This window comes from Apodemus sylvaticus, chromosome 14, assembly GCF_947179515.1.
Source record: "Apodemus sylvaticus chromosome 14, mApoSyl1.1, whole genome shotgun sequence".
In the NCBI taxonomy this organism is placed as follows: Eukaryota; Metazoa; Chordata; class Mammalia; order Rodentia; family Muridae; genus Apodemus; species Apodemus sylvaticus.
In genome coordinates, this window is record NC_067485.1 from 79651115 (window position 1) to 79795293 (window position 144179).

At 44.9% G+C, this 144179-nt stretch overlaps 1 protein-coding gene across 1 annotated transcript; it reads right to left on the minus strand.

Annotated features, from left to right (window-relative positions):
• Positions 1-12099: 12099 nt before the first annotated feature.
• Positions 12100-98128, minus strand: Ccdc3 (coiled-coil domain containing 3). Its single transcript, XM_052157089.1, has 3 exons — positions 97574-98128; positions 94555-94729; positions 12100-15783 (listed from the first exon to the last, which is right to left on the minus strand). Exons 1-3 carry the CDS (start codon positions 97945-97947, stop codon positions 15511-15513), a joined length of 822 nt encoding a protein of 273 aa, XP_052013049.1. The 5' UTR covers positions 97948-98128; the 3' UTR covers positions 12100-15510.
• Between the last annotated feature and the right edge of the window lie 46051 nt (positions 98129-144179).

Sequence of the window (144179 nt, forward strand, 5' to 3'; positions counted from 1 at the left end):
CATCGTCACTGGATGCTGGGTACCATTTGCATCAGTGACTGAGTACCACGGTCTGTGTAACGTTCACAGGCTCATGGGCCAGAGACAGATGGAGCCCATCCAGCTTCCCACTGAGCTCCTGAAACGGAAGACTTCTGTAAGCATTTTGAGTTGTTCTCATGAGACGTCATGGCTAGCAGGCTGAAAAAACTGTGTGGCAATTTGCCAGCTGCCTGATTTTAAATCTTGTCCCTTCGGTGGAAAATGAGATTGAGAACAAATTTCGGAATTCTAATTGGAATCTGTCCCCTGCAGGGAGAAGTCTATTTTTACGTTTCAATACATTACCCTGGAGAATTCTGGGAACCCAGCCTGTGTTCACATTTCATGCCAGGAAATAAAGTGAGGAGGAGGCACTAGCTTGCCTCCTAAGGAGGAAGCCCACACTATCCCACACGTCTCCATTTCTCTCTGAGTTTGAGTCTCAAAACTTACTGAAAGTACAAAGCAGATACCCTGCATCTGGCTGAGGAGGAAGAGGAAGGGAGAAAAGAAAATTCCACATAGAAGTTGAAATAGGGAACTTTTGTCTTCTTGCCATTAAGAGCCTCTGTCTATTCTAAAGAGAATTGATTTGTGTGTGAAACTTAGCCAGTGAAGGGGGCAACAGGAAGGTAGGGGAGCCCTAGCAGTGCCCCTCTTGGTATGACAAGTCAGAGTTTGTGGGAGGAGAGAAATGATGTATTCAGGGGGATACAAGCGGGTCATGTTCAATGTTTATGACTGTTGGGGAGATGAAAAACAGGTCTTTCCTTCGCTAAACAGTTTGATAAAGTGCTCGAAACATCTGGATGCATTTATCACATTTCAGAAGACAAAGCTAACAAAAGGTGGCCTAGACAATTCCGATTCCAAGTTTAAGGAAAATGGACTTGGTGTCTACCCTGGCCCAAAGCCTTGATTCTTTGAGTCACAAAATGAATGTCCAACTCACTGGTACCAACCTGGTGTCTGACACCGAATTTGTTTAAATTGGTTGAAATCAGATTGTTCTCAGAGGTCCAGAGTGGCTCTTGGGGAGAGATGCCCGAGTTCCCTTGTGTGTTCTCACTTTTACAGGCTACTCCCACCCCAGAAATAAAGGGCAGGCGATTCAGCCCCTGAGAGTTCCAAGAGAAAAGAGGGAAAGTGATCGGTGGTATGTGTGGTTGGAAAACGGACAACTGCAGCCAACACAGGGTTTTTCAGCAGAAGTGGGCTCTGTGTAACAGGAGCTACGGTATTGGTAGGCTCTTCCCACACCTGTGTACTCTTCCTGAGATGAAATCCAGTCCTGGCTTCTCAGTGCTCCATGCCACAAGGGGGCCATTGGTCATGATCAGTCATGGCATGAATAAGATGGGGTGTTTCCGGGTTCCCTGTCTCCTCCTGATGATGGAAATGAAGGATGGAGGAAAAGAAAATTCTTGTTTGACTTGAAAGCATGAGGATACCAGCTAATCCCTAGAACCTATGCAGGGGGAGTGTGAGGGGGGATGCAGGCATAGTGGTGCTCACTGGCAATTCAAGAGCCAAGGAGGAGGGGATGGGCAGATCCCCCTAGATCTAACCTGCTAGCTTACTTGCCAAGTTCTATGTCATGGAGAGACACAGAAAAGCAAGGGGGCAGGGAAAAAGAAGGAGGAGGAGGAGGAGGAGGAGGAGGAGGAGGAGGAGGAGGAGGAGGAGGAGGAGGAGGAGGAGGAGGAGGAGGAAGAGGAAGAGGAAGAGGAAGAGGAAGAGGAAGAGGAAGAGGAAGAGGAAGAGGAAGAGGAAGAGGAAGAGGAAGAGGAAGAAGAAGAAGAAGAAGAAGAAAGAAGAAGAAGAAGAAGAAGAAGAAGAAGAAGAAGAAGAAGAAGAAGAAGAAGAAGGTGGTGACTGGCACCTGAGGTTGTTTTATGACCTCCACACAATGACCCCTCAATTGCACATGTATCGGAACACATGCCTACACATGAACACACAAAAGAAAATCTGTGGTGATAGCAGGATGAATATTCTCTCCAATTATTAATGTTCTTGAGCAAAAGAACAGAAAAAGAAAGAAGCATGCCTCTCTAACTGAAGTGCTGCATTCCTCTCTGAAGTCCCCTGTGATAATACAGTTCTTGGCAAACAGGCAGAAAGATCTGAAAGATTTATGCCTCAGGACACTGAGTGAGTTACCTGAACTAGAAGAACCAGGTTGGTCCCTCCCTCCAACTGTTACTAACAAAAACTTTCCACATAGCCTAGGGCTGGTTAACCCAGAGATTTGTAACAGCTTGCCTCTTCCAAGCTAAACACTGGGGTCTGAGTTATTAACTCCAACTAAAGCAACTGCCTCCAGGAATCCAAGGCAAAATGAAATTTACAAAGGAAAACACGTAAATGCAGCATGCAAATGACTTGGGATTTAGGAAAAACTCCTATTTGGAAGAGATTGATGCATGCGAGAAAGTTTTTTACAAAATCAGTCCCTTTGATATGTCTTAAGGGGCCCTGTTGAAGGTAATATAGATATGAAAATGTTTGCTTGGCTGATTGGTTTTAAATTTACAAGTGACATTAAAAAGCCTCACAGAGAAAAACAAAGAGAAAGAGACATCTGGAGTCTCAGTTTCATGCTGCTTGCTGATACGGAGAAGAGATGACAAGAACATAAATTCCAGACTGTTGTACTATGTCACAAGGACAGTCCTTTGTTCATAAAGCATTCTTTCTACTACTGGAAATTTCTTCATGAAACATGGGAAACCATTAGAAAAGGTGTTATTATAGACCACCTGTTTGTGTTCCACACGATACCATAGATTGACAACCTCATCTGTTCTGTAGAGAGCTGATGAAAAGATAGGTATAGGACTGAAGAACTGATTCGGCCATTAAGAACACTAGCTTCTCTTGCAGAAGACCTGGGTTCAATTCCCAGCACCCACATTGTCTCTGCTCCCTCCTCTACCACAATATGAACTGAGACGCTCACATGTATAACTGCAGTTCCAGGGGGTCTGACATCTTCTGGCCTCCGTAGTTATCAAGCATGACTGTGGTGCAGGCCAAAGCATATACACATAAAATGAATCTGAAAAAGGAAAGGAAGGGAGGAGGGGAAGAGGGGGCAGTGGTAGTTAGCAAACCAGGAAGTATTTCTCAAACCAGTACTGCGTGAATTCGGCACTAGCTTCCAAATCAACTAGTGCCTTGAGCTAAGACATCTATGTTCCAGAACTGTGAGAAAGAAATGCTGTTTGTGGCATGTTGGTAGTGCTTTGTGTGATAGTCAGCCCCCCCACCCCCACGCTGACTAAAACAGGACTATTTAAAGAAAGTAGGAGAATATGAATTGAATTTCCCAGTAGAATCTTGAGAGTTACTTATTACCCTGAATATCACTGTGTTTTCAACTGAGTCTTATCAATTACCCTTTGGATATTAGACCACGTCTAGAAAACAGTGAGAGACTTGGTGTTCTTAAGGCTTTTGAGCGTCTTCAGGGGTGGCAGTTGTCCTTCATGAGAGTGGCCAAGCTAGTTGTGGTGTTACAGACATGGTAGAGATGTGATAGTCCACATGTCTGGGGGACCGCCCACCCTTCCTTTAGAACACACTTTTGTACTAATGAGTTATTAGAGTTCAGTTGGAGCAGGCTAATTCTAAGATAGTGCCCACACACTACTTGACTCCTGGCACACATGCCCATGTGTATTGCTATCCCTTTGTGTGTTAAGTGTGTGTGTGTGGGTGTGTGGCTAGGACTTGTTTCTAATCTGAAGTGTCACAGATGTGGCGTGTGTTCACTTCCTCTTTAGATGTAAGTTGTGTCTTGTTTGCCCATGTTCTCTAGTGTCCTGCAAGCTTGCATGTTTGATGTTTGAGAGGCCCATCTGGCATGAGCGTGAGGGCAGCTATTTAGCCAGTGAGGCTTTGGTTCAACACACTTCAAGAAACTAAACTGTGAGCATTTGTTCCTTTCATGTTTCTGTGATCAAATTCGCCAGCATAAACAACAAAGAAGGAAAGATGAGTCTGGCTCACACATTGAAGGCCCAGTCTGTCCCTGGGGGTCAGGGAGAGGCTCAAGGCAGCATCTCAAGTTCCTATTGTGGCAGAGGAGGAAGCAGAGACAATATTTCTCCAAGGACTTGCCTCCAGTGACCAACTTTTCCAACAAGGCTCTACCTCCCAAAGATTCCAGAACCTTCTACCAGCTGGAGACCAACTGTTCAAAATATGAGCAGATGGGAAATGGGAGTACTCTAGACTCAGATGATAAGATCTGCCAACAGCCCCACAGACTTTGGAATGGAACCTCCCCACCAAGCTTTCAGACAATGTCTTGACTTGGACACGGCAGATCTTGGCAAGGAGCACTGCTAAGACACCGCACTGTAGCTATAAAGCAGTGACTAGGCATTCCTATATACTACTCAGTCTCTGGTGATTTGTGATACAGGCATGGGTAGCTAATACGTCTAAAGCACTTAGATCATCTTGGAAAGCCTCAGAGCTATTCCAAATAACCAGATAATTTCTTACCTAGAGGACTAAATTATTATCTCCCAGAATGAAGTGTTTGTTCTACAACCAAAGAGCTTAGATTACTCTCAGCACAGTGACTTCTCGGTCCTGGCTGCTTATCACCCCCAGACAGAAGGAACTGCATTATTCTCGGGGTGGAAGCTAGGCCTGCAAGTTAGGCAGGAAGGCACCTCCAGTTTGCAGCACTTAGGGGTCCCCAGTGGGCAGCCATGGGGGAAATCCCCTCATTAGGGATATATTACAACATTGACATGTCCCTGATGGCAATTTTGTCTTCTTCTGTGTTCAAAGGTCTGGAAATGCTGACATCCACTCCCAGAGTGCCCAGCTTCACAATTGAGACACGTTTTTAATAAAAGAAAAGCTCTGTTTCTGTATCTGGTTTAGATTTTCCCACTCTATTGGACAGGAAGACACAAAATGCCAGGCCATGTGGCTCATGGCCAGCCATCTGGCAACTAGAGATTCATCTCACAGGAGCAGAGCATACGGCCAACTCATGAACTCTTAATGGGAAGCAGAATTCATCGAAAAACTCCAATAATTGAAAAGCTTCATTCCACTTCCTTTTAGGGGGGGTCTCTTTCCAGATCCTGAATAAAAGCTAAAGAAACCCCCAGATGAACCAATGAGGCCTTTACTCCTCTGGTGGCAGAGCTGACCAGTCTTACAGATGCCAAGGGAAACCATGAAGACAAGTAGGAGGAGGAAAATGAGATTTTGAAGCCCCCCCCCCCACTCTGAGAGAAATGGTGTCAAGGCAGCCAAGAGGTGACTTTTATATGCCCTCTATATATTAGTCAAACAAGATGGGAGCTGATGGTGTGGATTTATGGGTTTTGGATAATCCCTGCCCTTGGGCAAGTAGGGAACTAGGAGGAGGCTGGATCCTTATGCACAGAACAAGTATGTTTAGGTGACTGATGGCAATCCAGCTGCGGTGTGTATAGGATTCTTAGGATTTGAATTTTAAAATGTCCCCCCCAGGGGAATGTGTAGAATGTTCAGTCCCAGATGCTGGTGCCATTCTAGGAAGTGGTAGACTCTAGGACGTAAGTGTTAGCTGGAGGAGGTAGGTTGGTCCCACAGGGCATGCATTTGAAGGTTGTACTCAACGCCCAGTGCCTTGTCTTACTCTGATTCCTGCCTGGCATGTGGTGAAGAACTTTATCCTCCACCTACCCCTGCCATCATGATGCTCTGCCCAAGGGAGGAGGGCAAATCAACCACGGACAGAACACTCGGAAACCATAAGCCAAAATGCATCTTTCTCACTTGAGTTGCTGAGCTTAGATTATACACTAACCAGAAGCAGGAGTTCTTCTTAATGATGGCAGCCAAGGGGAGTCAGATTCCATGCACTAACCCCTGTGACCTTTGCATCTGGTTGGGAATAAGGCAAACGCAAGAAAGAGGAGGTAATCTGAGTGCTGCTTGGAGTTTTAGAAGAAAGAGTTGGGGTGGGGTACTAAATTCAATCATCCTTGAGATATATTACCATCAGCAATGGGCAGGCAGTAAGGCCTGGTGGGTAGGGGATGGACTGAAGAAGGGTTTTAGTTCTTCAGAACAACACAAGGTTTCCACTAGTAAAGGTTTCTGTGAGAAGGGCCTTACATATAAAGAAGCAGGTTTAGTTACCAAGTGACCTATGCTACACAGCTAAGGTAGGACAGTAGGGCATTTGTGACTCATACTGCATAACAGTGGTCACTCTTGCCCTGGATAGAGTCAGGTCCCTTCTGCCCCCTAGGTAGCAAGAGGTCTGGCTGGGTGTGTTCTTGCCATGCCTGCAATTTTCCGTGCTTAGGACCTAGTTACTCAGAGGGTCTGAGTTCAATAGAGGTGAAGGGAACCATTTTCTGTCTCCTCCTCTAAGTTTCCAGGTCTTCTAAGGTACAGCACGTGGCGTTACTTTCTTTGCTTCGTTTTTTTTCTCCTCAGGTATTTAGTTAATGCTGTGGTGTTGAACTAGCCACAAGTCTTCCTCAGGGAATCCACAAATTAGTGAAGTAAAATGTCCTCAACTCTAGAGATTGGGAATGTCCCCCAAATGTCACAGCACCACGGAGGAAGCAGTAATAGATCTCACTGGTCTAGGGAATGTTAAAAATAGCTTCTCTCATTAACCTTTCTGTGATAGTTATTTTTTTCACAGTGGTGTAAATATATTTCCCATTACTGAGCTGGGTATTTATAAGCTTGTCATCTTAGCCATTTGTATTGTTGTCTTTTACTACATTTTTTAAGTCGATATATTCTTTATTTACATTTCAAGTGATTTTCCTTTTCCTGGATCCGCCCCCCACCCCGGAAGTCCCATAAGCCCTTTTCCCTCCTCCTGTTCCCCAATCCACCCCTTCCTGCTTCCCTATCCTGGTATTCCCCTATACTGCTGCACTGAGCCTTTCCAGGACCAGGGGCCACTCCTTCCTTCTTCTTGGACATCATTTGATATGTGCATTGTGTCTTGGGTATTCCAAGCTTCTGGGCTTGGATTCCGCTTATCAGTGAGTGCATACCATGAATGTTCTTTTGAGACTGGGTAACCTCACTTAGTATGATGTTCTCCAGTTCCATCCATTTGTCCAAAAATTTCATGAATTCATTGTTTCTAATGGCTGAATAGTACTCCATTGTGTATATATACCACATTTTCTGTGTCCATTCCTCTGTTGAGGGACATCTGGGTTCTTTCCAGCTTCTGGCTATTATAAATAGGGCTGCTATGAGCATAGTGGAGCATGTATCCTTATTACATGCTGGGGAATCCTCTGGGTATACGCCCAGGAGTGGTATAGCGGGGTCCTCCAGAAGTATCATTCCTAGTTTTCTGAGGAACCGCCAGACTGATTTCCAGAGTGGTAGTACCAGCAATCCCACCATTAGTGGAGGAGTGTTCCTCTTTCTCCACATCCTCACCAGCACCTGTTTTCTCCTGAGTTTTTGATCTTAGCCATTCTGACTGGTGTATGGTGAAATCTCAGGGTTGTTTTGATTTGCATTTCCCTGATGACTAAGGATATTGAACATTTCTTTAGGTGCTTTTCAGCCATTTGATATTCCTCAGGTGAAAATTCTTTGTTTAGCTCTGTACCCCATTTTTAAGGGGGATATTTGGCTTTCTGGAGTCTACCTTCTCTAGTTCTTTGTATATCTTGCATATAAGCCCTCTGTCTGGATGTAGTGTTGGTAAAGATCTTTTCCCAGTTTGTTGGTTGCCGTTTTGTCCTTTGACAATGTCCTTTGCCTTACAGAAACTTTGTATTTTTATGAGACCCATTTATCAATTCTTGATCTTAGAGCATACGCTATTGGTGTTCTGTTGAGGAACTTTTCCCCAGTGCCCATGTTCTCAAGGGTCTTCCCCAGTTAAGTGACTTTTGACAAAACTTTCCAAATGGCTTAGACTACTTACTTCAAAACTGTAAAAATTCAAAGAACTGTAACGGTCACTATTGGGATTAAGAATCATGTTCTTGAGTTTGAAACACAAGTGGGATTTTCTCACTGATGGACAGAGAGGCAGAAGTGAGAGGAAAAGATATATAATCAAAGATGGTGGGTTCTGGGTGAATTGCATGGGATATGGTGTAGGTTGAGGATGTATATTGATAGTGTGGTGGTTAGGCTTTGATCGTTAGCTGACTTAGATTTAGAACCAGGATAGAAACACACCTCTGGCTATGTCTATAAGGGAATTTTTACACTAGGTTAGTGGAGGTGAAAAGAGCGCCCAGCCTGTGGACAGCCGCATTCTATGGGCTAGTTTTCTGAACTAAATAAAGAGGGGAAAGTGTGCTGGGCACCAGCATTCGCAGGCACACTGTGTTTGCTTCCCAGGGAGGATGCAGTGTGACGCGCTGCCTCAGGCTCCTGGTGCTGGGCCTTCCCTGGCCTGCTGGGCTGTGCCCTGAACCTCTAAGCCAGAATCAGCTCTCACCCCTCATGCTGCTTTCGTAAGGGATGTTGTAACAGCAATAAGGAAAATGACAAAAACGGGGAGAAAAGGCAGGAGGATCTGGGTGGATTATTTTTATTAAGGATATATATATATATATATAATATTTTAACCACTTAAAATTATATAATTAAGTGAGTTTTGGTTTACTTCCATGATGTTGTTCAAACATCATTATTGATTCTAAAACTTCTTTTTTCATGGCATTTAGGATAATGCTAGACCTCCATGCACACTAACTACCACAGGGCCACACCCACGGCTTCTAGAACATGGTTATCCTTCAAAAGGAAAGCCGAACCCATTCTCTGTTCATTCTAGCACCTGGCAGTCATCAATCTACTCACTGTCTGCTTTCCTTCTCCTTTTCTTTTGGAACTCCCATCATGTGTGTGTGTGTGTGTATGTGTGTGTGTATGTGTGTGTAGTATGTGTGTCTGTGTGTATGTGGTGTGTGTGTGTGTGTGTGTGTATGTGGTATGTGTGGTGTGTGTGTGTATATGTGGTGTGTATGTGTGTGGTGTATGTGGTATGTGTGTGCGCACGTATGTGTGCATGTGTGTGCGTGCGTGCGTGTGCGTGTGTGCGTGTGTGCGTGTGCGTGTGTGTGTGTGTGTGTGTGTGTGCACACGTGTGCATGTGTATGTGGCGTGTGTGGCATGTGTGTATGTGTGTGTGTGTGTGTGTGTGTGTGTGTGTGTATGGGCATGTGCACTGCTCTACTTGATGGTACCTATAAATCTCTTAGGTCCTATTTATTTTCCCCATGATTTTTTAAAATTTTTCTGTCTGTGCCTAGACAACTGATCTCAATTCACCTATCATTATTTTCATCATCCAAACGTGTCACTAAATTCCTCTTCTGAATTTTTCATTTCAGTTGTTATAACCTTTCAACCCCAGGATCCGTCTTGAATGCTTCCTAATAATTCCTTGTCTCTGTTCTCTTTGGTAGGATATTGGCTGGTTTGTTTTATTGTTAATCGCCTTTAGCATTCCTAAATGATAGACAACCCACATTTTCTTCTTAACATTCTCAACATAACAGCCTTAGCTCCAAGGCTCGGGAAATCAATGTGGACGTTTGGCAATGTAGACGAGAGCATGTGTTTTAGCTACCTTCTTAAGAGCTCGGAAAAGTAAACCCAGGATTGGTTCACAGACCAGTGAGACACGTGTACCACAAGAGATGGACTTGTACCACGATGCTAGTACCACGATGCTAGTACCACGATGCTAGGAACTATCTGACCCCCTTATCCATGAGCATCCCTTTGACTTCCATCTCAGATACAGTTCAGCATCAGTACCATAGCCACGGCAGCCTTAGGATGTCTCTTGCTCTGTACACACTGACACTGGCACGTACCGCAGCTCCCTTTGTAGAACTCTAGGAAGACTGAGAGCATGTCCCAGTGTTATCACAGGACTTTGCTTCAGTAGGGCTCCTGACCTCTGTTTATTCAAGGGACTCTCTGACCTGCCGTCGGTCTTGAGTCAGTTGACGTGCTATGACTCCCTGCAAATAGAGACTAAAATCAGACTCTTACTTGCCAGATCTAGATTGATTGATGTTAGTTCTAGGGTTCCGTCTGGTGTTGATTAGCCAGCCCATCGTTTTCATCTGTGCAGTCCCATGACTGCTCATTTGGGCAATGATTTTGCCCTGCTTCCTTTTAGAGCGAACACCCCCTGTCCCCAGACGTTCGGTATGCCATGTGTTCTCTGTGCTGTATGGAGTATTTCCCACAGGTGTCTCTGATCTTTACATCAGAGGATGCCTACCTCTGAGCTTCCCAGGGACGCTACTGCTCAGCAATTTCAAAAGGAAATGTGTGCCAGAACTTATATAAAAAAGTAAAATAAAACAGAAAATTTTAATTAATGACTCAAGTGAAAACTTAGGTATTTAATAACACCAGTCACATTGTTTTTAAATTTATTTTTATTTTTATCTTATCTGTATTAATGGAGTTTTTCTTGCATGTATATCTGTATACCATATGTATGCATTACCCATGGAAGCCAAAAGAGAGGGTACCAGATCACCTGAAACTGGAGTTACAGATGGCTCAGGCTGTGTGTAGAGGCTGGGAACCGAACCCAGAACCTCTCAAAGAGCAGCCAGTGCTCTCGACTTCTGAGCTACCTCTCCAGTCTCTGACACTAGCCACAGTCTAAAGCTAGCGGCTTCTAATCTTTCCATTACAGAAGAAGATCCTATTGGGGTCCCCTGGTCTAGTCTCGCATATCTGTGCATATAGGCATTTTATGAATGGCAGTTTCATTGTTACTAGAATTTGTACATTTAAGTACTGGTTGGTGAAAGCTAGTGTAGTTGGTTAGTGGCCAAGGAGATGGGAAGAGGGGGTGTGAGACAGGAAGAAGATCGTCTTGGTGATGGGTTGTAAATCTTGTCAAGCGCTTCCTTTTGAGAGTTGGAGAAAATGTGTGCTCCCTGCTGCCTGGGAGCAAAGGCCTGGACTACAATCCAGTCCCCACAGGCTGAGGGGGGCGTGAGAAGCAGAGGCTGCAAGTCAACACTTACAGACACAGTCTTTTATTGGGGATTAAAGGGCAGAAGCAAGATATGACTTCAGGGAGCATCGTGCCGTCATGGGCCACTCTTGTGCTTGGGGACCGTGTGCTTCCTTCTGGTTTTGTCAAGGTGTGAGTAGGTCTGAGAATGTCTGCAAGGTAAAGACAGGAAGCCCTGGTACTGAAGAACTGAGGTTAAAGAGAAGAATGTTGGAAGTAGGTGTTTCAGTCTGCTTTCTGTTGCTATCACAAAATACCGGAGATGGTGATTCATTAATACAAGATTATTTTATCTCGTGGTTCTGGAGACTGGAAAGCCTAAGGGTACGGTATTGATTGTCTAGTGACCATCAAAGTGTGGGAGAGGGCTTCATACATTGAGCTATGCAATGGTACCAGATCTCTCCATCTCTCCCTCTTCCTTTCTCTCTCTTCCTGCTTGTACGGCTGCAAATACCATCACGGGGATGACACTCATTTCATCAACTCCTAATTTACCTTCAACATATGAATCTGAGCTTGTTTACAACACATATGACATCATCACGGGGAAAGGGCATCTTTTCGACCCTGCAGAAACAGGTCTCCCCTTGATGGTGGGAGACAAGGAGGGCAGCCATCCTAGATGGTGTGAGTGGAGGAGCAGGTGAGGGGGTTGGGGAGCACGCTGGTGATGGATAACGGTTTCTTTGTAAATTTGGAGGAACAGCTAACTCCTCTGTGTGGAAGAAAGGGGGATCTTAGACTTTTTTTTTTTTTAAGTAAAAATGTATGGAGAATAGGAAAAGTCAAAGATTCGCATGGGGATCAGCGAGAAAAATTAAATGTGAACCTACCCAGTACTCTTTCCAACAAGCTTGATTATGTCACATGTATGTACAAATTTATCGGCTTGTGACTTCTATATACATACTATGATTGACTAGTCACTCTCCCTCATTCCTCTTGTCTGATAAACTTCCTTATTGTGACACACGTTGGACCTTGCTGGGAGCCACTGATAATTAAAGGTGTAAGGAATAAGCAGGGCATAAAAGAGTATCAGAGCTGTGTGGCCCACAGCCGGTCCTCCAGCCAATCTCAGGGCAAGGAGGTGTAGCCCATCTGAATGACAGCCCAGTCCTCCAGCCAATCTCAGGGCAAGGAGGTGTGGTCCATCTGAATGACAGCCCAGTCCTCCAGCCAATCTCAGGGCAAGGAGGTGTGGCCCATCTGAATGACAGCCCAGTCCTCCAGCCAATCTCAGGGTAAGGAGGTGTGGTCCATCTGAATGACAGCCCAGTCCTCCAACCAATCTCAGGGCAAGGAGGTGTGGTCCATCTGAATGACAGCCCAGTCCTCCAGCCAATCTCAGGGCAAGGAGGTGTGGTCCATCTGAATGACAGCCCAGTCCTCCAGCCAATCTCAGGGCAAGGAGGTGTGGCCCATCTGAATGACATCCAGTCCAACCAATCTTAGGGTAAGGAGGTGTGGCCTATCTTAATGACAGCCCAGTCCTCCAGCCAATCTCAGGGCAAGGAGGTGTGGCTCATCTGAATGACATCTAGTCCAACCAATCTTAGGGTAAGGAGGTGTGGCCTATCTTAATGACAGCCCAGTCCTCCAGCCAATCTCAGGGCAAGGAGATGGGAGGGAGCTGAAGGCAGAACTGAGTGCTCCGTTTACGTATGTACAGTTTGCACCTTAGGCCCTTTATGTCCTGAAACCTCGATTCCTGTTGGAGAATCAATCCTACTTTGTAAAATTATTAAGAATATTAAATGAAATATCTTGTGGGCCAAACCTCATATGAACTGGGGTGCTCTATTGTTTTTAGGGAGAGCTTTGAGGTCTTGCAACAGGGCTCAGACTAACATCAAACTAATGATTCTCCTGCTTCTGCCTCCCAAGGGAGGATGGTAGGTGTGCACCTCCCTACCAGTTAGGGTGCAGGTTTTGGTAAAAACAGACTATGAATTGTTGATTCTGCCATATGATTGGAAGTCATTGTGATTTGAGTTTTAAAAGCCTGTCTCTTCCAACTAGATAAGTTTTGTGTTCCCGATGCAAGATTCCAGTAACTTCTTCTAGGCCGGAACCATACTGTGCAATACAGACTGGTGTTTAAAACGGGTGTTTTAAAACAGAGTAAACAGCACAGCAGAGATGGTGCCTTGAATGGGAATCCACCAAAGACGTTGGCATTCAACATCTTGAAGTGTGGGGGCTTCATCCCCACACTTGCTGTGGGCCACACCTTGCCAGTGGGACTGTCAAAGAGTCTCTGCGTCTTCAAAGAGCAAATGAGTCCTCCCGCTTTTTTGATTACTATGTGATTTTGGAAAATTCGTTTTGTCTTCTGGTACCTTGAAGGGGAATAAAGCAATCGCCTGCATTTCACAGAGATGTCTAGGACAGACCGAAGAAAGTGTGTCATGTTCTGAGCCATGCTTGGAGTCGGCCTCCTACGGTACATTAAACATTTTACTGGTATGATTAACAGGTGGCAGGGGCTCTGGCAAGATGACAAGGCAGAAGATTATGGGACCCAGGGAAGTCTCCCTTAGCAAGACTTCAGTGCATGTCTGGAGACTTTGATTAATGATACCGCTTGTCCCCAGGGAGCCGCATAGCGGGAGCACAGGTGCGCTGAGAGCCCTGAACTGGGGGTGGGTGTGGGGGAGGGAGACTCAGACCACATCCATCAGGGAAGGGCAGGAGATCAGGCTCCAACAGTCTCCTCAGTGTTCCGGGGTCACTCCAGCTATCTCCCCAAAGGCTTTAAATGACTTTTCCAGGTTGAAGCTGGAAATCCTCAAGCCTCCCCGATCCAAAGACACACTCATTTTTTTTTTTTTTTAAACAGCCGTTGGAACCACTGGTCTTGTTTATTGGAAAAGCAGAACATAAGGCATCTGTGACTTCCACAGTTCTCAAAGTCATGGCTCTCCCGCCTCTAAGCTCACCATTCCCTTGGGAGGTAAAGAAACCGCTTTAACCTAACGTTCCCAGGGACAATTAAATGAGAAGGCACACCTATGCAGCATATTATGAACAGCACTGCTTAAAGAGGCTGAGTGGGAGGAGGGTGGGTGAAGACTGGTCCCAGAATAGAAGCTCCTTCCCATCATGCCCTGTCCAGCCAAGGGTACAGACTTATCCCCACCCCCACCGATCTCATGTAATACAAGGTACTTCTCACAGAGGTGCCTGGACTCCCTACAAGCAGAAAGTTATCATTGTGGCAGTAACGGTGTGTGTCTGGGATGGGTTCTGCGTGGTCGACGGTGTGGAGCTGAAGGAATCTTTCTGTGGGCGGGACAGTGTGGAGGGGCATTAGCTCTGGAGGGCCATCCTCGGAAGAGATGGACCAACAACCGCTCAGCTGACTTCTTAGTGACATAGCTGGGATGTGACCAAAAGTGGCCATGGGAAGGATGGTGAGAGCACTCTTCCTGATTAAAAGAACCGATTAAGAGAAAGTGTCTGCTATGCAAATACTTTTATCAGGGTACACGTAGACCTTTTATGGGGACCTGAACTGAGTGTGTGTGTGTGTGTTTCAGGCCAGAGGCTTGGAGATTGCATAGACACTTGGGTTAGAACACTTGACCAAAGCCCTTTAGGCGCCCAGGTGGGAGCATAGAGCTTATGGAATCCCTCCAGGCAGAAAGATGTATTTACAGAGTAGAAAATCTTGAACTCAAAGACATGGCAAAGCTGAGCAAACACAAAGTTGAGACTCCACAATGGCTGAGCTTAATTCCAATTTGGGAATATGGGTGATGAAATATGGAGTGTCCGAAAGGCAATTGCTCTTGAGATTAAAGATCCTGTAGGCAATCATGTCAGCCCCGAGGAGCTGGGGTTGGAAAACAGATATAATTTATCTTTACCAATTACCAGCTGCCTCAGCTCCTTGCCCAGTTCCCTTACCTGTAATGAACTCATTAAGTCTTAACGTGCTTCGGCTGTGGGAAAAATGCTGACTGAAGTGCGGGTGGATGCCCTGCACATTTGCATGTAGACACCGTTTCTAAAAACACAAGAAAAGGCAGAACGTTCCAGAACGATTTAGAACAGCGCATGTGCGTGCCCGCCCTGGTTGCTGAGACTCAACCCTGACTCTCTGAAATAAAGACTCCCGTGATATCTTTGTGTATACCGAGGTTCTAGACTGTTCTCTCCGCAGTGAAGGGACTCTCTAGAGGCTGAGGGACAGACTCAAGATCCTATTGCCTTCCGGTTTTAAGGCCCTTGTGTGACACCAGGACAGAAAGAGGACATGCTGCACATGGAATCTGAAGCCAAACGCCCAGTAAGGCCAGCACCCAATGGGAAAGAAAGCAAGACTTGCCCTTTGCCCTGTTAGACTCTATCAAATGCCTGCCGGGTATCTCCTATAATGTTTGAAATAAGTGCATATAGCCAGCCCCGTTTATTCTCTCTGTCACCCCGCACAGGCAAGGCAGGCCTGCGTCCACCTGCACCTGCTACCCATGCCGATAGGGGGCGCGCGCGGGCTCCCGGCCCAGAGCGTTGATGTGCTGCTGAGCACTAGCGCCCCCTAGCTTCTCATTGAGTTTTTGGTTCACCAGCTCCAGGTGGCGGCTGTTCTTGCGTGCCTGCCTTAGAGACCTCTTGACCTTCTTGACCCGCTCTCGGAGCTGCCTGTTGCGCTTCTCCAGGGTGGCCACTTTCTGCTGCAGCTTCTTGACCTGGTCCTCTTCCTCAAACAGGGCCTTCTGCACCGAGGAGCACATGAGCTGAGGGCAGAAACAGCACAAAGGGACGGGTAGGTGAGTCTCAGAAGGTACGACCCAAGCACTGGCCATCTTTGTCCACACGGGAATCCTGCCTGACCTCAGATGCAAAGAGATTCCCTACTTTTGCTCATCTTGGCAGCAATTTTTGTTTAAAGTATATTCTAAATATTTGTCACTGGTGGCAGGAAGGAACGAGCTCATTCCTATAAATCAGTAAGCATATACATGAGGGAATGGGTCATTCTCAGGGAAGAGCCAGAACTGTCTCTTGAACATGCAAACAGATGCTGAGCCCTACTTGCAAAGGCAAAGGCAGTTTAAAGCCATGGCAGGTTATCATTTTCTACAGATTTATTATGGGTGGTAAGGGATAGTAAGGATTAGACCTAGGGCCCCTGGCATATAGTTAAGTGTTTTTCTTCAAGCTGCATCCCCAGTCTTCTTTTTGACGTATAGACTGCGGAAGTGAGCAGCAGAACTCTACTGGACCATGTGTAGACAATGGGCAGACAGACTCTGTCAACATTAAAAACTGTGCATCCTTTGACCTAGTACCTCTGAGGCTTCGCCTCACAGAAACACATTCGCATGTGCAAACCATCAGGTACACAGTCATTGTATGCTGCTTGTTACTTCCTTGTGAGGTGGGTGTTGAAGATTAAACCCAATGGCCTCGGAGTGTGCTAAACATGTGCTTGGCTGCTGAGCTAGAGCCCACCCTTTGTCATTTGAAAGGCGATTTAAATAGTGATCTGAGTCTATGATCCCAGCACTTGTAAGGCTGAACCAGGATTGCCTTCCACTTGGGGTGAGACTGGGATAAGCAAGACTGTCTCCAATATGTATTTTTAAAAATATAAGACCAAATACGAGGTTTTTGTTTTGTTTTAAGGGGTTGAAAATGTTCATCCAAAGAGACCTGGCTCAAAAGTCACAGCTCAACTGGAGAGACTTGCCAGGTAGGCACAGGGTTGCGGGAAAGTAGATCCTTACATGATTGGAGAGCTTCATATCTTGTGTCTTTAAGGGAATAATGTGGCTCCATAGGAACTTTGCTGAAGCAAGGTTCGAGTTGTGGTGTTACTATAGAAAGCCCAGTGTGGGTGATGGGGACATTGTGACGAGGGGCGTAGCACCTGATCCCGTGCACCTTTGCTTACACATGAGTGTGCTCTTTCTGAGGGGATACACAAGCAGCTGGTGACAGTGCTGTGATCCAGGAGTAGAGGGGTCAGGAGTGTGGAGAGACTGAGCTTTTTCTTTCTTTTTTAAAAATTTTATTTATTTTATGTATATGACTACATTGTACCTGTCTTCAGACATACCAGAAGAGGGCATCGGATCCTATTACAGATGGTTGTGAACCACCTTGTACTTGCTGGGAATTGAACTCAGGACCTCTGGAAAAGCAGCCCGTGCTCTTAACCACTGAGCCATCTCTTCAGTCATCTTTTGGGGTACTCCTTGAGTCTTGGATCCCATTCCCATAAGGAAGTAAGAAGTCTTCTCCCCACTACACATTATCGGCCCCTACCTGTTACCTATTATCAAGAGCTGTACTATCAAAGGCCTGAGCATCATTGTCCTCTACTTAGAAATGGTCTTTTGTATCTGCAGGATCTGTATTGTGAGGTCCTCTTCATCAGGTTCAACCAACCATGTATTGGGAGAGGGGGAGGGAGAAGGGAGAGGAGGAGGAGAAAGAAAGAAAGATAGATAGACCAATTGATCCTGGAAGATAGATAGATAGATAGATAGATGATAGATCCTGGAAGTTCCTAAGAGCATAATTTGCATTTACATGCTAAGCACTACCCTGAATCCACATGAATGGGGTTTAAGCCTCCCCAGCTATAGCTTGACCCCATGGCTGTCTCTCAGACCCTCAGTCTGTCTCGAACACCCAGTGTTCACAGGATATGTTCCCTGTGTCTCTTTTGTGTACTTTGTAGGGAGACGACCGATGGGCGCATCTCTACTGGGGTGTATATAGACTGTTTGCCAGAAACCAGTGCAGACAGAAACTGTTTATATGTGTTGTTAGGTATTCCACATCATCCAGAGGTGCTTGTATACAAATTCAGAGCCACACTGTACATAATACACAAGGAACTTGAGACACCTGCACTGCAGTACACGAGGTATGGTTAAATGTGTAGCCTTCTGTGGTGGTTTAAATATGCTTGGCCAGGGAGTGGCACTATTTGGAGATGTGGCCTTGTTGGAGGAAGTGTGTCCCTGTGGGCGTGTGACCCTAGCTGCTTCTCCTAGCTGTCTAAGGAACAAGATGTTGGACTCTCAGCTCCTCCAGCCCCACGCCTGCCTGGATGCTGATGCTTCCACCTTGGTGATAATGAACTGAACCTCTGAACCTGTAAGCCAGCACCAATTCAGTGTTGTCCTTTTTAAGAGTTGCCTTGGTCATGGTGTCTGTTCACAGCAGTAAAACCCTAAGACACCCTCAGGCCACTGGTCCTGGTTTCTTCACCCTTCCTTTTCTGCTTCCAACTGCTCTCAGGCAAGTTTCTTGGCCTCAGTGTGGTGGACTCTGCATAGTACCAGCCACACTGGCCTTGGGACTGGAAGGTCTGTTTCCGGCTTGTTGGAGTGTTACAAGTAGACAGTCCCCAGTTGATTTTCTAGACCCTGCCCTGGGTTACCTTTCCTCCAGCATGGAGGAGTCCTTTGTAGTCAATGACTAGGTGTGACACAGTATTAGGAACTCCAGGGCCCCCTCATCATATTTTGGAACATCTCTGAAGGGACATGTCAGCTTCACAGTGTCCCATGAAGTTGGAGTTACAAATAGTTTCACCTTTTGACTGATCCTTGATCATCTCTTGCCCCCCCCTTCACCTTCCCCCCTCCACCTCCCCCCCTCCCCATGTCCCCAGGCTTGCCTCTAAGGCCAGGATTAGTCCCTGGAAATATTCTTGCTTGCTTTTCTTAGAGTCTCCCCTTCAGGAAGCCTAACTGGCCACACATAGTTTCCTTGCATGTAGCATAAGATTAAATACTGGGGTTGGAAGATTTAATGAGTTTTTTTTCTAGAAAGTTCTTGGACTCATGTCCTGATACATATTGAAGTCATTGTCAGCCAGCAGTTGAGCTGAAAATACAGGAAAGTGTTTTAAAGCTGGACCTTTGTGGTCAGACCCTCCCACACATCTCCAGTCTTCCTAACAGTTTGTGTACCACAAGCTTGACCACAAAGCATGCTGGCTCCCGGGTCTTCTACCAGCACACTGTGTCCTTCCCATTTCCTCCAAGTCTGTGCCTCAGTCTCTCTTCCTAGAGCACCATTTTCCTGAAGCTCTCTCTGAACCTCCCCCCCACCCCACCCCACAGGGTTTCTCTGTGTAGCCCTGGCTGTCCTGGAACTCATTCTGTAGACCAGGCTAGCCTCAAACTCAGAAATCCACCTGCCTCCCAAGTGCTGGGTTCTTAAAAAGACAAGTCTCGTGTAACCTGAGCTGGTTTCAAATTTATTATGTAGCTCAAGCTAGCCATGACTTCCATCCAGATCTTCCTACCTCAGAGCCTGAGTGCTGGGATTCTAGGCATATGCCACTAAATCTAGCTGTCTGCCAATCTCATAAGCCCTCTGTGCACCCGCTTTCATGGCACCACCTAAACCCTGCTCTTTCTCCTGCAGTTATTCTTACTAGGGATAATGAGTCACCGTGCCCTTGGCAGACCACAAATTCTTCAAGATCTAACTCAACGTTGATCTGTGGGGTCTTGTTGCCTAGCAATTTTGGATGCACGTGCACATACACACCACACACACACACACACACACACACACCGAACCAGTGTTCCAAAATTGTCATTTTTGATTGTTTTGAGCTCCTGAAATGTCAGTGCTTTAGGGAGACCATATATGTACTACCACCCTCTTCTGACCCAAATGTCACACCCTCCCAATACATACACACACACACACACACACACACACACACACTGAACCAGTGTTCCAAAATTGTCATTTTGATTGTTTTGAGCTCCTGAAATGTCAGTGCTTTAGGGAGACCATATATGTACTACCACCCTCCTCTGACCCAAATGTCACACCCTCCCAATACACACACATACACACACATACACACACACACACACACACACAGAAGAGAAAGTGGGTATAGGAACTTTGAAGAACTAGTATCATTTCTGTATGTGTGAGTAAGTAGGACCTATATATTTAACATTCCCTATGTCTAAGTAGCTAGGAGAAAAACTTTGTATCCATTCTACTTATATTGAGGTCTGTGTACAAGTTACAGTGAATTGTTCAGAACAGGATAAAAGAAAATAATGTCTACCAATATGAGAGACCCAGGTCTTTCCATTTAAACAGAATCCATTAGTATGTGCTAGATTATCACATCAAAGAGGAGTTGAAGGGATCACGGGGCATGATCAGTCACCATGGACAAAGCTTGTGCTAGGTCCCCAACATTCCTAGACCCAAGTGCAATGAACTCCCTGTTCTAGGAACTTGAGGGTAAAAAGAGCTACAGATCTAGCATAAATGACACAGCAGCGGAGAATACCCTGATAATGTCCTGAAGAAGCCAAGATGAATCTGAGAGGCACCAAGCTGTCTTGGGGTTTGGGGTGGGTGTAGTGAAGGTAGAAACAATAAGTTTCAAAGCAGGGTTAAATGTGTTCCTTGGTGCATCATCCTGTGGTCCTCATGGCTTCTTCTTCCCCCCAGAGGAGCAAAGGAAGATATCAAAGGACCCACGGAACTTGTCCAACACCAACAGTAGCTAAGCCATAATCCAAGACTACTGTCACACATGTCTTTCCTCTTCAGCAAAGATGCCTTGCGTATTGAGACAATACCATGGAAGCTGTTGCCCATAAAAGCTAAAGTGAGTCTCCTGAGTTCTAGCCCTCACCACTCCCAAAAGTGAGAATTCCTAAGAGGAGAACTATGTTTTTCAAATGCATGTTTCTTTAAGAAACTCCTGTTTTCTGAGTGAGTGGGGACCCCCTGGGTTTCCTGCATGTGGGAAGGATTATAGGAGGGGGGCAGTGAGCAGGATTTAAAGTGAATAAGTAAAAAATAAAATTAAACTAAAAAGAAAGAAAGAGACACCTTAAAAAAAAAAGAAGAAAGGAAAAAGAAACTCTTGTTTGTAGAATACTTTCCAAATGAACTCAATCTCAACATTTTTTTTGGGAAAAAAAAAAAAAAGCCAAGATAGGCTCTTTGCTCTTTTAGCTTTGAGGCACTTTTTTTTTCCCCAGTAATTTGAGCTGCAGAGTGGGAAGGCCAGGCGGGGCTGGAGCAGGTGCTACACACACAGCCTTTGAGGAAGAAGCAACAAGAAAGGTCCTGAGAGGAGCCTGGAGGCACACAGTCCCAGCTCATCCCTGCCTAACCCCTGTGCTTCCCCCAGGCTAAGCTGGGGGTGGGGAGGATGACTCTGCTGGATGCCTAAGCACCCCCCCCCCCCTTGGCCTGTGTCAGAGTTTTATCTGGAAGTTTCCATGTGGCTGAGAGAATGCCTCCTTTGGGGCAGATAGGCAGACTGCCACAAGGCAGAGACTGCTCTTTGACTTTTAACAAGTTAGGCTGAGGTCTCTATGCATGTTTCCTTATCTTTTAAAAAGATGTCTTTCTAAAGCTGCAGAAGTAACAAACTGATTATAGATCAACTTTTAAAAAGATAAACAAGGACCCAAGACTGGGCAGATGTTTAGTTGGCACCGCTCAAACACAAGGACCTGAGCTCAGCTCCCCAGATGCTAAGTCAAAACCTAGGTGCAGAGGTGTACACTTATAACCTTGCCCTTGGAGAGACAGAGACAGGAAGCTAGCCTAGGGTCCCAGGTCCCACTAAGAGATCCTGTTTAAAAAAAAATGGGGGGGGGGCAGCTGTGAAGATCATCTGGCAAAGGTGCCTGACACCAAGCCTGACAACCTGACTTTTATCCTCAAGAACCACATGGTGGAAGGAGAGAACTGTGTCTTGCAAAGGGTCTTCTGGCCTCCATGCAACACACACATTATATGAATGCTAAAGATACATAAAATACAGTAAGATAGAGAATAACTAAAAAAGGTGTCCAATACTGACCTCTGACTTCCACACACTTGGGCACAGTGCACATGGCTCCCTCACACAAGCAGGTATACACATATACTCACACACACACACACAAAGAAATGCAAAAGTGGACAGTTTAAATCATCTGTGATTGCATGTAGAGAAAGCTATTGTTGACATTTTATTGTATGTATTCCTACGGGTGGGCTTCTGGTCTAGGCAAGTACAAAAAGATTTGAAACAAAATTGAAATCATGCTGTTATTACATTCCCTATTCTAATTTTTCCCTGGAATTTAATGCTGAGTATTTTGCTATAAAAGTGTCTTTTATTTTCCTGGCATTAATATCTCAGAGGCTCACTGCCTCACTCTGTTAACCTAGGCCTAGTCCCGGAAGCGTCTAGCCTCCGTACAAGCTTATCTAGGCCTAGAATATTTTCAGCCTCTGAGATTTACTGCTGAATAAACTCACCATTTCTAGCTCCTTCTGAAGTCTGGCTAACTGGTCAACCCAGCTATTCTGGCTCAAACTCCTCTTCAAACTGACTGATTCAACCTGGCTTCTCTCTTAGCTTCTCCTGAGTTGCTCTGCTTGGCCTCACACTAACTTTGTTAATCTGTCCTAATCTTCTGGCTCCTCGCTGTCCGGCTTGTTCTGTCTTCACCTGTCTCTAGCTTGTTCTCTCTGCAACCTGTCTCTGTAAAACTCTCCTGGTAAAACTGCCCCCTCCTCCTCCTGCCCTACCTCCCTTTCCTCTCCTCATGGCATAGTCTCTTCTATCAAGTCTTTCTCTGATTTGCCACTTTGTCTGCCACTCAATTAGGCATCACTTTAAACATAGATCCTTCCTCCTGCAAACTAACTTTACCTTCATTGTTTGGGATTAAAGGTGAGTACTAAGGGCATATCTGTATTCCAACCAGAAGAATTAAAGGTGGTTGCTAAGGACAAGGCACACCACAACTACAAACAGTTTTTTTCCCCCAGTAACCAACACAATCTTGGGGTTTACAGTGTGATCAAATGTCCTGCAACATTTTCCAGACACTGGTCTGCATATTTCTTTCATTGAGTATCTCAATAAAAACAAGTGTAGGAAGCATTGCAAGGTCGCCAGTAACTAGTCAGGAACCATTTCTCCTTATAACCATAGGCAGAGGAAAGAGAGGATGATGGGATTGGTACTGATACATCTTTGAGGCCAAGTGATCTTAATGCAGCCATTTTGGCCACCCACCTCCATTGACAGGACACACATATGGAGTGTTCTTGTCTGAATCTCTGTTGTTTATATTCCTGTCTGGTTTTCATTTCCCCCAGGAGCTCAGGTTCTGTGAGAAGGTTTCACAGTCAAGACCTTGAGAGGTTAAGGAAATGTATCCATGTCACAGTCTAGAATCATCTACCATTTCCAAACGAGTTCAGCTTTCTTATATTCTCCTTTCCTTCCCTCCCTCCTTCCCTCTCACCACCTTCTTTTTTTTTTTTCTCTTCAGCAAACAAAACTAAACAAAATACTTGCCATTGTGTGCTTGGGCAGTGTGAGGGGTAGAAAGATTTCTCGGGTTACTTTGCAACACACCAGTAAGCTTTGTGTCTAGCCAAGCAAATATAGTGTGTCTACAAAATCACTCTTTCCTAGTAGTGGGCTTAGCTAATGTGCTCCCTGAGAGTGCCTTTCTGCACAGCTGCTTTCAATTTAAATAACCACCTACAAGGACAAGACAACGTGTACTTTCTGAAGTATAAAAAAACAAAAGGACTGTCCAAAAGTAACAAGACAGACAAATAGCTTGCCTTTTAAACACCTCATTCCTGTTCTTGGGATTTAAAATGAGAAGGAAGTGAGGGAGGATTTTTTTTTTTTTTAAATGAAGAGTAGTGGTAATCTAACCATGGCCTACCACACAACCTGGCCTCACATGAATAAAGTTTTATTAGAATATAGTTACAATTGTATGTTTGCATATGATCTGTGGCATTTATTGTGCTACAGTGACAGAGGTTAGTGGTTGCCATAAAGACCTGATGGTCCATAGGCTTAAGATATTGACTCTCTGGTTCTTCATAAGGCTAGGGAGCAGGGAGCATCAGGAGGGACAGATGGAAGTGACAATGTGATAATTAACCACTGGATGGATTAGGAGGGAAGGTGTTGGACAGTCAAGGAATGATGGAAAGACAGGAAACAGACAAACATTTTAATCAGAGCTTTCGGGACCTTGAATGTTCACCCCCTCAGCCCCACAATCACGTTCATACCACTCTGGAACACTGACATGTGATTTCTGTGGGTCACAGCCCTGGGTACCGATAATCTTTGTCCAAAGGTCATCGCACTCCAGTCCAATGGACTGTGGCCAATTTCAAAAGTCCAGATGGAGAAGTAAACTTTATACAACTTTAAACTGTAGAAGGTCTAGAAACAGTTGACAGCAGAGGCCAGGATTGCTTCACCATCTGAGCTTCAGGGGCTCAGCTGGCCTCAGCTCAGATACCCACAGTTCTCTTTGGCTCTTTTGCACACCAGTTTGAAAGTTAGCCTTGCTGCATTATTTCACTTCCTTTAGAGAGAGAGATGGGTGTGGAGACAGGCAGTCCCCAAGTTGGGCCAAACCCACAGCTACTGGAGAAACACCCAAATCTTGGAAGTGACAAAAGGGTAGTTTTTCTGAGGACTCTCTGGAGGGACAACCTGCGATGCTGATGACAGCATTTGACTTGTTGGTGGCTCCTTTGCTCTACCCAAAGTCAAAAGTGTTCCCCTCTCTCTGCCAAGTGCCCAATAGAAGCAAAGGCTGTGGCCTGAAGGCGAGGTATGTGGGGAAGAGGAAGGTGGCCGTGGGGTTGGGTAGGTCATAAGAGAGTTGGAGGGGGAGCTATTTCCCATTGGACTTCACAGAGAAAGGAGCCCCAGGCTTTCCACTTGGCCTGTTTGAGCCTGTCTCTGGTCCCACCCCATCACCATTATCAAGCACCCCTGATAAAAGGGGGCTTCAGAATTAGGCAAAACTGCTGTTGAATCCTAGTTGATAGGATTCGACACCCTGTATTCTTGGTATATGTTACTCTGTAGACCCTGCCCCATCATCTGACAGTAGGGTCTTAGACAAAGAATCTGCCTTGGCAAAGTTTTCTCACATATAGAATAGCATAATAATGCCTGTGTGGTGGTTTGAATAGGAATGCCCCACATAGGGTCATATATTTAAATGTGTGGTGATTAAGGAGTGGTCCTACTTGAGAGTAGCCTACTAGGTGTGGCCTTGGTGGAAGAAGTGTGTCACTGGAAGTGGACTCTGGGGTTTCAAAAGCTCAAGTCAGGCTCAATCTCTCTCTCTTCCCCTGCCTGTGGATCCAGATGTATTATATGGTGGCCTATATACCACCATGCTTGCTGCCATGACTAAACACCTGAAACTATAAGCAAGCCCCAATGAAATGTTTTAAATAAGAGTTGCCATGGTCGTGTATCTCTTCACAACCATAGAACTTTGACTAAGCCTGTTTCACTGAACGTCCTGGAAGATTGAGTTGGTTAATATATTGAGTTTTTGATGGAGCATCTGACAAACAGTAAACTTGACCCTCACTGATTGAAAGCTCTTCTCAATCGTAGTAGAGTCTCTCAAACATGTAGATCTTTGCACAGGTATTTCTGCTTGGAAATTTTCTATTGATCCTTCCCCACATCTTTGTATAATTGATAACATTCTTTGAATTCTCCAAGGTTTTTTTTTCTGAGTCACCGCCTCCATGAGGTCTTCCTGACTCCTCCAGACAGAGCCTAGTAATCCCTCTGGAATCCTTGTAGGTGCATCAAATTGTTCTCCTCTGGTCCATCTGACTCTGTCCTAGGCCTTGAGCCTCACTGAGTTAAGATCTTTGTATCCAGTACCAAGCACATAGTAAGTCCTTAGTGAATAATGGAAGGAAAAGTTATAAGTTGAAAGAAAAACAAGTTCAATGGTTTGAACCTGAGCAACCAAGAAAATGATCTTTGAGTGTTTATAAGGGGTCTATCCTTCACCCCTGTGAGTCTCTAATTCCCAAGAATAAGTTTAATAATTTTGACTTGTTCTGACTATATTTGGAATTGACTTTTAGGATTCCTGAAATTAGTAAATTTTCTTTTTCTGATCCTGCCTTGTCTTACTTGGTTATTTTGGACCTCCTCATGTCAAATCCTGTAGAAGCAGAGCATGCTGGGAATGAGAAAAGAGCATTTGATGGGGGGGGGGGGGAAATATAGAAATGATGTAACCCACGCCTTCTTCTTTGATAGAACAGTTATTCACTATCTGAAACTTCATCTTACGGCAAGAATAAGCAACCTTCTGTGTGTTCCCAAGGGAGGTATACACACATTTTCTCTCATCTGTGAGAGGACTGGGAAGCCCTGGGTTGTGGAATACTCTTCTGACCCCAAATGTTCCTAAGCCCAACTGCTTCTCTAGACCTGCTAGGGGAAGGAAATGCTGAAATCACAGATTCTTGGGAAAGAAGGATGCTCAGCTCTTGGTGTCAAGCCCCTTTCACTGCGAGTGGAGAGAAAGCTCCCACCTTAACCGAAAGGAGGGGTTGCTTTACATTTTTATTGGTTTTCCAGGAGTTCGCTCCAACAATTCAGCATTACAGTAGATGGAATATGACTCTAGTTGCAGGGAGCCATTTAGGTGATGGCCTTAGGCATTTTCAGTCTTCTTGGTGACAGTGTCAGAAAGACATTTTCCCACTCTTGTTGCCTCCTGAAATATCATAATCCTCCCTTACCCAGGCATGCCAGTTAATGCTTCTTTCAATTTTCTTTCAGCAACGGAGGTTGCTCTACACTGCAGTCTGGTGTCACCCATGGTCCTGGAATCTCAGATTTGTAAAGATCCGATGGTTGATCCTACATGCCTGCATGCCTGCATGAGTGTGTGCATGCCTGGGTGAGTGCACACATGCTTCTATCATACCTCACATTGCATGGGTGAAAAGGTATCATGTAGCTTCTTTAAAACCTAGCAGATGACCTTGCTGCCACTGGAGTAAGAGGATCTTTGTTCATTCTGGTCCTGATTGTTGGTGTACTGGCCCTTGAGGAATAGGCTACTACTGAGCCCCCAAAGGGCCCTTTAAGCTCCACCCTTTGCCTAAATGATGCTCACGCTTTGACCTCAGTGCAGGAAACTATGGAGGCTATGGAGAGTGTCAGGCTGGACTGCAGACCAAGTGTCTGTGGTACCAGCTCTACTGAGAAGAGGAATCCCACAGCAGAACCTCTCTGTTCCTGCTCCACTCCACGGGTGCTCCATCTCACTGATGTCCATCCCACTGGTGCAAAAATGATCTGACTCACCAGTAGCTAGCATTCAGTCTCCAGCACTTCCACCGAGAGAGAGGCAGCAGAGTCCGGTTTTCTACCTTGTGACTCCTGCATTTGCCTGGCATCCCATGGCTGGCTGGAAACTCCAAGAGCACCCACTGCCCACCCTGCTGCGAATGCGATGGGAACTTAGCTGAGAGCCTGCTTGTGTTTTCTTTGTAGAGAACGGTGACTGTCCACATGGCCATATCCAGGGCCAGACTCTTGGAAGACTGTTTGTCTGGGAGAATTTATCAAATGTAGACATGTTTTTATGTTCCTGCATTAAGACAGGTGGCCCTGGAGCTGAGAAGGGTAAGGGAGTCTGTTGGAAAGAGCTGGGGGTGGAATGTCTATAACTTTGCTTCAAGACGTGCTCACTCTCTCAAGTGCTCCTTCCTTTCCTTTCCCTTCTTTTCTCCCTCTCCTCCTCTCCCCTCCTGTCCACTCTCTTCCCTTTCCTTCCCCTCCCCTATCCTTCCCACTATTCTTTTCCCTCCCTTGCCTCTCTCCCTCTCTTCCCTCCCCCTCTCTCCCCATACCTCTCTCTACCATGTACATGAGTTTTGAGGGATGGGCATTTAGACATCAGAGGCCAATATGGCTTCCCAGTTTACATTTGTGACAGGTTCTCTCACTGACTGGGGTTCACTGGGTTCAGCCAGACTGGCTGCCAGCAGGCCTCCTTGTCTCCCGTCTTCAGTTCCCCAGTGCTGGGATTAGAGTGTGATCTAGAGTGGTTTTTAGAGTGCCTAGGATTCAAAGGTGGGTCCTCCTGCCTGGGACAAGCAAGTTCCTGATGGGGTTATTAGCCTGCCCCCCCCTGACTTTCTTGCTAAATCCGATACTGCTGGGGGAAAGTGGGAAGCAGTGGGGAAGCCTTGAGGTCAATGCGTGTTGACCGTGATTATTTTAACATACTGCCAGACCCAGTGAATAATTTTGTCCCAGAATGAAATGTCAGTTGATCATTCATTTGGTAAAAATGTGATTGGAAAAGTTATAAACAACAGATGACAAACTCTAAGGGACGGTGATAAATACTGCTGCCAATTCAAAGGTTGTCTTTCCTGGCATGTGTTGGATTTAGTCTTTGTAAACTGGAAAGCTTTAATAACAGGGCAAAATTTCCATGTGGAAAGCATTAGATTAAAGGGCTTTACCCAGAACATTTTACCAGGAGCTTTGGCCAGATCCTGTAGGGGGTTACTGTCTATCAGAGAAAAGTTACAATGTAAATAAGTTTTAAAATGCCTTAATTAACCTTTCCTTATATATAAACTTCCAAGTTATTCCTGCATACCTTTTTAACAGTCTGCTGTTCTATCTTCCTTACTGAATAAAAATATCAACTATCAAAGAATTGGAAACTACTGGAAAATAGGGAAAATAATCTTACCATTCAAAGACAACTTTCATTTCTCTTTTAGTGTGAGTCTTTAAAATCTGGCTATAAAACAATTAGTATCTTTTATATGTTAAATGACATAGAGGTATAGCTCAGTGATAAATGATTTGTCTAGCATATGCAAGGCCCTGGGTTTGATCCCCAGCACTGCCAAAAAATATGAACTTTTATTATAAACCATATTTAATATTCTTTGAAATATATATCTATATTGAGAGAGAGAGAGAGAGAGAGAGAGAGAGAGAGAGAGAGAGAGAGCAGAATGGCTAAATTGAGTTAATTAACTTGCATGATCTCTCATACTTTACTAAATTCTCTCATATATTACTAAAATTTAGTAATGACAACATAAAACTTTATAGCCCTTTTTTCTGTTTTATAGATGATCTCTTCAGGGTGTTTTTAGCTATATGTAATGTGTGGGTATGTGGCCATCAGAGCAGATGCTTGTGGAGGCCAGAGGCATCAGACTGCTCTGGAGCTACCTATAAGTGGTTGTGAGGTGCCCAATGTGGGTGCCAGAAACCAAACTCAGGCCTTCTAGAAGAGCAGTAACAGTTCTCACTCTTAACTTCTGATTCCAGTCCCACTTGTATTTTCAAATACATAATACACATTTAATATAATATTTACATTTATAGCTTACTAGGCATACCATTTAATGTTTGATAACCACTGAACACATTCTTCCTATGTAGCTGAAATTTGTATCCTTTGATCAAAGATCCCTCCTTCCTCCTCCTTATCTAGTACACACCATTCCTTTCTTTGCTTCCTAGAGGTCATTCTTTTTACATTTTTTTATTTTATTTTATTTTTGTTTTGAGACAGGGTCTTGGCATAACCTGGTGTCCTGAAACTCACTCTGTAGACTAGGATGACCTTGAACTCACAGAGATCTACTCATCTCTGCCTCCCAAGAGTTGGAATTAAAGGCATATACCACCACACCCAGTGAGATCATTCATTTTAGACTTTGTAAATATATAAGACCACATTCCTGTTTTATTTCATTTACATCCTGTCCTTGGGTACCTTGATTGACTTCATAGGTTGGTGATTATAATGAATGAAGCATTGAACACACAGATCCTCCCACCTCTCTCTCCTCCACGAAATTTTCCACAACCAACAGCACTAATAGATGGCTAATTAACAAGGGTTCCTTTCTCCCACCAACACTTACTACAGCAGTCAATCTTCATCGTCATCAACTTCAACTGGGTTCAGAATTCTCTAGGAGACACACTTTGTGAGGTCATGTCCACAGAGTACTAACAGATGAAGAAAGATACCCCCACGCCCTGAACTAGAGTAGTTCATGAGATGGAGGCCCAGCCTAAAGCCAAGGAGCAAGGCAGATGTATAAGAGCATTTCCAGTTCTCTGCTTCCTGATGAGTCCAGATGTGAGCATGCAGGATCCCACGAGTCCTGAGTACCACTCCTTCCCTACCATGTGGACTGTACCACCAAACTGTAAGCCAAAATAAACTCTCCCTCCCTTAATTTGCTTCCTGTTAGGTATTTGGTCATAGTATAAGACCCGAAAAAATGAGGGTGCCCCAGCACCCCACACCTCGGAAGGTGATAACAAATCACTCCCGAGAAATGGTCTTGATGCAACAGCAAGAGGATTTTTATTCCAGAGGCTCTGGGGTTCACAGTCTACAGGGGCAGAGGACTGTGCGACCCCAAGTACAGAATTGGGACAGCTTTTATGGGTTTATAACAAAGCCCGCTCGCATCCCAAACCAATCATTCCTTAGCATCGAGAGCCCATGTACTGCGAGCCAATCGATTTGTACCACTCCGAGCCTGCGCTCCATGGACCAATTAGTTTCCTATTTTTTTGGAGGTCTATAGCTGCATGAACTCCTGGGTGGGGGTGATGGCATAAGCAGTTTACAGAAGCAAAATAAGCAGCTAATTAGCTCATTTCCCATTACCTTATGGGGCCAGGATCACATACTCAAGGCCCTTTTGCATAGCTCCTAACAAAGGGTGGGCTCTGGAGTGCGACCTTTCACCTAGTTTCTAACAAAGATCGGCTCTGGGATTTGAGGTGTTTGGGGCTCCTTAAAAGGCTGGAGTTAGAGCTTCTTTGGAGTGAGATAGCATTTTAAACTTCTGGCTTCTTGGAGTCATTTGAGAGTTAGGCACTGGGGATTTTTAGGCTGTAATTCTCTCCTTTCAATAGTAATGAGAAAGTGACTACTAATCTTAACTTTTACATTTTTAAAATTATAGCCCTTCCATGAGGTACAAGGTGATACAACCATGGTAGTTTTAATTAGCATCTCTCTGATGATTAATGAAGATAATGTGTTTAATGAAGAATGCGTTTTTGAGAATGAGAAAGGTGCCCCCACTCTTACCATTCTCTTTCTCCTTCCCTTGGGATGGAATCTCCATTCCTGGGGAAACAATTACTGGACTTTGCTAAGAATTGGCTTGACTCTGCAGGTCATCTCAGGTCGTAGGAACATTTTAACAGTGTTCCTTTTTCTACTCCATGAACAGGGATATCTCCACTTACTGTCTTTAATTGCCTTGATTAGTGCTATGAGTAGTTTTCATTCTAAAGATCTTTCACCTTTGTTGGTTCAATTTATTCCTAGGAATTTTATCATTTCTTGTAGCTCCTGTAAATGGGATTATTTTCTTCTCAGCTTGGGTAGATTGTTGGTGTATAGAGACACTACTGATTTATACACACCTCCCAGCCTCACTGGATTAATTTATTGGCTCAAATAGACTTTTTGTGGTCTCCAGGGCTTTGTATACCTGAAATGTCATTGCAAACACAGACAATTTAATGTTTTCCTTTTCAATGCCTTTTATTTCTTCCTTTGCCTGACTGTTCTAGCCGTGACTTCAGTTCTGTGCTGAACAGAAGTGTCCAGAATGATTTGTGTTCACTTTTATTGATCTTGAAGGAAAAGTTTTGATCATTTCATCAATAAGTTTTTGGGCTTAGCTGTGTGTATGTCACACACACACACACACACACATACACACACACACAACTCCATATAATGTATTATAGTATGCAAGGTAGTAGGTTTTCTTATATGATTTTCATATCCTTGTTTTGGCTGACTCTCCCCACTCCTCATAAATACATATACATATACATATACATATACACATACACATACACATACACATACACATACACATACACATACACATACACATATACTATACATATATTAGAAGCTATGATCTTCTAAAATGAAAGAAAGACATGCAGTGTTTATCTTTCTGAGTCTTTGTTAACTTACTGGATATAATTTCTAGTTCCATCCATTTCTCTGGGAACTGCAGTTTCATTATTTTTATGACTAAATAAAATCCCATTGTATCTATATACCATCTTTTCATCTTCATTCATCTCTTGTGGACATCTAGGCTGGCCCCATTTCCTTGCTGTAGTATGTGGCCTTTTTTGTGTTGAGGTGTGTTCTTTGACTGATTTATTGAAAATTGTTATCATGAAAAGACACTAGATCTTGCCAAACTCCTTTTTCTACCTACTGAGATGACCACATGAGTTTTACCCTTCATTCTGCTACTTTGCTACATCTTGTTCATAGATTTGCATATATTAAACCATGCTTGCAGCCCTGGGGTAAATCCTTAACCATGGCCAATTTCCTGGACATTTTGCATTTTTAAGAGCATGATTTGATTTTACCTAGTTACAATTGGTTGAAAATTACTCCTGGTCCATACCATTGTGTCCAGAAACACAATTCTTGATATTATTTCAGTCTTCCAGAATAGTTCAACTTTTTTGCTTAGCTTATTAGTCCTGCAGAATGTGCTGTGGGAACTTAAGAGGAATTACAGTGTTCTTAAAGATGAAGTGCATCTGTCATAGATGACAAACAGTTTTGGGTCTTTCTAGGTCTTTTTTTTTTTTTAATCCATTCTGTCACAGTATGTCCCTTGATCAAGGAATTGAATCTCTTTACACCCATGATGTGTAATTGTTGATGGAGCTGATTCCTGCCACTTGTTATTTCCGGGCACCTTCCTTTCTCTTTTGCTGCCTGCCTTCTGATAAGCTTTGGCCAGTGATTTTTGTTGCTGTTATTTTGTTTTGTTTTAAAAATCCCCTACTATACTTTGCATATCTACACAAGTTTGGGCTTTGTGGTTACCTAGATTTACAAAAAACATTTTGTAATTCCAATAGGCTATTTTAAACCAATCATTAGTCATGTTCCTAAAACCAAGGTTTGTAGAGCCAGTATGGTAGTGCACACCTTTAATCCCAGCACTTGAAAGGCAGAAGCAGGCAGATCTCTGTGGGTTAGAGATCAGGCAAGACTATTTGAATCCCAGGACAGCTAGAACTATAGAGAGAGACTCTATCACAAAATAATAAATAAATAAATAAATAAATAAATAAGTAATAAAGCCTACAGTTTGGTAATTGGGAGACATTTCAGTCAGTGAAGTGTTTGCCCACAAAGTCCAAGGACCTCATTTTGATCCCTAGCTCAAATCACCATGCTGAGCAGAGACAGAAGAGTCCCAGGAACTCACTGGCCAGCCAGTTGGGTTAGCCTAATTGGTGAACTCCAAGTTAATAAAAGACCCTGCATCAAAATAGATAAATGGTGCTCCTGAGGATGATACCAGAGATATCCCTTAGCCTGAATAGCCATATACACACAAATGCACCTCCATACACATACACACGCACTTATACACACATTTACATACATTATAAAAACTATAGTTTGGCTGGGCGGTGGTGGTGCACGCCTTTAATCCCAGCACTTAAGGAGGCAGAGGCAGAAGCAGGCGGATTTCTGAGTTCAAGGCCAGCCTGGTCTACAGAGTGAGTTCCAGGACAGCCAGGGCTGCACAGAGAAACCCTGTCTTGAAAAACCAAAAATCAACAAACAAACAAAAAAAACCAACCCCCCCAAACCCTATAGTTTGACTACTCCCCACCCACATTTTATATTTGTTTTGTCTTTTCACTTTGAGACAGGGTCTGTCTCACTCTAGGCCAGCGTGGCCTCAGACAGACCAGGCTGGCCTTGAACTTCTGATCCTCCTGCTTCTGCTCACTGACACTGTAGACTTATGCCACCATACCCAGATCTCCTGTTCTAAAGTTACAATTTACATCTTTTTATATCCTGACTTATTTGACACATTATTCTAGCAATTATTTTTAAATTTTTTGTCTCTTGTATGCCAAAGATAAATTTTGCATATATTTACATATCCTTAAATTATTAGACTTCTCTCAATTTGACTATCTTGCTACTTAACATTAATGTGTTTTTATACTTTGTTGGCTTGCTCCTTTAGCTTGAAGAAATCCCTTTAACAGTTTTTCTAAGGCAGGTCTGGTGATGATGATCTTAGCTTTGTGCCAAAGAGCCTTCGCCTACCATCATTTCTGAAGGATAGTGTTGCTGGGTATCACAGCCCATGTTGGCAGCTCCTCTTGCCTCTACTTAATGCGTGTCATTCCATCCTCTTACCCTGCAAAGCTCTTACCTTTTTTGAGAAAGCTTGCTATTCCCTCATTGTAACTTCCTTGAGAAAATGGCTTTATTCTTGCTGCTTTTGTAATTTCACCTTTGTCTCCCATTCTCCACAGTTATCTTGGTGTAGTCTCCTTTGGACTGGATATGTTTGGAATGTAGATGAAATGCAGCCACAATCCAAACCCACTTTATAGATTTAAGTACCAGACACTCCAGCAGCAGGCCCCACTGACCTTATGTCTGAACGTATTTATGTTGTTGTCTAGATTTGAAAATGTTTATTTTCCTAAAATATGCTTTGTGATATTTCCTGTCTTCTCATCTTTGAATTACTGTAACTGACATTTTGTTCTTTGCAATGCTGTGCCAGAAGTTCTAAAACTTTCTCCATTCCTTATTGATATTTCCTCACCTGACTGTATACTCTTAAATACTCTATCTGTGCGTTTATAGGTTATGTCTTCTACTTGATCAGTTCTGCCGTGGTTTGTTTTCTTGCATTGCTCATTTCATTTATACTTCTTAGTTCTAGAATTTTTCTAATCTTTTTTTTTTTTTTTTTTTGCTTTGGTCATTAACTGTTTTCCTGACTCACTGAATAGTTTACTGAGCTTCCTTAAGATAATTATTGGAAATTCTTTGTCAGGGAGTACACACATCTCCCTCGCATTAGAATCAGTTAAGTTTTCTATTGTTCTTTGGTAGTTTTGTGTTTTCTGATCCTTTTTGATTCATGTAGTTGTATGTGGCATCTACACAGTTATAGAAGCAGAAGCATATTCCAATCTTTGAAGACTGATTTTATCTGACAAAACCCTTCATCAGTAGCCAGTCCAGAGGTTTTGGGAAAGCTGGTCATGTCTGTATCTACTAGGGTAAATCAGTTAATTAGGCCTTTTGGAGATTGGCCTATGAGCTATGATATCTTGTGATGCCTATGATGCCTTTGTGTGGTCATTGAGTCTTGGTCTGCAGAGGCCAGAATTCTTATAGATATAGAGGCCTAGTTCCTACATTTGCTGGACATAGCTGGAAACCAAGTCCACAGAGGTGAATCTGTGTCCTTTAACTATGGAAACTGTCATGGAACACACATTTTCAGAGGTATATTTAGAGCTTGCATCCTTAAGAACCAACCAGTGGGGCTGGTGGAGTATCTAGTACTTGAACCTATATCATCTTGGACTGTGGGTATACTGCATCTCCATCCATAAGAGCTGGCTTTGCACCTAGAGCCTGAGTCCTTAAGGGCTGGCCCCAGAAATGGGTATATGAGTATGTTAGTTATTTTACTTCTTGTTGTAGCAGAATACCCAATGGAAGCAACTCAGGGGATTATGGATTTATTTTGTCTCATGGTTTAGGGAACACAGTCCATCATGGCAGGAAAAACAGAAGCAACTCTCTTATTACTGGAGTGACAAGAGTTTAGGGATAGCTGGTGTAGTGGCTATTCCTGGTTGTCAACTTGACTATATCTGGAATGAACTACAATCTAGAATTGGAAGGCTCACCTATGATCCTAATCTGGAGGCTCAGAGATATAAGTTTCTGACCTGGATCTTGGCATGGAGATCTTGAAGCATAGTGGCTATGAATTTCAGAAGATTAAGACAAAGAGATCTCTGAGTTCAAGATCATCTGGGATTAAAGGCATGGAGGCACACGCCTTTAATCTGGGCCACAACCTCTGCTGGAGACCCACAGCCAGTAATCTGGGCCACACCCTCTGTTGGAGACCTACAGCCTTTAATCTGGGCTACACCCTCTGCTGGAGATATATAAGGACATTGGAAGAAGGAAGATTTACTCACTCTTCCTTGCCTGCTTGCCTCGTGGGACTGAGCAACTGCTAGATCCTTGGACTTCCATCCACGGCTGCTGCTGCTGCCCATTTTGGGGGAATTGGCTATAGACTGTAAGTCATGACAAATTCCCTAACTATATAGAGACTGCCCATACATTCTGTGACTCTAGAGAACCCAAACTAATACAGCTGATATATCTCAACAGACAGGAGACAAGATTGGTGCTCCTTGAGATATTCCTCTGGGTCCATCAGGTAGGCCTAAATACACACATTCAAAATACTCCTAAAACAATGTCACTAGCTAGGACCAAGTATTCAAACACAAGCCTGTGGGAGACATTTCACAGTCGTTATGATTCACGACTTGGATGAGACTGGGTATGCCAGGTGTGTCCGTAAGCAGATCCTTCCCAGTGTTTTCAAGCATCTAGGGTGGTCTGAAGCCTGGGATTCTGTGAGATAAACCTCATGTCTGATGTGAAACTTGAGGCAGGGCCACAAGGACTGGCCTGAGAGTGGGAAAACCTGGAGGCTAAATTTATAGGTGGTACCTATCGGAAAGACAATGGGGGCACTGGGCTTGGTGGTGAGACCAGCTAGGAGTCCAGGGCTACCAGCATTTCATGAAACTGGCTTTTGTTGGGGTAAGGTCTATGGTTAAAGTTCTGAGGCAAAATTGGTTCTCGTTTTTCTCATCTTCCCCCATGTAGAAGGACATTCCACCGTGTATGCCTCAGGCTGGGGAAGAGGTATAGAATGGACTCTAAAAACATATTTTCTACTGTAGTCTGAATGTCTCTTCCTGTTTCTATACTATACTCAAGTATTCTTTATTTTATCTGCTTTTATTTTCTTGAGATAGTGGCTCAAACAATGGCCTCATCTTCGTGGTAATCTCCTTGCCCCCAGCTTCCCAGACGCTGTAACTAGAGAGATGAGCCACCATTTCTGACTCCATTAAGGTACTTGTGATGGTTTGTATGTGCTTCGCCCAGAGAGTGGCACTATTAGGAAGTGTGACCTTGTTGGAGTAGGTGTGTCACTGTGGATGTGGGCTTTAAGACCCTCGTCCTAGCTGCTTGGAAGTGAGTCTCCTCCCAGCTGCCTTCAGAATAAGAGATGGGACTCTTAGCCCCATGTCTGCCTGGATACTGCCATGCTCCTGCCTTGATGATAATGGACTAAATCTCTGAACCTATAAGAGATTCAATAAATACCAATTAAATATTGTCCCTATAAGCAGTTAAGAGCACTGACTACTCTTCCAGGGTCCTGAGTTCAATTTCCAGCAACCATTTGTAATGGGATCTGATGCCCTCTTCTGGTGTGTCTGAAGACAGCGACAGTGTACTCACACATATAAAATAAATAAATTTTTTTTTTAATCTTCACATCATAGATCAGATTTGAGCATTAACCAGGTATTTTCACATACTTGATTTCAATATGCTTAGAGTGAAATTGAACAAGCAATTAAGTGGGGACGAAAAATGTTGGCCATTAAGTAATTTGCCATAAATCTTCACAATAAAGAATAAATCAGTTAAAAAAAAAAAAAGAGTTGCCTTGGTCATTGTGTCTGTTCATGGCAGTAAAACCCTAAGTTACCTCTCAATCCCTTTCCTTAGCTCTTGTGAAGTTATATTTTTTATATGGAGAGTTGTTCAAATTGATGTTTCTGTGGGAGATGTACATACCAGAAATCATAATGTTCTGTCTTATTTTTAAAATATTCATTTCCCTCCCTCAATTTCTCCTCTTCTCTTCCCCTGCCCCCTCTCTGTAGGTGGGTTGGGGGGCACCTACCATGTGTCTGGGGACTGGTCCTCCCCTTGTGCTTTGTTTGAGGCACAGTCGCTCCTATTCGTTTCAGCACTGTGCACTCCAGGCTACGTAGCCTATGAGCATTGGCTTGGTGCTAAGAGCCAAAGTCCAGGTGACAGGTTTGGGTGGCAAGCACTTTTACATACTGGGTCATCTCCCTAGCCCCCAGTTATAGTCCTAAAAAACACAGTGGTATCTCATTTTGGGGTTGGTGATTTTGCTCTTTCAAGTTTTTTACATGAAACCATCACAACCCAAAGGTTGACTAGCCAAGTGACCACAGTGATTTATTCAAGATGATTCCTTCATTTATTTAACCGTATTCTCTATATTAGATTCTCAGGTTGCTTCTGCATTCTTTATTGAATTAACTGGTGTTAAGAAATTCAACCTGCTATATTTTGTTTCTTTATGAGAATTTTTCTTTAAGATGGAGACTTGAGGTTAGATTTGGTGGCACAGGTTTTTCATCCCAGCATTCGGGAGGCAGGTGGATCTCGGTGAGTTCCAGGCCAGTCTGAATTACACAATGAAAACTTTCTCCAACAATCCAAAGGGTGATCAGTTAATTAAAGAGTAAAATTAGTATTTAAAGTGAAATTACAAGAGATAAAGGACCTGGCTTTGGGTTTTGCTTTATGTCACCAAGGTGTTTCCAACAAATGTCCTTCTGATTCAAGGTTCAGGTTTTTTATGGGTTTCTTTCTTTAATTTGCCTGCTGTTTATCTGGGTACAGGGCATGAAGTACATAAATAAGTAACCAGCAAACCAGCAATTAGCTTTTATTGTTTTCAACTCCCGTCCCTTTCTTGCCCTCTAGCATTGCCTCTTTCTTTAGGATCCTTGCTTCAGTATTCCTACTATGGTCTGACTGGACCTACTTTGTCCTGTTTAGCTCTGGGTTTGTCTGCCAACCCCATGTGGCTTTCGTTAGTTATATAACACGTGATAGGAATTTTTTTCCCCAAAAAACTTTCTTGGCCAAAAATCCTTAAATACAGAAGGATTCCATAAAGATCTCAAAATATAGTAGGAAACTTATATGGGGCCACACATATTTTGAATGATATGGTTCCATGCATATTTTGAATATATGAAAAGCCACAGACTAATGTTTGATGAGTGCAAAGTTATGCTTGAAAATTTAATTCAAAGTATATGTTCACTCCAGTCAGTCCCCTGATCAAGATCTTTTTCCTAAATATACTGTTGATTCGCTCTTTCTCTTAGCACCAGCTAGGGACTAAAGATGTGATATTTTATGTTCCATTGTGGACTTAACTTCTAAATAGTGTGTTTTTTGCCCCTCACATAATCTATATAGAAAATATATATGCACAGATGTTTATAAAGGGTACCATCAAGGCTGAGCCCTTTAGATTGGAAAAGTAAAAGCTTTAAGAACTTTAATTCTCATCAGTATGGGGTCAGATAAATCATATGCAGTAACCTGAATAATACCATGTGTAGTTTAAAAGATGAGGGAGGAGATTGCTCCAATATATTACAAGTGAAAAGAACCCCACCAACCTTCAGAATCAGCCATGTGATTTGCCATTTACAAAAAAAGTACATACATAACTATATTGGGGTGGGGGTGTTGTAAGTTTTTTCTGTCAGCATAGCTCTCTCTGAAGAGGGGACCAGGACTTCAGAAGGAACTATTGAGAAGGGTCTTATGACTTAGTCTCGGAGCTAATCTTGTGGTGATTTGACTGGAATGTTTGTGTGTCTATAGATGTGGTATGTTCACACTGGCTGCACTTATGTACATGGAAATACGTGTTATGTTCAGAGTCGTGGTCTTAGGAGAGGTAATACCCCTTGGGTTGTACTTCTATGGCATTCACCCAGGTGCCTCTTGGTTCCTGAGTCATGTGCACAGGAAGGACTTGTCACCCCTGCACTGTGCCAGTGCACTAGCGTGAGATGGCCCTCAGATCACAGGGACAAGTGCTGAGACTCAGTCCTCACCCAGCAGGGATAACAGACTTCGCAGTTGTTTTTGTTTTGTAGCTTTAAAAACAAACACATAACAAAAGTTATTGGCTTGGGGCAAGAGGCTCCCCAAACTCGAGACTTTCTTCTGGTGTTGGGGATGTAATGTATTGAACATAACTATGGCCCCAGGCACTGTGCCAGGACTTTGGATAACTTTTTTTTATTATTAAATTTTGACGTCCAACTGATATCATAGTTTGGGCCATATTTCCTCATTTTATAGGTCAGACAGATAAATCCCTGAGAGCTGGGAGCAGGTACGTAGCAGGGGACTGTGATGGCGGATGGAACTCAGACTGGCAGACTGTCTGTCATCAAAGGTTCCGTCCTCATGCTTCTAACTCCACAGTAGGTTGACTGTCTGTGAGCACCCAGGATCATAAAATAAGCAGAATTCTCAGGGATGTAGGGACACACGGCAAGTGGCCTCGGTACTCCCTGCTTCTCAGCAACACACACAAACATTCTCCTTGGGAACCAGTTCCCCTCCCAACTACTCGCAAGAAAAACACTCACAAACTACACTTTGGGATCTTGGCCGGGGACGCGGTGGTTTTACTCTCCCAACATAAAAACTGAAAACCGCCATTCCAGATGACTGGCTTCTCGTCTACTGCTATAATCCCGCTTGCGAGTAGTCTGGGCATTCAATTTAAAATGAATTGAGGAGACAACCTATGTGTGGGAGGGTGCCAGTCGGAGCTTTTAAAAACTCAGAGTTAATGAACATCAAATTCCACTGTGCTCTGACAGAGGGTGACCTTTTGACTCAAAAGTTTGTATGTGCTCTGGGCTGGAGCTGCCTCTGTGCTGGGATGCTGCCCCCAAAGTTGTCTGAGCATGTCTGCTAGAAGGGGCGGGGGTGGGGAGTTGGGGGTGGGGGGATCAGCTCCAGCCCCAGATTCCTCTGAACTTGAATGAGGAATCCTTGCCTATAGCCAGCCTCCACTGACAATTAATAGGAAGTTTATCTGTTTGGTGTTGTGCATTTTTTAAAAGATTTATTCATGTTATGTATATGAGTACACTGTAGCTGTCTTCAGACATACCAGAAGAGGACATCGGATCAGGTGGTTGTGAGCCACCATGTGGTTGCTGGGAATTGAATTCAGGACATCTTGGAAGAGCAGTCAGTGCTCTTAACCACTGAGCCATCTCTCCAGCCTGTTATTGGGGACTTTTATGAAGATCAGCCTACGTAACAGAAAGCATATCTTCTATTCACGCTGCTTGTACAACCAATCCCTGGCACTCCCTTCATCCTGCAACCCTAGACTGGCTTTGTTTACTGTGGTGAAATAATCAGTCCAGAAAGTGTGCAGTCCTATCCATGCTTGAGTGTACAACTGAATGGCGCGCGCGCGCGCGGGACACTCACATTGGAACACATCCCTAGCCATCATCCACCTCCCACACCTTAACTTTCACTTCCTGTGTATTCAAATGCACGTGCTTGGCTTTTCCTTCCTTACAAACTGACTTTCTCTTCCAGATACTGTGTTGCTTTCTTACAAAACCGCTGCGCTGTCCATTAGAGTTCATTTTGGCCTCTGCCCACCGCGTAAGCATAGGCTCCGAAGCTGTCTCTGTTTCCCCAGGCGCCTGGGCCTCCTTGAGACTCGGGTCAGGTCTTCTTCACCAGCAGGATCATTGGCTACCACCCTTGCCGGCCAACATGCCGTCTCCTACCTTTGATTACTTACTGTCAGCAACCCCATGCAGTGGTCAGATCTCTCTTTGTTCCTATCTTTGCAGCTGCGAATCCTTGGGATTTTCAGAGCTTTTGGTTTGCCACAAAACAGAATTGCCGATAGATAATCGTTAGTCTGATTGTAAGAACTGAACAAGCCTGCGGGCTGCGGAGGTAGCTTGCTTGGTCAAGCATCTGTCCCACAAGTATGAAGAGTCTGAGTTCAGAGCCCCAGACTCTTGTAAAATGCCAGGCACGTTAGGCAGATAAATGGGTCTTTGTAGTTCATAGGCCAGGTAGCAGAGTTCAGGGCCAATGGGAGACCCTGTTTCAAACAAAAGGCGGAAGGTGCCTGAGAACCACAGAGTTGCTCTGTGACCTCTATGTTTACCGACACCCACATGTATACGCACAAATGAACATGTACATACACACATGCATACACACACAGGCACACATATGGCTTGCAAATCCATTGCTCTGCATTCTAGGAGCTGTCCTGTCCTGAGGTTTTCTCTGCCAGGTCCCTCTCTCACTTCCTTTTTTCTCCAACCCTTCCTCACTCCCTGGAAGCATTGCCTTCGGTGGGAAACAGGAATATTTAAGTTATTCCAGAATGTGGTCCAGAGTCAGAGCCAGGCTCGCTGCCGTCTGAATCCTAATGGGCTTCAGTGTCTAATCCCTTCCCTGTGGCTGCATCCAGCACAAAGTGCTGACTTCACTGTCACGTCTCATAGTTTGGAATGCGCAGAAGGTGCTCCCCAAATACCAATTTACAAAATGGAAAGAGAGCCTGGGGCCTTCAGAACTTGGGAAAACAGTGTCTTGTTCCAAGAATTGCCAAGTAGTTCAAGTTTACAAACTTAGAACAATATCCTCTCTCTTCCCTCCCCACTTTCGGAGTGAGATTAAAAAAAACAGCCCTTGATGAACTTGAAGAATAAATCACTTATTTTTAAAAGCTGGTCAGGGGGAAGAAGGCCATCTGTACACTCTGAAAGCCTCACAGCACAGGAAAACAACTGCATAGAGAAAAACCAAACTGGGATACGCTTCCCTCAGACTCCCCGTGGGCTCACCGTCTGTAAGCTTAATTTTCTGGAAGGAAAAAGTGTCTCGGTGATGTTCCCTGCTTGGGGACACATGCCAGCACACTCGAGTTATGTCATGCCTCTATCGGATGCCTTCAAAGGGACCTGGACATGCTCATCACTTTGTCTGTCTCTGTGGCATCATCGCTCTGTCCCAGGCACCTAAACTACAAGCACACTGGTCTGGTCTCACACCAGGCACGTTTCTGCATCTTTATTTGGATGCTCCTTCCCAGGACATCTTCCCATTAGCCTAATGGTCCCCTCTCCGAGGCTAGTGTGATGTCACCTCCACATAGCCATTCCTAGATGCCTTGACGACATGGAATATGCAACCTCTAGCTTCCCCTGAACCCCTGGTTCATAGAACTTCCTTTCTTGCATCCACCCAGCGGGGGAGGGGGGAACTGCTATATTTTGCCAAAGGCAGCAGATGGGACTCCTTTTGGGATGTGCACTATGGCCACTGGCATCTTGTTTTCAGTCAGGTACCATGAAGAGTTGTAGGAAGGCACTGTGTGTGATGTCTGCCCTTAGAACCTTGCCTCTATGTCTGAGACTTTCTGGGTATCCGATGAACTTAGTTAATGCTTTACACATCAATGATGCTATGCCAAGCATGCAGCCATTAAATAAACATCACCTCCCCTGTCATGTATACCTCCAAAAAGGTTGGTCCCCTCACTTCAGCAATCCCAGAAGCCCCTGCTCCATGCAGTGGATACACGTGGCATCAGTACCAGGTGTGCAAGAATTGACATGCCAGGTTTTAGCCTTTGTATAATCAGTTTTATTCATTGAAAGACATTGGGTTGTAACACTTAGAATCACCACGACCTCCATTTCTGCATTAAGCATTTGGTATCATTAGCATAATATATGCAAACTTCCAGGAGAAGCCCTGAGTTTTTAAAGCTTTGAATCTCCTAGAAAGCTGTTAAATAGATAAAGACTGAGACATTTCACATTCCTAGTTTGTCTTTGCCCTGTCATGTGGCATGGTTTAAGACCCACAGTGCCTGGCATCAGGAGACCTTCACCGCTGCGGAACTGCAATGAATTTGCCACAGTCTTCTGTTACGTCTTGGAAATAGGCTGGTGGGTTGAAGGAGAAATCCTAGAAAGCTTTCTGAGGTGAAAATTCATTGCCAAAACAGAATTTATAACTAGGTTGCCATGGCAGCCAATCTGTCACGCTTCACTTAGCCTAAAAATATTGAAATGTTGGTGATTCTGAGAATAGCCCGAGGGGAGTGGCTAGGCGCAGACTGTACAGGCGGCCTGGGGTCACATCCACTTGTCCACTCCGCATCCTCTGCCTGCCTTCTGATCCCTCAATATTCCCAACTTCATCTGAACATTGTATCATGGGCTTTCATACCACAGCATCCACCTAACAGCTGCCCTCTGGGCAAGAATATGTAGTCACTGGGCATCTGCGAGCTGTGCGGAGCTGGGAGAAAACTCTGAGGACTAAGGTGTGAGTAGCTGATGACTTTAGTGATGACTTAAAGTTCTTCAGTGGTAAAGAGCCCTGGGGTCATGGTCATCAGAGGTTTGAATGGTGGAGTTAGCCTAAAGTTCTAGAAATATCTTTTGCAGAGGGACCATGACCACAATTGTTATTTAAGGGTAAATACAGATTTGTATGACAGAGGGACTCTTAAGTGAAGTACAAGGGACCAGGAGAATCCAGGTGGAGACAGAAAAGCTAGAGAGGAATGTGAAGCAAAGAACCTTAAAAAAAATATAACCAAACAACCAGTAAGTAAGTCTCTAATTTGCTTGTACTTGTCAATGCTAGAAAAGGAGGAGGAGGAGGAGGAGAGGGAGAAGGAGAAGAGGGAGGAGGAGAGGGAGAAGGAGAAGAGGGAGGAGGAGAGGGAGGAGAGAGAGAAGGAGGAGGAGAGGGAGAAGGAGAAGAGGGAGGAGGAGAGGGAGGAGAGAGAGAAGGAGGAGGAGAGGGAGAAGGAGGAGGAGAGGGAGAAGGAGGAGGAGAGGGAGGAGAAGGAGAGGGAGAAGGAGGAGGAGAGGGAGAAGGAGAGGGAGAAGGAGGAGGAGAGGGAGAAGGAGGAGAGGGAGAAGGAGGAGAGGGAGAAGGAGGAGAGGGAGAAGGAGGAGAGGGAGAAGGAGGAGGAGAGGGAGGAGGAGGAGAGGGAGAAGGAGGAGGAGAGGGAGGAGGAGAGGGAGGAGGAGGAGAGGGAGGAGAGAGAGGAGGAGAGGGAGGAGAGAGAGGAGGAGGAGAGGGAGAAGGAGGAGGAGAGGGAGGAGGAGAAGGAGGAGGAGGAGAGGGAGGAGAGAGAGGAGGAGAAGAGGGAGAAGGAGGAGGAGAGGGAGGAGGAGAAGGAGGAGGAGGAGAGGGAGGAGAGAGAGGAGGAGGAGAGGGAGGAGGAGGAAGAATGGAGGACTGGAGAGGTGGCTCAGTTGGTAAAAGTGTAATGCAAGCATGTAGGCCCAAGTTCAGGTCCCCAACACTCTTGTCAAAACCTGGGTATGGCAGCACAATGGCTGTAATCCCAGCACTGGGCGGTAGAGACAAGATGGTCTCTGGGATTCACTGGCCAGCCAGTGGAGTTAAAATGGGGAGCCTCGGGCCCCAGTGAGAGACCAAGACTCAGAGAGAAAGGTTAACTGCAAGCCCCCACATACATGTGAGCCCGCATGTGTGCACAGATGTGCAGTACACGAAAGGCAAAAGCAGTGCAGATCTGCTTCACCTCTTCCCATGTATTATTATTAAGTACTTTTAATTAATTAAGAACAATTTCAAACTCAGAACCCACTGACTTTATTCATCCCCCTGGAAATCAGCATAAGGCACAAAGCAGTTGCCACACCCAAACAATACCTAGATTGTAAAAAAGAGTACTTTAAGGTTTTTAGAAGCAAAGAAACCACAAGATTCAATGGTTCCTATGAGCGGATATGAGATTTTTCTCAGTCCTGTGTTTTGCTTTGACAGAGAACATTATTTTCTCATTTATTTGTCTGCTTAGTGTGTATACATGCACAGACGGTACACATGTGGAGACCAGAAGACAACTGCTAGAAACCGGGTCTGTCTCTCTAGCACGTGAGCCCCAGGGAGCACACTCAGGTTACCAGACTTGGCAGCAAGCACCCTCACCCCTTAAGCCTTCTTGCTGGCTCCCATATACCCTTTACAGAAACCTGCAAACTAGTGAAATGAACTTCTTAAAGCCCTGGTCTATTTCCTCAAGAACTCTTAGCAGGTCACCTTCTTGCTTTGTCTAAGCAGTGGCATCTTTTTTCACGTGAGTATTTCCAAGCTATCATCTATAAATATCTCTAGGTAATACATTTTTAAGGCATAACCACCATAATGCCATCACATTCAAATTAGTATCAGTGTTAGCTAACACCCACATGGTTACCCCACAGATTCATCAATGCAGTTACCCTTTGGTATCCCATGGCTCTGTATCAGCTCCCTATAGATTCCTAAGTCCGCAGATGTTCAAATGCCTTATGTAAGATGCTGGAGCATGTGTGTATAACCTATGTGCAGTCTCACGTGTCCAGTCAGTCATCTGTACATCACTTACGGTATAATGATACTATGTAAGCACTATGTAAATACTGGTATTGTTTAGGGAACCATAAACATGAACAGAAAAGCCTGCCCACATTCAGTCCAGACTCCACTTTGTGAGTATTTCTGACCTATGATCAACGACTCTGTAGATGTGTAGCCCTGTCATCATGGCGCAGGTCCTGCACATAGTTTATTGAAATCATGAGTGGTGTGAGGCCATGGCTTGAACTCACACCTCAGCTCCTGAGTCTCCTTTTTCCTCTTTATAAAATGTGACTGACTGCCTAAGAGAAACTGGGTCTTTCAGGCTATAAGATGGCAAAAAGCCTGTTGGCGACTCAGAAAGGATCTCTTCACAAACCACTAGAACCTCCTCATAAGTAAAGAACAATAAATTGGAAGCTTAGGAGTTGATTCTCTAATAGACACTCTTTGCTTCAGAAATGCCCCAAAGGGATTCAAAATTACTTTGAAGGGCTTGCATCTCATTTCCAAATGAAGCCGTGAGACCTGTTTGGGCCAATTTGAACCACACAGAACCCCTGGGGCCTGTTAGAATCATCTGGAGCAGAAAAAACATTTTTCAATTCAAATTCAAGTGAAATTCAATCTACATTTAAAAGCCACAAACAAGATATATAGGCTTTATCTAGTTCAGACTGCATGGCACATCTGTAAAACTAACCACGGTGGAGAAGGGACTTCAGAGCCTTCCTGGGTCTCCAAGAGAGGAACCCTGCCAAGTCCTAAGTAACACACCTAACTTCCTTCTGACCTGGAGGCACGTTAGGGCATATGGGAGATGGCAAAGAATTCAGGTGTGTACACACAGGGCTTCCGTGTGTTGAAACACAGCCAAGGAGGTCGACTCTGTCCAATTATAACCGAGTGTAGACATCCTGCAGGTTTGAGAAGGTAACTCGTGGCTGCGGTGGCTGAGGACACAGAAGCTAGTCCGATGGCAGCCCTGGGAACCCTCGAGAACACATCCACACTCTGATATCTCAGCGAGCCCAAGCTGTGGAAAGGGCCCAGGCGCGGGACAGAAGGCCATAAAGAGCAAGAAGTAGCAAGAAGCAGCAAGTGTGACCTGCTTTTTTGCTCCATAGTTTTCTATTAAGTCCTTCCCAGCCCCTTTTCTGAATTATAATTCTTCATCTCCTTAATGCATACATTAGAGAGGTCTTCTGGTTTGCTTTCTGTTGCTGTGATAAACGCTATGACCGCAAGCAACTTGGGGGAGCAGGGGTTTATTTGGCTGACAGGTCACAATGCTGAGGGAAGTCAGGGCAGGAACCTGGAGACCAGAATTGAAGCAGAGACTGGAAGGATGCTGCACAGGGGCTTGTGCCCAGGCCAACATACAGCTACCGTTCATAAATAGTGCAGGCCAACCTTCCCAGGGATGCTATCATCCAGTCAATCAATGATGAAGAAAAATGCCCCCACAGACATGCCCACAGGCCAGTCTGATGGTGGCAGCTCTTTATCTGAAGTTCCTCTGTCCACATGTACATGTTGACAACCAAGGTCAGACATCACCCGAATTGAAGAAACAAGCACAAACCAATTTATCACTAGTGAGCCATCTTGTCCCGTGGCAAAGCTGAATTCAGCCACCAAACCTATGATCTCAGGAATCTTCTTGTTGCTTTCTGCAGAGATGACTAGTTAATACCTGCATCTCAGTTGTCATCTTCACCGAGGTCCAGCCTCGACTGTGACACCTTGCCAGGAAGGGTTTTGGTTTTGCACAGAGGCCTCAGTTGAAGTAAGATATGAAGTGTCCAGATTTCCTGTCCTCATTATACTATCCTGCAGATGTGAAGTCCTGGAGCACCACCCCCATCCCCTGCTCACCCCCAACCCTTCTGAGCTGGCAAAAGTCTCTTGTTCCATGAAAGACACTCTCGACTTCCAGTATCCACAGTGAAGGAACAATGAGGTTTCTATACCATGACCACCATGATGAAGAGGTGCTTGTGACCCCAGAGGAGAAGAGCTCTTCCAGTCCCTGGAGGCAAAGATCAAAGCCGTTGGGACCAGCTGGTGGGAAGGTTATCCTCAGGGACAATATTAGATTTGGCTTTCTGCTGAGTTTAACTTTTTGTCTCTTACATGTTAGTGCCTGTTCTCTGACAACCTGTCTCTGCCTTCTCCTTAAGGTTGAAATGACCTTAAAGGGCTGCTGTCTCTGTGGGACTGTGGGGATTCTGTAATAACACTCCTGGGGAAACCTCCTGGTATTGATAGATGACCGCATTCACACAGAGACCCTAGCTACGACCTCTGGGAACAGAGCCCACTCTGCCCCCTCTCTACCATAGATTTTCTGTTACTCTCAGCCACATACTATTGACCACCATAGATTTTTTGTTACTTTGAGCCACATGTTATTGATCCCTGGAGTGACCCCCTTCACCCTGAAGTGGCTTCCTAGAGCAGATTTTATGCCTTCTCCAGGGGTCCATCATGGTCCAACCTGACTTGAGGTTAAGTCCATATAAAATAACCTAACACTTCTGGATCTGAGGGAGCCTTAACTTCTTGGTCATGATTCTTATATTTAAATGTATGCAGTCATGCCAGTCTGATGGAGGGAGGGAGAATATCCTAAGTGGAAATGTAAAGGTGGGCCTTTGAAACCTGTAAAGTGTCATACATGCAAACCAAGGGGCTGGAGCGATGGCCCAGATGTTAAAAGCATTTGCTGCTCTTGCAGAAGATGCAGGTGCAGTTTCCAGACACATACAGCAGCTCACACCAGTGGTAACGGCAGCCTCAGGGGTCTGATAATCATCTGCCTTCTTCAGGTATTCACATATGTGCGGCACTCACACTCACATGCACACTCACACACACATGCATGTAAATAAAACTAAAGTAGAAACTGGGAGAAGTAGGATTCTTGGGGACACGATGAAAAATGAAAAAGAGGTTTTAGGTTTCCAATTGGACAGTGGGACAGAAAATGGAATCAGAGTCTCTTGTATCCCAGACCAAGCCTCAAGCTCTATACACACTGAAGATGATCTCGGACTTCTGATCCTCCTGCCTCCACCTCCCCAGTGTTTGGATATTGAACATTCGTCACAACGCTAGGGGCTAAGAATGGAATCTAAGGCTTCAACAATGCTACTCGAGCACTCTTCCAAGTAAGCTCCATTCCCAACGCTGAGATTCCTGTGGCTAGACGGATGTGCGTTTAGAAAGCAGTGTACAAGCTGAATATGGGAAATGACATTACTGATGGTTACCTTGCATATTAAAATGATAGCTCTTAAACACACGTAATAGAAGATCATTTCAGATTCCCCCAGTTTTCCACTGTAGCAGAAATAGAATGTGACATCAGCCACATTCACAGACAGCCAATCCATTTTTACCTTGGGGGGGGTGGGTGGGGGTGCAGGGCTCCAATTGTTTCAGAAAGCAGCTCAGGACAAGAAAGGGGGAGGGTTGTCTGTGGGATGGCGGACATTTTCCAGTTTCTTTTCTATTTGGTGATAGACGTCATCGAGTTTCACTGGGTGTCCTTCAGAAACTGCACACATCTCTCATAAGAGGAATTCAACAGAGTAATGCCATCACATAGTGTTTTTAGGGAACATGTACTTTATTTCTGTTGAGGAGCATTGGGAATGCTGAGAGGTAGTTTCCTCCACTGATTAGCATGAGACCCGTAAACATGGCCTAAAGGATGGGGTGCTGTGTTCCAGTGAGCAGCTGAAACCTTTCTTGTGCATTTGACAGCTGCCGTGGCAGAAGGTGGTTGCAGTGGCACTTGGTTGGGGGATTCTGCTCCCCAGGAGATATGCGACAGTACCCAGAGACTGCTTGCCATGTCTTGGAGATCATTTCTGGCATTGGAAGCTGGAGACCAGAAGTGCTGTTTACTGGCTGAAGTGCCGGGCAGCCTCCTACATCATAGAATCCTCCATCTGAGACTGAATAGTTTTGTCTTTGGGACTGACATCTCAGACTAGTCTATATATGGCTTTGCTATATAGCCAAGGCTGGCCATGAGTTCTGAATCCTCCTACCTCCACCCTGCAGTACTGGAATCACAAAGCCCACTACCATAATAAGCTCATCTTTCCTGAGATAGCAACAGTTCTGAGGGTGATTAAACCCATTTTGAAACCAATCTGGAGAACAAAGCAAGGCTTCTGTAAGGATGAGGCCTGCCTCAGTAACAGGACTTGTGGAAGATGCATCTGGCTTGGGTTACACATGGAAATGAGATCAGTTCGAAACTCTGTCAAGCACACAACCCTTAGGGAGGGCTGTCCACACATCAGTGCAGAAACAAAGAAATCATATTGGCTTCTAGCTATGAACAATGTGTGACAGCCATGGTGGGACGTGGCATATGGGTTTCATGCTGCGTATTTTTACTGACCTCAAAATCCTCCACACTATACCTATCCCTCCCTCCTCCCCACTAACCCCGGAAGCTAATGACATCTGGATTTTCTAGAACATCAAATAGGATAGCTCAGGTTTTAACCATTATGAGTCTGCTATACGTACTCAAATGGATGTTTTGGGTGTACATAAGTTTTCAATATATTAGATACTAAGCAGCATGTTACCAGACCATCTGGCAAGAGAATACTTATTTTTATAACTAAGCAGCTGCCAAAGCAGTTGTATCATTGTGCATTCCCACCAACAATGACGTGGAGCATGTGTTGCTCAGTGCTCACCAGCACTCGCTGGGTCAGAGTCTTAGTCTTGGGCCATTGTAGTCAAAGTGTGGTAATGACTTCTCACTGTTACAATCATCAGTCCATGGCAACATGATTTGACCATCTTTGTATAGGCTTATTTATGTGCCTCTGGTATGTTTTCTTAATAACTTGTATTTTCAGATCTTCTGTCCATTTTAAAGCTAGGCCATTCTTGGAGCATATGTGGATCACAAGCATTTCCTCCCAGTTTGTGCCTTGTCTTGTATTCTTAGCATTTTTTGCAAAGAACTTATTTTAATTTCATTTATTTAATTTTTTATTCGATATATTTTTTAATTTACATTTCAAATGATTTCCCCTTTTCTGGCCCCCCAACTCCCCGAAAGTTTCATAGGCCCCCTTCCCTCCCCCTGTTCTCCCATCCACCCCTTCCCACTTCCCTGTTCTGGTTTTGCCCTATACTGCTACACTGAGTCTTTCCAGAACAAGGGGCCACTCCTCAGTTCTTCTTGTATCTCATTTGATGTGTGGATTATGTTTTGGGTATTCCAGTTTTCCAGGCTAATATCCACTTATTAGTGAGTGCATACCATGATTGATCTTTTGAGACTGGGTTACCTCACTTAGTATGATGTTCTCCAGCTCCATCCATTTGCCTAAGAATTTCATGAATTCATTGTTTCTAATGGCTGAATAGTACTCCATTGTGTATATATACCACATTTTTTGCATCCATTCTTCTGTTGAGGGATACCTGGGTTCTTTCCAGCTTCTGGCTATTATAAATAGGGCTGCTATGAACATAGTGGAGCATGTATCTTTATTACATGCTGGGGAATCCTCTGGGTATATGCCCAGGAATGGTATAGCAGGATCTTCCAGAAGTGACATGCCCAGTTTTCTGAGGAACCCCCAGACTGATTTCTAGAGTGGTTGTACCAATTTGCAACCCCACCAGCAGTAGAGGAGTGTTCCTCTTTCTCCACATCCACGCCAACACCTGCTGTCTCCTAAGTTTTTAACCTTAGCCATTCTAACCCAAAAGACTCCACTAGAGAAATCCTACAGCTGATAAACAACTTCAGCAAAGTGGCAGGTTATAAAATCAACTCAAGCAAATCAGTAGCCTTCCTATACTCGAAGGATAAGCAGGCTGAGAAAGAAATTAGGGAAATGACACCCTTCACAATAGCCACAAACAGTATAAAGTACCTTGGGGTGACTCTTACCAAACATGTGGAAGATCTGTATGACAAGAACTTCAAGACTCTGAAGAAGGAAATGGAAGAAGACCTCAAAAAAATGGAAAAACCTCCCATGATCATGCATCGGCAGGATTAATATAGTTAAAATTGCCATTTTGCCAAAAGCAATATACAGATTCAATGCAATACCCATCAAAATCCCAACTCAATTCTTCACAGAGTTAGAAAGAGCAATTCTCAAATTCATCTGGAATAACAAAAAACCCAGGGTAGCTAAAACTATTCTCAACAACAAAAGAAATTCTGGGGGATCAGTATCCCTGACCTCAAGCAATACTACCGAGCAATAGTGTTAAAAACTGCATGGTATTGGTACAGTGACAGGCAGGCGGATCAATGGAACAGGATTGAAGATCCAGAAATGAACCCACACACCTATGGCCACTTGATCCTCGACAAAGGGGCTGAAAACATCCAATTTATTTAATTTAAATTTAAAGAATAGCTTATCACCTATCTCACGAACCACGTATCTGTGTATCTTTTATTTGCTTTTTCTCTTGCATCAGCCCTTTATTGTTTTAGGCGATATTCATGGTGCAAAATAATGGATTTCATTTTAATCTGATACCATGTACCTTCATTCTGCCAACTGTTATGCAACTACTCCCTCTAATCTTTACATCTTATCTTTTTAAAGGGTAGAAAGGATGAAATGTGTTGTTTGTAGTTACAAGCCTGCCTGAATTCATTTAATGTGATGATCTCTTATTCTATCCATCTTCCTGGAAATGATGCAATGAGCAAAGGATACTGTGTTGCCCATATGTACAACCTCCATGTGCACACATGTGTGTGCACACATACACACAAACACATAAACACACACACACACACACACACACACACACACACAAATGCAAAGCGTGCATTTGGGCACATATAGCCAGATTTATAACTGGTAAAACCTGTGTCATCCTATTTGACATTTAAAAAAATCCAAAGGTTATTAAGGTGTATATGTATGTGTATTTGTGTATATGTGTGTATAGGTATGTATATGTATGTGTGTATGTATGTATGTAAGTGTATGTATGCATCTGTGTATATGTGTGTGTACATATGTGTATATATGTATGTGTATATGTGTATATATGTGTATGTATGTGTATGCGTATATGTGTGTATATGTGTATATATATATGTGTGTGTATATATCTCATGCCATATTTTCTTTACTCATCTTTTGATGGTATCCATCAGCTAATCTCTTGGCTGCTGTGTGAAACTGCTGTAATAAGTACAGACACACAAGTACCTGTTGCATGCTGCTTGGGTTCTCCCCGATAGATAGGAATACATGGGTAGATCACAGGGTGGCTGTGCCAGTTTGCATTTTTACTGGCTGTGTGTATCACAAAGCACTCTCATATCCTCGCAAACACTTGCTACTGCTTTCCTGATGATGTCTTGGTGGTCCTGCTTTCATGATGATGTCTTGGTGGACCTGCTTTCCTGATGATGTCTTGGTGGTCCTGCTTTCCTGATGATGTCTTGGTGGTCCTGCTTTCCTGATGATGTCTTGGTGGTCCTGCTTTCCTGATGATGTCTTGGTGGTCCTGCTTTCCTGATGATGTCTTGGTGGACCTGCTTTCCTGATGATGTCTTGGTGGACCTGCTTTCCTGATGATGTCTTGGTGGTCCTGCTTTCCTGATGATGTCTTGGTGGACCTGCTTTCCTGATGATGTCTTGGTGGTCCTGCTTTCCTGATGATGTCTTGGTGGTCCTGCTTTCCTGATGATGTCTTGGTGGTCCTGCTTTCCTGATGATGTCTTGGTGGACCTGCTTTCCTGATGATGTCTTGGTGGACCTGCTTTCCTGATGATGTCTTGGTGGACCTGCTTTCCTGATGATGTCTTGGTGGTCCTGCTTTCCTGATGATGTCTTGGTGGACCTGCTTTCCTGATGATGTCTTGGTGGACCTGCTTTCCTGATGATGTCTTGGTGGTCCTGCTTTCCTGATGATGTCTTGGTGGACCTGCTTTCCTGATGATGTCTTGGTGGTCCTGCTTTCCTGATGATGTCTTGGTGGACCTGCTTTCCTGATGATGTCTTGGTGGACCTGCTTTCCTGATGATGTCTTGGTGGACCTGCTTTCCTGATGATGTGTTGGTGTTCCTCATTCATACCGACTGGGATAAAATGACATTTCAGTGTGGTTTTGATTTATTTCTCTGATGGATAAGGACATATGTAGTCTTTTGATAAATGCCTGATTCATTTACCTATTTGCTTATTGGAGTATTTGGGGCTGTGGTGGTTTGAATAGGAATGGTTCCTATAAATTCATAGATTGGAATGCTTGCTCATTGGGAAGTGGTGTCATTTGACAGGATTTAGGAGGAGAGGCCTTGTTAGGAGAGGGCGCTGATGGTTCAGAAGCCCCAGCCAGGCCCAGTTTCTCTCGCCTCTCTCCTCTTCTCCTTTCTTCTCCTCTCTTCTCCTCTCTCCTCTGTTCTCCTCTCTCCTCTCTTCTCTTCTCCTCTCTCCCCTCTCTCTTCCCTCTCTCTTTTCCCTCTCTCTCTTTCTCCCTCTCCCCTCTGCAATTCCAGAGACAGAATTCACAGCTCCTTCTCCAGCACCATGTCTGCTTGCGTGTCCCCACCATGACGACTGTGGACTGAAACTCTGAACTAGAAGCAAGCTCCAGTTAAATGTGTTCCTTTATAGTAGTCTGGTCACTGTGTCTGTTCACGGCAATAGAACTTTGATTTTAAAAGTGGCTCACATATTTAATTCTTGAGCTCTATATATTCTAGCTGTCAACCCCTTCCAAACATCACAGCCAGAAAAGATTTTTCTCTCACTCTGTGAGCTCACTCTGCAGTCTTTGTTATGCAGAGTTTTAAACTCCTAATCCTCACATCTGGACTTTCCAAGGTGGGGTGGTTTGAATGAAAATGGACTCCATAGGCTCATAGGGAATGATACTAATAGGAGGTGTGGCCTTGTTGGAGAGCGTGTCACTGGGGTGGGCTTTGAGGTTTCAAACGTTCAAGCCAGGCCCACTCAGTGTTAATCACTCTTCCTGCTCTCTGTTAATCCAGATGTAGATCTCTCCACTCTTTCTCCAGCACCATGCCTGCCTGTGTGCTGCCCATGGATTAAACCTCTGAAACTGTAAGCAAACCCCTGGTATATGTTTTCCTTTGTAAGAGTTGCTGTGGTCATGGTACCTCTCACAGCAGTAGAAACCCTAATGAAGACACAGGGCTGGGATTAAAGTCTTATACCAGGTCAGGTCCTGTGTGTCACTCCCATTCTTTGCTCTGTTCTATCTGCTAATCCATACTTTCTGTGAGCTTAGTCTGTGCAAGTCATGTGATTCTGTTCTCTTTTTTAGCATATAAATTACAAGTTGCAGTTTCTGATAGCATTATAATGGTTCACAGGTATGAGGATCACAGAACAAACTAGTCCTCATGCCTGTCTCTTGTATTACTGTCATATTATTAATTTCACTGTACACAGTGCACACACCCATGCACACACACTTACATGCACACACACATGCGTGTGCACACATACACACATATATGCACACTCACACACAGGCACACATGTGCTTGCACACACATACTCATATGCACATACACATGCACTCACACACACATTCATATGCACACTCAATGCACACACATGCAAGCATACCCATGGATGTGTGAACACACACACACACACACACACACACAAACCCCCTGAGGACATGAATAGGACCAAAGCTTTCACCTCCACTCACTCATTCTCTATGTCCTTTCTTCACTGTGTCACAAGTTTCTTCCCTATGTATTCTTAGTGACCCATTTCTCCTTCATTTCAAAGGATAATCCCACAAGGTAAAGAATCCTAATTTGGTTGTCTCTCCTCTTAAACATCCCACCCCGCCCTCTCCTTCCTAGATCCTGTTTTGATAAGGTGACATTCTTTTGTGGGGAGAGAGTAAGCCTGGCTAAGATGATCTGACTTTCTGGAATTTGAATATAATACTCCCAGGTGTGGTGTTTTGGCATTCATCCTGTCTGATGCTGCTTGCACTTCCTGGGTCTGTGGTTTGGTGATTTAACTTGGGAAATGTTCTGTGGTAATTGCTTCAAATATTTTTCTGTATTTCTTCTCTTACTGTTTTCCTTCTGGTGTCCTCTTGCTTATGATTTGGAGCCGTTCATGGGTACTGTGCTTGCTCCACAATCTCCAGCTGTTTTTCCCTTTGCTTTTTAGTTTTGGAACACCTACTGTCTCCTTTCCTAACTTACGACCGGTCTACCGGTGACTGCATGAATGGCATCCCCTTATTTCCTTTAGTTCTTGTCATAGCTATTATTGTGAGGTAGGCTTTACTACCTCTAGTGGCCTGGAGCTCACAGCACGCTCCTCCCTCCTCCATCATCCTCCCTCCTCCTCCCTCCTCCCTCACCCTGGACACCTGCCTTGGTCTCTACCATTTATTTCAGATTCTTTAATGTTTCTGCCTATTTACTCTATCCACCTCTTCTTAAATAACACCTGATTTTTTTCACTACACCATATTAATTGTGGTTATTAAAAATTCCTGTTCTACAGCCAACATTCTTGCCATATCAGATTTTCATTGTGTTGTATGTTGATGTCCTCAGGCTGTATTTTAACTTTTGTTACGCTAGGCAGGTTTTTCTCAAAATGTTGGCATAGGTAAAAGATACTGTCACTACATAGGACACAGTGATGAATAGTGGTCAGGGTACACTTTATGAGAAGCAATATTGGGCTTTAATTTTTTGGAGAGATTGTGACCTTCACACACACACACACACACACACACACACACACACACACTTCTTAGTGTCCCCTCCCTTAAGTCGACCAGACTATCTTTATGTGAGATAGAATTAGGTGTTCTTATTTTTCCACATGGAATAATATAGCCAAGTATATATTTTCCTTTCTCCTACGTTGGAGAGGCTCTGGTTAAATTGCTTCTTCTGGATGAAGACAGTCTGGACTCTTTCATCATATTGCCTTTTGGGTTAGAGAGATCGATGACTAAGTGGTTAAGAAATTCTTGCTGCTCTCCCAGAGGACCCGGGTTCGATTCTGAGCATCCACGTTGAGTGTCTCGTACCTGCCTGTAACTCCAAGCCCAGGGAACCAGACATCTGTTTCTGGCTTCCACATCTACGCACACACATGTGGCACATGCATATGTGTGCATACACACACACACACACACACACACACACACACATTTTCCAGAAAAACAGCAAGGGAGAACTTGTTTGATCTACAGTATATATCTATAAGGACATAAAATGATACTTTTCTTTATTCCCTACGGGGATCTTTATTTCAATATTCGTTATGAGGATCTGAAGGCAAACTAACAATATGATTGTGGAAAAGTGCCTGGCCACTGGCCCCTGGAATCTTTGACTCTTAACCTTGTGTGTTCTTTCTGATTGGTACTTTGCCAACTAAAGTGCATCCATTCTGACCCTAATGCTGGTTTGTTTCCATGTGTGTGCTCTAGTGAGGTTTGTCTCCTGCATCCAGCTTGTCTTTCTTTCCAACGTGGGATGTAAGAGGTTGACCCGTGACCTTCTCTGGCAGATTTCAGAAGAGTTCTTGAATTTAAGGCCTTTGCCCCTCCATCCTCTATTTGTTTTTTGAATAAAATTGTAACTTCTAATCTGCACGATGGACTAAGAAAATGGCATTTCTATGTAAAGATGCTCAGAAGTTAAAGATGCATTTAATGTGTTTAGTAGACATGCTAGAACAGTCGCTCACAAAGACTTAGGAGGTCTTCTCAGTTGACTTTAGATTGTCTCAAATTGACACAAAACTAGCTAGCACATAATCTATAATTATTCTGGAAGAGGGTGCATAGTTTCAACACACTCTAAAAGAGCCCCAGGGTAGAAAAAAATGTTAAAAAGCCAGTATGGTGGGAATAGAGCATGGTACCCGCCATGCTATGGGAGGACATGTTTATTATCCATATCCAAATGAAGAAACAACTGCCTTTGTCCCTTGGATTGGGTACTTTTCTGATAGCCTTACAAATTTGCCTGCAGGGTTTCAGGTAGGCTGTGGCATCAACAGTCCATCATCCTTGGTCACTGCCCATGCGTTCTCTCCTTCCCACACATTACCCATCCTTGTTCTTCCCTCCTTGTGGTGGTTGGAATAGGCTTGACATTCCCATTCAAATGTTCTCTCATGGTCTTATGCTTTCCGCTTAGTTAGGTTTTTACTGCTATGAAGAGACACCATGACCAAGGCAACTCTTATGAAGGCAGCCATTTAATTGGGGATGGCTTATAGTTTCAGGGGTTTAGTCCATTATCATCATGGCAGGAAGCATGGGTGCATGCAGGCAGACCTGGTGCTGGAGTAGCTGAGAGCCAAAGACAGCAAGAAGGAGATTGTCTTCTGCAGACAACCAGGAGGAGGGTCTCTTCTACACTGGGTGGAGCTTGAGCCCTAAGAGACCTCAAAGCCCACCTACACAGTGATACACTTCCTCCAACAAGGCCAGACCTCCTAATAGTGTTACTCCTTATGGGCTAAGCATATTCAAACACATGGTCTACGGTGGCCAAACCTATTCAAACCACCGCACTCAGTCTCCCCAAATTCCTGGGACTTTGCAGTGTACAAAGCGAGTCTCTACAAGTCCTCAACTTGCCTGGAGCATGTACCTTCCATTTACCTCCTTTTAAGAGGTTCCTGGTTCTTTTCAATCTGTTGGGACTCAGGGCTGGGAGGAAGAGTTAACATTTTCTGCCTCTAACCATAGCGTTTTTTTCCCTAACCCACATAAGCTCATGCTTTGGGACCTGCTCCATCTCTTGCGTGACCAGCCCCACCTCTTCATTCTGTCCCTTGCTGACCTTCTGATGAGCAGCCCACACGTGTGAACGTTCTTCTCATCCCAGCCCCACATCTTTCTCTCACACCTTTTCATCTTGCTGACACTGACACAGCAACCATATGGATGGTGTACTGAGAAATCTCATTTCCAGTCACTTTCGATGGCACCGGTGCTGTTTGTGTGTTAATTCTTGAAGGCCTTTAATCACTTCAAACAGTCTTCCCATGCCCTTCTAAAGGCAATGTGGTGCAGAAAGAAGATCTGGGGTTGTGATGCTGGAGAACCTAGGAACAAAAGTCCAAGCTCTGTCATGGACAGGTTCACTTGGTTGTTCTAGGCGCCTAAGTTGTGAGTCTTATCTTGACGTTATTGTGAGAGATAGCTGAAGTGACACATGTGCTGGACAGTCCAGCACAGTGTTTAAACATAAAGGAATAAAATACTCTATCTTTCCAGATCACCTAATCCATCACTTTCATTATGTGCTAACCTGAGGGTTCGAGTCTGCCGACAGGTTCTATGTCCAGCCAAAATGTCTTTATTGTGTTTGTTTGGAGAATGAATCAATGTGTTTTCAATTTCTCTATCTCATTGCCTTTCCTGTTCTGCTAATTGGCCAGTCCACACCTAACTAGAGATCTATCTTCCATCTCACTACTCCGGTGTTCCCTACTGCCACTACACAGTCATCGTTTCTGATGTTCCCTCTCCTAAGCCATCCCTTTGCTTATCTCGGTCAGTTCTCTGTCCTGTTCCTTACCACCATCGTGTCTGCCCTTTAATGCATCCCCTTTCCTGCAACCATTTTTCTACAATCTTGCAAAGAGACTTTTGATTCTTATTTATGTAAAAATAAAGAGGCTCCCAGGTAGAAACTTCACCTCTGCTCCCTACTCCTTGGATGTATCTGCATCCTGTACTCTTCATTTGATGGAAAAGAAGCCCCTCTTTTGGGCTTAGTTGGAATACAGGAACATGAATTTACCTACTTGAAGCAGCATGAAAAAGGAAGAGTTGTGCTCTGTAAAAGGCGCTGTTTGTATGTAATAGTTGGTAGAGGTGGGTTGACTTTGCCTCAATGCCAGTTGACCTACATGAATGAGTTAGAACCTCTGAAAAGTGCAGCCTTACTCCTATGAGGACCAAATAGAAAAATGGTGCCATGGTTCTGATAAAGTCATCATGGTGCCTTACAGGGTGATGATGTCAAAGCCTAGTCAATCCCCTCAAGAAAAACCAAACCAGCCAAGCCTGCTCATGATCACCTCTAGTCCCAGCTCCCAAGCAGTTGGTGCAGAACACCTGCAGTGAGTTCAGAGGAGACTTAGCTACACAGCAAGAGCCTGATTTTTTTTAAAAAAAATCATTTTCATAACCATAATGTATTTATTACAAATAATAGTTTCTTGACTAGTTCCAAAATTTTCCTAGACATAAAATTGTTAAGTCAAAGGGATTAGAGGACTTTAAAGGAGGCACAGATGGACAAATGGAGGGATGGAATGCCCACTACAAGGCCATTACCATTTCTAATTTGAGTTCTGGATTAACAATAGGTCTGAATGTCTGAGACAGGCTCATTTTTCCAACAACGCTTAGAAAAGAAAACGACTCCAAGTTCATCAGACTATTTCTGCTACATGCCCCCTGCCCATCCTCAAAGAGAAAGGGCATCTGGGAAAAGACAGTTGAAAAGGTCTCCTTTCCATGTATGCCAAGTTTTCCTCTATCCTGGGAATGTGACTTCATCATTGGGAAATGGCTACCACCCAAGACTATGATGGAAGGATCTGCAAGGATGTGAGTGAGAGATACCCTAAGCAAAGCTCACACAGTGGAAAAGCTCAGCTGTTGCACCAGTGAATTCCAGGCAGTGAAGGAGGTATCTATAGAAATGGCCTTGGCAGGGTTACAACAGTCTCCTAGTCAAAGGAGAGGAATCACGCTGGGGTTTTATTAGGGGAAAAAAGTAAATTAGATGCAACATCCGGTGTTTCTGAACCCAGACCTCAACTCTGAACTAGTTGCATGACTGCCTAGTGTTTATTCTCATGTGACTTGCCTCTGAAGGCAGCCCAGTTCACTTTCTGTAGGTATTGTAAGGAATATGCTAAGTAATAGATAAACATTCAAGGTGAGCTGTTTTCTCCTCTGCCTTGCCTTCTGCCTGAACAACTTTCGAAGGAAGAAGGAATGGGTTCTCTCATTAAAGCAATTGACCAAAGAAACAGACTATATAGTATTATCAAAATTATTGCATCTTATTGCTTAAGGAATCTGGGCCCTCTCTACAACTAAATAGCTGAGTGTATTTGCCTATGAACTTTAACACTCAGATTAAGTATGGCCTCACAGTGACCTCTGAGCCTATTTTAATCAAATGTCTTAAATCATTCAGTACTTTTACAATTTCCACAAATCAAACTCTAAATTAAAATCTTTTGACCTCATTATTAGCTTTGAGAGTTTCCCAATGGTCATCTAGAATATTAAAAAAAATGATGCTCTCTTGTTCTCACTCTTTATAAGTGGTACATGCCTATAATCTCCTGTTCCAACAACTTGGAAGGTTAGAACAGGAGAATCAGGAGCTCAAATTTATTCTTTGCTAAACAGAGTTAGAGGCTAGGCTGGGGTACAACAGACTTTATCTCAAAATTAAGTTTATCAATTAATTAATAGGAATATTAATAGTAAGTTTATTGAATGTTAAGTCATTATATGAGCATGTTACTAATATCTTATGTAAACTGCATAACATTGCTAGAATAGTGTTAACATTAATGGTTTACTTATTTTCTTAATTGGAGTATCAATTGCTGTGATAAAACATCATGACCAACTAGGGAAGGAAAGTGTTTGCTTCAGTTTACAACATGCAGTCTACTACCTAAGGAAGCCAGGGAAGGAACTGGTACAGAACAGAGGCATGCTGTTTTCTAACTTGCTTTTCTCTAATACCCAAAACTACAATTTAATTAAATAATTAAGTTTATCTATGGGTATAAGGAGATGTTTTATTTTTGTTCACATACACATGCGCGCGCACGCGCGCGCGCGCACAGACACACACACACACGCACATGCACACACATACACATACACATACACACAGGGTCATAATAAAAATGCAAAAAGGCCTATCACTCATTTCACTAAATAATCTAAGTGTGATCCAGATTCTTCCTCTGGGTCTCTTTATAGAGTTAGTCTTCTAGATTTATATGCTTGCTCCTTGTTGAAATTTAATAGGAGCAAAACCTATACTGAAGGCTTTACAGTTACACTGAGCTCCAAGCTGGTGAAGAAAACCAGCAGAAAAAGTAACTCAGCAGTCTATAGACAAGTTCATTAGGCTCAGTCTCTGCTGTCAGTAGCCTTCAGCCATGCAATAATTTGACAGTGAACACTGAGTAGACACTAGTTTGTCTGCCTTACTGTGACCCCTGACATAGAAAGCATGCCAAAGAGATTGTCGTTAGAGCCCATCTAGGAGATATTTTTATCAATGCAAAATGTAACAGCCAACACATGTGCTGGCAACTCCTGAGTAAATGAAGGGGAGAATAGGTCAATGTGGATGGGGGATTTTAATGTCATTACCCTCCCAAAAGTGCTTGAAATAGTTTCCCTGCTGCATCCTATCTTCCCTGGTGTCTCAAGTGCTTGTGCACGGGTGTTCACTGTGCACCAAATGTTAGAAAACACAAGAGGAGATCATCAGATCATTCAGATGACTTTGTATCATGACTTGTAGAATCTGTACTGACATCAAAACCATCCTTTAGGATGGGGATGGAGAAGCCCTGGGGACCAACATCTCAGTCAACCTCTCAAGATTGAGAGACAAACCAAAAGAACTTAAAAATGCAGTGACTGATGAGATTCTTAAGTAACAAAAGATAGAGTTTGGTAGTATAAAAACTTAGTGACAAATAGTCTGGTTTCAGCCAGTCACAGACAGGCAACCAGCCACATGATGTCTAGCTAAGCCAAATGCCTTCCAGTAGCCAATCAGGTGACTTCTCTTCTTTGCTTCCTGTTCTATTAAGGCTCACTGCTAACAGTGCTGGGTAGAGGGCTGTTGACCTCCTCTGGTCCAAAGTGCTGCCCTAACTATGAATCATTCATTCTCAAATCAACTTGTTCAATTTGTGAACAAGTATTACATACACATCACCATGGTCCCAAGACTCTCAAACTCCCTCTGTAATGGTTTCAGGGTAGGTTTTACCCTCTTCTATTCTGCCAGCATTTTTCCCCCTCAGCAAACGCACTGCTTGGGCTGGATCAACTTACTTCCTCTACACTGCCACAAAGCCCCACTTTCCAATAACTCATGTATTGACATCATCACACACTAACATCCACTCACTACCACCCTCTTTAATGGTTAGGACAAGAAAGGACAGAAGCCACATGAAAGAAAACAAATGGCACAGAAATCACAACAGAAAACCAAAGATGGAGGCCACATCTCTTACGTTGAATCCTTCTGATTTCTGTTTTCAAATGTTATTTTTTGTCAACCAGAAATTCTACCTCTTGTTGCTGCCCCCCTCTCAGTTTCCAAAAAAAAAAAAAAAGCATATTCTGCCTCCCATCCAGTTTCTGGTATGCCTGACATAATGTTAAAGAAATGCTGAGTTCCAGGTGTTGGGAGGGATTGTTTAGCTTGTGAAGGGGGCTTTGTCAAGTGTTTGGTAAATAGAACTTAGACTCAAGTCTCCAATAAGCAGACTGTATAATGTTCTTCCTCAAGTTTATGCTTGTGCTGGCAACATTCTCTGTCATCTGCTTCTATGGACAGATGCATCTGGCCTGGACATCTTCTATGGACATCTGCCTCTACGTGCTAGAAGTCCATAGGGTGCTGAGTCTGGCATTAACATCCTACTCTGTAATGTAGCACAACACTTAGCCTTACCACCTAAGGTATCATATACTTAAATAACCTATAATGCCCGAATGAGCAAGAGCCCAAATTTGAGATTTGTTTTGTTTTGAGATTGACAAAGAACTCAGAACATGACTGAGTAGATTAAGACAGGTTTATGGGTCTGTGAATTGCAGCATGGTTGTCCTGTACTGTATGACTAGCATCCCCTTATGAGTACAATCCACAGGCCCAAAGAATCTAAGTAATAAGGAGGGCCCAGGTCGGGATGCTTGAATCTCACCAAGAAGGGGAAATAGATTAGACAACAGGGGTGGATGGAAGGGAAGGGACTGAGTGGTGGAGGGGAGTTAGGAAGAGGAGGGATGGAGTGGATAGAGGATGGAGGGAGAGAGTACTGGAAGAGATAACTGGATTGGGGAGAGGGGTGTATCTCTGAGACTAGCTAGAAGCCAAGGACAAGGGAAACATGAATTTATGAGGGTGACCCTACCTAAGACTCCAACAATCGGGTATATGGGGCCTGAACTGGTCATTTCCTGTAACCAGCCTTCCAATGGATGGAAGTGACACACCTATTCCAACAGGGCCACGCCTCCAGATAGTGCCACTCCCTGGGCAAAGCATATTCAAACCAAGACAGGGTCTGACATAGCCCAGTCTGGCCTCAGACTCACTATGCAACTGAGACTGGCCTTGAACTCCTGATGCTTTTGTCTCTACCTGCCAAGCACTGGAATTCTAATGGATAAAACTTAAGATTCCTGTCTGTTGGGTTTTAGTATGCAATGCCCTGCTTGGGCTCATTTATCAAGTGCTTGCTCTTCACCTGAGAGCAATGAAGGTTCTGGAAACTTTAGTATATGGGACCAACTTGAAAGGGGGAAGACCATGTGACCTTGGCCCCTTCCAGTTACCCTCTGCTTTCTGTCCTCCCAGAAGTGAATAGCTATTCTTGGCTACGTGCTCCCACAGCTGCCATAGGGTTAGGATTGGGGCCAAGTGAGCCGGGACTGAACCCTGAAACGTATACCAAAGTAATTGATTCGACCCCTTAAGCTATGTCAGGTATTTTGCCACCAGCCCAGGAAGAGAGACTAACACACTTTCCACTCTCAGAGGATGGACCTTCCCAAGGCAAAGACAGGTTACCTCCCAGCTTGTCACCATTGGATAGGACAGGTTGTTGGACATAAGGAGTGTGTAAGCTCAAAGTGAGCTCTCACATTTGTGAGTTCATAGCCACACCCCGGGTATGTCCGCTTCATCGTGATTCAGGGACTTGGGATCACTGTTTTGCATTTTTGCCAAATAACCAGCCCTACAGTCAAAAAAAAAAAAAAAAAAAAAAAAAAAAAAAAAAAAAAGGAAAGAAAAGAAAAGAAAAGAAAACCTTTTCATAGCTCATCACTGATGCCTTTCAAAATATACCTGATTTCCTATGGCAACTAAACATGCGTTCTTTCCACCACTTCTACAGACCAGGAAATGGTTCTGATGAACATTAAAGATGATCTCCAACCCATGTGGGAAGGTGGTACACAGAGCCCAGGGGTTAGGCGCAGTGGCCACTCCATGCCATATGACTTTGTTTTTCAAGATAGAAACGGGGTAGGATGAGGTCATCCAAGGGAATTGTTTTTGTGATACTGGAAGCCATGTTAGAGAGAGAGAGAGAGAGAGAGAGAGAGAGAGAGAGAGAGAGAGAGAGATGGAGAGATGGAGAGAGAGGTGTATTGTGCTCATAAAGGAGGTCCTTCCCCACCTCCAAGAGAAGAATGTGGTCCTCTAAGATTAAACTGCATACTAAAATAGAATTAATATTTCTTTTGCCTAGAGCGACCCCCAAGAGGCCAGAGCTGTTCTGTGCCTCGGTTCCAGCAAAGACTTACTGGCCTCCCTCAGGGATCTACCACTTTAGAACCCCACACACCACGGCCAGGGAGTATGAGAAGTTCTAACTGACCAGGCCTGGATCCCATGGGTGCAATTAACCCAGTGACAGTGGATGATCTAAGAAAGTCAGGGTATCATTTGAGAAAAGGTGATCTATAAAAGGTCAGAGGACCATTACAAAAAACACAAGGTGCACAAAAAGGGGGGGGGGGGAGGGAAGTCGGTGCTCCTAAGTGAGAGCAAGAACTAAATCTTAGAATTAAATCACGGGCCACAGTATCATTGTGTAGCATATGACTTATTTACAGATATGGACAAGGTATCGAACCCTGTAAAGAAATCACATTTCACCAAGGTGCAGCACATGCAGTCACTAAAACTTACAGAGCTAGTTACAAGCCAGATTAAGAATACATCCATCGACCTCTAGACTGAGACCATAACCACCGATTCCTATAGCTACTGTCATTACTCAGTTAGAGGAAGGCATCCTGTCTTTTCCTCCTCCTCCTGTCTCACCCTCCGTTCTTTGTTTATATAGTTTATGTATATGAGTGCTTTGCCTATAAGTCTGCCCTCCAGAAGAGGGCATTGGATCCCATTACAGATGGTTGCCACCTACCATGTGGTTGCTGGGAACTGAACTCAAGACCTCTGAGAAGACCAGAGCAGCCAATGCTCTTAACCACTGAGCCATGTCTCCAGCCTCACCCTCCATTCCTGGGCAGGACTGTGGGCTGGCAGCATGGCTAGGCTGGTAAAGTGCTCACCATGCAAGCCTGGTGACCTGGGTTCAATCCCGTGAAGCCACGGTGGATAAGGGAATCAACTCCCGAGGGTTGTCTCCCGACCTTCAAACAGTCACCGCAGCACACGCAAAAATGCAAAGTGAAAATTCAAACAGTGGGAAGACTGAACAATAAGTCAAAGAACCTCATTATCCCTCAGCACAGTCGCTGACTTATCGTTGACCTGATGCTAATTACCAAATGTTTCATTATTCTTGCAGACAGGGTCGTGGCCAGATGGAGCAGAGTCCAGAGATCATAAAGAGCTCTGTAAACTCAAGGGGCTGGTACTCAGTACCTTGGGCTTCCCTTCCCTTGCAGCCTGGGCTGGTGTTCTTAGTGTATAATATCCAGTGCAGTGGATGAGGAAGAAGGCCAGGGTAGTCCAGATGTGCCTGACGATGGGCAAGATGCCTGGAAAGACTACGTTAGAAACCTGAGCATCTTTGAAGGTGCTTGCAGAGCGTCTGCATCCAGACATACACAACCACTGCAAAAACACACTGAGAGCCTCACCATGGGGTGTGTACAAGTCACTTAATCCCTGCCAAACACGGGCTTCATTACCTGTGAGGGGAGAATGCATGCCCCAGGGATCTGGAGAAAACCTCACATCCCAAGGCACCGTTGCCTGCTACCAAATGGGCACCTCCTTCCCAAATGTGTGTCCAGAAAGGAAAAAGCAGGTGGACTAGCTCAGCATCCCAGACCAGTTATTTTTCTCTAAAACCAAATAAAAATGGAATCCAAAGAGCCTTGAATTAGAGAAAAAAAATGACTCCATCAGTATTAATGTATTCTAGCTGCAGCATAACACTGCTCAAGTATTTATATAAATGCTCACCCCACATCTTGTGAAGATTTTGCATCAACACTCTGGGGTCTTTTTTCTTTCTTTCTAGGGCCATGGACCACTGCACAAACGGATCCTGTCCCTGTGTCCTTCAGCCTCGATAGGTGGAGACAGCAAGATCTGTTACATTTGTTTCCACAGGAAGGCATTGCAAGCAAGAGAAAGTCATCAGAGCTCAGGCTCATCTGAAGGTTGGGTGGGGACTGGGGGTGGATCAGAAAAACATGCCCATGTCCTAGTAAGCAGACAGAGTGGGCGTTTTCCATCCACCACCACAAGCGCTGCTGACTCAGGTTCGTGATAACCAGCTGCTTCAGGAAGCTCCCAAAGAGCCCGCTGCAACCTGGACTTCAAAGAAGAGTCTGCAAAAGTCAGGAAACCCCCTTTGAACCTCTCCCCCAAAGGGTAGGAGTGGAAGAAAGTCTAAACCTCAGATAAAGAGATCAGTGTTGAGATGTGCATATGCCAAGTGCCAACCAGAGAGGGCGGTGTGCACTGAGTTTTATGAAGGGAAATTGTAAATAGCACAAATGTCACTCTTCGAGGAGATGCAAAAGCCAAGATGCTTGGGACCTGGGAGCTGGCTCAGAGGCTAAGAGCATGTGCTGCTCTTGCAGAGGACCCTCGGGTTCGGTTCCCAGCACCCTCATCAGGTGGTGAGCCGCTCCCAGCTTTGCCTGACTCCAGTTCTAGGGCTCTGGCCCGGTGGCTGCCTGCATGCCCACACACATCTACGTATAAAACACATCTTTCAGAATGAAAGCAGAGCTGCTATTTCTCACTGCCAGGGTGAGTGCCGGTATTTCTCTGATCCTTCTTTAGTTTCCCACAACGGGTGTATTTGATATAATAATTCCTATCTCAAATGCGCAGTCTTCCATTTAAAAACTACACAGAAATGGGGAATCCCCAAAGTTTCTTTGGCTAATGCATTCCCGAGAAATGGCTTTACGCTTAGAACTGCATTTCTCTTTCCTTTCTAGGACCTGAACCCCCCTGTTAGATTTTACAATGCAACGCGTAACGACCAGAACAAGAAATTGAAGTCCCAACCTACACACACACACACACACACACACACACACACACACACACAAATCAGATACAATAAGGACTCATAGACACTTCAAAATTCATTCAGGATTTACAGTGCACAGTTTTTCTTGAGTATCAGGCACAGACTGGGAGGATTATTTTTAGTTCAAGCTAACAGCGGTTTTAAAAAGCCAGTTTTCTTCTCTCCCTTTTATGGCTGGGGCTGCTACCCTCTTGTGTGGTTTCTGACAAGCACTATGTGAATACATGAAGATATACAGAAAATGGAGTTCCTGTCCACAGAACGCAGGAAACATCTCCTTCTCCCCTATCTCCAAGTCATAGACTTTAAACGTCACATTTGATTCAAAGACCTTGGCTGCTTTAAAACTGACCTCTGCAACCAGTCACCTCCTTTAGCCATTGGAAGAGAATGAGGAGAAGCAAGGCCCTGGGGAGCAGCCCTTTCTCTTTCCTCTCTGTGTATGTAAGTACACATATGCACACACATGCTCATGAAACCAGAGGACAACTCACGGGTCACCCACCTTCTGGGGTCTTTCTGGGCCTGGGCCTTTCACAAGCCTGGAACTTGCCTCATGGGCTAGGCAGGCTGACTGGGCAGCTACCTGTCGGCCATCTTTTCCAGGGCTGGGACTGCAGGTGTATGCCGCCTTGCTCGGATGCTTGGCATGGGTTCTAAGGACCCGGTTCCAGTCCTTGTGCTTGTAAGGCAATCCCTGTATCTGATGAGTGCCTTTATGACCTTTCTTTTAACATATCTAGGAACTTGAGCATGCTAGACAAAAGCTACAGCCCTGGATTTCACTGGGCTGTCCCATTTCCCCTCTATTTAGGAAGCTGCTAGGAGTAGCTCTCATGTAAGTAGGATGCCGAAACACAGGTCAGCTGTTTACTCCATCCTCCCTGCCTGAGCAGCAGGTACCAACCAGATTTTCTCCTTTGTTCTTCCTTGCTTTTGTGTCCAATCAAGTAGCTACTAAGATTTAGGATACCCATTCTTTAACTCCATCATCATCATCATCACCATCATCATCATCATCATCACCATCCTCGTAACAGCAAATGCACTTACATAGTAGCACTATGTTCCCAAGTCTTAAGTACTGTTTGTAATGTAAGATAACTCATTAACTTAAGCTTCATGACATCTACCCATGACACAGTCCCATGAGGCTTATTAAGTTGATGACTTATATCCATCTCCTCTCCTGACTGACCACCCAACTCAGCTCCACCCTCTTTCTCAAGGCTGTTACTTGAAACAGGCCTATCCTTGCAATTAGTCTAAGAAAAACAAGATTATTTAGGTTCAAAGGTCCTCTAGGGTCACAGATGTGATTTCTGGCCCATGATGCATTTTTAGGAAGGGTGGCTTATGAAAAAGGACATGGTTCAAGGGGAGCCTGTGTATCCTGTCAGGACAGTCACTCCTGACAGGAAGTACCTAGAGGACACGTGATAATTAAGCCAGTCAGAGAAGACAAATGCCACATGATCCCAGTTATACCTAGAATGTCAAAAAGTAGAATTCACTGAAACAGACCAGACATGGCAGCTCTCAAATGCTGAAGGTTACAGAATGAGGGTAGGCTGTTCAACAGACATGAAATTCAATTAGGAAAGAACTTATTTAAATATATATTTAATATTTTAATACATATATACATAATTATATAATTAAATAGTACATATATTTCTATAAAATAATTTAATTTAGAGTCTATGGTACATCACAGTGAATGTAGTTCATTACAATATATTATACATTTAAAAATTTCAGAAAGAGGCCAGGCATGCTGACACACCTTTAGTCCCGGCACTCAGGAGAAAGAAACCAGCCTAGTCTATAGATAATCTAGTTCCAAGACAACCAGAGTCACATGGAGAAACCCTGTCTTGAAAGAAAATAATAGGCTGATAAATAAAATTGCAAAAGGGGTCAGTTTTAAATGTTCTAATCATGAGAAAATGATGTAAGGCAATATGTGTTAATTATTAATTTAGCCATTTTACAATATATAAACATAGAGATGTCCTATACAATAAATATAAATTTTTGTAGTCAATCCAATTACAAGCTCATCTTTAAACAGAGTGCTAACCCTGACAATCCTACAGCACTTGGCAAAGTCATGGCTACCATCCAAACCACTGCGCATCTCAAGATCAGTAATGTAGTTGGGCATCCGTCTGCTTACAGGTATAATGTCAAGGCTAACTACAAGGACAGATTATAGTGCTTTGAGGAATAGCAGTGGACCGTCTGCTGTGGGGGCTCGTGCCTGTGTCTGTGATGCTCGAGAGGCTACGGCAAGATCAGGCATATGAGGTCAGTCTGAGTTTTCATAGCAGAATGCTGTCCCACCGAGAGAGAGAGAGAGAGAGAGAGAGAGAGAGAGAGAGAGAGAGAGAGAGTCAGAGATAGAGAGGGAGTAGGGGGAAGGAAGAAGGGGAGGGGGGAGGGAGGTGAACACAGGAGACAGAAAGGAGAGAGTAAGAGGCAAGGAAGATGTAAGAGACAAAAATGCTATCCTGCCAGAGCACTGTCCCTAGCCACTTGTCCATGTGTCCTGGCACTGGCAACAACAGCAGTCCAAGACATAGGGTAAGTCCTGAGGGTGAATGGAGCAGACGCTGTACAGAAAGGTCACCCAATGGGAGGAGGTCTGAGCAATGGGGAAAGACCAGGGACCAGGGACCAGACAACATACTGACCTAAGCCCTGAGCAGCTACTTTAAGAATATCGCTGCTGTAGGTCCTGTGTGTTCAGAGACATGTGAGAGTCAATATACTCTTCCAATATGGTGGCCTCTGGTATAACTAGGACAGACCAGTTCCCAGAATCATGGGTGTGTGTGTGCGTGTGTGCGTGTGTGTGTGTGTGTGTGTGTGTGTGTGTGTGTGTGTGTGTTATTTTCTCCATATAATGACCAGCAGGTTCCCCTTTGCTCACTATACATGTTTCCCATTTTCTACCTGGCTTGGGCTTTCAGGAGACCCCGACCCAGGCCTCTTACTGCATGCACTCTTGCTCCAACCTCCAAGCTGTGTGACATGGAAAAAAGGCTTTACAGCACAGAATCCATGTGACCACGGAGAGGGTACATGAGGATCATGGCCTCTGTGGTAGGTCAGGCTAGGAGAAGAAGATTGAAGAACCCCAGAAGCTAGGTAGCACTTCAGAAAGGTGGCCAAGTGTGATCAATAGCTTCTCTGCTGGTGGTAGATAATGAATGGGGGACACGACACAGCCCAGAAGAGCTAAGCCACCACAATGAAAAGCTTCTCCCAGGCCAACAATATGGCTCGGGTAAAGGTACTTAGCACCAAGCCTGAAGAACTAAGCTCAGTCCCCAGGATCCACATGGTCGGTAGAAGGACCTCCGTGTGCACACCATGTGTCCCCATCTCCCTCATAAATAAATAAGTAAATAAACATAAATATATATAATTGTTTACATATTTTTTTTAAAGTTCATCCCACTAGGAACCAGGACCAAAGTCACAAGCTTCCTGTCTGGAGTTTCCATTTATAAAACGGGCTCTTTCTGAGCCCAGTCCAGCTGGTTGGCATGTCCCTAGTGAGGCGTAACTCAGAGAGCAGAACACAGGTCAGCTCAGTGCAGGCCAGAGGTTTCCATTGCCCCGTGGCAGGGGCTGCCCACATTCCTCTCCTCCTGTTTTTCCTCTTAGAATGTGTTTCCATTGTCCTTATCTCCAGCAGCAGCGGGGACAGAGCCAGCTGAAGGGGGTCTGACCTTGGTGGAATTTGGAAGTCATGCAGGAGACTGTCTTCTCCACCTACATTCAGCCTCACGCCGCCATCAGAAGACAGGGGCTGGGTGAAGTGGAGTGGAAAGGGGGCTAGTCCCCAGTGGGAACACGAGGTACTGGGAAGCTGAGGGTGTGGCTCAGAGGACTGATGGAGTTCAAGGTATGAGTCACAGTGGAGACAGGAGCTGAGCTCGCATCTAGAAAGACCCAGGCTAGGCGAGTGGAGACAGGAGCTGAGCTCGCATCCAGAAAGACCCAGGCTAGGCAGCATAACCCCAGGCCAGAATGACACCCCATCCTCCTACAGGGAAGGAATGCGAGATCACACTCTTCCCAGTGGAGAGAATATCCCCTGAATCTAGAACAGGAAGTGAGGAAAGAGATTTGTGAATGTTTCTCCATGGCAGTCCAGCAAAGCGCATACATATGTCAAATATAACACTTTGCCCCACCCTCCTCGTCCCAGATGTCCATCCTTAGGGTCCAGTGAGGACATTCTCTCTCCTGCTCCTGAAATAGTAAGACTATTTCTTGGGGAGAGGGAGATCTGACTTCTGCCCAGCTTGTGCCCCATGAAATACCTTGGTATCAAGGCGGGTGAGTAAACCAGGGCTGGCATACAGCCCCGCGGCAGCCTCTCCTCTGCCTGAGGGAGAGGACGCTGCTTGCCGGGCCAATACAAGGTAAGGAATGGAAGATGATGATGGTACGGTAGACAGCAGAGTAACCGTGAATGTCCACCAGCGGCCAATAAGGAAACTGTGTCTGTTTATGTCACCTTTACACGAGCCAATCTCGTCTCCCGTTCTACATGGATGGATCTAGAAAACATTAAAGGATGTGAGCCAATCACAAAAGACAAAGGCCAGACTGCTGAGCTGGCCCGGTAGGAAAAGGCGCTTGCTGGCAAGCCTGATGACCTGGATTTGATCCCCCAAATTCCCACACCATCAGTAGTGTTACTTCCTTGTATGTCGTGAAAAAACTGCGTCTGAGGTGCTGGGGATGGAGGAGGGGATTTCTAAAAATCAGAATCTAGCAAGCCTAGATAGATCAGGGTCAATGTCACCTGAAGGCATGAAAACAAAGCTACTTCCTCTTGGATTAATTTGACCAACAGCAAACCCAAATTTAAATTCTTCATTTTTCTACCTGTGTCTTCTGTCTATCTGTGGGTCGTGGTTACTGGCCTGTTTGTACCAATCTCTTGTACCTGTCTGATGTGTGTGTCCCTGCTCCCTGCGTCTTGTGCTGTGTGTCTGTTCCCTGTCTGTGCCTGATGCCTGTGTGTGTGTGTGTGTGTGTGTATGTGTGTGTATGTGTGTGTATGTGTACGTGCATGCATAAGCCATGCCAGTACCTAACAAAGGGCTTTGCTCTATTTCTTGAATAACACAGAAAACATGAGATGGGAAAGAAGTAAGGAATCCTTTCAGAAATCTTCAACAGAATTTTATGAGGGAAGAAGCTACTTAACGGACCTGGAACAGCAAACAAAACCATGTTCTATCAACCCTATACTCACAGGCTGCATCCTCCATGTGTGGCATCTTTGCTAGCCTGTTGGCAGTTTTCAGTAAATACTACAACACACACCTAGACAAACATTGTTCTGGGTAAGGGCATGAAAGAGTGCATGATTTCAGATTAAGGCTGCGCACTTAGCATAGGTCGTAAAAGCTGGCCACGTGTGAAATTCACTGCGTAGTAAGTTCAATACATTGTTCTCTTAAAGGCAGGTTGGACTTAAACTGGAGAAGTTCACAGTCTTAAGTGACCTCAAGGCCTATTATTAACTTTAGTTGCAAAGCTGGGAAAAGTTGAGTCTCTTTGGAAACTCTTACTACAGCCCAGAACTCCTTATAGCCTCTTTCTTTCATTCCTCTTTCTTCCTTCTCTCTCTCTCTGTGTGTGTGTGTTCTATGTTACGAGCTTAGATCAAAATATTCATCCCTTCTTCTCAAGCCCCTGATCCAAGCAGAGACCACGCCCTCCAATAAACACCCTCTTCTCTCTCCACCTCAGAAGACTTAAGGAAGGTGCCCTTACCATGCCCTGCACCCCATGCCTCACCCTCCCCAAAAGACCGATTCAGGCCCACACCCTCTTCTCCCAGGAAAACAAACAAACCCAAGTTTCATCTCCAGGCTTCCCCCAAGGCTAGGCTCTACCTGGGCAGGAGGAACATTCTGGAGTGCTAGGCAGCCCCTACGTCTGCCTGGCAGGCATTAAATTAGCCGTATGCATGTCAGAAGTCTTCTTAGGAAAGGGGATTTCCAAAAGCAGAAATAAATCCACTGGCTCAGTCCACCCTGCTGATTTTCCAACTAGAGGAGGGATAGTTGTATCAATGCAGAGCCAGTCCTCCTGAGGTCTCAGAACTTGCAAACACCTCTCCCACAGATGGGCAAACTTGCAGAACCGACTCTCAATAGCCTAGTGTCTGGTAGGCAGAAATCAAGTGGACAAAGTCCTGCCAGCAGTTTTTGTCATATCACTTCGTGCTTCTCATATATCACCATGGAGCATATACAGATGTTCTTTCTACATCTGGCCCCTGGGCTTGCTTTCATTCATAGCATTACCACACAAAACAGATGAAAACAGACACCTCGGCCTGTACATAGTACTGTCTATTATGCAAATAATTCAGTCCTTGCTGAAACAAGACCAGAGAGGAGGGGGGACGAATACTGACTCGGTGGGGCATGGAAGATGCATGGGGCAGACGGACTGTTCATGGTAGGTCCATGCTACTCTGGATTTGCCCCCACGAAAACGTAACACCAACCATGGACCCTAAGGTAAGTCATGGAGCCTGAATGATAACAGGTTCTCTAACTGTAGCTGCCAGGTCCTCAACGCTGTGTCCCACCCTGGTGGGGGTGTTGACAGTCAGGAAGGCTGTGCATATGTGAACGCAGGGGGATGCTTGAGTTTCCTGCATCTCTATCCCACTTTGCTGTGCTGTCATAAACAAAATCCTTTTGTTTTCTAGCTTAGTATATGTGTGTGTACAGGTGTGCTTGCGAGTGTGCACAGGTGTGTGCGGAAGGTAAGGTCAAAGTCTGATCTGATGCCTAGTTGTTCTTCAGTTTTGCTTTGTTAGAGAGAGGATCTCTCTCTCTCTCTCTCTCTCTCTCTCTCTCTCTCTCTCTCTCTCTCTGCCTCTGTCTGAACCTGAAATTCACTGGTTTGTCTAAAGTGGCTGGGCAGTGAGCTTCAGGGATCGTCCTGTCTCCACCTCCTCAGAAGAGGACTTACCAGTGCACACAGCCAGCCACATCTGGCTTCCTACAGGGGTTGCAGGATCTCTATCAGGTTCCACTGTCGGCACTTTCCTAAGCTCCTGACTGAGCCATCTCCGCAGTCCCAAATCAAATTTTTCTTTTTTCTTTTTCCTTCTCTTTGAGACAATGTCTCATATAATTCCAATTGCTACATAGCCAAGGATGGTCTTGAACTTCCCAATCTCCCAAGTGGCTGGCCATCAGTTCATGCAGTTCTGGGAATCAAACCCAGAGCCTCAGTCATATTAGGCAAGCACTCGGCAAAGTAAGGAACACCCTCAGCCCCCAAACCTGTTCTTTACAAAACCACTGCTCCTTCTCAATCATAAAATGATTAAATGGGGCATGGGCTCTGAGTCAGCCCACTCGCCCCACACAGTCCATACACCAACACTTCTCCACAGACGCCATCACCCCATGCTCTGGCCTGGACAAAGAATCTCACCTACCAGCACAGGCCACTGCAAGGCATGGCAGGCTTTTGGGTGCCCCACCCCCGTGCCTACCACTGTTGGGGTTCTAGGCTCTGAAGAGGCATCCACTTAGAAGTCCAGACTCTGCCACCACAAGCTCTCCCCACTCTACAATGGCAGGTAAGTGGCCCTGATGTTCACTGACACTGGCATACGTACAGCTCCTTATCATTTTTATTAGGCATGTATGTGTATATATGCATACACTTGCAGGAGGGAAGGATGCACACATCACAGCATACATGTGGAGGTCACATCAGACAGCAACTTGCCCAAGTCTGTTCTCTTCCAGCTCAGTCTGTCAGGCCCAGCATAACGGCCATCCGTAGAGATTTTAAAGGAAGAGGGCAAACCCCCACCCTTACAACAGGCACTGATTTCAGTGCTGGCAACCAGAGCATCTAAAAGCCACTGTCATCAGAAGGTGCTGACTGCAGTGCCCCCAGCAAGACAGAAATCGATTTGCAACAAAGATCGTCTCAAGGCTAAAGAAGAGACCTCCACAGAGGGCCTCAATTAATTAGTGTTTCTTATAACAGAATCCAGGCTCCCCTGGGGCCTCTGCAGTAAGATTTCACAAGCAGCATTTTAAACACTGGACCATGTACTGCTGCCTCCTTCTTAATATTTCATCCCAAACAGACGCGCGTTAAGTGTCTATTGTTCGCCAGCAGAATTGGGTGTAAAAAGAGCAAAGTCTTGCTCATTAGCCACTTCAGATAAATACTCACTGGGGTCATGCCTAGATAAATACGGGTCCTATCTTCTTCTTCTGGAGCCCAGTGCATATGAACATGCTCTGGGTCTGGATGGTGTCAACTACATGGTTGACGGAGCTCAATATATCATCAGGACAAAGCCACGTGCATCTCACTCTCATTCCGGGATGAAAGGTTCAAGGCTTCCCCCCCCCCCCCCCCCGCTCCCCCCTCCCTCCCCCCCCCCCCCCCCCCCCCCCCCCCGCCCTGAGACAGGGTTTCTCTGTGTAGCCCTGGCTGTCCTGGAACTCACTCTGTAGACCAGGCTGGTCTCGAACTCAGAAATCTGCCTGCCTCTGCCTCCCAAGTGCTAGGATTAAAGGCGTGCACCGCCACCACCACCCGGCTAAAATGTAGGTATCTGAAAGGAAGGAATGAATTGTTACCGCTGCCCTTTACCACAGACCTTGAATTACTGTATACCACCAGCCGTGTGACAGAGTCTTGGGGTCCTGTGATGGTGAGGATGAGGTGGTAAAGGAGCAGAAAGACACTGCAGGGCCTGTTGGAGTGTGGGGTTAGTGTTCTATGGCTGTGAAGAGACACCATGACCACAGCAATTCTTATAAAGGAAGCATTCAAGTGGGGCTGGCTTACAGGTTCAGAGGCTTGGTCCGTTGTGGTCATGGTGGGATGCATGGCTGCAAGCAGGTGGACAGGATGGTGCAGAAGGAGCTGAGAGTTCTATATCCGGATGCACAAGCAGCAGGCAGAGATTGACACTGGGCCTGACTTGAGCATTTGGAAGCCTCAAAGCCAAGACCCACTTTCTCTAGCAAGGCCACGCCCACTCCAACAGGGCCACGCCCACTCCAACAGGGCCACGCCTCCCATCAAGTAGCACCATTCCTAATGAGCAAGCTTTCAAATCTATGAGTCTGTGCGGGTCACTCCTATTCAACCCACCGCAGCCCCCAAATATAGGGGAGCAAAAGAAACTAAAGAGAGAGAGAGAGAGAGAGACAGAGAACAGAGAGAGAGAGAGAGAGAGAGAGAGAGAGAGAGAGAGAGAGAGAGAGAGAAAGCCAGGGTGGGCAGAAAGAAGGAGCTGAGGCTGGGACAAGCAACCTGGGGTCTGTATGGAGAGAATCGATGAGAGGAGGGATGGAGGGAGGGAGAGGAAGAGGGAAGGAGAGAAGGAAAGAGGGAGAGAGGAAGAAAGGAAGGAGGGAGAGGAGGAGGAGGGAATCCAGAAATCACATGGCACTTAATCTCTAGACTAACTACAACCATGTCCCTGAAAATTAGAAAACCATCCTTCTCTCCGAGCGTAGGGGCCAGGACACAGAAGGAAGGCCTTTTCCCAGAGCAGACAGGAACAGCCCTGTCTCGTCTTTCAAATGTCAGGTGTATTTCAGAACAGAGCAATTTCAGTTTCATTTTTCTTTGTATATAGATAGGCGTGTGCATGTGGGTGTTCATGTGTGTGCATGTGGGTGTGTGGGCATGTGTGTGTGCACGGGTATGTGCATGGGTGTGTGTGTGTGTGTGCATGGTGAGTGCATAGGTGTGTGTGTGTGTATGTGTGTGCATGGGTGAATGCATGGGTGGTGTGTGTGAGCATGAGTGTGTGTGTGTGTGTGTGTGTGCATGGTGAGTGCATGGGTGTGTGTGTGTGTGTGTGCATGGTGAGTACATGGGTGTGTGGGTGTGTGTGTGTGTGTGTGCATGGGCGAATGCATGGGTGGTGTGTGTAGGCTATCCTCACTCATATGCTACACCCCTTGTTTGTTTTAGGCAAGGTCTCTCACTGATCTAGAGCTCACAAAGTAGGCTAGGCTAGCCGGCCAGCGAGCCCCAGGGACTCACCTGACAGGCCTCAGCATTGGCTTTTGTATCACCATAGCTGGCTTCTCTTACGTGGTTCCTGGAATTCGAACTCTGTGAGGCAAGTGCTTTCCTTTCTGAGACATCTCCCCAGTAACTGTCAACAGGACTATTTTGTTCAACTACAAAGCTATGTGTAAAACCAACCAACCAAACAACAACCCAACCGTATACTTTTGAAACCCAATGTCAGTCTCTGGATATCACTTATAGTTGATACAGATAGGCCGGGATAGAGATGGCTCAGCAGTTAAGAGCACTAACTGCTTTTCCAGAGGTCCTGAGTTCAATTCCCAGCAACCACGTGGTGCCTCACAACCATCTGAAATGGGATCCAATGCCCACTACTGGTGTGTCGGAAGAGAGTGACAGTGTACTCACATACATAAAATACAGACAGGCCCCATGCTAACAGGTATAGCTATGGGATGAGCCACTGTCTTCTGCCCTACTTTCTGACTTCCCTGACCTTTTTTGTTTCTCTCTTCACAACATCTTTTTGTGACGTTGCATTGCAGGGTTGGACCAGCCAGCCGTCCCTAGCAGTCTGCATCCTACATCTGTGCAAATTTAACAGACTGGCCTCAAGCGTCCCAGGTCACCTCCGCGGACCCTGAGTCCATGGAACGTGCCTGACAACAGCATGTAGGCTTTGCCCACCCCCTCCCCGCTGGGGGGAACGCATGATTCTGCCAGTTGTCAGGGCTGACTTAACTGAAAATAAGATGAGATACAGCCAGGGCCTCTGAAACCAGGCAGCACCCCAAGTCCGGGCAGCCAGAGCTAAGACGTCCTGGGAGGACAGGAGGAAATCTGTGAGCACCAGTCTCACAGGCAGCATTTGTAAGCACTGTAGTCCAACAGCCACAGGAATATTCCTGCAGGCCTAGGATAAATACAAAGGATGCTGGGAAGGCTGAATGGCAAAGCTAACTTCCGGGTAAGAGGGCGTGGCTCATGGGGCCTCCACGAGGCGGGAGGGATCTGGAAGAAGAAAGGATAAAATCAAGACCTGGAGCTGGAAAGGTAGCTCTGGGGCTTAACCCCACATGCCAGCCAAGGCTGGAAGCCTGGAGGCCCCATTGTGATCCCTGAAACCCGTAAGGTGGGAGAAAGGAAGTGACTTCACAGAGTGACCTCTGACCTCCACTTGCACGTAGCGGTAATAAAGTTTTTAAAAAGCACTGAAGGAGGGCCCTGGGGCTGGAGAAATGACTCTACTTACAGTTAAGACAGAGTTCTACTCTTCCAAAGGACCAGAATTAACTTCCCAGAGCCCACAGGGTGGAATCAGCTCACCAGGCTAGGGCCTGGAACGCCAGCTCCAAGCTATGTGACTCCCTCCTCTGAGCTCACTGGACACCTAGCTGCACTCACTTGTGCATATACACAGGGTAGCATGCATATATACATGTGCTGCTTGGTTTCTGTCAACTTGACACAAACTTAGACATGTCTGGGAAGAGGGAACCCTCCATCAGATTGACCTGCAGGCAAGTCTGTGGGACATTTTCTTTTTCTTTTTGTTTTGTTTTTGTTTTTGTTTTTGTTTTTTGAGACAGGGTTTCTCTGTGTAGCCCTGGCTGTCCTGGAACTCACTCTGTAGACCAGGCTGGCCTCGAACCCAGAAATCTGCCTGCCTCTGCCTTCCAAGTGCTGGGATTAAGGGCGTGCACCACCACTGCCCGGACATTTTCTTTATTGATGATTGATGAGGGTTCATCTCACTGTAGGTGATGCTGCCTTTGGGCAGGTGATCCTGTGTTAAAGAAAACAGGCTGGGCAAGTCACCGAGAACAAGGCTGTAAGCAGCAGTCCCTCAAGGTCTTTACTTCAGTTCCTGCCTCCAGGCTCCTGCCTTGACTGCAAGCCCTTTCTGGGTCCTTCTGGCTTCCTCTTCACATGATTCTTCTGGTCGTGGTGTTTTCATCATAGAGACAGAAAGCAAACTTAAACAACATTAAAAAGAAAAAATATTGAACAATAAATGAATAAAAAGTTCCTTATGCCCAGAGAAACCATCTGAGACGAGACATCCCCAGGAGGGCTCAGACTGTGACCTACTTTCTGATCCCCAGACAGAGCAAAGGTCAAGGATCACTTCTTACTTTAAAACATAGCTTAAAGTTTTGTTCTGGACCTTTCATTCTCCCTGTACAGCCCCGGGGAAGATGAGCGGCACACTCGGTGCTGGTATCCGGGCAGGGATGATAACGCAGCGGAGGGAGAACTGAACGGAGTTCAAGAACTTCTAGGGCTCTGGGGACGGGCTGTTCCTTTCAATCCACCTTTGCTTCTGCACCTTAGCACGTGTCTGCACAATGACTTCAAGGTGGAGTGCTTGGAGCGTGGTGGACAGGAGACTCTGGCTGGAGTGCCTGTTCTTGGGAAGAGCCTCTATGGAGGAATAGACTCCTTCCTGATCCTCTCCCTTTGTGTCCAAGTCTGCCACACACAGAGGCACTCATACAGCCTTGGGAGACCGGAGAGTCAATGTCGTCATTCAACAATAGAAAAAAAAACCAAAGGAAGGAATGAGGTCACTCAAAGGTGTCTCTTCAGCCACTCAGGGAGCAAGCTTCTCCTGGGACTCCTGAGTGCACTGCACACATGTCATAAGTGAGGTAATCTCTAGGCAGAGTTCCTGGAGAACAGCACACTCATAACTACTGAGTCCCTCTCCAATCCCTACAGCACTGGCTTCTGAATAGTATTGCAATAGTGTGGGTGAGTCAAACTATACCCCACTTTGTCTAGGTCACGGCAGGCACACCAAATTCTACTAGTAAACATTGTATTCTTCACTGCACTGAGACAGTAAGAAAATGAACTCGTTTTCCTTCAAGTCCTCCGTGAATGAGTAACAAAAAAATTCATTTTTCTAAAGACCAGAATACGACATTTTTAGCATTCTTCTCAGGCCAGTGGTGTCTCAAGGTCAAGTGTTTCCATGATGAGGCTTCCAGCCGAGGTAGAGGGTTTTATGGTTCGATTGGATTTTTATTTTGTTTTGTTTTGTTCAGGCAAAATGAACAGAATGAAAGAATGAAATGAACAAAATGAACAGAACAAAATGAAAGAATGAGTGGCAAAATATATGTGCTCAATTGAGACTCTATTGGCTCGATTTCCTTAAAGAATGAAGAAAGCAAGCCCGCCCTGAAAAAGAAAACCCTGACTGTATCTGTTGCTGCCAGTAATAACATTTGGGCTGTCACCAAAAGTCAAAATTTTAAGAAACACTGCCACTGTAAGGTTGAGGTTCCCCAGTACGTCAGACTTCCCAGATGAAACTGACATTGATATTAAATTATTCCTTAAATAACGTAGCCAAGTACCTTTGTATCTATGTAATCTGACCTAATACTTTCTGCGTGTCATTTTGCAAATTCAGACACAGTTTTTAAAATTCTAGAGCAGGAGAAGTTACTCTTTGAGTCGGTGTGCTTGCTGCTCAAGATTGGGAACCCACATTCGAATCTCTAGCACTCACTCACATAAAGAATTATACGGCCACACGAGCATCCGTAAGCCCAACAGTCGGGATCACTGGGACTTGCTGACTGCAAACTTGGCTTCAGGTTCCATGAGAGACCTTGTCATGAGGGAATAATGTAGAGAGCAGTGGAAGACAACAGACACTCAGGGTCCTCCTCTGACCCCCAGGTGCTGTAAAGAATGGACATGTCCTCTCTCTCTCTCTCTCTCTCTCTCTCTCTCTCTCTCTCTCTCTCTCTCTCTCGCTCTCGCTCTCTGTCTCCTCCCCTCTCTCCACACACACTTTTCCTCTCTTTTTTCTGGTAGTGTGTGTGTGTGTGTGTGTGTGTGAGAGAGAGAGAGAGAGAGAGAGAGAGAGAGAACAAAAAGAAATCTCAAACACATGCTAAACGGATGGGTTTTCGTATAGGAATAGTAAAAGTTCATTGGAGAGACCTGCGGTGTCTCAGGGAGTCTGTGGGAAGACTGTCCGCTCTGATTTAGGTTTTACTCTACTAACAAGCTAGAAGGGGCAACTCTTATGACCTCCCAGTAGATGCTGAAAGAACACTTGACAAAATTCAATACATTGTTGCGACTGTCACTAACTGCATACGCATTGTGGAATTAATTCTTTTAGCCATAACGAAGAATAAAATTATGTCATCTGCAGGAAAATTGGGTGCTGCAGGAGGTCATCTTGTTGAATGAATTAGGCCATTCTTAGGAAGACAAATGCATTGTCTCTTATTTGTGGTTCCTAGTTTTTTATAATGCTGCATGCCAATGTGTATGTACGTACGTACGTATGTATGTATGTATGTATGTAAGTATGACAAGAAAGTAGAAATGAAAACTCTCTAGGAGAAAAAAGAAGATAAACAGAAAAGTATGGAGAGATGAGAGACAGACAACTGAGTGGACAAATGCGCTCAGCAACGCGTGCTGGTGAGAGTCCTCATATAACCCAGTACCATGCTCCGTGCATATACGCACAGTGAAAATGATTTTAAGGATATTATAAAAACTGTCCATGAACTAATAAAAGCTAACTTATTTAATCTGATTAAGGAAATCTAAAAACAAATTTAAAATATTTAAAATATACTGTGTGCGCTCACCATTCCCACACATGCTCACACTAAAGGTCTTAGCCAGTGCAGTAAGAGAGAGATAAAAGGGAGGATTAAGACTGTATCCTATTGGCAATGTGATTATTTATGTTAAAAAATGGCAAGGGATCTACAAAATTTTTCAGAATTTGGTGTGTTCAATACATTGTCAGTTATAAGATTAATACACAAAACTGAGTTGCATCCCTGTAGGTTAGCAATACAAGTTTAAAATGGTGCCTCTTGGGCTGATCAGATGGCACAGAGGATAAAGCACTTGCTACACACCCGAGGACCTGAATTATCACCCTCAGAACCCATTTCAAGCCAAGTGTGGTAACGTGGACTTGGAATGTCCACGCCTGCACTGACACGGCAGGGGGATGAATCACGGGCTCATCACCTCACATGGAGTATGTACACAGTGGTAAGCAGCGAAGATACCCTGTCTCAGACAAGATGGAGGATGAGGACTGGCACCTCAGGTTGTCCACATGTGTGCCACACACATGACCGTGTGCACATGCAAACATGTGCATGCACACAGACACATGATCATGTGCATGCATAGACACATACAAGCACACACATGTATACTTTTAAGGTACCTGCTCTTGATGTGGTGGCACACCTGTAACCTCAGGACAGGGGAAGAAGAAGCTGAAGGACTGTGGGGTTTAGGCCAACCCGAACTACACAGCAAAGCTGACTGAAAACAAAATAAAAACAATCCAAATTATGGTAAGTGTGTGAAATGGGGTGAACACTTGGTTGCCAGATGGGGATCGTGCTTTGGGAGACTGTAAGACTTTTGAGAGGACTAGTGAAGGGAAGTGTGTCTTAGGAGACAGGGCTTCCTGTGCTGTGTCAGCTGACTGCCAGCATACGGTTACCAGCTACCACACACACCACCACATATACACCACACACACACCAACACACATACAACCACATACACACCACACACACACCAACACACACACACACACACCACACACCACACACCACCACCACCTCCACACACATACACACCACTACCAATACACACCACACATACACACACCACTACCACTACCACCACCACCACCACCACCACACGCACACTACCCCTACCCTCCCTTCCCAGCCACAATGGACTAAATCCCCTCAAATTTTGGGCCAAATTAAATCTCACAACACCTTCAGCTGTGTTTGGTCAGGCCTCTCCTCACAGCACTGAGAAATAACTAATGCAATATCTGAAACAATAGCACCAAATATAAAATGCAGAAGTATAAATCAAATGCCTATAGAATACATATTCTAAAAAATTAGAGCATTAATTTTAAAAAAATCAGACTTTCCAGAAACAAAGATAATATATGTGGTTCGCAGAGTTGGAGATTTGGTATTGCTAGTTTGTTAATTCTTTCCAAGTTGATCTGTAAATTTAATGCAATAATGCAAAATACAAATAGATTTATTATTTGCTTATCTCTCTGTGTGTCTCTGCCCCAACTCACTCTCTGTCTTTCTGTCTCTCTGTGTGTCTCTCTGTCTTTCTCTGTGTCTCTCTCCCTACCTCTCTCATGTGTGAGGGAGGTGTGAGTGTGTGCATACAAGCATTTCAGGTCCTGAGAGACAGAAGAGCATTTGAAGCCCCTGGAACAGGAGTTACAGGCAGTTGGGAGCTGTCCAATGTGGGCGTTCTGATCCTCTGAAGAGCCAAGGTAACTCAAACTGCTGAACTGTCTGTTCAGCCCCTGGATTTCTTTTGTATATCATCAAGATATTGAAAAAAATACAGGCCTAAACTACTTTGAAAAAGAAAGAAATGTGAAGAGAGAATGAGGGAAAGTGACAAAGTCATGTGTCCTGCAGTGGCTCTCTCTCTCTCTCAATGGCAGGTGAGTCTGTGGAACTCAAGCATGCCATGCCCACGGGCTTTATATTCTAGGAAATAGAATGCCCTGAGAGAAACCTCGGTGGTTTGAGTAAGAGTCAGCCCTAAAGGCTTATCTATTTGAATATTTGGTCCCTAGATGGTGGAACTTTGTTGGATGAATTAGGAGGTATGACTTTGTTGGAGGTTTCAAATTCCCATGGCATTCCCAATTAGCTTCTGGGAAGCAGAGGCAGGGGCATTTGTGAGTTCAAAACCAGCCTGGCCTACAGAGCAAGTGTCTGGACAACCAGCACTACACAGAGAAACCCTGCCTCTGCATTGGGGGAATAAAGGAGAAGCATATCAGACAAGAGCTCCGGGGCATCTGCCATATACAGAAGGTTCCCATGGGTGGGGCACGTGTTCACAGCTCAGATGCGAGCCATCCTCCATGGGAAGAACCGCTACAGAAAAGGCACATTGGAAATGCCCACAGCCAGTCTTGGAGCCCTCTAAGGACAGGGTGATCATTTACCACCAGCCTTCTGAGACAGAGATAAAGACTGATTTCCTTTTTCTTTTTTTAATGCCAAGTATCACTCACGTTTTGCCACTGTTGCTAGTCTAGCCCAGCATTGTCCTAGAACCTCCACAGCACCTTGCTTATGCTCAAGTGCACCACAGGGAATCATTCCAATCCCAGAAGCCCCAGGTCTCACTCCTGTCTGCTTGATTGCACATTAGCCTTTCCTCCAAGGGGTCAAAGAGTTACCACCACTATGGAACAAAGTGTGGATCCTCTTAAGATCTATCAGGCCCGGCGTGGTCCGGCTCCTGCTGTTTCGCAGGCCTCATCCCTTTGCTCCTCTACAAGGCTCTTCTTCATGCCATGTGTTCCGCCGCCACAGGGCTGCTGTGCTTATTCTTGTATCTCTGAACTGCGGGCACCCACGTGGCCCCTTTACAGTCTAGGTCTTATCTCAGTGTCCATTCATCTGAGAGGGTTTTCTTCCCCTCATAATCCAGGAAAGGACCCTTAACTGCCTAATGTCTTAAGTTGGAACAATTAATTCCATTTAACATTATGCAATAATCTTTTCATTATGATATTGTTATAATATGGTCTTTGGATTATGTCTGTTGTTAATTAGGACTATAAGACTATATGACATCAGGCAGGGCCTTTGGATTTTGCTAAATGTTGAAACTGCAGCATCTCACACAGTAGCTGCATCATGGGAGGTACCCAAATATTTACTAAGGATTAGATGCAGTAATGAGTCCTGAAAATTAGTTATATATAATGATGTCAGCACGGTTTGTAATGATGTTGTATCAGAAACACCTCAAAAACCCATTAAATAGGCTCCATTAAATAGGACATATCATGTTACATCTATACAGTAGAATATTGTGCAGCCATTTAAGGTGTTCATATGGGAAGATCCTCAAAATCTGTAGGTGAATAAAGCAATGCACAGGTGAGTGTACCCAGTGCTCCAGCCACCTAGCAAAGGCAAAAAGTAAATAAAACACATTGAACTGTTTGTGCAGCATCAAAACATGGATTGAATGTTTGCACAAGAAACAAAGAACCAAGGCTGTCTGTCTGGGGTAGGTGAGAACTGGGGAGTGAATGTCAGAGAGGGAGAACTTCTGCTGATAACACACTAATGTGTTATCTCTTTGTAATTCAATTAATATAACTTTTTCAAAATGCTCCTGCCCAGACGTTATTAAATGCCACTGGATGGAAGAAAATGTGAACAGTTATTTATTCACCTCCCTCTACTGTTCTATGGTGGTTTGTATACATTTAGCCCAGGGAGTGACACTATTAGGAGGTGTGGCCTTGATAGAGTAGGTGTAGCCTTGTTGAAGTGGGTGTGGCCTTGTTGGAATAGGTGTATCACTGTGAGTGCAGCCTTTAAGGCCCTCATCCCAGCTGCCTGGAAGCCAGTCTTCTCCTAGCAGCCTTCAGATGAAGATGTAGAACTCTCAGCAACTCCTGCACCATGCCTGCCTGGATGCTGCCATGTTCCTGCCTTGATGATAATGGACTAAACCCCTGAACCTGTTAGCCAGCCCCAATTAAATCTTGTCCTTATAAAAGTGGCCTTGGCCATGGTGTCTGTTCCCAGAAGTGAAAGCCTGACTAATACATATTCTCATCATCAAGGGAGGTGGGTTGGGTTTATCAGCCACCAGTCCCAGCAGATCTTAGGAGTTTCCTGGTGGGGTGGGGGTGGGGTAGCAGGAAGCTTTTTCTTTTGAGATGTGTGTTTGTGTGTGTGTGTGTGTGTTTGTGTGTGTGTGTGTCTCAAGCCACCCAGCATGGATGCTGGATGCTGGGGACTGAGCTCTACTCCTCTGCAAGAGAAGAATGTGCCTCAAACACTGAGCCATCTCTCCAGCCCCGGAGAGTTAATCCTTTTAATTTGTAAAAATGCAATGTTGAAAGACTTTGAGATGACTACAGTCACAATGAACCCCAAACTGCTTTTCATCGTTTACGGAGTGCTTTGGCTACATACTCCAGTACAACAATCTTTGTTTCTGTGGGTCTACATTTCTAGATGAGCAAACTTCAGCAAGAAACTCCCATACAAGCAATGGAAGGAGCTGCCCAAGGCCATTCCTCCTAACACAGAGCCATCCGGGCCCGATGAAGAGTTTACATTCCTTCTGAAGCAGCCTAGGGTGAGACAGCTCCTTCCCCACTCCAAACAAGGAAAGGAGAACGTGGGGGGCAGCCTGGCCTTCACAGGTTTTATTTTAAACCCATGACATTTTATGACAGACTGATGTAAGTTGGGTCAGGCTGGGTCTTGGTCCTCAGGGATAGTACTGGCAGGAAGGGGAAAATATCCAACTTCTGTTTTGACTGTTACACTCGCCCAAGCAGGAGGGAAACAGAAGGGAAAAATGTTCTTGGCTGGAGAGCTGCGAACCCTGCCAGGGAAGACTGATTGCCAAAGACATCCCCTCAGCCCCATTAACACCATGACACCAGTGGAGAGGAGATGAACACTTAGTGACACTCCCAATGTCTTGGAAACTTTTGAAAGCAAGAGCGTGTCTCTATGAACTAAGTAAGGGGTGGGGAGAAGGTATCTAAAACACAAAGTACTTGGAAGAAACCAGAGAAAGGGAGGGTTTTGCTCCATCTGATCCAGTTGAAAGGCACCTGGGCTGTGCTGCAGGAAAGCATTCCCATGTAAGACTTCCCCACTGTCCCAGCCCTTAACCTCCATATCACCTTGGTCTCTCAGGACTGGAGTCTAGATCACCTGTCCAGGCCGTGAGGAGAGCGACTGCATCAACAGTAGGACGCATAAGAGCTCGCTGCACGCCTACACTACACGTCAGACACCGAGACCAACAATGTCCTAGGCCACTCACTCACTCATGTGAGGGGTTAGTGGGTTCTCCTTCTCAAAAGCGCCCCCCCAGGTCCAGCATGGATTCCTACTTGGAGGACAGGTGATCTAAACAACAATTCTGAACCACTAGGAAGTTGTGGGAAGAGAGGTAGCACGTCTGAGATCACAGGCAAGCTTGTCCAGGGAAGACAGATAGCTAGAGGCTTGCCTGCCCGTCGGAGAGGTGCCTGATAGCTAGAGCCTTGCCTGCCCGTCGGAAAGGCGCCTGGTGTTGCTTGTTCTCTTCAGTTTGTGTTTGCTGTTTGCTTTGGTTTGTTTTGGAAGGAGGGAATGAACTCCAGGTAACTCTTCCTGAAGCTCTTTGTCCACACACAGCCATTTGAATCACTCTGAGAAACTATTGGAATCACCACCACACAACCATATGAATCACTCCATACCACAGGGAAAGACTGCAATAGAACTTTTTGTTTTTGGTTTTTTTTTGTTTGTTTGTTTTGTTTTTTGTTTTTTCGAGACAGTGTTTCTCTGTGTAGCCCTGGCTGTCCTGGAGCTCACTCTGCAGACCAGGCTGGCCTGGAACTCAGAAATCCACCTGCCTCTGCCTGCCAAGTGCTGGGATTACAGGCGTGCACCACCCAGCTGCAATAGAACTGCCCAGCTACAATAGAACTTTTAAAAGTAAATATATTGATTCTAAGTTAAATTTTGTGTGTTTATGCAAATCTGTGTGTGTGTGTGTGTGTGTGTGTGTGTGTGTGCGCGCATGCGTGCATGGGCGTGCACACCCATGTATGGTATTCTTGTAAAGATCTGAAGATGGCCTTCAGGTCAGCTTTACCTTATACCTTGTTTGAGACAGGGTCTATCTCCACTAACCATGCCAGACTAGCTGACTGAAGAGCTTGTAAAAATCACCCTGTCTCTGCCTCCTGTTTCATGGCAGGAGTGTGCTAGGATTATGGATTCCTACACTATGCAGGTTCTGAGGGCCCTGACTCAGGTCCTCAGGTTTGTGTGACGGTTGAGAAGAGGTGGCTCTGAGTTATCCCACATGATATAAAGCAGTGGTTTATCAACCTGTGTGTAGCCCTAAGGTTTTTTTTTACTCCATTTTGAGAAAGGATGACTGTAACCCCTATGTAGACCTCCAAACTGAACACCTGACAGGCACCACCCATCTAACACAGACTGAGAAGTGACCAGAAGTAAAGGGCGACCCTACATATTTATATTTGGAACTAATTTAGTCTATGGAGGCATATGAGTGTATTATTAAAATCCTATCAGGGTCACCAAAAGCTAAAAACTTATTAAAAACCAGACAAAAGCAAAAGGTTTTACCAGAGTGTAACCCACTTGACTGGATGCCACCAAGTGACAGACACCTAATACTTGATCATATGGTGTCACAGCAACCTATCGCCTGATAACCGTCTACCTGTTCACCCAGGTGAACTGGACCCAGAACAGCCCATGCTGGGTTTTGGCACCTCCCACAAACCAGAGTCATTTAGGCAGAAGGAACCTTTGTTGAGAAGATGCTATCAACAGACAAGTCTGTGGGGTGTTCCCTTGATTAGTGATTGAGGAAGGAGGGCCAGCCCACTGTTGGGGCACGCCATGGCTGGGCCGCTGGTTGTGACAGTAAAAGAAATAATGGGACGCACAGCCACAAACACTGTTCCGCCACCGTGGCCTCTGCTGCAGTTCCTGCCCCCGGGTTCCTGCCCTGACTTCTCTTCATGATGACCTAATAAACTATAAGATGAAATAAACGCTTTCCTCCACATGTTGCTTTGGGTCATGGCCTTTCCCAAAGCATTGGGAACTAAATTTGGAGACTGCAGTTTCCTGCACTCAGACCCAGGCTTACACCAACAGCTGAACTCTAAAGCCTTGCTTTCAAACCCTGATGTCAGCTGCCTCCCAGCACTGGTCTGGCTTGTAGCTTTATCAGCATAGACTATCACGGTCTACTTCTGGAACCTTTCCTGTTCTACTGCATCTGCTTTAACTTGTACTCCTTCTGTAAACTACATATATGTATATGTGTGTATGTATACATATACATATACATATACATATACATATACATATACATATACATATACATATACATATACATATACATACATAAATATAAATGAACATATACCTATACACATACACATACATATATATACATGCCATGTGTGGTGTGTATTATCTGTTTGCCTGTCAAGTTGCTATCATTGAAACGTCTGGACCTTGAGAATTTATTCCTATGCAATAACCTGTGATGTTGTAGAAAGAGCAAACATGTTCCTCTCTGTCTCTGGCTGGCATGCTCACAATATGCAGCAAATGCTTTTACCCACTCAGCCAGCTCGCCGGCCCTAAGGTTAAAGGTTAAATGAATCAGCTGCTAGGGATCATGGCACATGCCTTCAACTCCAGCACTTAGGATGCTGGCCTGGAAGGATTGAGAATTTGAGACTAGCTTGGCCTAGTGAGAAGCCACATCATGAGACCCTGGTGCTCACACACACTGGATGTTTGGATATAAGGATGAATGGAAGTATGGATGTATGGATGTATGGATGTATGGATGAATGGGTGAATGGATGAATGGATGTATGGATGTATGGATGTATGGATGAATGGATGAATGGATGGATGGATGGATATATGGATGATAGATAGATAGATAGATAGATGGAAGGAAGGCAGACAGAACAATAGGCAGACACTTTCAGTGTGCTCTGATACGGTCACTTTCAAAGAGAAGAGGGAGTAATAATGGAATAAAGAAAAATGCCTGGGGAATCTATAGAGTGCTCTAATTCATACCTTTAAATTTACAACACACCAGGTAGCATTCTGGAATAATTATCACACACACACACACTTCAGATTTACTCCATATGTCCAGGACCCCCACACTCCATTATCTAAGACACCAGGGTCACCAAAGGGGAAAAGTACTCTCTCCCAGATCAGCATCTGACCAACAGAAATAGACCTGCCTTTTCACTGAAGCTATTCTCTGGGGTCTTGTGGTTCTATGCTCTCCTGCTTTTAATGTTGGAAAATCTAATTCCAAACAAATGTTAATAGCTTCATTATGTGAGCAAAAGGCTAATAAGTTATGCAGCTGAAGCGATTTCAGGCTTAAGCTCTTTGTGGAGTAATATTTGATATTACTGTTGACATAAATCTATTGCTATTGTGGGTCACAGATGTATGCAAAGCTCCCAAAAAGTAAACCAAAACTAAACTGATTACATTCCCAATAGAAGAGGTGTGACAGGAGTTTGGAATTCTGAGGCTTTAGTGCATTGTATGTAACGAGAAGTAGGAAACAATAAAACCATGAAGGGAGAATCCAGGACTGGGAGATGGGTCCACGGGTAAAGGAGCTTGCAGCATAAGCATGAGGACCGGAGTTCAAATCTCCAGTACCCACATAAAACATGCAAGAGTAAGAAGTTAAACACAGCCATGCAGATCCATAACTCCGGTGCTTGGGGGCATGGGGGTAGAGATAGGAAGATACTTTAGACTTGATGATTGCCAGTCTAGTTCCAGGTTCAATAAAAGATACTGCCTCAAGTGACTAATGCAGAGGACAAAGCAAGATGTGTAAGAGTGTACACACACACACACACACACACACACACACACACACACACACACACACAGGAAACCAAGACTAGAGAAGGCTCAGCTGGTAAAGTGTTTATGAATGCATAAAGACCTGGATCTTATTCCCCAGAACCCACACAAAAAATCTAGGCATTATGACACACCCCTCTAATTCCAGCACAGCAAAGGCAGAGGTGGCAGGGATACCTGAGCCTTGATGGCCAGCCAGCCTGGTCTGCTAGGTGAGTTCCACATCAATAAAAGATCCTTGTCTCGAAATACAAAAGGGCAGAGTGGGTGGCTTCAATGAGCGTGGCCCCCACAGGCTCATGGGGTTCGAATACTTGGTTTGCAGCTGATGGAACTGTCTAAGAAGGATTGAGAGCTGCGGCTTGGATGGAGAAAGTGTATCCGGTAGGGGAGGCCTTTGAGGTTTCAAAAGCCTGGCACCCTGTCCAGTTCTCTCAGTCTCCTGCTTCAGGATCAAGAAGCCTCTCTGCTCTTCCTGCCACCACGCTCTTGCCTTGCTCATTAGGAACTCTGACCCTCTTGAACTGTAAGCTTAATTAAACGCTGTCTTTTATAAGTCGCCCCAGTCACAGTGTTTCCGCACAGCAACAAAAAGTAACTAATATTGGGCCTGAAGACCAAAGCCAGAAGTCTTCTAGCCTCCATGTATCTCCATCACACAGGCAAGTGCACCAGCACACACCTATGCTCACACATGCTGTGGGGGAGGGGAGAAAACAAAGCAGGTTCCCAGGACCATGCTGCAACAAAACACAGGTTGGCAAACCCAAGGAAACTCTCAGAAAGCATGGAAGAAAAGCGAGGAGACCCTAGACTGCTGTCAATAGGGTGGCTCTAGGGCAGGAACCTCGCAGTGTGTGAAAAGGCAAATGAGTAGCTTCTTTGGTCTGGACAACCTTGCCCATGATGGACACAGCTTTTCTGTGAGAGTAAGAGAATGGTTCTGGGGGCCAAGGATCCCTGACGAAGCTTACAGGAACAAGGCACTTCCCTAGGCCAAGCCACCAGACAAGACGGTGTGGCTCTCAACCCCTCCGCGCATGGGAAGAAAGAATAGGGCCATAGATACATCCAAGGTGATTCTTTATGCCATAAATTAGGGCCACTGTTGGATTTGATAGCCACATCAGACCTTCTTCAGATTCGGGCTATTTAACTTCAAATCTACTTTGCACAGAAGACAGGGGGTGACAGGCCAGCAGCCCACAGGCCTGTTTTGACTGTATCTCATCAGGGCCGACGGTCCCTAAAAGTTCCCCCTTGCTGGCATTTGGCTCAGATTAGGAGATCCCTTTCTATTCCATACTCAACTGTAGTCTTAACTCTGACTCCAGCCTCTTGGGCTACCTGGTAAGCTTTAAAGAGAGCATCACGCTTAAAATCATGGAACACTGCCTAGAGAGGAGACCCAGCAGCTGAGAGCACTTTCTGCTCTTCCAGAGGATCTGGGTTTGATTTCCAGGATTTACGTGGTGGCTTACAACCATCCAAAAGTTCCAGTTCCAAGGGATCAAACACCCTCTTCTACCCTCCCCAGGAACTGGGCACACATACGGTACCCATACATACATCCAGGCAAAATACACGCACGGAATGTTAGCTCTGAGAACCCTTTTATTTCATTTCCTTTTCTTCCAAGAAAATTCCTTAAATGAGCAGTTCTCAAGGTCTGTAATGCCCTGGCCCTTTAATACAGTTCCTCATGTTGTGGTGACCCCTCAACCATAAAATTATTTTGTGGCTACTTCATAATGGCAGTTTTGCTACCATTATGACTCATAATGTAAATATCTGATATATATCTGATGCACAGCCCCTGTGAAAGGGTCATTAGAACCCCCCCAAAGGATTCAAAACTCACAGGTTGAGAACCACTGCCTTAGACGGTTAGTCACAAGGACAGTCATAATGGTTTACAGACACTGAACACTCTTAAGCACTAGGCCAAGAGATTTACATATTTTAATCAAATGAGTGCAATATGGCTTTGGTTTTGGTCTCCCTTTTGAATCAGGGGAACCTGAGACATGCGTGCCCTCCTCTAATCTCGCTCCTACATTGTGAAGACACCTTACCAAGCACTAACCCTTGGGCATCCAAAGCCTAGGAATAGCAATGGCTCATGGCAAACAGGAAGCAAAAAAAGGAATCCAGGAACTAGCCAGAGCAGGATCCAGTCCCAAAGGCATAGCCCAAGTGATTTATCTGCTCCAGGTAGGTGGATCTTCTGAAACGTCCACAGCCTCCCACCCTAGCTGGGCACCAAGACTGTGACAGAGAGGAAGGTGAACATCTCAAATTCAAACTGGAACACATAGGATATAACTCTTGTCTCTTCTGACTTCTTCCTATTTCTAACAAGCACTTTACACTTGAGCATGTAATAATGTTTGCACTGCATTTGCTCTGTGTCAAGCTGAGAGAGAGACAGGAGGATACATCATTTAGAAGAGCATTCTTGACGCCTTCAACCATGACTTAGTTGCCATAGACAATATGACTTATTGTTCTGCCAAGTCACAGACTGTGCAGCCAGTTCTTACCCTGTTGTCTTCCTGGATCTCCCAGTCACTAGAGAAAGTTGTCAGCTGCTGACCTTGGGAACAGTTAGCAAACTGGAAAAGGCTGGAAAACATCCTTCTGTTCTCCTGTGTGTCTGGAAAGATGGCATCTTGGAAATTGACTCCGTGCGGCAAGAGATTGTAATTTTCATCCATCCTAAGGGGAAATGGTCAAAGCAGAGACATAGGTGAGGTGAATGGAGATGGGCCAGATGCAGTCTGGTTTACAAAGGACAGAAACTGTCTTGCTAATGTCACCATGAAGTCTGGCATGGTTCTCAGGAAGGGACTTCTACCATTAACACTTCTCATTGCTTTCTTCTTTGCTTGAGTCTAGCTTAAGGGTTTCTAAAGAATGGAATCTAGACAAGGCACAAGGTCTCAAGTGTAGGCATTCCTGTTGGTCTGTCTCCCATGTCTTATAGTGTCCGTTGCTTCCTGGTGAGCAGACAGAAGTTGTAATGTGACCTGGATTTAAGCCTCACTGCTACACTGGGCTTGTGATGCGAAGCCAGCTTCTTCTTTAAGCACAATTGTCTTCCTGTCTTGCTACAAGAGGACTGTAGTAGAATATACTCTCTTGGTATTATCATGGGGATCACATTGGAAAACTGTAAATGTGACTCAGTGGGTAAGAGCACTTCCTGCTCAAGTGTGAGGACCCAAGGTCAAATCCATAGCACCCCCATAAAAAGCCTGTTGTGGCTAGGCATGCCAGTAACATGAACACTGGGTAACAGAGACGGGCAGATCTTGAGAACCTGCCAGCCCAGCCTAGCCAAAACGGCAAGTTTCCAGGTCGATGAGAAGCCCTATCTCAGGGAAATAAAGTGGATAGAGACAGAAAAAGATGCCACACGTACTCCAGTGCATGCACCACATACACACCTAGCACACACATCCAACAGGCACAAGGATAACAAAGAACTTGGCACACAGTGAATGTGGTGCAAATATTAATGAATGTTTTCACATGCTCAAGTGTAAAGTGTTTATTAGAAATAGAAAGGAAAAAGAGATGAGAAATCTAGCCTAAGGGTTCCAGTTTGAATTGGAGATGTTCCTCTTCCTCTCTGTTTCAACCTTGGTACCCAATTGGGGTGGGAAGTTTCTGGAGAGTGGATCTACCTGGAGGAAATAAATCACTGGGGGGTGGGGGGGATACCTCTGGGGCTATATCCTGCTGTGACCCCGCCTATATTCCTGTCTGCTTCCTGTTGGCCAAGGGATGAAGCTCTTCTGCAGAGCACTGCCTCAGTCATCTGCCCCAGTGCACAGGGCCACACAGCCAGAGAATGAGCCAAAATAACCCTCTCTGCTTTCTCTCAGTCACTGCGAGTGAGCAAGAGGGGAGAGGAAGGCTGGACCAGAGGAGGAAGGCCTGGTGTGCAGCTGTTAGCCTACTTCAGGGCAAGACAGCCCTATGAAAAGACGGTCCATCACAGCCTTGTATAACTTTCTGCCAACAGATCACCGCAAGAGATGAAAACATTGGCTGACCACCGCGCAGTCACTGGACCATGTTGTGATTAAAAAAATACAATAATGAGCAAAAGTCCAACAGTGCCTGCTCCTTCCAGAGCTTTCATCCAGTGGAAAATAAAGCCGCGTCCAGTTGTTTTATAGCTGGGCTTTCAGTGTTTCCCCTAAACACAAACAAAAGGCCGGCTTGGATTTCTTTGTATCAAGACAAGGCACGCTTGCAGTGCTGGCTGACTTTATTTAGAAACTATACTTTCCAGACAATTACAGAAAAAAAAAAAATTAAGAAATCAACCTAATCTGGTACGCAGTTCACAACTGCCAACGCAAAGCAGAACATACATTCTAAACTTAGCCTGTCTTCAATATGGAAAGCACATGTGGCCTTGAGTTTACGGATCCCCTGCTGCGGAGATCACCACTTTCTCTCTCAGAGACTTCAAAACTGAATCTGCAGCCAGTGGTCAGAATCTTTCCGGAGAACCTTGGTACAATTGGTAAGACTGAGGCTATTACCTTGGCCTCTCTCTCTCTCTCTCTCTCTCTCTCTCTCTCTCTCTCTCTCTCTCTCTGCTGTTCTAGATCCATCTTAATTTGAATTAGAAACAACCCACAAAGCTTGGGGGTTCCAGCTGCTGTTTTCCACCTGCGATTTAGGTTGAATTCAGTAGTCGATATAAATGAACTGAATTTGGGGGGATTTGCTGTCACAAGATTGGAGGTGTCTACATAGGACCCACCACCTGCCTGATGCCCTTCTACACTCTTCAAAGCATTGTGGTGCTGGGGTCTTTACCTTTCCCACCAGCGGGCTCTCAGTAAAGCTCTGCTAATTTGAATTACAGGGCAGCTGGTCAAGATTGAGACCTGGGGAGAGGGGGGCGGGGCTGGGGGCGGTGCCGGGCAGGGAGCTGCTTTCTGGCATCCAGTGGGTAGGAAAGGAGAGCATTGGTGTACCTTAACCGACAGGGCTTCCCCAGGAGCTTCGCGAGCTTCTATCATGATTTGCTTCTCGCTTTTATCCAGATGGGAATTGGTGGAGGGGAGGAGCGTGAGAGCAGCCTCTGAGGGAACTGGCTGGAAACTTACACTTGAGAAGTTCAGACAGAACTTCGAGAAGCCAGACAGAATCCCACCAACTGATGGCAAAGGTCATCGTTCTCAAAACGTCAAATGGGTGTTTGGAAAGCACTTTGATAGCATGAGCGTTTGATCCCAGCACTCGGGGGACTGAGGCAGGAAGATAACCCGGGGAAAATAGAAAAACCCGGTCTCATAAACAAAAAAGCACCTCGATCTTTTTGCCTTTAACCCCAGTCTGTGCGTATTACTCCAAAAGCATATATGTATCTTAAACATCTTTAGCCAAGGATGGTCAGGATCTTCGTAGAAGACAGCAAAGAGAATGAACAGCCTACTAAGTCTTGTTTAGTTTTTTTGGGGGTGGGGGTGGGAGGAGCGGGCTCCCTGAGGCGCTTCTGACTTGCTACAGGTAGCCCGCAGAGGGGGGCAGGCTCACCTTACAAAGAAGAAATAGGAGTAGTCCTGGACCACCGTGTGGGAGTGGCAGGAGAAGTAGCCCAGACCGGTAAGGTTGAGCCTGGAGCCGGCGGGCACCTCCAGCATACTGCCCCATGCCTGGTCACACAGCATCTCCACCTCCGCGGAGTAGAAGAGCCCTCCCTCTCCAGCTTGGTACTGCCACGGCAGGTAGTTGTAGAGGCCGGGCACCTCGGGGTGCAGCGCCAGCACCTTGGCATACACGATGGTCTCGGCCAGCTCGGCGCGGCAGCCTTCGCTCAGGGGTCTCCACTCCGATGGCAGCTGGCAGGCTCGCGCGGGCGCCTGGGAGGCGGCGAGGCAGAGCGCGGCAAGCAGCAGCGGGAGCGGCATGCCGGCGGCTAAGCTCTAGCCCGGGCGCATGGCCCGCCCGGGTGCCGGGGGCAGCGGGGAGCCGGGAAGCCCGCAGCGCCTACCGGGGAACCGCGGCCGGGGCGCTCGGCTGCACGCGCTCCGGAGAGCTGGGTGCGCGTCTAGCATATGACCGGGATCACCATGCCCCAGCCTTCTCCCCGCCACGCTTAAAAGGGGTCGAGAGGACGCGACGGGACGGGCGGGGACTGGGGCGTGGACCGCGGCAGGGGCGGGGAGTCAGGCAACCCGGCAAAGGTCCTAGCAGGGCTCCCGGGAGGAAGGGGCCAATCCCTGTGCCCTGGGACTCCAGTGTGACTAGATGAAATGTGCATACTAGGGCTTGACCACCAGACCCAATTAGTTTGTAGGGTGTCATTTATCTGCTAGCTCAGAGCTTGTCAAGAGTAAAGAATTGTTCCCTACGCAGGTGTTCTGCAACTATTGCTCTCAGTTTGCACCGTGGAGTGCTCTGCAGACTAAGTTTTCTATGCAAGTGATTTAGAATCAAAGCACATAGAAATCAAATCCGAGTTTGTCTTCCCAGAACTTCGCGTAAAATAATATTTTCCTCTCTCCCTCCCTCTACTCCCTTCTCCCTCTCATCTCCTCATCCCCTCTTCCTTTCTTGTCTGTTCCTCCTCTCCTCCTTTCTTCTTTCCTCTCCTCACCCTCCACTTCATCCTCCCCTCTTCTCCTCATCTTCCCCTCCTCCCCTCTCCTCCTCCCCTCTCCCTCTCATCTCTCTATCATGTACACACACACACACACACACACACACACACTGAGTTTTCTGTAATAATGATGTTAAAAAATAGTCCCCATAAAGATTTGAAAAGTTGTTGTTCATGGATTTATTTATTTATTATTTATTTATTTATTTATTCATTTATTTATTTATTAAAGAGTAACTGCTTTATACAGCCCCAAATTCAGAAAGTACTACACCTGGGAAGCAACTTCATCCTTAAATTTAACAAAGCCTTTCACTAGTTACTGGGTAAAATGGAAGAGTCCAAAACCCTCAAAAGTTCCCAGTCTCCAATGCCTTTACTATTCTTGGTGTAATGAGAGTCAATGACAAGAGGGCCGAGGGTGTAACTTTGTAACCACTGGGCTTGCTGGGCGTGCATCATGTCCTGAGTTTGGTTCCCCAGCACCTCATCAGATGGGCAAAGTGGCAAACACGCCGTACTTGGGAGATGGAGGCAGGAGGATCAAAGTTCAGGGCTGTTCTTACCTACATAGGGAGGCTTCCTAGGGAATCTGAGTCAAGCATGGACTAAAGAAACTGTCGAAAGAAAGAAAGAAAGAAAGAAAGAAAGAAAGAAAGAAAGAAAGAAAGAAAGAAAGAAAGAAAGAAAGAAAGAAAGAAAGAAAGAAAGAAAGAAAGGAGGGAGGGAGGGAGGGAGGGAGGGAGGGAGGGAAGGAGGGAGGGAGGAAAGGAAGAAAAGGAAGAAAGAGGAAGGAAGGTTACCTGTTTGTAAATGTATTGATCATATATTTATGTTATGGGTGTTATCTACATATCATTATCATAATTCATATAGGTATATGTACATATCTATGGTTCCAGGACCTGGAGAGAAGAGAGGTCCAAGGGCGATGTGAGGAGACTATACAGACGTGGAAGGGAGTGGGAAGGCCTCACCTCAGGCCCCCATGTCTTCCAGGGTGTCCTGGAACTCTGGTTGGATGGTTCTTTTTGTGACCACTTGGGATGGCTGCAGGTGTTGACCGGCAGCTCTTACAAACCCCAAACCATGCAGAAGAGGCTTAGAAGGAAGATGGGGGTGAAAGAAACCCAAGGGAGGGCATGGGGCATTTTTAGACAATAAAAGGGACTCAGGCAGGAGTGTGCAGTTGTCAGATTTGGAGAGCTTCAGACATCATGAGGGTCACATGAGTTTAGACTGTTGTCCCTGGGCCAATCAGGCTTTATTTTCCCAATGTTCATCGACGCCCTGAAGCAGGAAGAAGTGTAAGACAGAGGTCCTTCTCAGGCCTTGTATTTCCATGTGTCAAGCATTCAGCCTGCGACATTGATCAATTTCTATCTTTATGGTGGTGTGAGGTGGGCAGGGATTTGGTCTTGCTATGTGGCCCTCTAATGTTTTAGGACAAAAATTTCAAGTGTGTACCACTTTGCTCAGTGAGGCCTAAATTATATAGGAAAATCTTAGTTGTAGGCAAAATAAATCCAGGGGACATCAGTGCCAAGGATATGGGTGACAGATGGCTCTCTGCCATTACTTGCCATGGGAAATACCAGACTTCCACACAATGAGTAGTGACGCTCGGCCAACATCGGAGGCCACTTATCAGCACAGCCCCATTGTCTCTCACTGGACGTTTAAGCTATGAGCCTTCGCAGGGTTACTGTATGAACCTGCTCCACTGTCATAATGAAATACTATTGGCTGGAGGCTCACAGGGAAGAGATTTATTTTCCCAGTTCTGGAGACTAAAAGTTCAGTATCCAGATGCCAAGACTGGCGTCTCTGAAGACCTTTATCCCTGAAGTGTGTGTAAACTGCCATTTTGTATCTTTGCAGCCAGAGGTGACCTTTCCTCTGTGCTCCTCTGTCTTTCTCTTACCAGCACAGTGGATTAGAGCCCCATCTTTATCAACTAGTCTAGCCTTCGTTATAAAGGCTTCTTTATAAATACAGTTGCACAGAGGGCCAGGAGAGAGTTTTGCTCTATGAGTGGGGAGTGGGGAGGAGGAGACAGTGTAGACACAACGGTTGTTCAGCAGGTGTTCTGTAGGTTTGCTTAAGAAAGACAGGGAGTGTGACATCATTTATATTCCTGGCACACAGACTCAGAGAAAGCATTGTCAAGTTGCAGTATTAACAGCCGCCAAGTATGAGCCAAGTACTGTTGGATGGGCTGTGCGTATTTTATTTTAACTCCATTGACAAACAACATACCAGAATAGATACTGCTATTGTCGTCCTCATTTTTAAAAATCTGCATGTACATGATTTTATGTATAGTATGTGTGTGTGTGTGTGTGTGTGTGCAAGCATATGTGCTGTCCTGCACATTTGAGTGTGTGATCATGGGCACACAAGTGCCGTGATGCACATGCAGAGGTCAGAGGACAGCTTCAGATGCCGGTCTTCCGGATGTTGGTCCCCAGCTCCAACCTTGTTTAAGACAGGAACTCTTTGCCATTTGCCACTGTGTGTACCAGGCTAGCCGGCCCATGAGTGCCCAGAGATTCTCCTGTCTCCACAGCCCATCTCACCATTGGACCATTGGGATCACTGGCTTGATGTAGGTTCCAATCTCAGGTCCACACATTTGCATGGCAAGCACGTCACTGGATGAGCTACCTCCCTAGACCTGGAGTCATTATTAATTTTTAATTTGCTATTTTTAAAATTCTTAAATTGAAATGGATTTTTCTTCCATCGTGGTAAAAATAGCAACAGTGTTACTTAAATGTTACTATTTGCCCCATGGTACCACTGTTTTATACTTTAATTCCACAAAAGTACCAATTTTGCTGTAAATACAGAAATTCTTAAAGTATTAGACCTTTATTGGATTTATTTGGACCATTGTTGAAAATGTGTGTCTCTTGGATAAACAAACTTATTAGCAGCTATCCATGAAGACATGCATGTAAATGTTCCCTCCAGTAAATGGTCTAAAAATCTACACTGCTTTTTTCCTACTACTGTTGATATGTGTTTTTCTTATTTACTACTAACAATCCTGCTTTCTTTTCAAATAGTCAACTCTAAAGTTATCCATAATATGATTTTTAATTTTTTGGTAGCATTTTTTTTATTTGATATATTTTTATTTACATTTCAAATGATTTTCCCTTTTCTGACCCCCCACTCCCCGAAAGTCATATAAGTCCCCTTCCTTCCCCCTGTTCTCCCACCCACCCATTCCCACTTCCCTGTTTTGGTTTTGCTCTATACTGCTACACTGAGTCTTTCCAGAACAAGGGGCCACTCCTCTGTTCTTCTTGTACCTCATTTGATGTGTGGATTATGTTTTGGGTATTCCAGTTTTCCAGGCTAATATCCACTTATTAGTGAGTGCATACCATGATTGATTTTTTGAGACTGGGTTACCTCACTTAGTATGATGTTCTCCAGCTCCATCCATTTGCCTAAGAATTTCATAAATTCATTGTTTCTAATGGCTGAATAGTACTCCATTGTGTATATATACCACATTTTTTGCATCCATTCTTCTGTTGAGGGACACCTGGGTTCTTTCCAGCTTCTGGCTATTATAAATAGGGCTGCTATGAACATAGTGGTGCATATATCCTTATTACATGCTGGGGAATCCTCTGGGTATATGCCCAGGAGTGGTATAGCAGGATCTTCCAGCAGTGATGTGCCCAGGTTTCTGAGGAACCGCCAGACTGATTTCCAGAATAGTTGTACCAATTTGCAACCCCAGCAGCAGTGGAGGAGTGTTCCTCTTTCTCCACATCCTCGCCAACACCTGCTGTCTCCTGAGTTTTTAATCTTAGCCATTCTGAACATTTAGGCACATGGAGGTTAAATGACTTAGCAAATACCCAAGAGCTAAAAACTGGGCCAGGAGTCAAATCATGCAAAGAAAGTCTCCTGAGGTACACTCAAAGTGAATACTTCAAGACACTTAAAGACAAAAACAGAAGGTGATTTAAAGGCACAAGGTGGTCCTTCACTTAGCGTCTATGTCAAGTTTATGGTGCCTCCTGTGGTTTGGATATGAAGTCCCCCACAGGCTTACTTGTTGACCACTTGAACCCCAGCTGGCAGTGCCATGGGGAAGCTTATAGAAACTTAGGAGGGAGGACATCACTGCAGAAAGCAGGATCCTGGAGCACATCCCTTGGGGATGCACTTCATCACAGGCCCATTTCTGTATCCCTCTCTCTGTTTCCTGTGAACCATGAGATAAAGTCTTCCTTCCAACATATCGCCTACCACTAGGATGATCTGCCCCACATAGGCCCAGAACTGACCACAGCACGGATTGTAGATGGCAATCTCTGAAACCCTGAACCAAGACAAATAATTCTTCCTGTAAGTCACCTTTTTCATGTGTCTTGGACACAGCTACTCAGAAATACTAGTAGAGTTAGTAAGAACTTAGTACCAACCCCAGTGTCTTCGTTTGGGTTTTATCACTTTGAAAAGACACCATAACCATGGCAACTCTTTATATAAAGGAAAACATCGAATTGGTGCTGGCTTCAGTTTCAGAAGTTTAACCCATTATCATCACAGTGAGAAGCATGGCAGCAGCAAGCAGACAGGGCACCAGAGAAGGAGCTGAGAGTTCTACATCCTGATCAAAAGGCAGCAGAACCGTATACCACCCTGGGCAGAGCTTGAGCAGAGACCTCAAAGCCCACTCCGCAGTGACACGCTTCCTCCAACAAGGCCACATCTACTGCAAGAAGGCCAAACCTCCCTGTGGGCTACATATTCAAAGACATGAGTCTGTGCAGGCCATGCCTATTCAAACCAGCACACCCAGGAAGGATTTAGTGACTGTGAAACTGACCTGGTGTTTACACTATTCAGTCCTGAAGCCCCCTTATATCTCAGTCATACGTTATAACTTATGCAGACAAGATAATTTAAAGGTTGTTCTTTTAAATCTCATCTTCAAGCGCCTTGGGGCCTGGCTGGACAAGTTTTGTCTGCCTCCACTACCTTTAAAGCCTTGGCTTTCCCTTCTGTTTAGAAAAGTCAATAAATAAACAGCCATAGGCCTGGCTATTTTCTCTCCTCTCCTAGAAAGTTGACAGAATCAAAGCCCTTCCAATATTAGTCAAAACATCTTTTCCTGCCGCTCAGCCCAGAGACTGTCCTCATGGATTCTCTGGCTGGTCAGTTATGTTTTTCTTCTCTGAAAAATCTGGTGGAGAGTGGTCCCCATTGGGTTTCTGTTTCTGGTGGGGCTGCTGGTGTGTTCCCTAGTGATCTGCAATCTTTGGAAAATAGGATCATCAAAATAATCAGCAGAACTCAAGATAGTTAGAAAGAAATGAAAATTCTATATAATTCCATATGAAAATTATTCCAAATCATAATTATTGAGTTTTATAGTGAGGCAAGCCATTCTGCCCATTGATTCCAAGACCCATCAATTGAAGCTGTGAGGCATGGGTGACACCCACCACTTCAGGGCCTTGACTGTCAACTGACAGTTGACAGTTTCCTGGCTGTTTGCAGGTGATGGCACACAAGGTAAGACCAGTTGATTTTGTGGCGGCAAGCCCATTGCTGTGAAGGGAGCAATGGGACACACTGACTAGAACTGGTGCTCTGGGAAATGCCATGATGACAGACAGGGTGTTTTGGGAGGCCATTTTAGGTGGAAGCTTCAGGGGTCTTTGGAAAGTCAGTTGTGTTGGATGGTGTCTTGCTGGGGCAAACACCCGAAGGATTGATTTCCTGAAAAAAGTGAAAAGGATGTTTTGCTAAAGCAGACACATCAAGGAATATTTCCCTGAAGCAGACACAGGTGAAAGGATGTTCTGCTAAGGCAAACACGTGAAAGGACACGTGATGAAGGATTCTTCGCTAATGACACGCATGTATTGGTCTGCCTTACATTTAGTAGTTGAGCTGCATTTGTTGGGACTCTGTAGAGAGAAACGCACCAGAAATCTTCTGGTGGTGTGCTGCGGCTTCTTACTACTTCCAAGGACTGGGGGGATTGGCAGAGTGAGGTCAGCTGAGACAGACTCACATGGGGTTTTGCTAAGTCGGACTCATGCGACTTAGGCATGACCCATGGGGGGGACACATGTTGTTTGGAGGGAGTATAAATAGGACTCAATGGCCTGTGAGAGGGGCTTGCTTGTGGAGCTAGCTCTGCGATGCTTCTTGGTCTCGAGTCCTGGCTTCACTGAGAGAAACACAGCAAAGAACTTCTCCTGGTGTCCCTGTCGGTCCGAATTCCTCCCGCTGACTCGTGCCCAATTCTGCTGAGGCCTGGCTGATGCTGCTAGGCCCTGCCACTGCTGCTGCTGCAAATTAAAGTTACAGCCATTGCTGGTGCTGCTGACACGGACACGAACAGGGGGAGCATATTCATGCCCAGAATGTACCTAATCTCTGTCCCTTCTAAGATGGAACAAGGTTAGGATAAATAACCAAGAGGCCGACTGGTCTCCTGGAGAATGATGTGGGGTTATGGGGTTATGGGGTTATGGGGTTATGGGGTTATGGGGTTATGGGGTTATGGGGTTATGGGGTTAGTATTAGTCTTTTTGACCACAAGCTCTCAGCAGGAGTTCACCAGGCCAGCCTTAATGAAGTGCTGAACCAGTGAAAAGCCTGTCTCACTTTTACACGGCCACTCTGTTCATGGGCTTACGAGCAAGCCGGGGGTGACTGGGTAAAGAAACTATATAGGAAGGGTTTGTCCATCTAATTACTAAGAACCCTCCCAGTGGTCATCACTCATGTGAGACACAGATGCCGGGACAATCAGTGACCATTCTGAGCCATCCATTCATCTTCCTCCCCAGATGCCCTTCTTACCCGCTTCCTGATTCTAGTCCTCCAAGTTCCCATCCGTCCAAACAAATGACAGGTCACTGCTCAGGAATTGTGTCACTTGAACTAATGGCTATCTCTGGGTTCATTACAACGCTCAGGTTACACACTCTGTCGCTGAGGGAAGTCAGAACAGGACCTCAAACCAGGAATCTGGAGGCAGGAAGTGAAGCAGAGGCCATGGAGGAACACTGGTTACTGACTGGCTCCTCGTGGCTTGCTCAGCCTGCTTTCTTATACCATCCAGAACCACCTGCCCAGGGGTGGCAACATCTGCAATGAACTGGACTCCTCCACATCAATCATTAATCAAGGAAATGAACTGTAGACTTTCCTGTAGACAGGCAAATCTTATAGTAACCTTTTTCTCAACTGAGCGTCCCTCTTCCCAGATGACTCTGACTTGTATCAGGTTGTCATCAAACCAGCCAGCACATTGCCCTTTCATAGTTTAAAAATTATATTCTATAAATACAATTCTTGAAACAGTGCAGTAATTGTGAAACCTCAGTGGCCCTATCGGGAGAACAAAATAGACCTTTAGTCATTGGACTTAACATAGAGTATGCCACAACTCGAACCGCCACCGCTCAGAGGGCGGTATAAAAACCCCTCCACACTCCTGTGCTTGACCAGCATGTTTCATTTTCGAACATTCTAGATGGCATGCACACTGTATCTGTGAAAGGAGAGCATGGATTATCTGGGGACACATAGGAGAATAGAATGCTCCGTGCCTCGATCTTGATGGCAGGTCCATGGTTACTCCCTTTCATTCATAAAGATATTTTTTACATATTTTCTTCATACAGTTACAATAAAAGATCTTTAAAGGACAAGCTCTTTGTCAGACTGGATGACAGTTAAGCGACTGATCTGTCAAGTAGATTCAGATCTGCCCCCTTCCCATACATATAAGGAGCAGAGTGCAAAAGGATTACATCACTGCCCTCCAGATGTTCACACACGCCAAGGCTCAGGACTCCTGTGTAAGCACTGCCCCCCCAACCCTTGGTGGTGATAGAAAAGCTAATATCATTATAACAGTCACTAAGACTGAAATGCCCCATGAGCGAAGCAATATCGCTTCTGGTATGAACACAATAGCCCTGCACCTTGTGCTTCTGCCCCAGTGGCACACTGCTGGGAAGAAACCCACAGCTAGTAAAGAACAAAGCTAAAATCTGTTTTGTTCTCTGTATGTTTGTGTGTGTTTATATATGCATGTGTGTGTGTGTGTATGTGTGTGTGTGTGTGTCCTGGAACTCACCCAGCTCCAGGGATCTGCCTGTCTCTGCTTCCTTCCTTCCCTCTGGGAATTATAAGTGTGCACCGCCATATCCAGCTTTCTCGTCTTTGACCTGAGAACTCAGGTTCTCGTGCTAGTAAGGCAAGCCTTGACTGACTGAGCCATTTCCCGAGTCTCATAGCTGCAAATGTCATCTTAGGCCATCCAACTTGGTAGCACTGTGCGTCCATCCTTAGATACTGAAGATGTAATGACCCATCCAACACCATCCCTGCCCTCCAGATCCTGTCCATCCTGATGATAAACCCCAACTTCCGACCACTTCAACTCAGCCTCCTGCTGTTTCCAACACAGAGGTCTGTCCCTGTTCTCTGAATACAGACCAGAGCTATACAGCAATCACATCATCTGCTTCCAAACCCTCTCCCCTCAAAGTGAACAGAAAGCAAATAAACAAAACCCAGCAGTTTTGAGTGTGAATCATGCTACTTGCTCCAAGTTGAGACCTTTCTTCCATCTTTCTCTGGGAGCCTAAACAGAGATAAACAACCAAAACTGAGGGTCATTCTTCCTGTTTTAGTGTATCGTATTTCCTAGCCCCACGGGACCTTTCTGGAAGGCTCCCAGTGTGCAATGTAAACCTCAGCTCATTCTTCCTTCTGGTATCCTTGGGAGGCAGGAAGCCAGAGTTATTTCACAGATAAAGAAACTAGAGTCCCCAGAGGCCCGATGCCTGCCTGGGTCACATAACTATAGGCAGTTGGGGATTCTGGGAATGGGGCTTAGGTTAGGGCTCCCTGTCTGAGGTCTCCAGGCTCCCAAATGGGGCCGCCTTCCTCAGATGTGAAGATCTTCCTGTGTGAAGATTCCAGTGGAGTCTTGTTTTCCAACAGGTATGTTATGGGAATGCAGATATGCCCATGCATATCTCTTCCTCTGCATATTAATACATTTACAGGAGGTGGTTAAGCGCGTATAATGATTATCTGTGCTCATTACAAATTCATCTAATGATTAAGTGTCTGTCCACTGCTGTCCACAAGTCTGTACTTCCAATAGAGCATAGTAACAAAAATCAAAAACATTTTGGCTAATATAACCTTTTATTTTATCTTCTTGTTAGCAGGACTAAGTATCGAACCTGTAACCTTACACATACCAAGCAAGCACTGTTCAACTGAAGCGTGGCTCCAGCTACCAAAGTCCAGGTCTGGGCTTGACAAGCACACAGTAACTATTCTGTTAGCCGCCGTCAGCACTTCGGCTAAGCATCATTTTGGAGTCTGTGCTCAGCGGTCAGGATAACAACATTGTAATAACATTGTCAAAGCCTTTTCACATTAGCGAATGGAAACCAGTCTGGCTAATTTTTCAAGGAGGGGATATGAGGTCCCAAGAATGCCTGTTCTCATTTTAAGCACATCAAACCAAACCCCTAACATCTCCTTGTTCAACGTTTTAGATACTAAATGGAACTATTTGGCACAGGCTGAGCAGTTTGGTCCTCCCATCCATCATTCAACATTTCCATTTCAAACAAATAACTTTTAGTATTTATCTTTCAATTTGTAGATGCAGGCCCTGGATACACAGCGAAGAAGAATGTAGAGATGCTGTCCTCATTAGTTAAATTGGTATGGCTAAAAATAGACTTTGAGAGCGTAACCTTTTCTTGGGAATGAATGGCTTGAAAAGCCGATTCAACGGCCTCTGATAAGGCTGTTATTGAAATGCCTGCAATCTGGAGAAAGAGAACCCTCGGATTCTGCTAACGAGAAGATACCCCAGTGCCTGGCTGCGGGTATCTGTCTCGCCGCTGGGGTGCCTGGAGCTGGGGTGACCAGAGCACCACCGGAGCACAGCTGGCGAGCCGATCCAGGAGGCAGAACACAGTCCACAATAGAAATCCATAGTCTGTGTTTTCTCCGGTGGGAAACAGAAGGATCTGGGATGGTTGCTGTGGTTCCTAGTCTGCCGTGTACCCAGACACCTCTGGGGTACTGCTGGGAGTTGGGAACAGGGGCCCGAGGTCCGTGTTTTCCCTCAAGGCATCTATGCATCAGGCAGGGAGGGAAAAGCTGAGCTCAGGACAAGGGCAGGACCCGGTTTGGTTCCAAGTGTATGCAGGGCTTGGGGAGAGAAGGCCTTCTCCGGAGATTTCGGTGAGGGCCTCCCATCTCAGTGATCCTGACCCAGAGACAGTCTTGATTGTCCAAACTGTTTTATTTGATGGTGAATGTGAATGCATCCTTACTCAGGATGAACTAGGGATTAAACACCCTTGGTGAGATGGAATGCACAGGAAGGGAAGCTGGCTGACTGAACACTCAGGGTCTATCTAGATGCTTCATCAGCATGGAGAACTCCAGGTTGTTATGCTACATAACTGGTTGCCACAGTCCTCTCAGTGGGGTGTCATGGTTACCTGTTCTAGAAGAAGCAAGACTTGACAGGGCAGCGCCACTCTTGCCATTCTCAATTCTGAGATGCTGTCTGAGCCTGCTCAGACTTCCCAGGTCTTCTGTCTGGTGACATGGTTCCCTTCCCCAAACCCTAGACAAGCCACTGTGGAAACCACACAGTTCCCTGAAAGAAGAAAAGAACTAAACATACATCCACCATTTGACCCAGCTCACTACTCTTGGGCACTTATGTGAGGGACTCCAAAGCAGTGTGTTACTGAGACACTTGTACATCAGTGCTTACTAAAGTACTGTTCATAGTAGCTATGTTAAGGAACAAACCTAGGTATCCATCTATAGAGGGCTGGATAACAAAATGTGTGATATGTAGGTAGATAGGGAGACAGACAGACAGGCAGACAGACAGACAGACAGATGGATGGACTTTTTTGATTAAAAGAACAAAGTTATGACATTTACAGGAACGTGGTTATGGCTGGAGATCATGACTTTAAATAAATTAAATCGTTTTCAAAAAGATAAAAAGCACATATTTTCTCCCATTTGTAGCTCCTAGAGTTTGGACAGACATAACCATATGTACATGTGACTGGAAAGTAGAAGCTAAACAGACTAGGACTAACAAGGGGGATTCAGGGAAAGAGGCTCACTCTGAATTATGTACTTGTATAAAATGTCCTTATGTAACACAGTATCACTTACAAAGAGTATTTGCTGATAAAAAAACATTTAACAGAAAATAATAGTAAAAAAAAGAAAGGTAACTGGTTGGCACTACCCCCAATCTTGGCCAGAAAAGCTTCTCTCGGAAGTGGGCGGCTGTTACTGCAGAGTTGGGAGTGGTCAGGAACTTGGTCAGGTGCTGGGAACACTTCTAAGTGCTCAGCCCTCACTGGGACATTTCTATCAGTTCTCTAGTCAGACTCAGGGGGTGCTATGGGAAAGGAGGCAGGAGAAATGCAAGACCCTGAATATGGAGAGGCGTGCTATGGAATGCTTTCTGTCTTCTGCACAGGGTGGAGCTGATGTACTCATGAACTCACTGAGGTGAGTCCACCCGCACATAATAAAGTCAGCCAGGTCAGTCAGCATTGCAGCAGTCAGCACTGATGGGGTTACCAGAGAGAGAGAGAGAGAGAGAGAGAGAGAGAGAGAGAGAGAGAGAGAAATAGAGACAGAGACAGAGACAGACAGAGACAGAGACAGACAGAGACAGATGGATAGAGACAGAAAAACACAGACTGAGGAGGAGGAAGAGGAAGAGAAGGAGGAAGAGGAGAGAGGAAGGAGGCAGAGAAAGGAAAGGCCATGAAGGCAGGGAGGGATGGGAATTTTAGGCTGTGAGAGGGAGGAATTGGGGGTGGATATGGTCAATATACATTTTATACACACATGAATGTCAAAGGATAAGTAAATAAAAGATGACAAGTGTTTGTTGTTTGTTTATTTAAAAGCAAGCAAGAAAGAAATCGGATATGGTTAATCCCAGAACTCAGGAAGCAAAAGCAAGTAGCTCACTGAGTTTGAGGCCAGCTTTGTCTACACAGTGAAAGCTGTGACAGCCAGGAAGACAGAATGGGATTCTGCCTAAAAAAAAAAAAAAAAAAGACACGTAACTGTCAAGAAGGGAACTTTGCTAGTAATTCAGAGCATAAACAAAGCCCCAAGCCCAGAGGAAGGTAGAGCTCATTAACCTTTAACATCTGAGTCAGGGAAATGGAAAAGGAAGTTCGAATTCCAGAGGGCTGGCCAGAGGGGCACATATGGTTATCACAGAGCACTTGGCCCTGCACAGACCCGCTGTCAACAAGGTCTCTTTCCCATAGTCTCCTAGGGGAATCTGATAGAGGTCATGGCCAGAGGAAGACAGAGGGGGCACCATCCTCCTTCTTGAGCAAGATTCCCCAGCCGGGCTTGCTCAGCTGACCAGATACACAGACTTTGCACAGGAGGCAGTGTGCACCTGCAGAGCCGCCTGACATCCCAAAGCATCTGTGTCTATCTGCTTTGGGAGTAGGTAACAGACAGTATGAGCAACACAGAGAAAGTTTATAAAGACTCTGAGCAAAAGTTACAAAGACTCCATCAACTGCTTCCCTGTTCTTCCCAGCTGTACACAGGACCAGGTAGCATGTAAGAAATTCATAGCTATGAATAGGAAATTGTCTTAGTCAGGGTCTCTATCCCTGCACAAACATCATGACCAAGAAGCAAGTTGGGGAGGAAAGGGTTTATTGAGCTTACACTTCCATGCTGCTGTTCATCACTAAAGGAAGGCAGGATTGGAACTCCAGCAGGTCAGGAAGCAGGAGCTGATGCAGAGGCCATGGAGGGATGTTCCTTACTGGCTTGCTTCCTCTGCCTTGCTCAGCCTGCTCTCTTATAGAACCCAGGACTACCAGCCCAGGGATGGCACCACCCACAAGGGGCCCTCCCACCTTGGTCACTAATTGAGAAAATGCCCCACAGCTGGATCTCATGGAAGCACTTCCCCAACTAAAGCTCCTTTCTCTGTGATAACTCCAGCCTGTGTTAAGTTGGCACAGAAAACCAGCCAGTATAGAAATCTATTAATTAAATTGAAAGGCTTTTGAGATGGCTTAGCTGATAAAGGTGGCTGCCACCAAACTTGACTACCTGAGTTCAGTCCCCAGAACCCACATGATATAGGGAGAGGACTGACTTTGAAGGTTGTCCACTGACTTCCATGCATATGCTGTGGCACACATATACTAACACACACACACACACACACACACACACACACACACACAATATAAAAAGTAATTAAAAGAAAGATGAGTAGAAAATGTGTAAAAAGTTTGGGTATCCCTATGTTTAACTCATTAAAGGATTAATAAAGGTTTGACAGGAGCATAAATAAAACTAAACAGTGCTATGGTTTAGCTTTTGTGGGGGGAGAGGGTGTGGAGAAAAAGTCCAACTTGTTCATTCATAACAAAGTCCCCAAAAGGATCATAATTAAAGTGTCTGATTCTGCATTTACTGGCCTCTCTCTATCCGTACTCAAACTGCAAAGATGTCACAAGATAAGAATTTCTGCAACTTCTAATCTTGCAGGAAATTAATTTGTAGAGACTATCTAGTTCTTTCAAAATTTCTTCCAAAATCTGTATGACTTAGTTTGGTTTGTTTACAAATAGAGCTGAACATAGTGGCATACATCTTTGATCCTGGCATTCAGAATACAAAGGCCGGCAGATCTCAGTGAGTTCGAGGCCAGCCTGGTCTATATAATGAGCTCCAGGTGAGCCACAGTTACATTATAAGAGCAGGTAAAACACTAATCCACATAAAATAAAAATAAATAAATTTTTTTTTTGGATTTGATTTTTTTCGAGACAGGGTTTCTCTGTGTAGCCCTGGCTGTCCTGGAACTCACTCTGTAGACCAGGCTGGCCTTGAACTCAGAAATCCACCTGCCTCTGCCTCCCAGAGTGCTGGGATTACAGGCGTGCGCCACAATCGCCAGGCTATAAATAAATTTTTGTAGTAGATCTGCTCCTTTGTTCCCTTAAAATTAGCCATTTCCAAGGATCATCTTTTTCTATACTTTGCAGATTAATTTATTTATTAATTTACACTTAACAAATTAATCTCTTTTGTGGGGGGAGAGAGGCCAGGTATTCATGCACACTAGGCTGGTGTTCTACCACAGAGCCACACCTCACCTGTATCACTGACTGGTGTTGCCCTGAGCTCATCATCTTCCATCTTCAGACTAATTCTTGAAATTAATCCCCTCTTTCTTACAATACCACACTTAGAAGGAGGTTGGCTTAAAAAAAATCTTAGGTTATTTCCCACCTCCCACCAGCAATGGCCTCCTCCAGGGCCTTCCCCATGTAACTCACCTGTGGCTACATCAGTGAAGACAGTGATTTCCCTCCCCGTCTGTGCTGGACTGCCATTAGCTCTCCTGGGTGGCACTGAGCCCCATGAACCCTCACCCATCAATGACTCAATGTTTACTTCAGTAGAAAGTTCTGGGTCTTAGCTCAGATGCATGCTCAGTTCTCTCACTCCTTGTCCTCTACTGACGCTAGAGCGGTCACTCAAGAACTTGGTTAACTTGTGCTCTGTGGAAGGAAGAGAGGACCATGGAATGGTCTGGAGCTGAGCTTGCTTCCTTATGCTCTCCGTGGTCTCCCAGTCTCCCACCTGCCGTGGGTGGGTTCTTTCCAGTAAGACAAGGACAGAACTATCCCGTCCTCTCTGTCGAGGTGACTCCTGTGTTCTATTTTTCCTGGGGTTGGTTTGGTTTGATACAATCTCCTTTTGTCTGGGGAAGTTGGTTTTGTTTTAAAACATGGTTTCATGTCACCCAGACTGTCTTTGAATTCACTGTGTAGCTGAGGATAAAGTTGAATTTCCTAGCCTCCCGGTGTGTGCTTTTCCCACGAGCTGAGAAAACAGGCGTGCACCTCCAGGCACTGTTTTATGAAGTGCTGGGGATTGGGACCAGGGCTTAGTGCAGGCTGGGCAAGTGCTCTCCCAACGACTGCCCCAGCCTCTCCTGCTGCTATTCCCTCTGTGTACCACCCACAAAAGATGAGACTGACTCCTTGGTGCCCACCCAAGACATCCACTAGGTCATATCACCAATAGACAGGCTCACTGTGCCAGGCCGAGGCAAGCAGGCCATCCTCCCTCCTGCCTCCTCCTATGGACTGGACAGAAGCGGTCAAATCAGAGCCATCTTTTCCTCTCCTCCTCTCTCTCTCTCTCTCTCTCTCTCTCTCTCTCTCTCTCTCTCATCTACAAATTCAGACTTCTCTCAGGCTCTCTCCCTCTCTGCTATCCCCTTTGAATCCAGCTGAATGGGTTGGTGCCATACTTTAGATTCCAGGTGATAAGCAGGAAGTCTGAATCTGTTAGACCAAGAACCTAAGACACTTGCTTCAACTCAGCTCTTACTGGGAAGTCGGGCGCCAGCAGCTGCTCAGCAGATACAAAGGATAACAATTCAGGAATGCCTGTTCAGAAAGGACGACTTTTAAATGAAGCAAACACTCTTCCTCTCAAAAAACATCTCAGCAACACTGTAGCAGTCAGTAAAGTCACCCACAGGGAGGCCTACTATTGAAATAGCCCTAAAGAACTGAGAAAGACTCAAGGTGGTCCTTATGTATATTGAAGCATTAGGAAGTAGGCGTCTAGCACTTGACTAGTGAACTGAAGAGAAGAGCAACAGGCACGCAGCACAAGGCGTGCGTAAACAGAAAGCGGTTGCTGCACCTAAGCTGCATCTAAGGAGTTGCAAAGCACAGAGGGAAAGTTCATTAAAATCCTTAATACTTCTTGTTAAAAAAAAAAAGAAAGAAAAAGGTGGCGGGGAGGGGCAGGAGAGCTGGCTCAGTGATTAAGAGCACTGACTGCTCCTCCAGAGGTCCTGAGTTCAATTCCCAGCAACCACATGGCGGCTCACAGCCATCTGTAATGGGATCTGATGCCCTCTTCTGGAGTGTCTGAAGACAGCAACAGTATGTGTGTGTATATATACAAAAATATGTAAAAAATAGTATGTATGTGTATATATAAATATGTACGTAAATAAATATATACAAATAGATATATAAAATTGTATATAAATACACACACATATACATATACACACACACACACACATATATATATACACATACACACATACATACATACATTTTTTTTTTTAAAAAAAACCCATGCCTCGTGCTGTGTACTGTTGCTCTTCTCTTCAGTTTAAAAAACAGCCTATCAGAGGCGGAGAGCTGGCCTAGCAGTTAAGAGCACTTGCTGCTCTTCCAGAGAACCTAGGTTCAATTCCCAGGGCCCACATGATGGCTCACAACCATTTAGGGTATCTGATGCCTCCTTTGGCCGCTGGTCACTGTATGGTAATGGTGCGCATACATACATGCAGGCAAACACTCCTAATTAAATAAATACACATGTAATCATTTTTAAAAAGTTAGCCTAGGCCAGCAGGTAAAGGTGAATGCTAGGAAGCCAGATAACATACATTTGATACACATGGTATCAGGAAAGAACAAACTCCAGCAAACCGACCACATGTGCCCCACTTAACACACACACACTAGATAAACAAAATGTAGTAAGATTTTTAAATAGCATGTTGTGTCTGTATTTAACCATTCAGATGCAACAGAAAACTCTGTATACTGATGGCACACACCGACCCACACATATACATTCTTGTTTTCTTACACACATAAATAAACATGATCTTTTAAAAATATTTAAGAACATCCTGTTTAGGGAAGATGAAAATCAGGGTAAACACTCTTAATATTTTCAGTCTCCATTATCTCCTGACAGAGTTGACAGTGAAGCTGTATTTTGTGCCAGCATCCTGATCTACAGCCAATCAACTGACTAATCAATCTATCTACTGTTGTGGTGCTGGGGACAGAACACCAGGCCTTCTGAATGCTTGGCAGGTACTCTGCCATTGAGTTATACCTCCAGCCCAGCAGTGTTCTGATTCCATTTTCAAACCAGTCATTTCTCTTTGTTGTTGCTGTTTTGGTTTTTTTTTTTTTTTTTTTTTTTTTTTTTTTTTGCTATTGTATTTGTTGTTGTTGGGGGAGCATGAATTTTTTTATTTTTTATTTTATTTTTGGGAAAGGGTCCTACCGTGTAGCTCGAGCTGTCCTGAAACTGTATATGTTTGGCCAGGTTGCCCTCCACATCATGGCGCTAAGCCTGACTCTGCTGGGATTAAAGAGCTTCCCACCGCAATGACCTCAATGCCATTTCTCAGTTTGCAAACGTTTTCTTGAAAGACTTGGCACGTATGCTGCTTCTGGGTTCTAAATTCTCTTTGAAATCTAAACAGTTCTCTGTGTGCTTACTGGTTTCTCCTGCATTTTCCCAATGTTTCCCACATCCTGCTGGGAGATCTCCTGAGCTAGCACCACATTCATCTGGCTTCCTGTTTCCCATGTTAGCAAAAGGACAGTTGTGAAAACTGCGCTAATTATGTATTACCTACATAAAGGCTAATGCATGCCTTTGGCTCTTTCTCCAGCTGCTGGTGGGAATCTCCTCACTGCTCCCTGTAACAGCCCCTCCTACTTCTGTAAGCCACGCAAAGACCACACCCTGTGGCAGGATGCTATTCTTAGTTAGGTTTCTAGTGTCCTTACCTATGGCTACATAAATGTACTGCAAAGTTTGATGGCTTACAACAATTATCCCTCCTGTATCCCTGTGGATTGGTTCATATGGAAAGCAATCTGGCGGTTCCTCCAAAAACTGGGCACCTCACTTCCAGAAGATCCTGCTATACCACTCCTGGGCATATACCCAGAGGATTCCCCACCATGTAATAAGGATACATGCTCTACTATGTTCATAGCAGCCCTATTTATAATTGTCAGATGCTGGAAAGAACCCAGGTATCCCTCAACAGAAGAGTGGATGCAAAAATGTGGTATATCTACACAATGGAGTACTATTCAGCCATTAGAAACAATGAATTAATGAACTTCTTAGGCAAATGGATGGAGCTAGAGAACATCATACTAAGTGAGGTAACCCAGACTCAAAAGGTGAATCATGGTATGCACTCATTAATAAGTGGATATTAACCTAGAAAACTGGAATACCCAAAACATAATCCACACATCAAATGAGATACAAGAAGAAAGGAGGAGTGGCCCCTGGTTCTGGAAAGACTCAGTGAAGCAGTATTCGACAAAACCAGAACGGGGAAGTGGGAAGGGGTGGGTGGGAGGACGGGAAGAGAAGGGGGCTTGCGGGACTTTCGGGGAGTGGGGGGCTAGAAAAGGGGAAATCATTTGAAATGTAAATAAATTATATCGAATAAAAAAAAATTAAAAAAAAAAAGTTATGGGCTCCCGCGTATGGCTGAACATTGGGGTTTGCTGATGAAGGAGGCCTCAGTTCTTCTTCAAGTAGGATGCTTCACATGATTTCCTGAGCTTTCTCATGAAAGAGAGAGCTTCCCTAAAGACCCATTAGGAGTCCGGCATGGGGCTGCATTTCTGTAATCACAGCTTTGGATGCTGAGGATAAAGGCTCTTGGAATCAAGGCCAAGCTGGAATACACAGCAAGATGGAACTGAGAGAGCAGAGGAGGAGGAGGAGGAGGAGGAGGAGGAGGAGAAAGGAGATAAAGGCAGAACTAGAAGACAAGACTGGGCTTGGTAGCATGCTTCTTTAATTCCAGCACTCAGAAGACAGAGGCAGGAGGATCTCTACGAATTCAAAGCTAGACTCATCTACATCAGTCGTGAGTTCCAGGCCATCCAGGACCACATAGTGAGACCTCCATCTCAAACAATCCCAACAACAACAACAAGGCAAAGAGAAGGAGGGAGGAGGAGGAGAGAAAGGAGGAAGAGGAGGGAGGAGGAAGAGGAGGGAGAGAAGTGGGTGAGGAGGAGAGGGAGGGGAAGGAAGAGTAGGAGGAGGAAAAAAGCACTTCCAGGAGAGAAGCCTTGATGTGTAAGAAATCATGAAGGCTGTGCATACGTCAGTCAAATGTGTGTTCTGTCAAGGTCAGCCATTCCAGGGTCAACATGGAACAGGACTCACGAGTGCAAAAACCAAGGAATGAGGCTCACTTAGCAGGCTCACCAGAGACTTTTATGTCCTTCAAATAAAGCCTGTTTTTTTTTAATTGAATAAATGATTACAACTGTCATTTTTATTTTTATTTATTTATTTTTATTTTCTATATTCTTTGTTTACATTCCAAATGCTTTCCCCTTTCCTGGTTCCCCGCCTCCCCATATGTCCCATAAGCCCTCTTCTCTCCACCCCAATCACCCCCCTCCCATTTCTCTGTCCTGGTACTCCCCTACAATTCTGGATCAAGCCTGTCCAGGACCACAGCCCTCTCCTTCCTTCATCATGGGAATCATTTAATATGTGAGTTGTGTCTTGAGTATTCAGAGCTTCTGGTCTAATTAATATCCACTTATCACAACTGTCAATTTTTAAACCATTTTGTTGGCGCTTGAGGAGAGGTCTCAGCAGTTGAGAGTAGCTAGTTGCTCTTATACAGAAGTTCAGTTCCCGGCATCGTAGAGCCATCTCTTACTCCAGGCCCAGAGGATCCAACACCCTCTTCTGGATTTTTTAGGCATCTATATGCCAGAGCAAATACATAGGAGCACACATGTACACATAGATAAAAACAAAAGGGTTTTGTTAGCAGTAAGACAAGTAATAAATGTATTAAATCTTGGCTTCCAGAAGCTATACCTATCAAATATGTTTTATTTTGGTTACCTTGACACATCACCTGCACCTTGGGTAGCTATGGACTGAGTGGTCTTTTTCTAGCACCAATTATTCTCCAGCCTGAGGAGAGCCCGTGCCCTGTTTTTACACTCTGAGTCTTGCTGTCGGGTCAAGAGCCCTTTGCAGAGGAGGAATGAGTCATAAAACAGAATTTGGGCTCGGCTAGTTACTGGAAATAACACCATCATAATAACACCAAGCACCAACCCGTCCTGATGGATATTACATCTTATTTTATTCTCCTCTTAATCTTTAAGAAGAATTAAGATCACTCCCTCCCTAGCTCTGTAACTAGATGGTTTACAGTTAGGTGTGTCTTGAAATTATATACAAGAGCACTTTCCCGTCAAGCCTTAATAACCTAAGGCTTTTACAAATTGCTTCTTTTCCCCCCATAGTGTCTACAGAAATTAATTCTAGAGGACTGTAGTCTTTACCCAGAACACTTTGAACAAGAGTGTGGCTTTCAGGTCAAGTATGATTTTGTTCTCTGCTACATGGGCAAATGAGTGTTACGGAAGACAGGTGCTATGGGAGCTAGAACACTGTACAGTTTGTGCTGTGGTTGGATACCTGGGGCGGGGGGTTGGGGTGTGGGGGTGTGATTTTCAAATGCAAGAGGGGGTAATAAACCCGAATTGACTTCAGTTCTCCAAAATTTAGGAACTACTCTACATTCTGAGTTAATCCTTAATGAAACTACAGGTGATACACTTAAAGGGATTTAAAACAGAGCCAAGAAGCCTATACACTGACCATTCTGTACCCCATCCCCACCCCCAGGATCTGTTTAATCTCTTAATAGTCGTTGTAACCTGAGCTTTTTCTCCACTCTAGCAGGGATCTCACAGTCTTGTTCATTAAGCTCCCTAATCAAAATGCCTCCAGTGATTGCAACAGTGCTGTCTGGGGTCACTCCCCACCCCCAGGGTGCTGTTCCCAACTCCTCTACTTCCTCCTGGAGAACAGATCTCTCATTTCCCCAGGCCTGAATTTTCCTTTCCCCTCACTTTGCATCTTCATCTGCAATTAAACAAAGGATGCCTCCTCCTCAGGCCTCCACCACTGCTCCCTTTGTATCCATGGCAACCTGGGCAATCTACACAGAACTTTCAAAGGCTACTTTGGTATGAGCTGTACTTCTGGTCACTTGGAAACAAAACTGCTGGGAGACCATGAGTAGTGCAGCAGCCATCTGAATGGCAGTGATGGTGGTGGTGGTGGGGACGGTGTCAAAGGTGGGGCACCAGGGATGACCTTAGGAGAAGGCTCTGAGTCTAGGTTTATCAGTTCCTCTTCCAGTAGACATTTCCCAGAGCCCAACACCTCTGGAGGGGAGGCAATCCCTCCACAGCAAACTCTTCCAACAGACACTGTCACACTCTGAAGAGGCTAATTAGAACCAGATTCAACCATCAGGAATGGTTTTTATTTGTCATGTTTTATCAGGAATTTCTGTACAACCTTTATACACATGGCATCTTCCTCTCCGTCCCTTTCCCGGTGTCTCCTCATTATCCTAAGACACCAAGACACCAATCATTAATTCATTGATAGCTATTGTTCCCCCAGCATTCGCCAGTATCCAATAGGTCCTGATCTCACTGACTCACAATGTCCAACAATGGAGCTGTTCCTTCAATAAAATGTCCCCATTTTATTGATGAAGAGCTGAATGTCCCTATGTCAAAAGGTCAGAGATAACTCAGAACACAGTCTAGTGTGAGTGAGTCAGGGCACTTGGGGAGTTGAGTGATCTCCCTTCAATACACAGTTAGTTCCCTTACCCACTTCCCAGACTCTAATCACAGCGAAAGCCATTTCCACTGTGCTTCAAGAACCCGCTTCCTTTTACCCGGTTCAGTTGGAGAAACGACCCAGAGGAAATCTATAAATTTCAGCCTGGGGGCTGGGGAGACAGCTTAATTGGTAAAACGCTTGTCTTATGAGCATGAAGACCTGAGCTTGATCCCAAGAGTCTGAGTGCTTTGTTGTTGTCTTAGGCTGGAGACAGGTATGGCGGCATGTACCGTGTAATCCTGAAAAGGGGCATCTCTGGGACTCACTCAGCAGCCAGGCTAGTCTAAGTTCATGTTCAGTGGAACATGGCTCAGGAGGAAAATGGGGCCAGTAAGGGAAGGGAGGAAGTGCTTGCACCTAACCCCAGTGACCTGAGTTCTATCCCCAGACCCCAAGTGGTAGGAGAGAGCCGACACTCCCAAGTAGACCTCTGACCTCTACACACGTGCTGCAGCATGTGCACATGCACACACACAGATACAGATGCACACACACACATACACACACACACACAATAACAAACAAATAAATGTAATAAGAGGGAGGATGGTGCCTAAGGAATGACACCTGAGGCTTTCCTCTGGCCTACACACATACATTCAACATGCACGCACACGTGCTCACACACACACACAGCACACAAACACACACAGAGCACACAAACACACACTCATGCCTACAGCACACAGAAATGTATACAGCACACACACACACACACACACACACACACACACACACACGCACCCACATATGCACATACAAAAACAGTGTTGTCATCTCAGGGTGCCCTACTAGAGGGCGCTGTCGTCTCTGGCGTCTGGGTGGCAGTCTTCCAGACTGAGGCTTTGTGGGGAAGTGACCTCTTCAGGGCCTTGCTGCAATTTTCTGCTGTCTTTGCTCTCACATGTCTTACATTGCTTTTTTCTACTAACTCTCTGAAAGCAACACAAAAGGCCTCTGCTTTTTGGTGTGATTATGATGGCAGGTGTCACAGCTTAGCAGTTATATAATAGGTGTCAGATACGCAAACCCAAATAGAGACCTAAGTCTCAACTTGATTCTGAATTCTAGGACAAAATGCTAACACCCTTCAGAATTGCTCTATCACATCTCCCACCCTTTGTGACCCTTTCAAGGCTTTCCATGGCCCCACCTGGGCTTTTTAGCTAAATCCATTAGCCAAGTAAAGTCAGCAAGCATGTCATGCTTACACATGCCCCACTGAGCCAAGCATGCTTGTTCTGCTAGGCTGATTTATGTTAGAGAAAGCACCATATATCACCTCAAGGTTTTTTCATCATCATCATCATCATCATCATCATCATCATCATCATCATCATTATTATTCTAGTTTCAAGAAGCTGTAGGTTTCATAGGCACCATTTACACTTTTCATGAGTCCATGACCTCGAGTGTCCAGGGACTGGCACCACCCAGAAGCACGCTGCAGCAAAGCAACCTGTTCCACCATTGAGAAGGAAAAAGAAGCATGCTGCTTGTTTTCAGGAAGGTGGATGGGATCGCACATCTTCCTGCTAAGCAAAATAAGTCAGACTCAGGAAGACGTGTGTGTGTCATATGTTTTTGAAATATATAGAACCCAAAGATAAAAGTAACAGACATGAAGGTAGAAAAATAAGCGCGAGTGGGGTGGGGGTAGGGAGGAGTGTGTTGGTGGCGATTATGATTATGATCTTATATGCATGCACTAAGCTTGTTATATTGCACTGTTTGTACAACAGAGCCTAATAAGTAAAGAAATGGAAATAAATACTGAGAGGCAGAGAGACAGAGAGTGAGCCAGGCATGTGGTATGTGCCTTTAATTCCAGCATTCGGGAAGCTGGGGTAAAGAAATCATAAACTTGAGGCCAGTAAGGAAGACCATGACTAGGGGTAAGGGGAAAAAAAGGACTGAATATAGGTGGACCAATTTCTTCTAAGATAAGAAGCAGGGAAGAACAGTCCAAACACTGGATGTTCACCACCAGTATGATAAGAAAGGGGGAACATGTAAAAATTAATTGCAAATTTCTGTCTCTGTCTCTCTCTGTGTGTCTCTCATATGTGTGTGTGCATCAACCACACATATGGACTCAGAGGACAAAGGAGGACATCAGGTGTCCTCTTCACAGGGAAGGAAGGTCTCTCTGATCTAGGAGCCTGTCAATTCCCCCAGGCTAGATGACCAGCAAGCTCCCAGGACCCATCTGACTCCAACATCCAAGGCTGGGCTTACATGAACAGCCAGGCACAGCTTTTACACAGGTGCTGAGGATTCGATCTCAGGTCCTTGTGCTTGCACAGCACATATTCGTATCCACTGGGCCATCTCCCCAGCCCCGAGCTGTGATAAATCTTGCCCATCTCTTTTAGCTTAGAGATATCACTGAAAGTAGAAACATTTTCAAGATCTTTTAAAAGTCCCTAAAACATATACCTATTTTAAACTTCAGATAAAACATGCTGAACTTTGCAAACCCCTTTCCAAAGAGACTAAATCATATAACTCCTAAACAAAAAACAAACAAACAAACCAAAAAACCAACAACCTGTTTTTGCTAGACTAGACTAAAAGCAAAGACCTTACGTGCTGTGAGCACATTTATCACAAACCACTTCCCATGCTTTAAAATTGAAATATATAGTTGTCTTAAATGTTAATTTTTTAAATAAAAATTTCTGAATATAGAGTACAACAAACCTTGAGAGACCAATTATATAGACTCAATAACCACCAACACTTTCCCACACCTAGTTTTTCCACATTCACATTTTCTGAACTGGAATGTCTTAAAACAAAATGAGATTTCAAGCCATTTTATCACTAAATACTTCATCAGCCATGTCAAAATAAGGAGCTACCTTATTATTTAACCACAGTAACATCAAGGCCCCAACAGAATTAACCAGATGATATTCAATGTTTCTGGAAAGTTCTCCAAATATCTAAAATAATATCTTGCTGTGGGTGTATTTGAAACATCATATGCCATTACTGTGTCTCTTACATCTTCCTTATTTCTCTTTCTCTCTAGAAGTACTAGAACATTCCATTCCCATCTCTTTTCTATATTACCAGGTAGTTAAGATAGTGAGTCTGTTTATTATTTGTTCTGTTTGTTGTTGTTGTTGTTGCTGTTGGAACAAGATTTCACCCTGTAGCCCAAGCTACCTTGGGGCTCACCATGTAGCTCAGGCTGTCCTCAAACTCACAGTCCTCTTGCCTCAACCTTTGTCTTAGTTAGGGTCTCATTGCTGTCCAGAGACACTATGTTCAAGGTATTATTATTATTAAAAAAACAAAAACTAAAAACATATAATGGGGACAGTTTCGGAGGTTCAGTCCATTATCACCATGCGGGGAAGCATGGCGGCCTACAGGCAGACACAGTGCTGAAGAGGGAGCTGAGATTTCTACATCTGGACCTGAAGGCAGCCAGGAAGAGACTCTCACTTCAACACTGGGCAGAGTTTGATTATAGGACCTCAAAGCCCATCCCCATGGTAATATACTTCCTCCAACAAGGTCACACCTACTCCAACAAGGATGCACCTCCTAATAGTGTCACTCCTTGTGGGCCAGGCATCCCAACACACATGAGTCCATGAGGGCCAAACCTCTTCACACTGCTACAACCAGATGCACAGCACACTTAATCTACTGATCTTGAAGAGCTTGTCTACCCTAGTTAGCTTGGGATTGTTTGTGTGCTTGTTTTGTTTGTTTTTGGTAGTGATATGGGCAATCCTCAGTTTTTCAATGTATAGTTGTGTAACTATTTTATAATATAGTGTATTTTCTATTGCTGTGGTAAACACCTTGAGCAACCTTGGAAGGAAATGTTTATTTGACAAGTTACAGCCAAGACAGGAACCGGGGAGAGGGCGGCAGGAACTGAAGCAGAGATTGGGTGGCAATACTGCCTAGTGGTTTGCTCAATTGTTTTCTTACACGGCCCAGGGACAGCACCACACACAGGTGTCTGGGCCCTCTCACACAAATCCTCAGTCAAGAAAATGTCCCCACACATGCCCACAGGCCAGTCAATTCCTCATCAGAGGCTCCCTCTTCCCGGTGGCTCTAGTTTGTATCAAATTTGAAAGAAAAAAACAAGGGAACACAGTCACACTGCATTTGGTGACAAGGCCCTCCCTTAAGCTGACACCCTCACGGACTGAGATGTTCAGAGCAGAGTCCCTTGACAGATGCAACTATGAAACCAGCGAGCGAACAGTCTGAGTGGGCCCTCTGCCTTGGTCTTCCTTTGGACCCTCCGTGGAGGGATGAAGTAAGGTTTCAGCCCCGAAGAGAGCTTCTCTGCAGGGGAGTTTTAGGCATCAGTCCAAGAAGATCTGGAAAGCCCAGATAGTAGGCTCAGCAAAGAGGAGGCCAGGGCTGTCACAGGGCTCTGCTGGGAAAGAACAAAGGCTGTTTGTTTAAGGCGGGGGTGGGGGGTATTAAAATAGCATTTACGGTTCCAGAAGAGGAAGCTCCTGTCATGGACACATCAGACTTGTCCAGGCTTAACTTTGGAGGCTTAGACGTTCTCCTCGGAAAGCCATGTGGCAAGAAACAGCCTGGGGTGCTCCCAGCCCCTGGCTCCTGGCTCTTCAGCCCCATTCCTTTCTTCATGTTTACATACAGAGAGCCCAGGATCTGTAGATTAGAAGCAGTAATGAGGATGGTGTTTATGCAGAACCGTGTTCCAGGCAGCTCAGAGCCCTTGGCAGGATGCGTTGCTGGCACTGTCTGACTCTTAGAGGGAGAGACTGTAGCTGGCAGGGGTCTCTGTCTACACCAAGCAGCCCAATGGCACTTATCTATGCCTATGCTGGCACACTGTGCGCACCTCATCAGGATCGTGACTTTCACTACTTTGCCCTCTAGATCTCTCCCCTTCCTTTCCTTCTTTTCCCTTCATTTTTGTCACTAGGTTTCCTAAGTGACCCAGGCTGGCCTCGTGATCTTCCTGCCTTAAAATTCAGGGAGTAACAGGCATGATCCATCGCTTCTGGACTATTTTTGGAAATCCAGCTTTTCTATCTCAATCCAGATGACCCCTGTCTAGTTTGCTTTCCACACCATGACAAGAACCTGTGGAGGAAGGGGTTTGTTTCATCTTATAACTTAGAGTTTGACAAGGAGATAAGTCCGAGCAAGAATTCAAAGCAGGAACCCGGAGACAAGAACTAAAACAGAGGCCATGGAGGGATGCTGCTTACTGGCTTGCTCTCCATTGCTCATCCTGCTTTCTTATATACCCACGACCACCTGTCTAGGGGTGGTCTGGGCCCCTCCACATCCATCAGGAGTCAAGAAAAGGCCCCCATGGACTTGCTTATAGGCAATTTCATGAAGGCATTTTCTCAGTTGGAGTTCTCTTTTCCCTGATGATTCTAGGTTGTGTCAAGATAACAAATGGGACAAATCCAAACATAAAGAAATCCCTGGAGTAGTTAAAATTAAATTCCAGGTCTGCATCCTTACTGTCACTGATGGCCATGTCTGGGTCGGTGGTTCTATTACAGCCAGGGTCTGTGTTGATGCCCATGGCCCACGTTACCACTGCAGGCCATGTGGATGGTCATGGTCTGTGCTGCTGCCTAAACCCAGGTTGATGTCCTTGGCCCGCACTGCTGCAGGGAGCTGTGACAGTGTCCATGTTGTGTGCAGTGGCAGAGGGCCAAACTGACATCCATGGTCTGTATTGCCACAGCAGACTACGTTGGGGTCAGCAGCTAGGGACCATGCGGATGTCCGAGGTCCACACTGTCACTAGAAACCATATGTAACTCCGTGGCCCATGCCCCAACAGACTGTGCAGTCAAGGAAAGCTACATTCTCCATGGTATAGACGACTGCAGAGTCACAGTTGAGAAAGAGGAAGAGGCTTCTGGTGCAACCCCTACCCCCTGCCTCCACCCTCCCAAAAAACAACAACATAGACAGAAAGCCACTAAAGAGAACTCTTAAAAATTGTGCTAAGGCCGGGTGGTGGTGGCACACGCTTTTAATCCCAGCTCTGGGAGGCAGAGGCAGGCAGATTTCTGAGTTAGAGGCCAGCCTGGTCTACAAAGTGAGTTTCAGGATAGCCAGGGCTACACAGAGAAACCCTGTCTCAAAAAAACAAACAAACAAACAAACAAACAAACAAAAAAAACTCAAACCCAAAAACCATGAGCACTATTTTAGCCGGGCGGTGGTGGCACACACCTGTAATCCCAGCACTCTGGGAGGCAGAGGCAAATTTCTGAGTTGGAGGCCAGCCTAGTCTACAGAGTGAGTTCCAGGACAGCCAGGGCTATACAGAGAAACCCTGTTTCAAAAAAACCAAAATCAAAAAAAAAGTTGTGATACAGATGCTGAAGTGTAGCTCTCCATGACTGTGGCTTCTGGCAGGTGTGCAGGTGAGGAAGAACTCAGTTTTCAATGAGAATCTGACCATGCTCCAGTGAGTATATGGGCAACACAAATTGGACCTCCTCCTTCTCCTCCTCCTCCTCCTCCTCCCTCCTCCTCCTCCTTCTTCTTCTTTCTCTCCCTCTTTCTCTCCCTCTTCCCCTCCCCCTCTCCCTCTCCCCCTCTCCCTCTTCCCCCTCTCTCCCCTCCCTTCCCCCTCCTCCTTCTCCTCCTACTCCTCTTCCTCCCTCTCTCTTCTTCCTCCTCTTTCTCTTTCTCCTCCTCTTTCTCCTCCTCTTTCTCTTTCTCCTTCTCCCTTTCTTCCTCTTCTTTCGGGGAGGGGGGGATGTCCCAAGGGTGGAGGACAGATCTGGGAGGACTGAGAAGTGAGTGTGCTCAGGGTTCATGACGTGAAATTGCCAAATAATCAGCAAAAATATGATTAAAATCTGAAATTCTAAGGAAGGCCATTTGGAGACATATATGAAACTGCTGCTCAAATCTGTGTGCACACACTGAAGTTCTGAAGAGCAAACATTAGCTAGGTCTACTTGGTGTACAAAGAGAGTACCCATGCCTTCTGGTGCAACCCCTACCCCCTGCCTCCACCCTCCCAAAAAACAACACCATAGACAGAAAGTCACTAAAGGGAACTCTTGAGAGTTGTGATAAGGACGCTGAAGTGTAGCTCTCCATAACTGATGGTTTTCGCTGGTGTGCAGGTGAGGAGCACATCCACCCCTAATCACCTTAAGAAAAAATAGTATATCCAGGGTTGGTGGTATAGTTCAGCGGCAGAACACTTGCCTAGCATGCAGGAACCCTTTGGTTCCACTCCAGAATTGCATAGTAGGGTGTATATGGCAGGGACACTGTAAACCCAGCACTCAGGAAGCAGAGCAGAAGGGTTAAACTTTGAGGACATCTTTGTCTACATCCATAGCAGGTTCAAAGTCAGCCTAGGATACAGGAGACCCATGCAAAAGAAAAGAAGGATGGAAGGAAGAGAAGGAAGCAGAGAAAGAGGGAGGGAGAGAGGGGAGGAGAGGAGAGAGGGAGGGAAGGAGAGAGGGTGGAGGGAGGATAGAGGGAGGGAGGGATAGAGAGATGGGAGGGATAGAGAGAGGGAGGGAGGAAGGGAAGAAGGGAAGAAGGTAAGACATCCCAAATCTGGCATGGTGGCTCACATCTATAATCCTAACACTTGAGAAGCTGAGACAGGAGGTTTACCTCATGGTTACCATAAAAGGGGTACCATAAGTTCAAGACTAGCTTGAATTACAGAATGAGACCCTGTTGCCAAAAGTAAAATAAAGAAGAAAAGAGAGAGAGAAAAGGAAGAAAAAACTCACTTTCGGGTGAATTATACTTTAACAATTGATTGTCTACATTTAGATTGGTAGTCCCTTGAGTTATCAACAAATGTAAATAATTTGGGATGTTATTTAGTGTCTTTGTCTAGAATGTGAAAGCATCTCACAAGCATTGGCTACATACAACTAAGTTTCCTGCTTTCCAAAGGTGAAAAAGCAGTCAGACTTGGGGGTGCAATTCTGACTTCATCTACAATTTTCATAAGGGCTCTGGGCAAGTGGCTCCTCCTCCTGGCTCTGTTTTTGAAATGCACATAACTATCAGCTGAACGTTTTAGGACTCTCCCACCCTCTCCCATAAGTATCTTCCAGACAGGTGGATTTCAGATGTCAAGGTAACTATAACAGATGGGTTTCTTCCTAGTGATAGCAAGGAGAATGCTGTTTGTCATGCACAGAAAAGCTTCTGGCTGAGGGAGTGCCATGCTCACCAGGGGATCTGCCCTACTTGACAGTCTAGGAATACCAATGTCTACAAGTCCAGGCAAAGCAAGATGAAGTTCAGTGTTCAGGTTGTCTATCCCATGAATGGCGGGAATAATGAAAGCATCTCAGAACTATGGATGAACAGAGAGAAACAGGACACTTGCCACCTTTTCGGATGCTCAGATACTGCTTGGTTTCCTACCACTCAACACTCTTTCAACCTAGATTTGTTTTTAAATGCCACGTAGGATTTAGAGTGGTTCCATTTTCAGTTTATAATGCCTTAACTTTACGGTGGTGGAAAACTGGAATTTTGATCTGTTCCCAGGTTACAGCTTGGATTACTATACTCATTGGGCAACCATAGCAAGCTGGAGACCAAGTTTCCATACAGATGTAACAGGGCTCAGCTGATTCTGCACAATGTCTTGTTATATTGATAAGCCATGCTGTCTAGTAAGTTGTATTATGATTTGAACATTTGGTCCCTAGCTTCTGACATTGTTTTGGAATATGATAGAACAAAGAGCTTGCTAAAGGCAGTGATTCACATTCTGCATGGGCCTTAGGGTTTCATAGCCTGGCCCCATTGTCTGTTCAGTACCTGTTCCTGGGTGTGGCTACATTGTATCCAACCTGTAGGACCTCCTTTTGTTAGCAGGAAGGTCACTTTGACATTGGTAAACTGCATCCCAGGAACAGGAGACAGGAGACTCCAGTCCAGATGGTGTATGACCAGGCACGCCCCTTATCTTTTATGGCCAGTCTGTTTGTGGAATGACTCAACCACAACCTTGCTTCAAGCTTGTCCAGCATGCCCAGGCTCTAAGTCTGCTTGCTGCCTCAACTATGGATTCTGAAAAGTCCCAACTCCCTTCAAACCGAGCTCCCCCTGCTGTTGTTGCCATGCCTTCCCTTGTCTGCTGCCTGCCTTCCCCATCACTGTGACTATGTCCCTCTGGAACTGTAAGCCAGAACAAAATCTGACTCCCTTAAGTTGCTTTTGTTGAGATATTTTAACACAGCAGCAGAAGAGAAACTAAGACACATCTTTGACTCATGACATGTTCCAAAGATGATAGGTTCCTTGGGACATTAGCCCATTATAACCCAAGGATTACGGGTATTTTTAGCCCTTTCTACTTTTGCTAATATGTTCACCACTCCAAGATAGACTCTGGCCTATGTAAGTGAGTCCCAGCTCACTAAAGTTCTTACTATCTCCAAACCTCTTAAGTGACCTCTAAGGGTGACACTGTGCTATACACACTGCCACTGATATTTCTACCATGTTTCTTCCAGTGTGCCAGTTATACAGAACTTACTATAAACCTTGTCTGCCAGGTCCAGCATGGCTGTGAAAGGAGTGGTGTGTGACAAGGTTCCTACCCCTGGAGCAGAGCCAGCAGGAGCATGGATCTTCTCAAGGGCTGATAGTTGCTGTAGGTGGTAATGCATGTTTGTATAATAATTTATGTATTTTACTTTATGTTCCTCCTTCAGGGAATGTTTTTCCTGCAAAGGTTAATAACTCCATGATAATCAGAAACAGCATGATTCTAGGAAGTAAGAATATGTCTGTGTTCCTCAGCAAAATGGCAATGCTGTCACCTTCAGGATAGCCCTTAAGTCTGTGGGAAAGAACTCTGAAAACATGAGTTCAAGAATAAATAAATCAATGTAAGAACTGTTCTTCACAGGATTTCTGAACTATGAAAATACAAAGATGCAATATGAATTGTATGAGGACCTTCATGGGCCTGAAAGAACAGAGGCAGCTGTGCCAATCAGCCAGCTTTGTCAGAAAGATATTAAGGGAAAAGATAAAGAGATTTTGGGAGTGGTGATCAAAGCACAAGATCCCACCGAGCTAAGCTTATTGTTTATGTTTTCAATTGAACAAGGAATAGTTTGGATTTTAATCTAAAATTAACTACAATCCAGAAATGGGTGGCACACTTGTGATTCAGATCTTGAGGCTGGAAGACACAGGCTTTTGATCCTGATCTTGAGGAATAGTGGCCATAAAAATTTTAGGCCCAGGCATGATGGTACACACTATTCATCCCAAGAGGCAAAGGAAAGTAGATAACTGAGTTCAAAGGCAGCCTGGTACAAAGCAAATTCCAGATAAAGAAAAGCTTAGGTCTCGGTGAGGTAGTACATGCCTTTAATCCCAGCATTCAGAAGACAAGAGCCATGTAGATCTCTGAGTTCAAGGTCTGTCCACAGAACAAGTTACAGGACAGCCAAGCTTAGGCAGTGAAGAAGCTGGAACACAGAAAGCTGGTGATAATGTCATAGAGCTATGGGGCTATGTTCAGCAAGCAGCAGAACTTGGCAGCTTTGGTCACTTGGCTCTGTCTTTAGAGTCAAGGGGCTAAGGTCATAAAATGCTGATTTGTGGGACAATCAAAAAGGAACCTGGGGTAAATGATTAAACTGATATGCAATTCCTAAGGAAGTATCTTATGCAAAATAAAAGACTGGGTTTTGGTCTGCAAGAAAGAGCTATCTCCAGCTGAGGACAGATCTGTCAGCTTGCATCCATCACTGATTCTGTGTCATTCTTCCAATGCACAATTCACCCCTTCCTCAGGACCTCCGACCAAGCTGAGGCTGGCCCTTAGCACTTATCTACATATTTATACCCCTAAAACTTAGAAAATCCATCTTTTTTGGAAATTCCAGTTGATTTATAATGTTTTTGTGGACCCAATGTCAAATGATACACATTTACCTCACACTCAGGAGCAAAACTCCAAGCCCCAAAGACTAGGGAATTATTTTTCCAATATATGTGTTTAGTAGCCTTTTAAAAAACTCATTTTTTTCTAAATAAAACACAAATCATAAAGTCAAATACCTATTCATTTGAACTCTTTAAACTGAGTTGAATACAGTTTTCAAAATTTGTTTTTAGGACCTGTTTGTGGGAAATATTAAAAAAAAAAAAAAAAAAAAAACAACTGGCAAGTTCCCGCGCTCCTATTGGCAACTCTCTGTTCTGGCATGGCATGGTCCCACTGGGCTACTCTCTGCCAGCCAACTCTCTGGTGGGGCTGGAGCTCCCAAGTTCCCCTTGCTGCCACACAAGCCCCACACAATGACTTCCCACTCCGTGGTCAGCTCCCACAACACACGACCCAGTAGAACTAAAACGTTAGAAGCTTATAATTAACCAGATTTATATATCAAATTCTCAATTCACAAGATGCCAATACAACAATTTCAGAACCAGTTGATAATGATAAAACTGCCCATCTAGATTAGACAAATTATCCTAATTATTCTAACCTTCATGATATTATAACTACCTGTGGCTCTTTAAAGCCACATTGGTTAAGTTCTTCTTCCTGTTCATCCACCTCCATCTTGGCTTCTCCTGTTTCCTGAGACACTCTCTGTCTCTGCAGCTCTTAGCTCCACCTCCCTTTCCCTGTCCAATCACAGGCCTCCTGCTGCACTAATATTTTAATGTAATTGGGCAGGGAAAATCCTGTCACAATGACCTAGCTAAATCACTCCTGGACATATACCTAAAGGATGCTACATCCTCTCCTCTTGCTCAATTATGTTCATAGCAGCTTTATTCATAATATTTGGAAACTGGAAATAACCTAGCTGTCCCTCAAATAAAGAATGGATAAAGAAAATCTGTTACATTTATATAATGGAATATAACTTGGATTTTAAAAACAGTGACATCATGAAATTCTCAGGCAAATGTATGGAACTAGAAAAGATCATCCTGAGGGAACCCAGACCCAGAAAGACAAACACGGTATGTACTCACTTATGAGTGGATATTAACTGTGAAGTAAAGGATAACCATGGTAAAAACCACAGACCCAAAGAAGCTAAGTAACAAGGAGGGCTCAAGGGGTGATGCTTCAATCTCACTGAGAAGGGGAAACAGAATGACATCAAAGCTGGGTGCGGGGAGAGGATTGTCATAGGGATAGAAACGGGAGGGACTAGGTGGAGAGAGGATGGAGGGAGAAAGTATGGCGAGAGACAACTGGAATGGGGAGGGAGAAGCTGGAAGCCTAGGGCAATGGAAAACCCCAGGAACCAAGAGGGTGACTCTAGCTAAGACTCCCAGTAGTGGGGGATATGAAGCTTGATCAACAAGACTTCCAATGGAGGGCTGGGGACACCAACCCAGCCACAAAGTCTTCAACCTACTCTTTGTCCTGCCTACAAGATGTGCAGGGGTAAAGATGGAGCAGAAATTAAGGGAATGGCCAACCAATGACTGGTCCACCTTGAGACTCATGTCATGAGAAGGAGACCACCCCTGACACTTAATAATATTGCACTATACTTGCAGAAAGGAGCTTAGCATGATTACCATCAGAGAAGCATCACCCAACAACCGATGGAACTGGATGAAGAGGCCCACAGCCAAACAGTAAGTGGAGCTTGGGGAAGCCAGTGGAAGAGAGGATGGAAAGATTAAAAGAACTAGAGGGGTCAAGGAAACCGCAAGAAAACCTACAGAATCAACTAACTTGGGCCCATAGGGCTCACAGAGGCTGAACCAACAATCAGGGAGCCTGCGTGGGGTAGACCTAGGCCCTCTGTACATATGTAACAGTTGTGTAGCTTGGTCTTCATTGGGACTCCTGACATCAGGAGCAAGGGCTGTCTCTGACTGTGTTGCCTGTCTTTGGGACCCTTTCGCCTACTGGGCTGCCCTGTCCAGCACCAACAGGAGAGGGTGCTCCTAGTCTTATTGCAATGTGAAATGCCAAGGCTGGTTGACATCCATGGGTGGCCTCCCCTTTCTGAAGAGAAAGGGAGGAGAAGTGGATGGAGAAGGGAGGAGCAGGAGGAAGGATGGAGGGGAAACTGCAGTCAGGATGCGAATTTAATTAATTAACTAATTAACTAATTAAAAAAATTCTTCTAAAGTTGTTCTTAGGTTTGGGTGAAGTTGAATGATAGAGGGCTTACCCAGCATATACAAGGTCCTGGGTTCCACATGCACATGCATACACACACACACACACACACACACACACATACTCACATACACACACACACATACACATGCACACATATATACATACATATACACAAATATGTACACATACACACATATATACACATATACAATGCACACACATACATGCATTCACACACACATACTCACACATACACATGCACACATATATACATACATATACACAAATATGTACACATACACACATATATACACATATACAATGCACACACATACATGCATTCACACACACATACACATACACATGCACACATATATATACACACATACACACACATATACACATATAAAATGCATACACATACATACATTCACACACACACACACACACACACACACACACACACACACACACACACACACAAACCAGAGGACACCAAGTGTCTTCTATCACTTTCACCCCTGTGTCCTTTAGATGCGCTCTCTCCCTCTCTCTCTCTCTCTCTCTCTCTCTCTCTCTCTCTCTCTCTCTCTCTCTCTCTCTCTGAACTTAAAGCTTCCTGGTGCCCCTTGGCTGGCAGGCTAATGAGTGTCAAAAATCATCCTGTCTCCATCCCTCAGCAGTGGGGTTATAAACAAACATTGCCATATCTGCTTTTTTGTACATAGTGAGGATCTGAACTCAAGTCCTCCAGCTTGTGCAGTAAGTACTCCTACCCACTGAGCCATCTCCCCAGCCTGGCACAAAGGCCTTGTCGAGTTAAATACTAATCCTGAAAGAATAATACAAGATGAATGGTATTTTGACATCTGACAAAGTCTTAATTCTAATACAACTAACTACACAGACTGAAACACCACTCAGGGCAGATCCTGCACATTTTTATGTGACTGTTTATTTATACTTCTCCTCCCTTGGCTTCACAGAATAAGATCTTGTTCCACATTAAGTATCCGTGTATGTTTATTCCCTCCTCCCCCTGTCTGGGAGTCTAGTCCAAGTGTCTGGCAGAGAATCTTGATAGGGGGTAGCAGAGAGTGGTCTGGCCATCAGACAAAGAGACAAAGAACATCCATTGCCATCCCAGAGGCTGGGCTCACAAGGTGTTGAGTGGGCCACCCAGACTAGGAGATACCAGTTGGTTTCCCTTGGCTTTACACTACAGTAAATTCCTTGGAAGCAAGGAGATGTTGTGGTTAAAAGGGAGTTTAAACACCAGCGACCTAGATCTGAACATTTAACTCTGCCATTTCTTGCTGTGCAGTTATAGGCAAATCACCTGCATCCCCTGAACTTTTTTTTTCCCATCTATCACAGGAGTTTGAGGTGAAGAATGCACTCAATGATATATAGAAAGAAGGACTTAGAAAACAACAGTTTACAAAACATCGCTAAAGGCACAAGCGTTGATGCAGGGAATGTGGAGTCCAGTGTCCTCATGGTAGACTCCATGATGTGGTCTGTTCAAATCAATAACATGCTGCTATAGCAAGATGCCTGAGGCTCAGTAACATATACTGCATAGAAATGTGTTGATTTGTCTACCTAGAGACTGGCAAGTCCTCGGGGAAGGAGCTGCCACTCCAGTGATGGCACAGGCACGAAACCATCCTCTGGCAGAAGAGCAAAGAATGGATGAAAGTTAACCCTTTCGTGGCTGCATGTGTAGCTGGACACGTCGCATGAAGTCCCACCTCCGAGTATTGTTTGCACTGGGCTGAAGTTTCTAACACATGTTTTTAGGGGACACATTCAAACCGGAAAATCATCTCAGGGTCCTGCCCCAAAGGTTGACTGTCAAATACGAAAGACACATAAGAATGGCCCAATTAAGGTAAAACCTAGCAATATCTGACAGACCTTTACTGGCTTCTGTTTTGATTCTACATATGTGTGGTCAGAGGCAGAGACCATCAACTTCTCATTTGGTAAAGAAGTAAAATGCTTCTTCATAACTTTACATGGTTGCCAAGGAGATAACTTCTGGTGAACTGGAAACACAGAATATTTAAAAATAAAACTCTTTGGCCTGGGACAATGGTTCAGGAGGTAAAATGATTGCCATATAAGCACAAAGACTTGAGTTCATATCTCCCAAGACCATATAAAATGCCAAGAATGACAGCATATGCCCATAATTCCACTGCTGAGCAGACAGAGAAAAGAGGGTCCCAGGAGCCTGCTCAGTAGCTCACCTTGCCTAGTTGGTAAACTCTGAGTTCAATGAAAGATCATCCTCAAAAGCTATGATGACAAGCAATAGAGGAAGGCACCTATCATGACCCCTCACCACTACACACATGCACACACCCATTCGCTGTATGTGCACAATCTTAAAAATAAATTAAATAAAATAAGGCAAATATAATTCTTCAAATGTTTCCTGTAAAAGTCAGGTATGACGGTGCATGATTGTAATCTTGGGAGAGAGAGGCAAGAAGCTCAGGAACTCAAGGTCACCCTCCCTTACGTGGCTCACAATGATACACTCTTTCAAAATAAGTAGGTAAACAAATACTTCCTGAAGACGTTAAATGCCATAAAAATGTGTTGTTAGTCATAAGTCATACATATATGTATACACACGTACATATACAACCTCATCTTTAACAGAACAAAAATTATTCTGTTAACTTGAATTTTTCCTTTCTTTCTTTCTTCCTTTCTTCCTTTCTTTCTTTCTTTCTTTCTTTCTTTCTTTCTTTCTTTCTTTCTTTCTTTCTTTCTTTCTTTCTTTCTTTCTTTCTTTTGTTGTTTTGTTTTGTTTCTTGAGACAGGTTTCCTCTATGCAGCCATGGCTGTCCTGGAACTCACTCTGAAAACTAGGCTGGCCTCAAACTTACAGAAATCTGCCACCTCTGACTCCTGATTTCTAGGATTAAAAGATGCACAGCCTTCTAATTCTTTAATTGGTATGCCATAAGTAGTAAATAAAAATATAAATGTAAGTGGAATTAATTTTTTAATTTCCTGTGCCCTTTGGTGTTGAAGGTGGCAAAGAAATATTTCCAGGCTGAATTATCATGAATTACTATTAATAAGCAATTTATCAAGACAACATAAATGCATAATTGTAAAAGTAATCATTAAACACAAAATGTCACTTACATTGGAGAAAAACACAATCCGTGAGACCTGTTCCCAAAATAGCCAGGTCCTCACGACCTGACCCTTCTTTGAAATCATTGTTGATATCACAGTTACAAGACCTGTGAGGCCCTCTTCATGGAAAGAGGCAAATCAGGATGAAAAGTATTTCAGCATGGAAGCACTAATTACTCAAGATGGTGCTGATGAGGTGATCTATCACCAAAATTATTTAATGATCGGATTCTCTAGCAACTCGATTAGGTCTTTTCTCAATTTTCCTGAAAGCAAAGAATCAGAAGTCTCTTGGGGTTTGCAGAAAGATGTGTTACTCCATCACTAGATCATTCATTTTCTTTATTTTTTTTAAATGGTTTTGGTCTGGCTTCCCAGAGCACTCATCCCCTGAGGCAATAGCGGGCTAGTGAGATGAGGGTTGGAGAGGGATGTGTCCTGTGTCTATGATGTGGTTATTAGAAGGATCAGAAAGCAGAGCCCTCAATTCCATCTAACATCCCTGCCATCCAGTGCTCAAAAGAACTATTTTAGTATTTAGTATTATATTTAGAATGAGTAAAATTAAAAAAAAAAAAAACCTAATCCTGTGTGACCTTAGAAGGCCATCATCTTTTTCTAAGGATCCGGGAACCCAAACTAGAAGGTCCTGGAATCTATGTTGGAGCTAAGTCTCAGCTGGAGTTCCTCTGATATCTTCAAAAGGCATTTTCCAGGCCAAGCTGTGGCCCTCACAGCACCCTTCCCAACATCAGAGTCCCAGTACAAGGAACTCTCAAAGCAGGGGATTCGAAAGTCCACCCTATTATTATTGTTCTTTATTTTAGAGATTCACAGTAAATCTGCTGTGACGCTCCAAGCTGAATCTCTTACACCTGACATAGAGGGCCCTTCGTGACAAGCATCGCTACAGCTCAGTTTCCAGAGGGAGATCCTGGTCTCCTCTCCATGGACAGCTCTCCTCTCTACTCTTGCTTTCCTGCTCCCGCTAGCCATGCCTTGTCAGAAGCGCTAATAGATCAGGAAAGTCTCTGAACAACCATAACCGTAAAGATGTTTCCTGAGCGTTTCTGTTAATTCTCAAGTGCAAAAAGGTCAACGTGTTCTTTCCCTAGCTGTCCTTGCAAGTTTCCTTGTCATTAGACAGTGTGGAGCCAGTCAAGAGAGTGTTATCATTGAATGTAAAATGAAATTTAAAATACAGATGAGTGGATTGTACACATGAGGAGGTGTGTGTGTGTGTGTGTGTGTGTATGTGTCTGTGAGAGAGAGAGGGAGAAAGAGACAGCATCTAAGAGTACAAGCCTGTCTTTCATTATACCCAGAGCTGCATGATTCTTTTTTTTTTTTTTAATCATCTGGTTTAAATTTTCCATTTCTCATTGCAAAACTCACAGAGTCTGGCTGCATCATAATTCAGATGAGTGTACGGATTACAAGGGCCACAGCTGGGGAGCAAGACCTCCTAAGTGGTTTCCTGCAAGGGAATGAGGGTCAGGCCTGCATAGTTAGTATATGCCATGGGACATCTTAGTATCCTGTGACTGCTCTAAACCCCTGAAGATATACAAAGCCAAGCTTTTGCAGGCTAGAGAAATCAGAGTTCAGTGGGCAACGTGCTTGCTGCCATGAAAATGTGGGGGCCTGAACTGAATCATCGAATCCCACATTCAAAATCAAGTACAGTGCTACACCTGAACTCCCAGGGTTGAGTCCTAGGGGTCTGGTGGCCAGCTGGAATAGCCTCCTGGGCACGTTCCAGGTCAGTGATGGGGCTCTGTCTCAGAAGAGTAAATAATGATTAAATAAGGTGAATGAATCTGAAAAACAGCCGCCAGGGTTAACCTATAATCGCGCGTGCGTGTACACACACACACACACACACACACACACACACGCATGCACGCACGTGCACACACATTCACACACACACACACACACACACACACACTCCTCCATTTCCTTTATTCAGCAGCAAGATGGTAAGTTAGAAGTTAGCCAGTTGTCTATGCATTCTTCATGTGCATTTTGGTTAGCAAAAAGATGACATCAGACTCCATCCATGACTGGTACTTAAAATCCATACAAATCAGTTGGTATCTGTTGTGAGAATTGGGGGACAGAGCCTGCACTGCTTCCCCCCCCCAACCCCCTTTGCATGCAGGAAGCTATAGAATTGACAGAATCTCTGTGGAAGAAACTTCTCTCCTCACCTGTGAAGTTAGAAAATAACTAATGAATATTTATAAGCCTCCTCTAGCCAAGAAAGGCAGATGAAAACACTTGGAAGAAATAAGATAAAGAATCAAATCTAGCTTTAAAAAAAAAAAACAGTTGCGATGTCTTGTAGAATGTAAATCCTTTTTTTGAGGGGGGGACAATAACGCGCGCAGGGCGGGGCATACAAGGGGGTGAGGGGGTAGGATTCAGTCCTTACAGTTGAAGAGGTAATTCTGCAGCTGGAATGTGACAGGGTCTCCTGACAGGGCGAAAGCGGCCCTGAAGCCTGAAAGCTCTACCACAGTCACCACAGAGCATCTGTGGGGAGAGCAGATGCTTATTGTGAGCTGTGATTAAAAGTGATCCCAGGTGTGAGGAACAGCTAGCTGGAGCTGGATTTCCCAGCATGCCTCTGCTGATTGAGTCCCTGAGAGAAAGAAGCCCTGCTTTTCTCTTCTTGGTCTCTAAGGAGGAAGGAGGGAATTGGGAAAGGCAGGCAAAGCAAACTCGGCTCAGTGGTATTTCTGATCTAAAGACATAGTGTTGCACAAATCTGTCCTGAGAATTTCCTGGGAAAGCAGCTTTGACCCTGAGCAATGGTTTACCTGGGTCGGAGGTGTTGTCGCATCCTTTGTCAGGGCCACAGGTATGGATTTGCAGGTTGCTATTCTGTCCTGAGAGTGCATCTGTGCTGATGGAAGTCTTATGGTTGCACAGCAGAGGGAAGGCATCCCTTTTCCTGTCAGTCTGTGAAGCTTGCATGTTGTAGGAAATCAGCCTGAAGGGCGGTGGGTTCTAAACCTGTGGGTCAGGGCCACCAGCCTATTGGAAAAATATTTCTAATGGTCTTAGGAACCTCCAACAATGAATTTATATCTGTTACTACTTCATAACTCTAATTTTTCTACTGAGTGGTGTCTCAGTCCCTAAGATCACTAGAAATGGGTGTTAACCCATGGGCTCGAATCACAGGTTGAGAACCGCTCCTGTAAACGAAGGGTACTGGTGCTTACATGTTTAAATGGACTCCACACATGGAAGGCCTGAGTTTAGGGGTTGTGAATGGGTCTTGAGAACAGTGACCACAATAGCCAGTGGATCTCACAACACCAGAATCAAAGTCAGATATGTCCAACCTGTGCTAGAGATATCCAGTGGGTCACACATGTCCCAAGAGAGCTATGACTGTGGTCCAGCACATTTGAAGATGATAATATTATATTGCAATGTTTCAAGGTTACACGGTACTGTAAGATATTTGGGGCTTCCGTGAGTTATCATTCTCATTCTGCCTTAAATGACATCCAAATCTTTCTGACTCCTATTTTATCCTTTTCCTGTTTAATTTGGTCACACCCTATATCTTAGCTGGCTTGCTATAGAAGAGGAAGGAGGGTCACTTCTCACCCAGCAAGAGCTTTCAAGGGATGATTTGACATTGGTGCTCAATTTGGTCCTGTGTGGTGTTAAAATTGGCTGACGGGGCAGTCAAGGATGTAGCTCAACCGACAGAATGCTTGCCAGGCACACATGAAGCCGTTTGATGTCCAGCACCACATACCAGCTGTGATGCCAACACTGGGGACATACAGGTAAGAGGATCTGGAGTTTAATATCATGCTTTTGTGCTTAGCAGGTTCAAGGACAGCCTGGGTTACACCAAACAGGTGGGGGAGCAGCAAGACCCCAGCACTTGATGCTGGTGGACCATTGTAGGCAGTTCCAGGTCAGATGCTGACCTTCAACTCTCTCAAGTATCTTGCCTCTAAAATCGTACACTGACCACACATGGCCACTGAGCACCTCTACCAACACATTGTAAAGTACAGGACACCTAATATCATCATAGCAGCTATAACCATGTTATTCTTCCTTCGTATTCAGGGTGACAGTCATTGGGGGAACAATGGCACTGATTCACAAGATGAACATTTGATATCCTGAAGCTCCTTCATGGGGAGAGGCTGAGCTAATAAGGACAGGGAGGTTGTTGGGAAGCATGTGCAGACAGGAGGTGTGGGGGCAGTGTCCCAGACCCTAGAGGTGAAGGCATAAGAAGAGGATTGCAGAAGATCGACCATGAATTGAGAGGGTCAAGGCTCAATGGTCAGGATTAGACAGTTCTACCCGGACAATTAAAGCACAAAGTCCTGGCACAATAACCAGTACTCCCTAGCAGTCAGAAGGACGGGACTCACACCTCTGGATGCCTCCCGCAGAAGACATATGGAGCTATCTACCTAAGCACGAGGCCCCTCTTATGGGACCTCAGGGACAGCCTGGAGATGCAAGCTACTGAATCAATGTGGTCCCCAAATGGTCTATTGCTTTCCTTGTATCCATTCTTTGTTCTGGTGGTAGTTCCAGGTAAGGATCGTGAGGTCCAGGCCATGCACTGTACCACTGAGGTACACCCTTAGCACTGCGACTGTTTATCTACAACTCACTTATATGTACTGATAATCTGCTAGGAGCAGCTTGGATTTAAAAACTGGCACAAAGAGACCTGGTAAATGGCATTGTGCCTATAGTTAGCACTGCATTCTGCACTTAGAGATGTCTCAGCACTTGAGACACTGAAACAGGGGGATTATAAGTTTAAGGCCAGAGAGTTTCTGCCAGAGTGAGAGAGGGAGAGAGAGGGAGAGGGAAGAGAGAGAAACAGAGAGGGAGAGAGAGAGAGAAAGAGAGAGAGAGAGAGAGAGAGAGAGAGAGAGAGAGAGAGAGAGAGAGAGAGAGAGAGAGAAACAGACAGACAGAGACAGAGAGAGCGAGAGAGAGAGAGAGAGAGAGAGAGAGAGAGAGAGAGAGAGAGAGAAAGTCTCTCGATACGAGAGATAACACCATTAAAACCTACACTGATCTAGGGCTCCAGGTGCAGCTAAGCAGGAAGACACTTTCCCAGCATGCACAAGGCCTGGGTTCCAGCACTGAAATCAGTTATTAATACGTAAAAATGAAACTTCTGTTTAGAAGGAAATGGGTTGCAGTATGTTCCTCAATTAGTATGCCCTTTCCTGGCATACATGAAGCCCTAAGTAACAAGTTCAAAGCTATTCTGAGCTATATAAGACCCATTTCAAAAACCAACAATGTAAAGGCACATACCTATAATCTCAACAACTCACAGAGGGATGAGGCAGGAGGATTGAAGTTAAGGCCAACCTGGACAGCACAGAGAATTACTGTCTTAGAAGAAAACAGTGGTGTTTGGGGGAGAACTTTTACATTTCCTTGACAAGGATGGTCTCTTCCCATTCAGAAGGAAAATTCCATATTGCAGGAAACTTGGGTATTTCCTATGAATGTCCCCTATAGGATTGCCCTGTTGAGGGGCTGTTGGGATTTTATCAGCTAATGTTTATATCCATTAGTTCTGAGTGATTGCTGTAACAAACCTTATATTTCACCCTGACTTCGGACTTTAATTCTCATACCTCAGACCTCCCAGTGTATATTCAAGTCCCTGAGAGCACTAGCCTCCAGGCAACCTGCTAGGACTCGGGCAATGGCAGCTCCCTCTTCTTCAGCCTTGACCTCCCAAGTTTATGGAGGAGAATTAAAATGAGGATTTGGGTTTGTTGTTGAGAGGTCAAGTCTAGAAGTTGTATACATCACTTCAGTTTACATTTCATAGCCACAGCTTGGTCATGTAGCCTAATGCTAAAAAAAACCTCAAATATGCTCCAGCCATGGACACAAAAAAGAGAGTCATTTCCATGGTGGCCACCATAAAGAGCACACTGTGCCTTATGCCCAAGGCTAAAGATCTTCAGAGTCCTGGGAAGGGCATGGTTTAAGTGTGTGTGGGGGCACAGCGCCATCTGCTGCTCAGGAAAGGGAACTGGCAGAGGGTTGCACTGGACCTGGGAATCAGGTTAGCAGAATCAGAAAATGATGCTACTAAGCTCAAATCTTAACTGGTTTGAAAACCACGGATATTCATACAGCTGAGTTTTTTCTTTTTTAAACATACACTACCTGTGTTGGTTAGTATTTCTCAGCTTGACACAAGCTAGAGTAATTTGGAAAGCGGAATCACAATTTGAGAAAATGCCCCATCAGATTGCGTGTAGGCTAGTCTGTGGGATTGATTTTTTTGGGGGGTGGGGGGTGGGGGAGGTTGTTTGGGTGTTGTTTTACTAAGTAATTAATGTGGACGGGCCCAGGCCACAGAAGTGGTGTCATCCCTAGGCAGATGATCCAGCACATGGTCTCTGCCTCAGCAGATGGTTCCTGCCTGAAGGTCCTGCCCTTCTTGAGTTCCTGCCCTGGCTTCTATCAATGGTGGACTTCTACCTGGAAATATAAGGTAAAAGAAATGCTTTCTTCTCCAAGTTGCTTTGGGTCATGGTGTTTTATCCCAGCAATAGAAATCCTAAATAAGACACTAACAAAACACAGAGAGGATGGAGCACAGGAGTTGTTTGGGTTTTGTTTATCTTCCTTTGAATTTAAACTAGGAAGCAATGGAATGAGAATCATGAAGAACACGCGAAGACTCCAACTTAAGAGTAATCTGTGTGACTGTGTTGGGTGATGGAACAATCAACTAGGACAGAAAGATCTAGATTGAGCTCCAGTTCTTCTCAGTTTTAGGGTGAGGGAACTGGGTGACTTAAATCTTTCCATCAGAGTTGTAAACAAACCATAACACATTTCAAGAGGGCAGTTGATTGGGAGGCATTGGCAGGCAGATTTCTGAGTTCGAGGTCGAGGCCAGCCTGGTTTACAGAGTGAGTTCCAGGACAGCCAGGACCACACAGAGAAACCCTGTCTCGAAAAGCAAAACAAACAAACAAACAAACAAACAAAAAAAAGAGGGCAGTTGAAGCCAAATGAACATACTGGAGCTCTCTGGGACTGTGTTTTTTTGGTTTTTTTAAAATTGTTTTGTTTTCTTTTTTTTTAAAAAAAATCTAAATTCCTATGATATGATTCCCATACCTAAAACATCTGCCACTTAAGAGATTATGAATATGTTAGAGCATATATAGAGCCCTCCTGAATGTGCTGGTATCTCAATAAAAGATACTCACAGGAGCTCTTTGCCCTTCACCCTGTGCACACACAGTTAAGAAGGCACCATCAGCTCACCAAGCCTGACAGAGACTTGATCCTGGGCTCCTTGGCCTCCAGAGTTCTGAGAAACAAATCACTGTTATTTATAAACCATCCAGCCTATATTATTTTGCTATAGTTTCCCAAACAAAGATGTCAATTTCATGCCCCCTCTGGAGAGTACTATTGTTAGGCCATGTTATGAGACAGAGAACAGAGACTCGGGAAGAACTGCAAGTGCGGAAGAAGTGAAACTGTGTCAGGCAAGTAACTGGCCATCAAAGTTAGGGGCTATGTTCTTGTGCCAACATGCAGTCCGGCTGCTGGATCAGAACTTTTCCCAGTGTGTGGTCCTG

Excerpts from the sequence above, each read along its gene's own strand:
- Ccdc3 (XM_052157089.1), bottom strand. The coding sequence starts at position 97,947 with ATGCCGCTCCCGCTGCTGCTTGCCGCGCTCTGCCTCGCCGCCTCCCAG. Across the intron at positions 94,730-97,573 it reads TCCTATTTCTTCTTTGTAAG|GATGGATGAAAATTACAATC; the intron begins GTGAGCCTGCCC and ends ATTTCCCCTTAG. Across the intron at positions 15,784-94,554 it reads AGATCCAGGAAGACAACAGG|CTCATGTGCTCCTCGGTGCA; the intron begins GTAAGAACTGGC and ends TTCTGCCCTCAG.